The 101,501-nt window shown below is 33.5% G+C and overlaps 2 protein-coding genes across 2 annotated transcripts; both read right to left on the bottom strand.

Moving 5' to 3' along the window:
- Positions 1 to 32,514: 32,514 nt before the first annotated feature.
- Positions 32,515 to 61,846, bottom strand: LOC143230393 (uncharacterized). The gene is made up of 19 exons (XM_076463894.1): positions 61,667 to 61,846; positions 59,385 to 59,548; positions 55,308 to 55,385; positions 54,131 to 54,225; positions 53,684 to 53,767; positions 52,970 to 53,102; positions 52,240 to 52,307; positions 50,086 to 50,161; positions 47,188 to 47,293; positions 46,189 to 46,270; positions 45,688 to 45,832; positions 44,794 to 44,856; positions 43,883 to 44,059; positions 39,760 to 39,825; positions 38,690 to 38,767; positions 38,202 to 38,291; positions 37,503 to 37,565; positions 35,523 to 35,720; positions 32,515 to 33,855 (listed from the first exon to the last, which is right to left on the bottom strand). The coding sequence occupies exons 1-19, from the start codon at positions 61,806 to 61,808 to the stop codon at positions 33,586 to 33,588; spliced, it is 2,178 nt and encodes a 725-aa protein (XP_076320009.1). The 5' UTR covers positions 61,809 to 61,846; the 3' UTR covers positions 32,515 to 33,585.
- A 16,229-nt stretch (positions 61,847 to 78,075) lies between these two features.
- Positions 78,076 to 80,231, bottom strand: LOC143228226 (substance-K receptor-like). The gene is made up of 2 exons (XM_076459522.1): positions 80,028 to 80,231; positions 78,076 to 78,750 (listed from the first exon to the last, which is right to left on the bottom strand). The coding sequence occupies exons 1-2, from the start codon at positions 80,175 to 80,177 to the stop codon at positions 78,211 to 78,213; spliced, it is 690 nt and encodes a 229-aa protein (XP_076315637.1). The 5' UTR covers positions 80,178 to 80,231; the 3' UTR covers positions 78,076 to 78,210.
- Between the last annotated feature and the right edge of the window lie 21,270 nt (positions 80,232 to 101,501).

Genomic DNA, 101,501 nt, shown 5'->3' with positions numbered 1-101,501 from the left:
TTTGATGAGAGACCTCATCAAACAAGAAGTCGAGATAATGTTAAAAATGATAATCATTACATCTTCTAATTGAGTCAGTGGTAATCGCGAAGAAGAAGAACTACTCAAATTACTCCACAGATTTCAAGAAGCTGAACCTGATGCTGAAATTAGAATCCAAACCTATGAGGAACTAAGAGGCTAAAATAACGAAGCTATATGGGACTAAAATCGATCTCAGTAAAGGTTATTGTAGATCTCGAAGAAAACATAATCTAAGAACAAAACAGCCTTTGTGACAACAGATGGATGCTACCAATTTAAGAAGACGCCATTTGGATTAGTTAATTCAGCAGTAACATTCAACTGCATGAAGAAGAAGATATTGCCGGATGTCAAGACCACCTGAATAAACTCAGTGTTATTGGATGAATTAGAGCAGCAGTTCTGACCACAATACCGTTTAAATATTACATCAGTTGTTTTGTGCTAGACTTTGTTGAACAAATTAGCACCTAGTCTAGCAACTCTGTGTTTTAGATTATCATAAAAAACAATAGTTTTTCTAAGTGTTTCAAATCTGCTTTATAATTTCCCTGGAAAGGGACCACGGGTAAAATGGCAAGTGAATTCATTCTTAAATTATCTAAATGAACAACATCTTTAGATGTAACTTACAGTCGAAGAATAAACTAATTCGAGTTTATATCTTATATGTATATTATATATATATATATTTATAACTCTATGGGCATTTGGAAATGGATACGTATGTTAAATCAATATAAAGAGGATTGTATAGTCATTCTAATAGGTTTATACCTATCAAATACAAATATAATTTGATCTGTTATTTTAAAGAGCTTATTGTATTACCAGTAACAACCATTATTTTCATAAGGAAATAGAAAGTATAAAATATTACGTTAAAAATGATTTTCATCTTTTATTGCATTGCACACTCTTCATAAAACTAGTGTCGGTGTGCCCAAACTCTCATCTTATACCACTCTTCTGTTTATGGGTAGAGACAGTTATGTGCCCCGAAATAAAAGAACAACATTCAAGTAAACTATCCACAGACTACAGTGCGTGTAGCTTTAAAATAATATATGACAAAACAAAACTCGTATTAAAAAAGTTTAAATTAAAAAAAATTAAAGAAGAGAAAATAACTGTCTCCTTTCCAGTTTCCAAAAACTAATAAACTGAAATATTCCAGAAAATATAATTGCTCAAGATGATCTTTCTTAAGAAGTTTGTTTTGTTGTTAATCGCAAAGCTACACAATGAACTATCTATGCTTGACCCAACAGAATCCCACATTTTAGCGTTATGAGAAGACAGTGCTTTTTTCTTAAGAGAAGTAATTTAGTTTTACAGGTATAAAATTAGAAACGCAAGAGTTTCATAATACTCTTTAGGCCACATGTCTGTTCAACAGAAATATAAGTTTTTGTTTGATTAACAGTTACATTATAAAATAAATACATTTCTCGTAGGTATTTCAAACAAGATAGCTGTCACAATGTGTACGAATTCTTACTTCAAAACATATGTGTATGCAGTACAATGCACACGTTCGTAATTCCAATGTTTTAAAAATCAATATCTTGTAGCCACAATCCAAATACGTCAGTCAAAAGTGGTTTCCATGCAATAAAAGAAATTTTTCAACACAAAATTTTTAAAATTAATCAAATTAACAACTGAACCACCATAACATTAGCAATATCTATAACTGTCAATTAGATTGCTACTGTTTCATACATTCTTTTCACACTGTTACGTTTGTAAAATTATAGAATTTGTCAAATTTATATTATATTAGTTGGTGCTAAGTTGATTATCTCAAACTAGCTGGAGTACCCAAATCTTGGACGGAAGTTTTGAAAATTCATGATTAATGAAAGGTTACCTTAGGACATGAAAAGTTATTTCTTTTATATATGAAAATATATCCATATAACAACATCCATATAAACAGCAAAACACAAGGTGTGAAACTGTAAATTTGGACCCAACAATCCTTCATTTCAAATTTGGTTAAGAACCATCAACAGGAGAGAAGTAGCTGTAAAATAACTTCGCAAAAATACTCGTAAAAACCGCAAAATGCAAAATTGAAAATTTGTGTGTATTTTTTCACGGACCTAATGAACCTTCATACCATTTTTGGTGAAGATTCATCTACACCCTGTGAAATATTTACATAGACATACAACAGACACTACTATTATATGTATATAGATGGCGCCAGAGCATTAGATCTGAGTGTGATGTATTAATGACGTCATATATGCTCCCTGAGAATGGAGAAAAAATAAGGTTCTCCGTGACAGGAAACGGGGGCAAAACGGGAAAGTCGTGACGCCGATTGCAAATCTGCATGCACACAGGATAAAAATTTTGCGAAGTTGGGGGTTATTATAGCGTAATAAAAACATTCCTCCAGTATCATTTCAGCAAGAGTTCTATTATAGTATGATACACATGTGAATATAGACCTAATGTTAAGTCTATTTCTTGTTGACTGATTATAAAATTATAAAATTAGACCTTAACAAAGAATATTTATAATGATTATTTGGAATGAATTTAATAACATAACGACATTATTTTGTCACAATAAAACAAAATTGAGTTTTATATGTTTTAGACTTGATGATCAAAGGTCTTAGCGAAACGTACGCCATCTACTTCGGTAGTTACTCATGAATGGCTGAAAGGCGTTCACGTACATCATTCTCCATGTAGATCTCCTAAATTGTGGTATAAACTTCTATGAACAGTCAGGTTTTCATATCAGTGTACTTATTTCCAATACACTGTCAAACGTTTACTTCTGTGAGTCCTGGAGAGTTGGGTTGTAACAAAAAACACCTGAAAATTTCAAGACAGTCAGGGTTCATGAAGTAGATATCGTAATGGTTTTCAAGCATTTAAAAAAGGAAAGTAAACGATGTTTTCTTTAGAATCCTTTTGAGACATATCCAAGAAAAATGAAAGTTCAAGAAGTAAGAAAATGTTCGGCAAGGACGGACATAAGTCATTTTACATTACTAATTTAGTTATATGACATAATGTTGAAAGATTTGTGTGATTTAAAATGATAAATCTATTTTAAACTGAAAGTTTAGTTGAAATTATAATGTATTAGTTTATAACATATAAAAAACATACTCCTTTTTCATTGTATCGCTTACAATAAAAGTAAGATCAGATCAATAAGGATGATTGACCTCTCTGTAGCTACCTCAGTGGAAGTCATGATACTACACCTAAATTATTTACTTCATTTGTTGAATTTCGAGCAAAGAAACTCGAGAATCATCTGCGTTAAACCTCCCTATTTTTAAAGTGATAGTTTAAAGAGAGGGCATTTAGTCAACATCGCCACCGTCAACTGTTGGGCTACTCTTTATCAACGCACAGTGTAATTGACTGTCACTTATAACACCTTCACGGGCCGAAGGTTAAAAATCGAGTTTTTTAATCACTAGGTCATGCCAGACCTATATTCAAAGGAAGAAGAAAAAGTAACGTATTGTATTTTATTAAATGTAATTTTATGCGTTCTATCGCAAAGCCGCTAAGATTACTTGCATTTGTCACTAATTTTTAAGTGCTAACCAGAGAGAAGTCAGCCAGTAAGCAGCCTGTCAACACCAACAAAATATGGAATTAATTGTCTATATTAGAATATATCCACAGTTTAAAGTTTGAGAAATATTCTATGGCGATGCCATGCTACGAAATCCAGAGCTCTACCATGTTACCAGCCTGCATCCATAAAAGTAACGAAGAGAAAACATTACAATATACGTAAATAAAAATGAGCACCCAAATATATGTACGTGAGAACAAAAAAGTAAGCAAGAAAAAGCATCCACTGTATGTAAAAAATAATAATAATAAACAAGGAAGAACGTTATGCTTTGAGTAAATGGAAAACCTGATTAAATAAGACTTTACTAGAGGTAAACAAAGATCAAAACAAGGGAAGAGTTTTACAGATACATGAAGAGAAAGCTACGTAACAAAAGATGTAATACTATACTGATTGGAAAAAAATGTAATTATTTCTTGTAACAGGGACTACGGTAAACTGCTATATTTAGTGTGTCACAATGTATATCAAAAGCTCAGAGAAAAAAACGTAATGACAAATAAACCCAGATCTTTCAGCTGTGGACGTGTGACGAAAATCACTTTCAATCCTGTTACGAAGTTCACTGAACCCAAACAAAACTGCCCCTGTGTGTTGCTGGTTGACTAACCTCCATTTGGATAATATTTCAAAGTTAAAAATTGCTATACCTGAACAGAGGTGTCTTTAGCCTGTTCATTTAATCCACATGTCCGTAGGAAACCGCTCAGAACGAAACTTTTAATTCATTTATAACAGCGTTTCCTGAATAACCCTGAAATTTAACCATATTAGACGTCAATCTATGATTATATATTCTGTGGCTACATCTGTTAGAGTTTGAATATTGTTTTAATGACCATCGTGCTTGAAAAAAAGCTTTAATAAACTTGCTAGCGTATAACCCATCAAAAATGATGGGGCAAATACTGCCACCCCCAACCCCATACTATACCATGATCTCACATTTCATATATAACTGAAATAAATAAATTTTGTTAAATCTAGCTTGACCAATAAAGAGGTAAAATAATACTATATAATTTTGCACATTGTATCTTGTATAATATATTGTATATAGATATATTTACACTACGTATTGTTTACGAAATAGAATCAAACGTGATACTGATGTAGTTCCTGTTGTGAACTTGTTACATCAAGATTTAACTTGTTCTCTATGGCAACCAAACGTCATTTCTCCTTATTTCAGTTCATCATTCCGTCAAATCAACATTTATCGTGAGGTTGGGTCGCTATTTACATTAACTAATGTTCTAAAATAGAAGCTGGTATTGGCCCGGCACGATCAGGTGGTTAGGGTGCTCGACTCGTAATCCGAGGGTCGTGGGTTCAAATCCCTTCACACCAAACATGCTCGCCCTTTCAGCCGTGGAGACGTAATAGCGTGATAGTCAATTCATTGGCAAAATAACAGCTCAAGAGTTGGGGGTGGGAGGTGATGACTAGCTTTTTTCCCTCTAGTCTTACACAGCTAAATTAGAGACGGCTAGCGCAGATAGCCTTCATGTAACTTTGCGCGAAATTCCAAAAAACAAACAAAAAGTGGAAGCTAGTAAGATAAAACAACAAACAAACAAACAACGACATTTCTGTTACAGAATTATTTAACAGTGAATCTAATCGTGGAAGCATCCATCCCTGGCCTTAAATAAGAGACAATTTTGAACTTGTTGGAAGTGAAATTGCAAGTGGATCCCACAGTGTTTTGTTACAGTGTAATTTGTGTTTATCTAAAAATTCATGGGCTTTGAATCGTTTATCAAGAGAAGATTGTCTAATAAAAGAAAACTGGAGAAAATGAAACAAAACAACCAAAACTTAGATCTTTCATTGCTGTTAATGCCAGGAGCGTTAGCCAATGTAAAATAAATGTACTTGTAATTGATTTGGTTATTGAGGAAATACTTCCTTTTAAATTTCTTGAATTACAAACTTTGAAAAATCTTATTTAAACATTACAGTCAAATAAAACAATTTCAGTAGGAAAATCCTGACATGCGTAAGTAACGATACATTTGTTTCGAAAAACAAAAGTAGATGAAGTTAATGAGAAGTTTAGCACCATGGAGTGGCTAGCGACCACAGCTGAATGTTGGAGCTGCTACAACAAGTAAACTGTAGTTTAGCACCATGGAGTGGCTAGCGACCACTGCTGAATGTTGGAGCTGCTACAACAAGTAAACTGTAGTTTAGCACCATGGGTGGCTAGCGACCACAGCTGAATGTTGGAGCTGCTACAACAAGTAAACTGTAGTTTAGCACCATGGAGTGGCTAGCGACCACAGCTGAATGTTGGAGCTGCTACAACAAGTAAACTGTAGTTTAGCACCATGGAGTGGCTAGCGACCACAGCTGAATGTTGGAGCTGCTACAACAAGTAAACTGTAGTTTAGCACCATGGAGTGGCTAGCGACCACTGCTGAATGTTGGAGCTGCTACAACAAGTAAACTGTAGTTTAGCACCATGGAGTGGCTAGCGACCACAGCTGAATGTTGGAGCTGCTACAACAAGTAAGCTGTAGTTTAGCACCATGGGTGGCTAGCGACCACAGCTGAATGTTGGAGCTGCTACAACAAGTAAGCTGTAGTTTAGCACCATGGGTGGCTAGCGACCACAGCTGAATGTTGAGCTGCTACAACAAGTAAGCTGTAGTTTAGCACCATGGAGTGGCTAGCGACCACAGCTGAATGTTGGAGCTGCTACAACAAGTAAGCTGTAGTTTAGCACCATGGAGTGGCTAGCGACCACAGCTGAATGTTGAGCTGCTACAACAAGTAAGCTGTAGTTTAGCACCATGGAGTGGCTAGCGACCACAGCTGAATGTTGGAGCTGCTACAACAAGTAAACTGTAGTTTAGCACCATGGGTGGCTAGCGACCACAGCTGAATGTTGGAGCTGCTACAACAAGTAAACTGTAGTTTAGCACCATGGGTGGCTAGCGACCACAGCTGAATGTTGGAGCTGCTACAACAAGTAAACTGTAGTTTAGCACCATGGAGTGGCTAGCGACCACAGCTGAATGTTGGAGCTGCTACAACAAGTAAGCTGTAGTTTAGCACCATGGGTGGCTAGCGACCACAGCTGAATGTTGGAGCTGCTACAACAAGTAAGCTGTAGTTTAGCACCATGGAGTGGCTAGCGACCACAGCTGAATGTTGGAGCTGCTACAACAAGTAAGCTGTAGTTTAGCACCATGGAGTGGCTAGCGACCACAGCTGAATGTTGGAGCTGCTACAACAAGTAAACTGTAGTTTAGCACCATGGGTGGCTAGCGACCACAGCTGAATGTTGGAGCTGCTACAACAAGTAAACTGTAGTTTAGCACCATGGAGTGGCTAGCGACCACAGCTGAATGTTGGAGCTGCTACAACAAGTAAACTGTAGTTTAGCACCATGGAGTGGCTAGCGACCACAGCTGAATGTTGAGCTGCTACAACAAGTAAGCTGTAGTTTAGCACCATGGAGTGGCTAGCGACCACAGCTGAATGTTGGAGCTGCTACAACAAGTAAGCTGTAGTTTAGCACCATGGAGTGGCTAGCGACCACAGCTGAATGTTGGAGCTGCTACAACAAGTAAGCTGTAGTTTAGCACCATGGAGTGGCTAGCGACCACAGCTGAATGTTGGAGCTGCTACAACAAGTAAGCTGTAGTTTAGCACCATGGAGTGGCTAGCGACCACAGCTGAATGTTGGAGCTGCTACAACAAGTAAGCTGTAGTTTAGCACCATGGAGTGGCTAGCGACCACAGCTGAATGTTGGAGCTGCTACAACAAGTAAGCTGTAACGAACTGTTATGATTCTTCATTTTTTTGGATAATAAAAATGATTGTTAGTTCCCAAATTTGAAACATTTAATAATAGAACAAGGCTTAAAATAAACTTCAACTAGCATCTGTAGTGAATATGTACGGTGTACCAACTTGTATTCACTAGTTTAGCTTTGTGTTTTTACTTTTACAGATTTATCCAGGCGTGATTGAACCAGAAAGTCTGAAGAGGGAATATGCAAAGCTTACTTGCCGCAACCCACTAGATACTACATATATGACTTAATCACCGATTCACAACAAATACTGCATTCAAAACAATATTACCAACACCACTACTGATAATGATTAGTTAAAGTATATTTTAAGTGTATTATAAAAATTAGTACATTTTATATTAGTGAATAATAAATATAATATATATTAATCGTACTTTATACAAACAGCACTTTTGCGTCTGTTTGCGACTTCATTGTGTCTTTTTCGTAAATTTCTCTATTAAATGCTACAAATCTCATATTGTTACAAAAGCTTTCGTCCAAGCAGTCCTGATTGCATATTGGCCTGACGAAATTGTAATGAGTTTTTACATTAAATTTTGTACTTCTCTGAGAAGTGTTGTGTAAATTAGAGAAGAAGGATTCTAGATAGAAGTTCTCAGAGTTCTCATGCTAAGGGGAATTCAGGATTTTGTTTTAAATATTGCCTCATAAGTAAAACACTTAAGAACATAAAATTTACATACTATTTAAATATGAATTATTAGCTACATCTTGTGCTATATTTATTTATACACCTTATTACTTAAGCAGTCGAATTAAATTATAAACGTCGTGATACGTAAAAAAAACCTAGTAGTGAGAGAGTTAAATAAGGTTATGTCTACGTGAAGTTGTTTTACCAATTAAAAACGTTTGAACAAATTTAGTAATAACAGTGTGAAGTTTGAATTTTAAGCGTTGTACATAATCTTATACACACAGATTCACTTAAAATAGATTATAAACGATAAATGATTTAATGATATGGTATAGTTTTTTTGGCTTTTGTACTTGGTAATGATGTAGTAATTCGACATGCATTTACACTTATTAATATATCTTCTAAAGAAAACTTTTCTCTTAATCTCCCAGGACTATTATTATCACTAATTTGGGTACACTTCCAATAAAACTAAAATATAGGGTGGTTTTAAGAAAGGAGACGTACTTGTAAAGTGTAGGGTGATGTTAAGAAAAGAAGTACGTTTGTGTAGTTATATCGTACTGCAGAATGGTGTTAAAGGCGTCAGGCTTGTTCGGTGTAGTGTCTACTGAATTGTATAGTTGTGTTAAGAAACGAGACAGTCATGTACGTTGTAATGTATAATATTCTGCAGGATGGTATTAAGACGAAGAAAAATGGCTTGTACGGTTTCAGGTTTTAAATATGTGCTGGAACTCTTACACAGTAGGATCTTCCAGTGGAACAGAGATAAGTCTTTGGATTTACAGTGTTAAGAGTAAGGGTTTGATTTCCTTCGATGGATCGTGGCTTTGGTATTAAAAATATACAATTTCATAATAGGTGTCTGTGACTTGTTGGTGATAAATTCGAACAATAAAATAACAGCACACGATCCACTTATATTGAAATAATATTTCCAAAACAAGTCAAACGTATGTACAAACTTCTTTATACTGTAGGATATATCACAGTTGTATCCACAACTCTAAATAATTCTTTTTTTCTTGGCAAAAATCCATACAGTCTATTTCAGTTACTTTAAAAACTAACTGACAAAACAAATTATTCTTATTTTCTTTATTAAACTGTGAAACTTACTTTAAAATAGCGTCCATTATGATTACGTTAACAATCACGCAGTCTAAATTCACTTTCATTAACTTAATTTTTTCTGACTTAATTTCGTATTCTATCTCTGTAATTATTTACAACGTGCAACAGAAATATCTAGAAATATTATGAAGGCAGATATAAAGTATAAAATGAAAAAAAAACGACATCAGGCGTTAAAACAAAAGATAGCATCACCTGCCAGCACTACGCTAGTAAGTGTTTTTACAAAATACCTAACGTTAACTACTTGTAATTTGTCTATACTTTCTCGTAGTCTAGTTCATTTTTTTATATAAGAACTAAATTTACATTATATCTTGGTGGACAAATAGTGATTTATGTACACTATGCACAGTTTCTGCATAAACCCATATCACTTGACGATTTTGAGTGTTCAATGGGCTAAAATACTGTTTCGCCACATTTATTGTATGCTTAGAATCTTTGTCATGTGAAATGTCACATGATAGATAACGTTATTATAGCTGTCGTTAGACAAGAGTTTTTCATAGATTGTCATCACCAATGTCAGAGATTCCTCACACTTCTACTGATTTCCCATTATATTTTATTTTACATAGGACACATTGACTAATATACCGTTCTCTACTCCGTCGTCTAACATATATTTATTTATTATTTACAATGATGTATATGTTATATTTTTCATAATATAGCGTGATTCCCATTTCAATCTTGTAGTTGAAAAACTTGTGCTCAGCAAAAACGTTCGAAAAGTGATATGTCCATCGAAACTAATTTGTGCTAATGCATATCTTACTGTTCTACAGATGACATTCACACATTCATTTACAGCAACATCGAGTCATTTCTCTCAAAACAAACATACCCTGAGATGATAAATATCATTTTTGTAGAATTTCGATTGTTACCTCAATCACTTTAAATATTGTTAAAGGTTGAATAAGGACGCAGAAGGACAATACAAATTGATGAAATATTTCTTTTAAAACAATAAACGCACAAATAACTTATGGTTATTTCAAACAAATAATTCGTCACTTATATGGTTAAAAGTGCCAATTTCATATTTCTTTTCAATGTCTTGCACACAGTTACTTTTGAAACATAGAATTCACGAGCAGCCAACATTTTGATTGATTATATTGCAACCAATCATACTGTGAATTATCACTACGCAATTATACTCTGTTCCATTTCATTCAAACACGAAACAAAAGTGGTCAGCTTAATGTATTTTCCTTTTAAACCTATTTATTTGCCGTTTACACATTATATCTAATATTATACACATGTATGTATAATTGTAATTTTAAGCTTCGTAACTGACTTGTACTTGTTCGTTTTAGGGAAAGATGCTGTAAATGACTAGGATTATAAAAATTAAAAGCTACCAGAGACGCAGAATAAAGCTAGTTCAGGATATACTAAAGGTAAATACTCCCTTCCATATCTAGAACAAATGTAATACTGTCATTTTATTTTTGTATGCGAAAAATATTAAAGGATATTGTAGCCGATTGCGCGGATTCTGGAACGAATAATATCTGTATATTGTTGCTGCCTTAAAACCAAATACAGATTATCATTGATATTTTGTGGTTATTCTGAAATGTCTGATTGTGTTTGTAAGGAAACATTTTAATTTCAACTTAAAACGTAAGTATTTATCAAATTCTGAGAGTTATATATATTTATTGTGTTCTTTTCAGTATTAATTGTAAAGTGTTTTGTTTTTCTACTAAAATGATGAATTCACTTCATGTTCAGAATGTTTCTTTCAATGTTTCGAAGGAAAATCAATGTGTAGTTAAAACTCATTAGTTATGTTGATTATAGGTTTCTTTGCCTGAAGTGTGTAGGAAATAATATGTTTAGAAAACTCCCAGGGTTGTAACATAAGGCCCCCAGTAGCACAGTGGTATGTGTGCGGACTTACACACGACAAAACTGGGTTTCGATACCCGTGGTGGGCAGAGCACAGATATCCCATTGTGTAGCTTTGTGCTTAATTCTACACAAACGAATAGTAACATATCCGATCACCTGAGTTTGTTTATTTATTAGTAAATAATAATAAATATATAAACTATGTATGATGAATATACGTATGTTTATATATCTTGTTCATTTTATATCATACATCTGTGATATGTGGAAATAATAACTTAATATTTTATTTCTAATTAATTATTATAAGAACCAAGACAAAAATGTGTCCATGTGTGTGTGTGGTTTCTTATAAGAAAGCCACATTGGGCTATCTGCTGAGTTCACCGAGGGGAAAAGAACCCCTGATTTTAGCGTTGTAGATCCGTAGAGTTACCGCTATACCAGCGGGGGACAAATATGTTCATAGTAACAATGAAGAGAATAAAACAAATTGATATGCCGAGAAACTCCACTTAAGTTAACCATTGAAGAGAAACATCTCGAATTATTGAGTTTTTAATCTTATGTTTAATGTAACCCGAATAAAATGGTTTATACGCAAATATTATTTTTTAATAGCTCTAATTTATCCAAAACTATAGTACTTGTTAAATAATAAGATACTGTAGTTACTATTTCTTGTGTTGAGTGAAAACAGAATAGTGTTTTTCGTAATGCAAAATTGTTTTATATATTTTTCAATTTCTAAAATTAATAGAAACGTATTTTGCCCTTAGTTATTAAATAACGTTTTCCATTTCTTAAAAAATAATGTGCAACATTTATTTTTCTTAAAAAATATCTTTTGATACCTGGATTTATCTAAAACAGGAGGACTTGCAGGACTACTGATCGAAATGATGATTCTTGGAGCTTTTACTGGAGCATTTGCATTTCTCCTATTTTCATATTATAAGTCTCGCAAAGCCCAAGGAGGACTGAAAACCAAATTTGTGAATAGTAGTAGTGAAACAAAAACATGAAAATTTACATTCACAGCGTTCTCATTTCACGACATTCCTTCCTACTCTATTATATAACATTAAGTTTTATTTTGCGGTTTAAACGAACGTTAAAAGTCAAATTTCACTCCTCTTCTTCCTCTCAGAATAATTTATTTTGTAAAATTACTTTTTGTCAGTAAAAGAAAGTAACTCTTTTGTAAGAAATAGCAAATTAATATACATAAGAATTTGACATTAAATTCGAGAAAAAACAAAAATAAATATTGTGTACAATAAAAAGAAATGTGGTGTACTCTTCTCACCTTGCTACAATCATTTACAGTCTAGCAGTATACAATATCAAAATATTAATATATTTTATTAATGTAAGTATAATAAAATTAGATGAAAGAGATTTATAAGAATAGTTTAAGTGTGAAGAAAATAAGATATTTATATAGAAATACGATATGAGAGAGTACTTATAAAACAAAGAGATCTTAACTTTAATGTAATTAACAATATATATTGTTAATACTAAATATAACAAAGTAATTAATTAGAATGTTTTACTTAAAAGGTTACGACTTCAAATGTAAAATATTAATTTCTAGTACTCTCGTAGTGTACGTTATTAATCATGTTGGTCTAATGAATTTAGGTAGGAAAGGAACATGTGCTACCCTCAGCATGTTTGCAGAAAGTATTAATGGTTGTTCCGTTTCTTCGTCTGATTGCTTACCTATTTAAATTAAGGTCCATTAAAGCTCTTCTGCCTCGTTTACATTTATCTGTGTATCTCTTATCATTATGAAAAAAACTTGTTAGATTCAAGCTCCAAATATACTAAATTATATTTTAAACCCGCGATTGACTTACATTGTTAAAAAGAGGGTTTCGATATTCGTTGGGGACATAAGCACAGATGGCTCATTGTGGAACTATGCGCTTAACAAGAAACAAGCAAAAACATATATTCAACGTAATTTAATATTTTATTGTTGTGCGTTTAGTTATTACAGTGTGTAGTCACTTAACGACAAATCTTACAATATGCGAAGTGATGACATTAAAATTTGTATTGAAGAAATGTCTGCTTATTCTATGGAACTTTATGCTTGAACATCAAATTTATGTTTTACAAGGAGAAAATTACGTCGTTAAAAACATAATTACTATTAAAGAAATTACTAATTAAAGAAATAATTTTTCTTTAAGATGAAATTAGATCATTTTTTTCTGATTGTTAGAAATTTTCGTACCTGGTGACAGCAAACACCATCCCTGCAGTCTCGAACCCAGCAGTTTGGCTTTTGCTTTTGACAGACCCAAATCTCTGACCAGATCGTTAAATTCTGACTGTGTTATGAGATGTACATCGCCTGAAGAGCATGGTTCAAAATCCGGATCAATGTCACTGCCAGTTTTCTGCATTGCAGTTTCTTCATCTGGTTCGTCTAAGGTTCATTCCTCTGGTGGTTTCGGAATTGGAAGACTGTCGTCATGTGGCACGGGTCTCATTGATGAAGGCAAATTAAAGTATTCAATTGACAACTTGTTTTTGGCAGAGAAACCAGACACATTAGTCAAACAGAAGTAACAGTCCGTTACATGGTCTTTCTGTTCTCGCCATATCATCGGGAGACCAAACAAGAGCAGTCATTGAGCATCTCTGCTGAACAAGCGTATACTTGCCACAAATATAGCAAAATGTATCACGGCTGTTACGACATTCACGAGACATATTGACCGACACCAATCGTCTTCTAAAACGTCTATAACATCTAACTTACTTGTTACAGTGCTACTGAGGCAGTACTATATTCTGAAATAATACGTACACACTATAAGGTCTATATTAATCCAATGAGCAGCATCTGTGTATACAAGCTACTTTTATAGCCTACTGAGACAGTGTCAAGCTGGCTCCGGTCTGCCCAGGCATGCCCGGGCTGCATACTTCTACAGAACAACTTCCAACCGGGCCTGATTTCATGCCTGGACATGCCCAGACTGCACAAAATATTGTTCATAGGTCTCTTACAGAAACGAAAATTTTTGGAAACAAATTTAAGAAAAACATGACAAAACTGAATATTTTGATGAAACGGTACGTGATGGGCAAATCTGGATGTGATTTCCATGATCAGCAGCCAAACATCTATAAGGAACACCCAACAGTGTTCAAGAAGCAAAAACTTCGTTGTGCAGTATATTTAAGTTACAATTATTCCTTCAATATTTAAGGAACATCTGGCACACGTTTGATGTGTAGAGCCTTCAAGAAATCAAAATATCTTTATCTTAAATAGTTTTCTCTAGACTGAGTCAACCTTATGTCTAGTTTTAAGACGAAACTTGCTGAAACATTCATAATTGGTAAATATATATGTATTTTATAAAGAATAGTTCAAACACGGATGTTAAGTATGATATACACAGGAAGAGGATAGCTCTAGTCTTATATTATTTTGGTATTATTTGATTTATGCGAAACATATAAAATATAGAAAATTATAGACAGTTATATTATTCAAGTATACAAGTATCACGTATATTTAAAAACTGAAATTAGATAAGACAGTTTTTGCTTTACAATAATAAAAAGGCAACGATAAGGTGATCAGTCTCCTCGTAGGATGTGCATTCAAGTGCCTAAGATGCAAACAGAGATTTGAAGCATTTACGGACGAAAGTTTCTGTAACCTACCAGTGAACAGCAACAAGTTTAAACCCTCGATCCAGATAGCAGTGCTAATCTCTGATTCACTGAATATAATGTGTAACAAACATGTCACTTTCCTATGTAACTAAATATTTGTGGTGACTTTTAGATACTTTTCATGTAAGCTCTTGTTTTAAACTGCAAAACCGAACTAAACTAGATGTGATTGTTTAATAAAATAAAACACACACACATTAACAATTCATACTGTATCAAAATTGGTTTTTTCATCATAACATTCCTAGCTTCTATAGGTTAACAACACTTGCAAACGTATGTGCGCTTACACATATAAATTGTGGCTATAAGCCTCTCGAAGGTCAAGATGAAGCTGTTTTACCTGTTTGTTTTAAATTTCGCGCAAAGCTACACGAAGGGTATCTGCGCTATTCGTCCCTAATTTAGCAGTGTAAGACTAGAGGAAGGCAGCTAGTTATCATCACTCCCCACCAACTCTTAGGCTATTCTTTTGCCACGAATAGTGAGATTGGCTGTCACTTTATAGCACCATCGAGGCTGAAAGGGCAAGCAGCTTTCGTGTGACAGAGCCTCGAACCAGCAACCTTCAGATTACAAGACGAAAGTCTTAACCACCTGATCTTGCCAGACCATAGTTACTTTGCTCCTACATTATTTAACGACGATTTGATGATGAATGTATGTTAACCAGAAATCACGCCAGTGGGCGTATATGATGTCATCTAAAATCCATTAGAAGTTACCATGTGGGAGTCAAACAGGGAATTGTTTAGAAATTTGTGTATAATGTTAATTACTGAAATATATAAATCTAAGAGTATCTTTACTGAACATTTGTTGAAGGCCTGCGATCTTCATGGAGGCCTATGAGCTCATGTCCATCCAACAAAGTTGGTAGTTCAAGTGGGTAAATAGATGTTTAATAATTAGATATTACATAAAATATTAATATGAATGCCAGAGAATAGTTATGAATAAAAGTTGCATTATCGAAGATGCCCACTGCCAGTACTAACTCTGATAAACTTTGTACTTATGAGTTGAGGGAACTTCTCCAGAAGCACATTTCTATTACCATCTAACATGATTGCTCTCATAGAAAGTTCCCATTCAGATAAACCTGACCTCCATGACGTGAAGGATTCAAAGCCATTATATTTTCAATACTGATGGATATTACATCGTTGCTGGTAGGATGTAACATCATTTGAGATGTCCGAGTCCATAAGAGAACAAAGAGTGTAACGTTACTTAATTATAGATCCTATGATGTTACAGGTCAAGGTCGTGTGAATATCAAATTTAAGATATCAAAATAATTTTTTGGATTACAACGTAAACCTGTTTTAATTTAATATAAATATGTTTTGTATCAACCATAAAAAATATTATGATAAATTAGACATACAAAACAATTATTTTGAAAACGCTTGATGTCGTCTTCTTCCTTTTCAGCTGGCTCAGCATGGCCAAGTGGTTAAGGCTCTCGACTCGTAATCTGAGGATCGCGAGTTCGAATTCCCGTCACACCAAACATGCTCGCCCTTTCAGCTGTGGAAGTGTTATAATGTTACTGTCAATCCCACAATTTGTGGGTAAAAGAGTAGCCCAAAAGTTGGCGGTGGGTGGTGATAACTAGCTGCCTTCCCTCTAAGCTAGCAGTATAAGACTAGAAAGAAGATAACTAGTTATTACCGCCCACCGCCAACTTTTTTATCAAAGAATAGTAGGATTGACCGTCACATTATAACGTTCAGATTGCTGAAAGGACGAGCATATTTGGTGTGACAAGGATTCAAACCCACGCCCCTCAAATTATGAGTCGAGCGCCTTAACCATCTGGCCACGCCGGGCCTAAACTCTCTAAACAGAAATTCTATCCACATGGGTCAAAGCAAATATCATCACATTTGTTGACTCGTATTCAAAATTTTATTGAACTACTATTTGATAATATAATATTAAAGTAATATAAAACAGGAGTCTTGTATCATTTCTATTTGTTGAAATACCGCTACACGTGTTGAATCAAACAGTGGCTTCGCCCACTTTTTTTTTCCATTTTTGAAAACACTTGCTCACGCAAACTTACTTTGTGAACCTGACGATGACCGAAGAAGGTCGAAACGTTGTTCGCTCTTCTACGTAAAATATTTTCTCAACCCAAACGAGCCGTTTTTGCATATATATTTCTCTACAAGTGGGTTTACTCGACATCACTGAAACTTACTTCTGTCTACTAATTGAGCTTAACCAATAGAAGGCTTAGAATGTCCCTCACGTCGTTCTATAAACCTTTGCAAAGTACTTACGCAAGAAACAAGCTCTTTTCATTACAGATTCCGAACTGGTAAAATAAGTCTTTAGTGAATTCAAAATTTTATATTTGTTTAGACGCAAGTATAGCATAGTTACTAAGCTTGTTAAATTATAGTGGAATTCTATGATATTTATAGAGAACTTTATTATTTTCAGTCTGGCCCGGCATGGCCAAGCGCATTAAGCGTGCGACTCGTAATCTGAGGGTCGCGGGTTCGCATCCCCATCGCGCCAAACATGCTCGCTCTTTCAGCCGTGGGGGCGTTATAATGTGAGGGTCAATCCCACTATTCGTTGGTAAAAGAGTAGCTCAAGAGTTGGCGGTGGGTGGTGATGACTAGCTGCCTTCCCTCTAGTCTTACACTGCAAAATTAGGGACGGCTAGCCTTCGATTAGCTTTGGACGAAATTCAAAACCAAACCATTATTTTTAGTTATTTCAAAATGTCTATATATAAAACTTAAAGAAAATTATTTCGTTTCACGTTATCCATGTGTAAAATTTGATAAGGCTTGGAAACCTACTGCAAACAACAAATGAGTTCGTAAGTAGAAAAGATATTTTCTATAATTCTTTATTTACTTTTCTGTGTTTTAAGATAAATAACTAAAATTTAATAACCTATTTTAAATGTTATTAATTTATACAAGTTTATAACGTATTAAAAGTGAAGTATGACTATAATTTACAAAAGACTAGTCCACTAAATCATAGCCACTTTGTAAAGGTCAATTTGACATTCTTGGAGTTGCTAACACGAGTACATGTGCTCCGCGTCATCGTGACTTGTATAATGTTTAACAAAGCACGGCTGAAAAGATAATGTATTAAAATAATAAATATATATTAATGTATAGTGTTATGAGATTTAAGCTATTTAGGATAAAACTTAATGTTTCCGTGTTATAGTCTGTAGTCATTCTAAAAGGAAAGAAGCATAATTTATATTAATTTCCTAATTTTTTATAGTGATTAAAAACCAACAAACTACCGAACTCGTACAGAGATTCTACAGAGAAAATAGCAGATAAAATATAGTTTTTTCCTTAAAAAAACATTTCATAGTAATCTGAATGTTATAAAGATATGGCATGTGAAATCAGAAAATTTGTAATGCATAAAATTATTTTTAATCTCAAAATTAAAATAACTTTGTGTTTTTGATACAAAGAGAGACAGACAGTTTTGTGTACCTCAAAAGATCTAGAGGGTTGATTTTGGATTAAAAGAACTAACTACTGTATACGTCATTAAGATCATTCCTCCTACGGCACACATTTATCATATCATTGGTCATGCGTAGATGAAATTAAAGAAATCATAGACTTTAGATATCTCCACATACACATAAAACAATGCCGCTAGACAGCTCAGATATAAAGCCAAGACAGTTTTCCAACAACATCATCAGCAATAAAGTAATTTGCACATGAAATAAGGTCATAAGAAGATTAAAGTCTACATACATTCGAAATGTATGTGTATATCTTAAATATTTTTAAAAGGTTATGAATTAAAATATTTACCTTTCCAAATTAAGATTACCACATCTCTTCTTCCTTGTCTTAGCTTAAATAAAAAGTTATTTTAAAGTTTAAAATCAATCAAATTTATATAAAGAAAAATTAGAAACTGCTAACTTGTCTTGCTCCTGTACAATAGATCTGGAGTGTAATTTCAATTGAAAAATGTTTCACCACAAGTTTTTCATTTAAAAAACATACGACTACAAAAAAAAAATCTGCTGGCTTTCCATAATCCAACTAGTGTATGAAGATAATGTTTCCCAGTACGTTTTCAAATGGAAAAGCATAAATGGCGATTTCATTCTCCATGTTATGGATGAAGGTGTGTGCATGTAACTTGTGATTCATTTTATATACAGAGATTCTTCTTGTTTGTGTACTGCTGCCTGAGACACATGAATTATTTTACCACTGACTTATGCATTAAATTATAGCAAATTTCGTGGTTACTCTCATCATTTATGGATTATAACTAAGTTACCCAATATTGTACAGCCACCAGTCAGCTGGTAACCCCGGCACTCTCTTGCCATCAAGAAATAACCAATTGCAGACAGAATTCAACTTAGCTAAGTAGAATATTCATTGGTAGAGTATCTTTACTGTCATAGATGGCGAAATACATTAATCGTTGAATTATCACAATATAATACTGTCACGTTTCAGCTGATCCACCTGCTTCAGCTGGCATCACAAAAAATAAATACAAGTAAATCAAAAAGTTTTCCACTAAGATTTATCACAACTCGTGTTCTGTGATAATTAACTCTACATGTACGTTTTATATACTTGTGTGTAAATACTACCTGAATTTTACACTTTCATACATTAAAGTCGTCTATTGTTTGTTTTTCATAAACACTCTGTCAATTTTCATCACACAAATCCACCTTAGTGTTCATAAAGCTGGGATCGCAAAATCCTTGAAACAGTCAGATGCATAAGAAATTCCAGTGACCATTTATAGTTATGCTAACTGTAAATGTACTAAGCATTAAATGTAAAAACATCAGTTACTCCAGCTATACAGTAAAGTATCTACCAGATGGTCTATTAAGCGTACATCCTACCATAAAACAACTTATTAGCTTGTAAAGTAAATGTCACAATGCTTACAAGTTCCCATTATTTTTTGGTAGTTGTGTAAACTGCGAATGCCTCACGCTTTATATATATCAACTTAACTGTACAGTAATTAAGCATCTACTACATAATGTTGCATAGATATTTCATAATGAAATACTGCTCTACAGCTCAGGAAGTAAGGGCTAAAAAACCCGTTAAAAGATAAATACTTTTTAGATGCTGTAATAAAAATTCATTTGAATCAACTATTACAGAACTTCACACTCACCACGCATTCCTGATGGCAAAGTGGCACATCTTCACCAGGGCAACATTACATACATTTACAGAGAGCTGTATTTCTTGATCAAACATGAACATAATCGACAACAAACCAGTCAGTTTCTACATCATTAAAAATAAACCACCATTTAATATGATAAGTGTACGTTCCAGTTAATTCTATTGAGTTTAACTTTTTTTTCAATCATCCACTTGGTAGTTTGTTTTACCAATTCTACTAAATCATCAAACTGGAGTGATATGTAGCAAATAAAATATCTTCACCATTTTACACAACTGAAGAAATAAGTGCCTTTAAAATTATTTCCTTGGTCCATGTGGATTTCTATTGGACTGCCATCTATACCCTAGTCTATTATCTGTAATGTAAAATTAGCAACACTCAGTGAAGTGTACCCTATTTTAACTAGTTTTCCTCTATGTAGCATACATAATACATTATTTATACTATTGTTCAGTGTTTCAACATAAAGTGGGCTAGAAAACTACTTTTGAATATTAGCATATGTGTAAGTAACATCCTGGCAGGCAGCATTCTGTCAAGTCTATAGCATTTAATGAAAACCCTGCTTCAGTGGCTTATAACAATGTTACAACACACCTATCAACAAGTGCCACAGATTATGTGCATCTATACAACATTCCAAAATCTGTAGCAGTGGTACTTCACTTTACTACAGGGTAAGTAGTACTAAAACTAGAAATGAGTCCTTCAGTTACTTTTCCTGAAGTTCCTGAAGTGTCATTCATGTGATGCACCATCCACCACAAAGAACTGTCATGTACTGTATGGCTCGAAATCACTGCTGCTGCAGTGTTCTTTTCTTCACAAAGTGTCCAAGATTTAAATATTCAAAGTGCAAATGGTCATCATTTGGTGATATAATCCATTGGTCTGTTCATGTTGATGGTGAAGCATAACAAAATCAACCTTGGCTACTTTGTTATCCAATATGCAATCTATTCATATATTTAAATTTTATAATCTATTTTAGTAATATATGGTGTGCATGAACGATGAATTTCTTACAATGCAATAGTGCTGGTAATATTGTACAAATGATACAGCATTAAGTAGTTCTTTCTTATTAATTCAGTATCTACATTTATGAGCCATCAGTGTATAACTAACAAATGTGTCTGCAACAACACTAATCTAATTCTTCTATAACTGGCATGTGTATCTAACATGAATTGGCAATCTTGTATCAGATATGCTTACACCAAAGTCTCCATTTCGGTAAACTTTAGTGACTGAATTCAATGGTTACAGTTGATTTTTTTATTTGGTCAATGCAACTAATTGCACAGCAATTTTGGAAATATTGGTTATGGATAATTAATATTATTATAATCCAAAACCTAAATAATTGCATATCTCTTGTTTCATGATATGTTGGATTCAATATCTAGCTATTTTGAGCTTCTCAGGTTCCATCAAAATTCTGTTTCTCCTGTAATGTGACCAAATAATTTCATCTGTGTACTATAAGCATATACTTGTTTTGTTTCAATTTCAAGCCTGTTATTTTCATTGAATAACCATTATCAGATTTTATGCAGAAAACTAAATTATGTAAAAATAAATACAAATATGTCATTTAAATCAACCGACTATTTACCACAACAACACAAAATGGTAAGACGTTTCATGCTCATAGTTAAAAAAGCCATAAGTTTGAGAGGAGACAAGGACGACTGGTACTCTTAGAAAGTTCAGTTGGGTAAAATTCTGGTTTTATTAACCCCAGGCCTTGAGTTCAAGCTCCAATCTCACCATTTATTTTCACTTGTTTGTATTTTTGCTTAAAATAACGTTTTTTGTTTTATGTTTTGTTTTGTTTTTATTATGTAGTTTCAATGACTCGTAATATGAACTTGTTCTATGGAGCCTTTGAATCAATTTTTATTAGATAGAGATTTCTTCTATCTGTTTGATAATAACTTATTGTTGTTGGATTCAAATGGCCACCTGATCACATAAATACACTGGCATATTCAGCCATCAATTTACTGAGTAATTGTAACTGTGTTGAATCAAAACTACTTACATAATAATCAACCACTATTCTCAAATATTTTGATAGCTGTACATTTTCTCTTATACATGGTTTCAATAAAGTAACCTAGCCATACAACTAGTTCCAATTTCTTCCATTTCAATTAGTATGCCTACGGTCATTCAGTGGAAGCATGGATAGTCTATAATTACAGATCCACACTGGAACAATGTCATCACTCGTACATCTTATGTGCATGGATGATATCAAAGTGCCATTGAATATGGTAGTATGTCTCTGATTCCAGGATTAGCAACACTTTATTTTACCCTACATTGCTTATTTAAAACACTTGATGGTAGAGGTTAGTAAATCTTAGATATAATGCACAAGGTACTAAATACAAACCTACAAATATGAATTTAGAGGTTTTAAAGATTATGTAAATACAATATGTAAACTTTCAACGGGCAAAGGTATCTCTATTCTTCATTTGAATGTCACCCTTGTTCTCTGACTTGTCACTTGGGCATTGGAAGTAATGTGACTCCCTCCTCAATATGCCCTCATGCAATACAATGTTCATGGGGCTGATATGGTTGACAGTGAGTCATGATGGAGTCTGTAGCAATTTGTCCAGAACAGTTATTTCACTCGGAGTGCCTGATATGCTGCAGGATTTATAAATGTTCTAGCAGCTACAATCCTGTACGATATGGGCTGAATCAATTTGACTGCTGTACTACCAAAGCTGGTTGCCAAACCTAAACTGTTTATTTTCCAGAGTTAAAGCATCAACAGTTATAATTTATATTTTACCTTCCTGCGATTCCTGAGCAGTTTCATGAAACTGTGCATTTTGCTTTTCTTCACTGACAACAACAAAAAGTTTACAAAGTTAACATCCAATAACCAAAGCAAGTTTTTTGGTCTGTATACCCATAGTATCAACTAGGAAGAAGTATGAATGGCATTTGCTGTGGCATAACCATCATGAGAGATCTTTTAAAGCCGTGCCCGCTCATAGGTATCCAGTGCAGCTGTGTTGAGTTGCTGAGATAATTCTGTAGATATGTAGTATTTTGCAAATACTACTCAAAAGAATGATCTGGCCAAGTTACAGATATTTTAGCCATCACTCTAAGGCTTCTTCTTCTCCTGCAACTTGCTTATAGTTATTATTTCAAACACGCTTGCCACAGAAACGGCTTCAGGTAGGTTGGTTTTAATGAACAGATGATGTTAAACAGCTTCGTTTTTCTTAGCAATTTTTCCACAAGATTATCGAAGAGAACATTCTCGCTATCTGATGGTATGCCTTTCACTGTATGTAATATAAACTGTCCACATAAGTTACCAAGATCTTGAAGTGCCCAATCCTAATGACACAACATCTCTAAATGACAGACGTTATATATCAGTTGCACCTCCAGTGTCCTTTGATTGGCAACAGATAAAAATGGCTACACATTGGATTAGGCTGCCTTGAATGGACACAATCTGAAAGCCCTGTAGAAATCACCAAATCATTAGCCCACAACAGTGTCATTCTCTGAGTCACCTGTGTTTTCTGTAAAATGTGTCAGTAGTTCTGAAGGTTCTAGACTGTTTCTGCAAAGAGTCCGTCACCCCTTCAACAATGAGAATTGATTATAAAAGCCGAGATAAGATATCCAAAAGATGGCTAAGTAACAAGTAAGTAATCTAACATGCATTAGTTAAAATAATTGGTCACACTTAATGTAACGGTAAATGTCGTAAGAAGTTTTCGAGATGTAATATGTGATGTCACAATTCTTTTATTTTTTTTCATTTAGCACCGCCATATTGGGTGTCAAACATTTTCTTCTAGCAACCAGTAACCATACAAAACTTGATATAACTAAAAACAAACAGCCATTAATACCTGATATTATAAAATTTGATGTTGAGCCTTATTTATTATCTTGAAAAGTGATTCACGACAGTGTAACTAAAGTCATACAAATCCATTAATACCTGATGTTATAAAATTTGGGGGCAAGCTACTGTTTATTATCTTGAAATTTGGTTTTGACAGTTTGACAGTTTAGACTACATAGTAGCTTGGCAACCGAGATTTAGTATTGTAAGCGTTGTGTGGGCCAGACTGATAGATTAATCAATAACTTGAATCATATTCAGGTAATAATTTTTAAAATTGTTTTAAAATTATAATAAAATTAAACTGAGAATATTATAACAGAGATAAACAAAATGAGGACTCTTCATTACAAAGAGAGAAAAATGTTGTATACATTTTCTCTACAAAATATCTGGGCCGTAACTTTTTCAGATAATTCTGTTATTCTTTTATTTGTCAGATTGGCTTACTCGAAAAATAACTTTAAATCACTCACTTTTATCTTAAAGATGCAAATTCTTTAGCCATAGGATCATTATACTGTGATGGTCAAACCAAATATTCGTTGGTAAAAGAGTGTTGGCAGTGGGTGGGGATGACTAGCTGCCTCCCCTCTAGTCTTTCACTTCTAAATTATGGACGAATAATGCAGATAGACCTCATGTAGTTTTACATGAAACTGTAAACAAACCAAATCACTTTACGTTTGTTTTGTTTATTCGGCGTATATTATTCTGTTTTCTTTTTCATCCTTTCTCTCTCTCTCTCAACCTCCCCTTCCCAGTAGCGCAGAAGTATATCTGTGGATTTACAATGCTAAAATGGGTTTTCGATAGCCATGGAGGGCAGAGCGCAAGTAGCACACTGTGTAGTTTTTGCCTCGTTCCAAACAAATAAAAAACCTCTCATGTGTGCTATTTACTAACAATACACCATTTTTGTATCTGTATAGAAATACAATATTTTAATGTATTAATTAGGTAAAACAGATAACGCAAGCTATATATCATGTGACTTTAGGTTTTGAAGTATCCTTCTCAACAGTTTATGAAATAGTTTAAGTAACTTTTTCTTACAAATACTTAAGATATGGTAATTAGAAATAAGTTTAAAATCAAGATGTGTCACCTAGTAATAATTCAATAGAGCAAAAAGTAAACAAAATATGAAAATCTCATGACTCAAATATTATTGCAAATAATAATTTTTTTGGAAAAATAAGGGTGATGCCAAAAAGTACAGAAACAAGAGAGGAATAATACACAAAACCATACAAAAATATCTACATAAGTAGCCAAATATTTCCAAGAAAACCTTTAATCTACAACTTAAGGTTGAGTTCATTTCGTTTACACAAATTCAGATTTGAATAAAAGCATTTAATCTTAATAATACTATAAAGTCTTACAATGCCAATTCCCATCATCTTGTAACATTGACTCAGTGAGCAATGACATTGTCATCTTGAAACATAGTTACTGCAAAAGCTTGCCCTAGCATATGACAGAAATATCGTCTCTATAATGAGCAGCTACCCAAACATGTATCACACTACCTACTGTGAATTTCCAAGAGAAATCCCTCTGTGTGGATTCCAGTGCGTGGTGAGGGAACCTTCCAGGGAAGGTTCTATTCTTTCAGTTTACCTCCTCTAAAATCTAAACATACACCCACGCGTTTGCCGTGAGTGGCGACCCGTGGAGGCGAGGAGAGGATCCTGATGGTTGAGGGTTCCAACCCTAACACACAACTTTGGCCTTGAATTCCTATAGACGAACGTCCTTGGGGTGGCCTCCCTTGGGCCAATCGGCTGGTCCAATTGTGCTAGGGTCAACCAAGTACAAGTGTTGAATGTTCTCATGGTAGATGGGGTCAGTGGGCCCCAAAATTTCCTTTTTTATAATGGATTCTCCAAATAAAAATTTAAATAAAATAGTGAAAAAAGTCCATAGGTAAACGACCACGTCTTGAAGATTTTGAGCAGCAATCTTCAACATCTTTAACACCTGTTGTACCTCATTTTTTTTATACTACATTCTCTTTCAGACAAACCTTTAGGGGAAATGTCTCCCTTTTCATTCAGAAGGAATTAGAGGAACTTGCTGGCTCTCTAAAGTCAGTAACGAAGCTTCGATTTGGTGACATATTGGTGGAAACATCCATATCTCAACACAGTGAACTCCTCTTGCATTAAAAGGCAATTGAGGATATACATACTGAGGTTATACCTCGTGCTACTTTGAATTACTCACGAGAAGTTATTGTTGAGAGGGATTTGAAGAACATCCCTGAGTCAGAGATTCTTGCTGGTTTCTCTACTCAAAGAGTTTTTGCAGTTAAGCGTATCTTCACTCGCAAAGATGGAATTACCATGCCAACCAATATTCTCATTTTGACATCAAGGCAGGTTATCTTAATTGCAGAGTACGACCATACATTCCAAACCCTCTCCGATGTTTCCAGTGTCAACGGTTCAGTCATTCAAAGACGTCATGTTGTGGTTCCTTGACGTGTGCTCGTTGTAGTTGCATCACCGTGATGCCTATGAATGTAAAATGGACTCTCATTGCTTTAATTGCAATAGCTTACACACGTCCTACTTTCGATCTTGCCCTAAATGGTTGGAAGAAAAGAGGTGCAATGTTTGTAAACGATTCATAACATTACTTATCCTGAGGCTGGAAAGTTACTGTCTACCACTTCATCTCGGACATATGCTGCTGCACTTCGTTCCACTACTGCAGTGGGAGTGCAGACAGATCTCTCTGTGCCTTCAAAATAATCGTTTACAAAACAAATGATTAAATGGTTAAAAAAGTTGATGAATAACTTCAACATCTGTCTCTGTCCCTTACATACATTCCAATAAATCCTTTGGTTCTGGGTACAGGCACTTCTTCGGATACATCTTCTCCCATCCCAAGATGCAAAACGATTATTCGTTCACAAACTCATTCACTGGAATCCTCTTCCAACAGCAAAGACCTGTCCAATCGATCCAGGGTAGGATTCATGGAGGTCGACTGACCTAACTCGAATAAAGACAGTAAAGAAAAAAGACGTGGTCGTAAACAAAAGGGTTCTCCACCCAATTCGCCTACACATAAATAAAAATGGCCACATTAATACAATGGAACTGTCAAGGTTTACATTCTAATCTGGATGACATCGAAACACGGATTGCTTCCTACTATCCTGTATGTTTTTCCTTACAAGAAACATTTGTGAAACCTGCTGATACAGTCACTTTTCGGCGGTTTTCTTTGTACAGAAATGACAGGCTGTGTGATGGACGAGTGCATGGAGGTGTGGCACTGTTGGTTGGTCAGCACGTGCCCATACTGTCTTTGCCACACGACACACTGTTTGAGGCCATAGTCATTCGGGTTTCCTTGGATCATACCATCACTGTTTGTTCTCTCTACCTGTCGCTTGGAAAGACATATGACCAATCAGATCTTGATGCTCTCATTGAACAGTTGCCATCTCCCTTTTTAATTCTGGGGGCCTTAATGGACATTACCCCCTCTGGGGAAATGCTGATATTGATAGGAGGGGTTGTTCTGTAGAGTGTATGTTCTCTGATCTCAACCTTTCTCTTTTCAATACTGGTTCTTCTACTTTTTTCATGCACCTAGTAAGTCCTTTACTGCTATTGATCTCTTAGTTTGCTTCTCTCCCATAGTGATTCTCCCATTTTTTATGAAGAGTTGATAATAATCCACGAGGCAGTGATCATTTTCTTATAATTTTGAGAGAGTCTGACCGCGGTCCATGCCACCCGACCCGCGTGCCACGGTGTAAGCTGGATAACGCAAACTAACCCTTTTTTAGTGCTCTCACAAAACTTGATCCTGTCATCAATAGACGACTCTGTGGCAGCAGTAACTGATTGTATTATACAAGCAGCTGCTCAAAGTATTCCTGAAACCTCGACACGTTTTCCACTATATCCTCGTCCATGGTGAAATCCTGCCTACCACATGATATGGAAGACACAAAAACGGACCTGGGATTCTTTCCATAGATATCTCACACTCTCGAATCACATCGCTTTCCAGGACCGCGCATATGCTCGGTTGTTAAGACGTCAAAACCAGAAAAAAATAGATTAAGTTCACAACCGGCATGTCTTCTACCACCAGTTCCAAAGTCATATGGGACAAAATTCGAAAGGTCAGTGGGAAATATAATTATGTCCCCCTCTCGATCTTCCTTTCTGATGGCCAGGAAGTAGCTGATACCTGGGGCATCACTGATACTCTACGTGAAAGTTTTTGCCGGGTATCTAGCACTTCTGCTTCTTCCTCCACCTTCTTAGCCATCAAGACTCGAGCAGAACGATCATCTCTTTCCTTTCGAGCTGATTGTCTCTATGACTATAATTTTCCCTTTAAACTGGTGGAACTCAAACTGGCCCTTCATCACTCTGGCAGTACATCAGTTGGACCTGATGATGTACACTATAAAATCCTACGCCATCTATCTTCTGCTTGCTATTCTTCTGATTGTTTATAACCGGATATGGTAGGAGAATGCTTTCCTGATGCCTGGAATCAAACTATTGTCCTACCTTCCTCTAAGCTTGGGAAGGATCCCAAGTTTCCCTCAAACTACTTGATAAGCTGTCTCTGTAAGACCTTAGAGAGGATGGTTAATGCTCGTCTTATTTGGTTCCTCGAATCAAACAACCTCCTCTTGCCCACCCAGTGTGGGTTCCGACGACACCACTCCACTGAGAACCACTTGATACGACTTGAAACGTCAGTCAGAGAAGCCTTTTTGAAACGAAAACATTTTGTTTCAATATTCTTTGACATTGAGAAGGCTTATGATACAACATGGAGGTATGGAATTTTCCGAGACCTCCGTAAAAAAGGGGTACGTGGCCATTTGCCCAATTTTATTTTAAAAAATTTAATGGACAGGAGATTCCAAGTTCATGTGGGTTCGGCACTTTCTCGTTCTTTTCTACAGGAACTTGGAGTTCCTCAGGACTGTGTTTAGAGTGTCACACTTTTCAGTATAAAGATTAATGCCATCACTGAACAATTCCCTCTTACTGTTGCGAACTTTCACATCTAATGTCAGTCGTCGAACGAGATATATTGAGCAGCAGCTATAAACTGCCCTCAATCATTTACTGAAGTGGACCACAGCAAACGGTTTTAAATTATCTCTATTTAAAACGGTTTGCATGCACTTTAGCCGCCATATCAGTGAAGTTGTGCTACCTGTGGTCCCTGAGACCAAGTTCTTGAGACTTATCTTTGACCGTAAGCTGACCTTAATACCACACATTAAGCAGCTACGTGTAAAATGTACAAGAGCACTGAACATCCTCCATGTTCTCTCTTCCACCACTTGGGGAGCGAATCGATGTTCTTTCTATTCTAAAAATATATCGTGCTCTTATTCGATTGAAACTCGACTATGGATCACTGGTCTATGGCTCTGCCAGAACCTCGGTATTAAAGATGCTGGACTTCATTCATTATCAAGAACTTCGGCTCTGCACTGGGGCTTTCCGCATTTCCCCAATTCAGAGCTTATATATAGTCTCATAAACCTTCTATGCACCTCCGACGTTTGCAATAGTCTTAGCTATATGCTTCGAATCTTCGTTCCTTACCAAAGCATCCCAGGGTTGTGTTTTCCTTCCTCGATAGGCCATACTTTTTCAGAACAGACGATCTGCCATTGCTAGTTTTGGCCTTCGTATCCAGGCGCAGTTGGATAAATTGGATCTGTCCTTGAATAATATTGCTGTATCCACTGGTCAGTCCATCCCACCATGGCTTTCTACAGTTCCCAAATGTGACCTATCTTTAAGTCATCTAAGAAAAGCAGACACTCCCGATTGGAAATAATGCCTTTTATTTGCTGAACATCTTTCGAACCATCCTTCTATTCCAATGCATACAGATGGTTCGAAATCAAGTGACTGTGTGGACTCTGCTATGATTTGTTGCAGTTTGGTGGTTGCACGCAGAATCTCCTCTACAGCTTCTGTGTTCACTGCTGAACTGTATGCAATTTCTCTTGTCCTGGATCACATAGAAACGAAACAGTACTCAAACTGCACTATTTATACTGACTCGCTTAGTTCTCTACTGGCCCTGGAATCGCTTCACGTCACTTCACACCCTGTTCTCGCCGATATTCAAAACCGACTGACCCATTTCTCTTGAACATCTACTTCTATCCAGATTTTCTGGATACCAGGCCACGTTGGTATTCGCGGGAACGAGCTCGCCGACACTGCAGCTAAGTCTATCTGCTCTGGCACTATCACCACTGTGCTTGTTCCATACATGGACTAAGGTCCTGTATTCAAGGCTCGGCTCCATTCCAGCTGGCAGTCGACGTGGAGTGAGCAATGCGAAAACAAATTTTTCCAAATAAAACCCTATATTGGACTTTGGTCATCTTGCTTCCGTAAGGATGGGAAATAGGAAGTTGTTTTAACTAAACTTCGCATTGATCACAGTTTTTTAACTTATCGTTTTCTTTTACCTGGAACCGATGCACCAGCGTATACTCTTTATAACACTCATATCACAATATGCCACAATTTACTTTCTTGCCATCGTTATGACTCTCAACGACGACACCATTTTAAACATGTTCTGTTCCAAGGTTGTCCATAACGTCAGACAGTGTTATTGGTGATGGTGACACTGTCCACCTTGGTAATATTTTTAGTTTTTAGAAGCCATTAATCTTTTTAATGCCATTTAAGTTTTTTAATTTATATGTTAGACCTTCTTTAATGTGATTCCCTTTTAAGAATCACAGTCCATCTAGTTTGATTTGAAATTAGAAAATGGCCGTAACTTCAAATAACTCAAAACCAGGACTGGAAAGGCCAACTTCAGGTGACTGACGCTACTGTTTAAACTACCCGTTAGTCATCCTGGTGAGTTATTATTAGAATTTTGCTACAAGTCTTTTAAAACTTTTATTACTTTACTTTTTGAAAATGACTATAACGTCAAATAACTTGGAACCAGGACTGGAAAGGCCAACTTCAGGTTGTTGACGATGGTTTCTGTACTTACCTGTTGGCCCGGCATGGCCAAGCGTGTTTAGGCGTGCGACTCGTAATCTGAGGGTCGCGGGTTCGCATCCCTGTCGCACCAAACATGCTCGCCCTTTCAGCCGTGGGGGCGTTATAATGTGACGGTCAATCCCACTATTCGTTGGTAAAAGAGTAGCCTAAGAGTTGGCGGTGGGTGGTGATGACTAGCTGCCTTTCCTCTAGTCTTGCAATGCTAAATTAGGGACGGCTAGCACAGATAGCCTTCGAGTAGCTTTGTGCGAAATTCAAAAACATACAAACAAACTTACCTGTTAGTCTTCCTGGCGAGTTATGATAATTACAATCATGCTACAGAAAGTCCTTTACAACTTGTATTACCGTAGTTTTTCTCTTAACGTTTTAAACCAGATGTAAACATTTGTTTTATGCTATTTATGTTTTTTAATCTTTGTTTTGTTTTACCTTAATTTCCTTTTATGAATTTTACTACATTTACTTTAATCTTTACTTTTTACCAGATGTGTGGCGCAGATAGCCTAGCTGCTTTGTGCCATCAAACACCAAATCAACCAACCAACGAACCCAATGGAAAAGACAGTCTTACTTCACCTGTCTCCAGGCAAATGACGAACACAGGTCCTGACTTTAGCTTTAATAAGCCCGAAACAAAACTCATCTGAAAAGGTGACTTTTCACCATTGTCCTAATTGTAAGTTGGCATGTTATCTTGCCCAAGTAACACGGTGATGATGGTGAATTCTGGTTAATATCGGTTTTCAGATAGCCTTTCTTATAAAATAACCTTGTTTGATCAGTCTCCTATCTACTGTTCACTGTTCTTTTAATGTGTTCATGCCATTCCTCTTTTAAGGTGTTGCAAGACGTCTTTCGACCCTTGTGTATTAATCTGATCACAACACTGTCATGTCGGGCATTAGTTTTCGGCTGCTTTCAATGGACTTTCCTGTAGTCCATGGCTTTTACGCAGTCTAGATACAGTACACTGTGGGTATCCTACTGTTCTGATAATGTCTGTTTGCTTCATACCCCTTCTAGACAGTCGAACAATTTAACATCATACAAATTCTAGCATACGTAAATTGTCTGAACAAAGCGTTAATCTGTTTCGGAAAATATTATACTAAAAGCAAACCCTTTTATACAAAACAGGTGTGTATGTGTGTTTGACAAATAAATGCTCAAAACAACTTATACAGACTAGAATAACAACTTTTATGTTTTTATCCAATAATAAACTACCTTCTCTATTACTGCTCAGTAATAGAGTTCTAAGGCTATCTTGCAGGTTTCAGCGGTTGGGACTTCTGTAAATCGGGATATAACATCGAAACTGGCCATTATGTTTTTATGATTAAGTTGATTAAGATTACACTTGAAATTAAAAGAGTCTTTGATGAATGAGCTGGCTGATGTTACATACCAACCGTTTTAACATATATATTTTTCTCTACAAGTGGGTTTTCTCGCCATCACGGATATTCTTAATCTGCTTAATCTCGGATTACTTATAGGGATGAATACAGGAAACCTAAAGTCAGTTTGTAGTCAAGTTATAAACACTTTTATTGTCAAATAACAGAATAAAATATAATACTCAAGAATAAATATGTTCATCATATAAACTCAATAATAAAGTAGATAATGGCATATTCCTATGCAAATAATACCAAGGTTTGTTTAAAAGATACAGTAATCACGAAACAGTTAAATTATTTATTAAAAGGGAGAGCTTAGCTCCTGAACTATTATTAAACGACGTTTCAATCTATTTCCGTGTATCTCAATTATAAAGGTACTCCGGAGTAGTTCGAAAGGTCATCTGATTCATAATTCAAAAAGCAGGTTATATATTCTTAGCATTCTTAGAGCTTACCTTTAGTTGGATATTTTCAAAATTTCATTACTGTACAGTATGTGTGTTATGGCTGCTACCTTATCAACACTTCAGAGAAGAAATGTTAAACCACTTTTAAAAAGGAACCATTTTAATCAAACCATATGTAAAATAGTCATTTTTTGCAATGGATAAAGCCGTAAAACAATAACACCTTACAGTTTCAACCCATAATCACAGAATACATTATAAATATATACTGACAGTTTCATCCCACAATTACCATAAACATTGTAAATATCCACTGGTAGTTCCAACTCCTATTCACTGAGATGTTTTGTAACTTTACAGCAACAGTTTAAGTTTCAGTTTGCCCAACACGTTGTAGTTATAAAGCAGCAGTTTCAATCCCCCGTCTCTGAAAACATTTTAATTATAAACTGACAGCTATCAATCCCAATTAATGGATCAGTTGTAATTATAAACTAACAGTTGTACTTCCTTAGTAACAGAGAAAGTGTTAAGAAACTAAATGTGATACTAATCCTACTTGTTTTATTTTTATTTTAAGTACAAAACCTAACAACTCCGTTTATCTGCCAAACTACATAATAAGTTATTTTGTGCTCGTGACTACCATAGTTAGCTTTCATCATCATTGAATAGTTCATGACGAAATATTGTATGTTCTTTAATACAAGTTTTCATTTTAATTCTGTTCCAGAATTTTTCATAATGCAGACGTTTATGACTTCATGTGAAATAAATTATTTAACATGGCGTTTCTACATGAGATTTTAAACTTGTCTGTTTTCTCAGAATTGGTTTCATGGAAAGCGCAGGATGTGATTCCATTACAGGATTTAGCCTCGTTTGGCCTCGAGTCTTCAGTCGGGTTGGCCACAAATTGTAAGGATTTGTTGAACCTTGTAATGACTGCTGCAAGAGGTCACTGTTTCGGTTTTTTGCAGGTTCTCTGAGCTGTACGCCATCATTGACTGGCTCTTTAGGTAGGGGCGGTTTAGCTAATGCTGGTTTGTCCTGTAAAACGAAGGAATATATAACTACATGATAAAATAATACTTTACGTGATATTAAAAACTGTCCAGATTTAGCTAAGTATATATCAAGAATAAAGCAAATTCGTGTAACTATTATAGCTAACATTTTGGAGAAACTTGGATACCTAAGTTAACTACATTATGGCATGTAAATAATTTGTACAAAATAATAACATGTATAGCAGCTACCTGAGAAAAACAACTGCTAAGAGCATGTACAAAGTTAAAGCATTCAATATCTTAGAAAGGTATACACAATTCTAAAAACATATTTAAAATAAATAAATTGAACATAATTTTTCCTGTCTTAGATTTATAAAATATGTTTTATTTATTTGTTTTTTTTTAATTTCGCGCAAAGCTACTCGAGGGCTATCTGCGCTAGCCGTCCCTAATTTAGCAGTGCGAGACTAGAGGGAAGGCAGCTAGTCATCACCACCCACTGCCAACTCTTGGGCTACTCTTTTACCAACGAATAGTGGGATTGACCGACACATTATGACGCTCCCACAGCTGAAAGGTGAGCATGTTTGTTGCGATGGGGGATTCAAATCTGCGACCTTCGGATTACGAATCGAACGCCTTATCTTACCTGGTCATGCCGAGCCAAATTTATAAAATAAACATTCGTGGTTAATTTTTTATTGTATAAACATTTGTTACTTTTAAGGATGGGAAACACTCAGACACTTTGCTATACCTAACGATAAATATTTAAGATAATTAATCAACAAACATTACAATAGAACAGCTCAATCACAGTGTACTGTGTGTAAACAACTGTTATATTGTAAAGTATATTTTTCATTTAAAATATAGTATCAGGCCCATTAATCGATATTATTTCAATAATAAGTTTTGATTATATTTAAAAACATATCTGTAATCGTATTATAAGACAAAACTGCTTGTTTATTGAAATGTCTACATATAAAGGCAAATATTAGGAACAAAGTTCCTTTCCAAATAGTTGTTTTTACATCCAGCACTCGGCCCGAACACTGTAATGTTAGATATTACATAATTAATAGAATGTTCTTATTTGTCATTAAACTATTTCATTGGTGGACTTGTTTCTGTTTTTATTTTTTTTAAAAAAGAAGAAAACCTCATTAAGAAGTAGTGAATCGAAGCAGTTTTTCAGTAAAAAAAATAGATACTGGTAAAAACGCTTTTAAGTAAATAATATGTTGATATTGATTTCAAATCTAAAAAAGCAAACTTTTGTAACTAATGAACAATAGTCTTTAGCAGAGATCTGTCAAACGTTTTCGATCAAATTAGTATCTTCATTGCGACATTACTTATTTGAATACAAGACATCCAAAATAATACAAAATAATCCTAATCGCAGACACTGAAAGTTATAAAAGTCCATTTGTCTTATGCTTAACATTATTCAAGAGATCGAAGTTTAATCAGAGATATGTTAATTCCACGGCTAGAAGTTTTTGTTCGAGCATTGCCAACTGTGTTTTGACTAAATCTAATAATATACCACCATTTAAGTAGTTTAGTATAATTCTATATGCTCAAAATGACTCTCAATTCTTGGAATATTTCGTTATAAACCGTAGAAAATCGTACTAAACAGTTTGTTTAACTTGAAGCTATGGCAACGTATCATATTAAATACTTGAGTCTTACCTTGGGGTGTACTGGAATCCATTTAAAAAGCTTGCTCAGCCGAGCTGGTGGCTTGTTTTCTGACTGTAAAACGGTTTGAGGATGTCGTAAAGTTACGTCACTGAAGCCATTTTCGATGTCCCATACTGACATAGTGCTGCTTCCATGTGGATACCCTTGCACTTGTGTCACTGAATCAGATAACCTTTTGCTAAGAGACTAACAAAAAATCAGTATAAAAATTTCAGTAAGTATATCAGATTTTAGTTATATTTTGTACTTAATCGATTCATAGATCACAAGCTGGTTTTAGTGTGCTATTTTATGAAGTAATGGAAAGAAGTTTGATACGCTATCATTATTTATTTAAAACAAGATTTATAAATGCATTTAAGAGTAATAATATATACTTAACAAAAACACAATTTGATCGGCAGTATGTCTACGGATTTACAACCCTAAAATCAGGGTTTTGATTCTGTACTCTGCAAATAGCCCTACGTGGTATATATATTGAAAATAACATATTTTTTTAAGGACACCAATCATTTATCACGATTATTAGGATTTTCTTTATATTCAACCTACACACATTAAAAGAAAATAACATAATTTAATATACATACCGGTGGGACAGAAACAAAAAAAGAGCTAGAATGAATTTTGCCTACATCTGTTGTACCTGATTGATCCAGTAGCCAATTACAGGAAGCTTATTTATATTGTCATCTGTTTTTATATTGTGTAGGAAAAAGAATAGATGGTATTATATGAACAGACACATTATTATATGTTAAAATAATTTGAAGCCCAATTAGGTGGATATTTTGAATTATCAAACGTGGGTTTCAGAGTAACCTGGATATATTGATAGCATTCTACCCTAAAAAGGTGACCAGGTAGAGCAATCTCTGCTCCGCAGTGTTTTACTTCTGCAATCATATATACCAAGCGACTCTTCAACCTCACAAATGTAGGTATGCATAGCATGATTCTCTTTGGATCTCAAATTGTACTTGTATTTTGACCATTTTTAAACTCCCTATTGGCTACCATTATATCGCAGTTTATTTACCTTCAAAGTGTCATTTACCTTTAAGTAAGATTAAACAAAATAATCAGTTGCTTTTTTGGAAGCATTCAATCTTTGTAACAAATTAGGGCCTGGCATGGCCTAGCGCGTTAAGGCGTGCGCTTCGTAATCTGAGGGTCGCGGGTTCGCGCCCGAGTCGCGCCAAACATGCTCGCCCTCCCAGTCGTGGGGGCGTTATATGTGACGGTCAATCCCACTTTTCGTTGGTAAAAGAGTAGCCCAAGAGTTGGCGGTGGGTGGTGATGACTAGCTGTCTTCCCTCTAGTCTTACACTGCTAAATTAGGGACGGCTAGCACAGATAGCCCTCGAGTAGCTTTGTGCGAAATTCCAAAACAAACAAACAAACAAACAAACAAAAAATTGTAACAAATTAGATCTAAATCAACTAAAAAATGTTTATAAACACAAGGATATAGCAGGAGTGAATGAATACCCCTGCTCCCAGGAGGATGTACTAAAATATTATTTTAAATATGGTAGTAGTTTATTTTTAAATAAGATATTTCATTTTTTATACATAAATAGCGTTTTAGCTAATTTTTATATTTCTTAGCAAAATTAAAGTCTTATTTCAAAGGTATTTCTGCGAAATTCTCTGTTTTCTTCAGACTCCCAATATTGTAGTGGTGGAAAAGAAATATGTTCAAATAAAAGTAAACATCATATTGAGTATGTCCTAGTAATAAATAATGTACTCTAGTATTTCCAGCAGCACATTGGCTTTCGTAGTTACTCAGTTCTGCCACAATTTGCCAAAAGTCAAATTTATATTTTAATAGTACCACAATACTGATTAAAGAAAGCGTTATTAAATACAATGAATAAGAAGTTAGGGAGTTAAGTTGTTTTTTGATATAATTTTAAGAGAAGCAATATCCAATAACTAACCACAGTGAAACTAACTTACTTCAGGTCTAACTCCTCCCACCCTCTGCATGACCGCCTGATATACATCATCATCTTGAACGTCCTAGGTTTAAATGAAAAAACAATTTAAAACAAAAACTATAAAACTCATCTAAAGCGAAATTGATAAGTGTAAAACTTAAATATTTTAAAAATGAATCTATGTTATTTTTATTTACTTAATACGCTAAATCTTGCTTGTTAAACGAGTTACTTCTCAGTTAACTGTAAATTTACATCTAGATTACCAAAAACCTTTCTTAACTTTTCTGTACAGATTGACTTCCTCCAATTACTTCAATTCAAAATACCCTCTGCTAGTTCTTTCAATCCAGAATAACCTCAACTAATTTCAACTTAGACTTACCCCGTTAGTTTTTAAATTCAGACTAACCTCTGTTAATTTTTTAATCTTTTTCAAACCAGAACGTCTGTTATTATTGGGGCTTTTTATACCTTGACTTACCTCCGGTAGATATTTCATTCAGATTTTCTTCTGTTAATATTGTAATCTCAGACCAGTCTTTCATAGATTTTTCAATCCAGACTGATTTTGTTGTTGTTGTTTCAGTCTTGGCTTACCTCCGTTATTTTCATAATTTAGACGAGCCTTTCATAGTTGTTTTTTTTATTCCAGACTTATTTCTGCAATGTTTTCAACACTGATGTATATTCGTTAATTTAGTCATGATACACTTACCTCCACCAGTCCTTTCACAGTTTCCTGTCTTGTTTTACGAGCAGAACGCGTATTTCCAAATATTTCTGTTCCATCTAAGCCAGTTAGTTTCTAGTAAAGAAATATTGTATCTTATAATACATGTATAACAAGAGACTACACAAATTAACTTGTACGTGTACACAATACAACAGAATAATCCATGCTTTACAAACACCATACTGAATGAGTAAGATGTAAGTTACTTTTCAAAAGAAGCACAAATTTATCATTTATTCTGTTTTCTACATTGTATTTAAACCTACCACATTATGATATCAGTTTATCCTGGAACATGGTGATTTTATCACGGTATAGCATCAGATTTATCACAGTATGCTATAACATTATCCCTGTATCTAGCTTATCGGTTTTTAACAATGTGTTTCGGTTTACCACAGTGTTATGTTAGCTTAACATGGTATGCTTCCTGTATATCACATCTATTTGTAGAAAAAGAAAGAACATACCGACCACTCGTGTAGAAAATCCTCTGCAAGGTTAGCTGAGTCTGTGTGTGAAGATCTTTTGTAGAAATTCCGGGCGATCTGAAAAAAAAAAAAACATACAATAATAATTATTTTATGATAAGCATTCTTATTTTAGTGTTAATATTATCCCATTTATTAGGTTTGTGAATTGCAGTCGAAGCTGTAAAATGCTGTATTCGTATCACTGTATGGGTCCTACTATTGAGAATCCTCTATCACGAAGTCTTATCTTACTGTCTCCACTCTGCAGCTTGTATTTTTGTTATATTTTTATTATAACTTCTTTAAATTCTGAAGGTTAAATCGTACTGTACAAAAGATGTGCGTCAGGTATTATTCTCTTCCATAAAATGCTTCATCCTCTCATTGTTTGCACCCATTCTGGTGGTCAAGACTACGTACCATTGCTTCACCTTGCAATTTCCAGCGTAACAAACTTCTGCCGCACACGTTGAAGTTAATCCCTGACAAACTCTCACAGCCTCTACGTGATGTCGACTTTCAAAACCACATTAGAAAGAGACCAATAGAATAAAAAGCCAATGAAGACTGACAGAAAAATCATTGAATGAGGTTGCTTTGGTTCCAGTTTTTTCACTCATCTTTCACACCGAAAATCTTTATTGTAACTAATGCTGTATGAAAGAAATGAAATCTTCATTCTGGGTTGGTTTCTTTGGACTATGATTTTGGTGCCAGTTGCATTTTTAATGTATCGTTTTTAGAAACTGTTATTAATACTATGTAGGTCTGTGAAACGACAGACATAAAAATAACCAGAACTTAAACAAGACTAAGCATTTAAAAAGTTTTAAACCTTGCTACACTAAAACTAAGTTTAAATACATATAATGTGTCTGGATTTATTAGATTAATAATAACCATAAGTTACTAAAAATGTTTTATATCATTTATTCCTGAAACTATTCATAGCTGGTTTCTCCTGATCTTACCATCAGCTGTGGTTTTACTAGTGATATTTCCATAAAACAATCTATAAAAAATCTTATTGCAAAAAAGCAATGAAGCTGAAAAAAAACAGCTCGTACCTTGACATCTTCTGTCCAAAATCGTTTTGTTTTGTTCATTGTAGAATATGGAGCGACTTCTTTGATCTGAATAAAAATTAAGATTGTAATTCTATTTAAGACTAAATTTCAATATCTAAAAACTATACTATAAAGAAACTTGTTTATTAATCTGAGTCTTTCTTTCTTTATACAAGCCCTTTAGATTCGGTTTCAAAATTTCAAAATAATATTAATAAGATGTATAAAACCTTTAGAAACAACATTGAAGAATGCTTGGACTACTTGAAAGATCAACTAGACTCACAGAATACTAGCCGTAGTTTCACGCCCTCACTTTAATTTTATTTATTCTATCATTTTCACGCATGCCATATAAGCTATTCTTTCTTGCAGGCATTTTGTGTTAGATCGATAAATCCTGATCTATATTTAAAAAAAGAAAAATAAACGTACGCGATCAGATAAACAAACTCACGTAGACGTAACTTTATTTAGGAAAACTACACGTAAAGTAAACGATAAATTAAAGTAATGATACTAATAATAGTGTACAGAGTATGAAACAGGTATGAGAGTTCAGTGTATGAAACAGGTATGAGAGTACAGAGTATGAAACAGGTATGAGAGTACAGAGTATGAAACAGGTATGAGAGTTCAGTGTATGAAACAGGTATGAGAGTTCAGTGTATGAAACAGGTATGAGAGTACAAAGTATGAAACAGGTATGAGAGTACAGAGTATGAAACAGGTATGAGAGTACAGAGTATGAAACAGGTATGAGAGTTCAGTGTATGAAACAGGTATGAGAGTTCAGTGTATGAAACAGGTATGAGAGTTCAGTGTATGAAACAGGTATGAGAGTACAAAGTATGAAACAGGTATGAGAGTACAGAGTATGAAACAGGTATGAGAGTACAGAGTATGAAACAGGTATGAGAGTTCAGTGTATGACACGGTTTTCCAAGTTAACCCAAAGAAACTAACAAAAACAAAGAATAAAACCTGAGGTAAAGAAAATAGTAACTAAAATTTGTTTATAACAGCCTACAAAAAGAACCGAATCTAAATTATTGCAAAGTAAAGTAAAATCGTAATGAAGGTAAACTTAACTAATCGTACAAAAACGTCTGAATGCGTTTTCACAAAGTGGCGAGTAAAGGTTTTGAACGAACTGCACATTTTAAACCTAACTATAATGTTAATTTTGTTAGGAAAGTGTTGTTTTTGTGAAATACCTTGCAATTAGAAGTTATGTGATCACAAAGAGATTTTGCCATCGTATGCCATAAGTGTTTCATAATTAACAAGAGAATAAAGACTTCCTCAAAAAATGCATACAAATATTTTTATAATAATTATTATTCTTATCATTGTAATACATAGGAGATCACGGGCTTACTCAAAACATACAAATAATAATTTTCATAATTCGTAGAACTTACTCAAAATACGCATATAGTAATTACTACAATTTACAGTGAGTTTTATACTTACTCAAAATACATATACAGTAATTGATATATTGTGGTATAGGTAGTTAATATGATACATGATATTTATGTAAAGTATGAACATTTTACTAATAAGATAAATTAGTTTTCAGGACTAAACTGTAAATTAAACTAACGTATATATAAACCTTGAAGTACACCACAAAAACAGTGAAACGTAATGAAACAAGTTATTAATTTTCACTTATTCTGTTCTGTTTTTGAATTTCGCGCAAAGCTACTCGAGGGCTATCTGCGCTAGCCGTTCCTAATTTAGCAGTGTAAGACTAGAGAGAAGGCAGCTAGTCATCACCACCCACCACCAAGTCTTGGGCTACTCTTTTACCAACGAATAGTAGGAATCACTGTTACATTCTAACGCCCTCACGGTTGAAAGGGCGAACATGTTTGGTAGGACGGGGATTCCAACCCGCGACTCTCAGATTATGAGTCGAGTGCCTTAACCACCTGCCCATGCCGGGCCTATGTATGTTGGTATAGAGGTTAATTGGGTCCATAATTCTAACTTGCGGTTTCACATTTTGTGTTTTGGAGTTTTTACAGGTGTTTTTTGTGTTTTTTTTTACAATTACATATGAAAGAAACAACTTTTTATTTCCAAAGATAACTTAACTTTCGTTAGGTACTCCAGCTGGTATACAATAATATTAGCCATTCCATCTATATGTACAACTTCGGTTAATGGTCTTGCATAATATATTTCTAGAACTTGAATGATTTAAGTCAACATGATTAACAGTTCTTTACATCGGTTACAAGTTAAAGAAGTGTATGGATGACATGAAGTGTACTAAAAAATTTGTCAAACTGTAATACAGGAAACTTCAATTCTTATGCATACATAACGAAAATACGGCTATATATGGCATAATTCATTAATGTACTCGTATCGCTAATTCTTCTTTTTTATATATATGTTAATTATTTTAATTTATATGGTTCAGTCGAAATACCTACGGTTTAAAGATTTTACGTATAACCTATCTAATACAGTCCGTTCAGGCCTGTATGATTTGTTAAATTACCCTAGTGTACAGCTAGCTATTCATAAAGTACATTATACAAACTTCAAAACATAAAATCTTAATTTCACGTATCCAATATTTTTAATCATTGCAGTGAAACCTAATGATAAGACAAAAACTAATATCGTGTTAAGAAATACCGAGAGCCAAACAGTAGTGTAACTGTAAATAGTAGTGTAACATGGCACAACTTGATATTCATAATAAAAATCATTTCCTGGTGGTTCGCAATCGAACCTGAAAACAAAACATCTGCCAGTTACAAATCAATGACCTTAACACTCACCATCTAAAATTTGGAACTATTCTCTTTTCCTGTTAGCCCTTCAGTGGCTCAGCGATAAGTCTGAGGGCTTACAACGCAAATTGGATTTTGACACTCGTGGTGAGCAAGCACAGATAGCCCAACAAAACAAAAAAGAATGTTAAATAATCAGGGCACTTGAAATTATTTAAGATAGGATTACAGTAAATTAATAAATCAATTTATGAAACCATTTTTTTTCTTTTTTCTCAGCTATATTGCCAGTAATAGCAAGCTTAGGTCGTGTATATACCCGATGTTATTACTCATTATAATTTCCATCAGTTTAGCTCATCACATGTTTAACAAAATTTTAAAAATTTAGAATATGAAAGTAACAATTGAACTTATAATTATTGTATTATTTGTTATGAAAGTGGTTTAAACAGACTATAAGACAAAATATTAATGAAATAAAGGAGACCATTTTATAAACCTAATGCAAGGCATTTAAATCTTTATTTCATAGTTATTAAATTATCTCATCACCAATTGTTGTGTGTTTATGCATGTATGTATGCGTTGTGTATTAAATAAACTGTGTTAAGTGATCGTCGGTTACAGTTGATAATGTCACGTTAATGTAATAAAACTTAAACCATGTTTTAATTTTAATCTCGCTCTAAGGTATTCTGTGTTTTTTAAACTATAGGGATCTTCCTAGTTCTCACAACTCTGACCATTCTCGCTTCTAGATGTAAAGAGGAAACAAAGTCGCATTTTACGATGCTCTTTCCCCCACATCGTCAATCAAGATGTAGGGTTATGAAAGAAACACTCGAATGCCCATGATGTTGATATAACATCCAAACTTGATAACACCTTTGCAGCACTAAATAATAAATTTCCAAATTTTCACATCATTTTTATGTTATTACTCTTTATTCCAGCATCCATCGCTGGTGTGGAATATAGGAAATTGCCTTTAGATTGAACCCATATAGCTACGAGAAAAGAAAAGCTGAATAATATATTATCCTATATTCACAAAGACTTGGAGCTGGACAATGAATAAGTTATTAATTACCTCACTAAATAAATGCAGAGAAAAATATATTTCTAAGTCGTTTTCTGTTGTAAATATTTAATAACAAATTGCTCTACCAAACCGACTAATAATATCAAACATTCATCTTCAACCCTAGGTACTGCAGCTACATTAAAAACGTGTGGAACAATAACAACAGTAACTCTAACGCACAATGTATAAAGAGTTGCAGTTACAGTAAAAAAAACAAGGTGTGATGCACTAACATTATACATACGATAGAGATACAATACACAATATATCAATACCTTACCTTCAACACACACACTGCAGCTATTATGATGCATAAAATGTTGACTAAGGTCAGTAATAGACTAATGAGCCCCAGTACTGCACATTCTTTGTCCATGCGAAAGGAATACATGATCTGATAATCACGAGGGGGCACTAATGATGGTTTCGTCAAGTAGATATTACCAGCTATTTCTGCCTTTTTAAATAAAAATAGAACACTAAATTATCTTATTTTTGTTCAATATAATATAATTTGCCAGATGGCAATTTAGTATGTAGCTGATTACAGTTGAGACAATATTAATTTTGCATTAAGAGATACCATTAAACTTTCAATAACTTACTGTACGAAATGGCACTAAACTTACAGCAGTTGTCATTCATAGCAGTTTGGAGCTTGCAATGACTAAATTAAGGATGTAGTAATTTACATATAATAGTCAATTAAAGTGTCACTATTCTCAGAAAATTTTATTAGGCACACTAATGCAGCACAAAAATCCTGTAAGTCTGGTACAATCGGTCCTATGAAGTTTAAATTCAATTTTTTTCTAAAGTTTCAGTTGTGAATTTTGTTAATTCAAACTTTATTTCCCAAGCAAATGACTTCGAAGATTAGCTTGCTTTCCGCCAGTTCTTCTTAATAATGGATCAGTTTGATTCGATAGAATAATAATTATTAATATATGTTGTTAAAATAAATAAATAACATCATGTTAAAATATTTATCGAGACATGTTAATACATAAATATGAAACAAACATCTCACCACTTTAAACCATTTCACACCGTCATAGTTGTTTACAAGCAGTTTGCTAATATCAATATTTTATCAACCATAACTCAGCCATCTCGAAAAGGTCTGGTTATATAATAATTTACCAATAATCCACTATGACATAATATATCTTTTGAAAACTCGGCACCTACTGTTGTGACTTTCTCTGAGAATGAACGTAGGTTTTTTAGCATCGCCAAAGCCCATAGAATACCCTAGAATACAATGGAAAATATATATTTTTAAGTAACTTGTAAGCACGTGTTCTAAAGCAATATTAACTTCATAAAGCTCATTGAGACATTCTTCTTGTTTTAAAACTGAAAGAAATTTTTCTCTTTGATTAAAGTAATACAAAAAATAAACTTAATATACACAAATAAATTCTTGATGACGAGAAATCCACTTGAAATAAAAATGTATCTCAACCCATACCAACCGTTATAAGATACACAAAGAAATTAAGTTCTCAAAATTTTCAGTAACTCTGATATTCAATAAAGTTCCAATGAACTAAAAGTGATTTCTAGCTTTATGGGCAATGGTTTTCCTCTTTATAACAAATATTTAAGCTAGTCACAGGAGACACTTTACTTCGATAGAATTAAATTTACAGATGTATCAGGAATTTTGATAACTGATTGTGTTCCAAAATAATTACATTTATCACAAGTAATCAAGAAAATGAAGTGAAATAATAACAAGCTATTATTTTAAATACCAGATGATAAATCTTGCATTAAGAAAATAATATAGTCAGAGATTACTGGGAAACTTCAATAGTATAAAGAATAAGGAGCAACATACACACATTGTTTTAAGATGGAGAAGTAAGAAAACACAATTTGATATGCTATAAAAGTAACTCATAAGTTTTCTCAATATACATTATTAGGATGATGGCACACAAAAGGCAAACGCTTATAACACTTAAACTTCTAGGATGAATAAGTTAGTGGCTTTAAAATAATAATATTATTAAAATTATATTTAAATAATGCACTTAAATAACAGTTGCTGTATAAAGATACGTAAAATAAACGTACAGCATTAACTGCAGGAGGCAATAGAGAGGCAGAAATAGCCACACCAACCAAAGATCCAGCATTTCCGCCCAGCACTGAAAGGGCCACACCGGCGCCAGAGGGCAGTGCAATCAGCACGCCTACCCATAAGCTTCTCCAGTAACCCCTAGTGATGAAGAACACGAAAAAGATTAAGTTGAGTATTCGACATTTCTGTGTAATAATTCTAAATAACTATTATTATAATTATGTTTATATCGTTAAAGGCAGGTTCCCAAACTGTAGTTCACAAATCTCTTGATGTCCTGGGTTATTTCCTGGATGTCAAACAGATATCAGTTTTCATGTAACCAGAAAACTTTAGCTTAGTCATAGCTTAGCAAAATTTAATTGTGGTTACAAGTTGGACGATTCGAAGAAGGTAAAAAATATTGGAAAGGGATCCAGGACAAGTTTGAAAACTTCTGACTTAAATTTCGTTATTTTAAAATACCCAGAACTAACTAGAATGTTTTGACAAACCTGCCAGCCATTTCTGATGTTGGCCACTCTCCTTGACCCCAGGTGTCGCTGAAATTTCCACAGATAAGACCGAAGAGAAAACCTATTAATGATAAAATATATTTATTCACACTCTGTATATGGCGTCTGCCCTAAGAACTTAAATGTACTTGAATATAACATAATTCATTATGTGCAAGCATTTCAGTTTGATGAATATGTATTCGAGAGTAATATGTTTGTTTGGATCTTTGTGCAAAGCTAAACAAAGAATATGTGCATTTGCCCTCCCTAATTTTGAGCTGATAAAACTAGAGGGAAGGAAGCTAGTCAACAGTGCTCAGCCAATTCTTGAGTTATTCTAATCGATTAATGGAATTTGAATACCACTCTCATAAGAGAACTTCAGCCACTAAGTACCGGCCACGAACTTATGGTAACAGAACATAAACTATAAGTTTCTCTTTCAAAGTACTGGCATGCTAACCACTAGGTCACAAGACTAGAGAAACATTTTCACTATAATCATAAAGTTTAGTTTAAAACTCTACTAATAATTTATACATTGAAACACTGTTGACTATTAAAAACTTGCAGATCATAACATTGCCTTATACTTAAGTGTTTAAGACTTAACATTGGTGTTTCAATCTTCAAAATAATCTTTCTTATTCATGTGAGTGATCCATTTAATATAATTAGTTGTAGTTTAAAATAACAGGTTTTCATTTTAATTTTGAAAATATGTCTAAATTTATCTTAATAAAATTATATTAATATTGTATAATTTTGTTAAAACATTTTATGAAAAATCTTCATAAATTACACTAAAAGTCAAAACTTGATAAGTCATTCTTATGCACCTTAAGTACTAAACTTAAAAGGAGATGGAATTAACATTTAACTCAATGATACGTGATAGGTAAATGATGTAGAAATAGCATTACACTTTCTGTTGATACCAATCATGTACTATACATACATTGCTTTATTTTAAATTTGAACATTGTAGTAACTTACCAAACACAATGCACACAGATAAACCAATTATTTCGTTTGTTAAGCCTTGGTTTCTCAAAGATCTGTCCTCGATTACTGCACCAAACGTTCCTGCCAATATTGGACCCTAGATAATATATTAAAGAAGAATTACGTTTAATTATTTTATTTATACAGGTTATTTGTTATAACAACAATTGTTATGGTTCACACCATAATAATTGCAATTTTTATTTTGTCATAAATTCCAGTCTACAATTATCATCCTTTCAAAAAGTAACTCGTTTAAAAGCTTTAAGTATATCGTGAATATAGCTCAAGCAGGCTGTCATTGAAAAACACACGATTTTTTTGGCGATCGTTCCTTAAGTTATTACAAAAAAACATTAATTACCTTAAGTTACTTTTGTTCCTTTTCTCTGAAAAAAATGAAATCCCTTCAGACGAAATTACTATTTTATATACTTCCACTGAGTATGAATTTGGACTGAATAAACTCTAACGAAAATTAATTGCGTGGAAACAATTTTCACTTAAAAATACAGAGTACCACCTGTTGGTTCAAGAAAAGAAACATAGGTGTCCCCAAAAGTTTTCATTCAAAATTGAAAAGCATTAATAAACATTAGTAAAATTAAAAAAAAAAGAAAATGGGAGAAAAATCAAGAATTCAAGAACCCAAGGTTGTTGTTTTTTTATATTTTAAAGTGTTTAAACTACTCATTTTAACGTCTCTAAAAATGTAATTTATTTGTTATTACTGAAGTAAGAACCTGATATTCTAACATTTTTTTCAGAATATGTATGTTAGTTTTCCTGTCTTTTTTTTCTGAACGGTTGTAGTTGACCTGGAAATTTCTTCTGTAAGATGCTTAGTTAATTTGAATATAATGTATTCCTTTGTAACCAATATACTTTACAGGATTGTAGCTAAATTAATAATTAGTATAGGTATAAAGATGTTCCTTTATATTGGTTCAATTTTTTGTTTGAGTTGTTGAATAAGTAGTTTTTTTTTATTTTGCGTTTGTTTGTATTTATTTCCCTACTTAATATCTGGGTGTTTTCTACGATTGTGTTGTGCTTATTTGATTTACAATGTTCAAAAACGTGCGAAGGTGTTTCTTGTATGCTTTGAATCTGGTTTTTATTTTTCCGCTTGTTTCTCCGATACAGAAGTCGTGGCACTTGTTTCATTGTATCTTATAAATAATATTAATGTTATGTTTGTAAATGTAGTTTTTACATCGTATAGATTTCAATTTTGTACCTAGTCTTTGTACAATTTTAGAGCTTACTAGAATTTTGTGTTTTGCTGTGAGTATTTTTCAAAATGTAACTTACTTTTTTGCTAATATCGGGACTATGTGGTATACGGCAATGTAAGGTTTTATAGTTTGTTGATTCTTTGAATTTATTATTGTTTGTTTACTGTTGACTGTTTTGTTGATCTAGGTTTGTGTGTATAGTTTTTTCAACAGTTTTTGAAGGAAATTTGTTGATGTTGATGAAGTGTTATTTTATTTTGTTGATTTCATTATTAATTTTTATCGGGTGAGTATAGTTTTGTGGCTGTTTTTATTTTGTTTCATGCTCAGAGTACTAGGATATGTATAGTCCAGTATGGGTGACTTTTCTGTGAATTTCTGTTTTGAATTGTGTATCGGTTCTTCGTATCTTCAAGTTGAGAAATGCTATTTGGTTAGTTTTATCGTGTTCACAGGTGAAGTTGGTGTTGGGATGTATAGTGTTAACGTGATTAAAAAGACTAAGTGTGTGTTCTGTAGATGTGAAACCAGTAATTGTATCGTCAACATATTTATACCAGTATAATGGTGAGTGTAAGGCTGAATTAATTGCTTGAGTTTCACTCTGTGTCATGAAAATGTTGGCTACAACTGGTGACATGGAATTGCCCATACTTAAGCCATTTATTTGAAAGAAGTTTCAGTCATTAAACATAAAGTTAGTTTTAGTGGTAGTGAATTCTAGAAGAGTTGTTAATTTGTTGCTGGGGGGTGTGTGTTAATGGGTTGGGATATTGGATATGAAGTTCTAAAGCTATCTTAGCTTCGGTAGTTGGGACTTCAGTGAAGAGAGAGATTACACCAAGCTAGCCAATAAGGCTTTATGGTTTAGTTGATCAAGAATAGATTTAAATTTAAAAGAGTCTTTGAAAAATAAGTCGGTTGATATTAAATATTTTGAAAATACACACGCTGTGTATATACCGACATTGTTGGTGAATGATTCATAGGTACACTTTATGGGTCGTATTGGACAATCGGGTTTTTGAAGTTTAGGTGTGACTTATAGTTGTGGTGTGTCTGAGTCGATGTTTCATAGGTAAGAATAAAGGTTTTCTGAGATTATATAATTTTTTTTTCATTTGTAGTAGCATCTTGTTTAGTTTGTTTTCATGTGTTTTTGCTGGAACTGTGTGTATTGGCTTCAATTTGTTTGTATTTGAGACGTGCCCAAGAAATATAAATTATAATGCGTAACCCAGATAAATATCATTTTCTAGAAACAAACAAACACACAGTAAACTTTTATTTTTCATTAGTCACAGAAAATTTACAATAAAAAATAAATAATTTCAGCTAATTAGTCAATCAGAAAACTAAAAATTACGATTAAAATTATAAATAATAAATTCGAATGCCAAAACTTTATTAAAGCTGCACCATTCTAATTTTCACAGAAGCATTTCCCTTTTCCATTTCTAGTTTTTTCAGTGTTTGCCTTACTAATTTGAACGTCTGAAACGCTTTTCGACAGCGTTCTATTCAAAAGACCGTTCGAATTTATTAATTATAATTTTAATTATAGTTTTTTGTTTTCTGATTGACTAACTAGATGGAAATTATTTATTTTTTATTGTAAATTTCTTTTATAATCTGTAAAAAAATGTCTTACCATAAGAGGTGATATCAACATGCTGGCAACTAGAACAACTGAACTATTTTCCATCAAACCCAAAGCAGCAATCATGCTACAAAAACAACAATTCGTTACTTAAACGTTTTTAAACGGTGGAGTGCCACCCACATATATATATATTAATATTTTTACTGTTTAACAATGAATGTTTAAAGTACATTATAAATGTAAATATATATAATTTTATTCTATTTTTGAACTCAGTGGAGTATCTTTTGTATCTTGGAAACATTGACAACATAGTTCATTTAAAGAAAGGATCATATAACTATTTGATTGTACTCAGTGTAAAAATAATGTACAATTATAATAACAAAGTTTTAAGCACACCTTTAGCTTAATCTAACCTATATAAAAGCCACTGTGTGTCACATAACGCTTAATTTTTCAAAATAGGAGTCATAAAAACCAGACTACTGTCTGCCATTACATAAATAGTTTGATTACTGTCTGCCTATTACGATTTTAGTGACGAGGGGCAAAAAATGTCGTGAAACCTTATACGTGTTAGTATAATAATTCTAAAGTAAAGACGTACTGTGGAATCACCTCGGCTAGAGTCAAGTGCATACAATTTATCATTAAAGTAAAAATATCGATTCAGTACTTGTGTTGCTAAACAACATGACATAAAAGCCATTGTTGTAATGGAGTGTTACCAAAACACACTGGCTTTTCTATATATTAAAAGTAGTTAAAATTTAACTGGTGTTTACCAATAATTATTCTTTTAATACACCACAAATTCAGCTCATGAATCTTCTTAATTTTGATTGGCTCACAAAATAATTTACAGACGTTTGACTGCTTCAACTGCACTTTTGTGCCTCTTTATTGACCAAGCTCAAAATTTCACAAAATTTAGTATTATAATTATTTTCAGCTAGCTATGAAATGTGAAGTTAGATTTTACTGTGTGTATGTGTGTGTATGGGGGATACTTGCCTCGTCATTTTTGACAGACTATACGCTAGTATCATATAAGCAACATTTTTAAAGAACCTCCTGAATTAGGGTGAATGACTTTAAGCTTTTTCATTTACAAAATTTCACTCCCTACATAAAGATTTTACAGATATGTTTGAAATCTTTATCAATTTTTAGAAAGTAGTTTCCTATAAATTTCTCAGTGAAAATCTCTTTTCAATTTTTTTTTAAATTATATGTTGATCTTAAATCAACTCTGTAACTGCACGAGTTTAAAATAACTTACGAAATAGGGCATGTTAACATGTTTCCACATGAAAGGCCAAATCATGTACGAGTTGTTTTTGCTGAAAGGTACGATGGCGCATAAATTATATTTTAACATCATGCAGCATTTCAAAAAAACTAAAACTAAAGCAAAACTTCGTCTTGAAAAAGTGGTTCCCTAAATCTCCTCATACATTTGTTATTCTCCTGCAGTAATACAAGCTCCTCATAAAACATTGCCTGCAAGTATTAGATAGCTGTGTGTACTAATCTTATAAAATAAGCACTTTAAGTACAAGTTTGCCAAACTACTAAAGCGTAAGTTAACTAACTACGAAAGTAAACATCTATGACTCCTTAATGGTACAGTGCTACATTTGCAGACCCCGTTTTGATACTCGTGGCAGGCCGAGGCATAGCTATAAGGTTTGTGCTCAACTTAAAAAAAAAAATCTATAAATCTTATTGCTAGCAGCGCCATATGATTACTTCCTCCACGACGATAGAAAAAAGACATTAATTAATCCTACTGTGAAGATCGAAAAAAATGTAGTCATTTATTTCACTTGTTTGTATGTATGTAATTAAGCACAGAGCTAAACAATGAGCTATCTGTGCTCTGCCCACCATGGGTATCGAAACCCGATTTCTAGCGTTGTAAATTCGAAGATATAATTATTTTACTTACAATGCATTAACTTATTTTACAAACAGATAATGCTGGAACTGTATATAGTTACGTTTTCAACAATGGGCACGTGTAGTCTTACAAGCACTTTTTAGGGTTGGTAACCTTGTTACACGAAGACTGTGATGAGTAATACCGGACTTTAAGATTAAAATTCCCAATTCTATAGAATTCTCTAAGAAATAAAATGGTATTAATTTGAACTTTTAGAAAACATCAAATATAAAGTAATTCTAATCAATACCCACCTGGCTAATATTATAAACATCACGAAGTCGAATGACAAAACTGCGTTGGCTCGTATTCCATCAACAACCTGAAAACAGCATGCATGTCCATGTTGAATAAACACTTAAACAGATAAACAGGTCTGAAATGTGGTTTATACCTGACAACTCAAAATGCTGTCTAAGATCTGTTGATTATCGAAGTTCACATTTGTTAATAACCCCTGGAGTTACGTAAGCAATTTTATTGAAACTTGAATGTCACAAATTCGGGAAATACGTCTGTTTTCTACAAACAATTACACAAACAAAAATTTCTAAGAGCCATTTAAAACTTCCACTATCATCGTTACTTCGCTAGTTCTTCGCAATAAATCTGTCATATAAGCAAAATAATGAGCTTGATGAGAGAGGTAGAGTTAACCAGAAGTAATAGTTTTTGCTACCACAAGATCAGTAGAAATTTAATATTTTAATATTAACTAACTATTCTAAACCTCTGAATAATTTGGCAACTGGAGCTAATTTGTGAAATATTTACGAAAAATAAATTTTTAACGTGGAAAGTTTATTCAGTTTAATATCCGTCCTAATCAAGAACAAATCACTTAATGGTATATAAACATTAGATAGACTTGTTCTACTAGGTGATCCGAAGACAAACGTATAGCATACGAGACATATTCCAAAACGTAGAAATCTTTTGAACAGCTGTTCTAAATTTTTTTATGTTAACTAAAGGAGCACAGACCTGAGCAACAGTAAGTCTAGCTGTCACAGTCTTCAAAAACCTTTTCTGCATTGACTTGAAAGCTTTCCTGGCACGTTTTATATCATTCTTTGCCTTGGAAGCCTTGGGTGAACTAACAGATCCATCACTGTCGCTATAATAATAAGTATATAAGCCATGTATTGTAAATATAACGTTATGGTACAATTCGTTTCAGTAAAAAACGAAAGGCTTATCATTACTACAAAAGCAGCAACATTATGACTATACCTCTGGTTATATTACCAGAAAACAACAATTGCGGGCCCGGCATGGCCAGGTGATTAGGGCGCTCGACTCGTAATCTGAAGGTCACGGGTTCGAATCCCTATCACGCCAAACAGGCTCGCCCTTTCAGTCGTGGTGATTTTATAATGTGATGGTCAATCTCACTTTTCGTTGGTAAAATAGTAGCCCAAGTGGTGATGATTAGCTGCCTTCCCTCTAGTCGAACCCACGACCCTCATATTAAGAGTCGAGCGCCTGAACCACGTGGCCATGCTAGGCCTACAATACATGTAAGTAACAAATATTTGAAGTAGTTCTTAGAGAGAGCCAGTAAAGGGCATTGACTGTTGTATCATCCTCCTGAGCATTTATAAACCTTAGTAAGTCATATTTTATTTCGTCCTTGTCACCTCACGCTATAAAGACTATAAACACATTCTCATTTATAATGATATGATGGTTACTCACGTGTCCTCAGTGTCTGTAAGTTGGTTGCTAGAAAGTTCTGTTGACGTGGAGTCGTGACGATAGAACACGGCACATGGGATGACTCTGACAAAATAATTATGTATTTCAATACTTAAGAAATATAATTATTTAACAACTCAAAATTTTTAACCTCTAGATTTATAAAGTGTCACTCTACTATTAGTTATTTCACACTACTAAAACATCATTTTATTTTAAAAGTAAATCACATTTCTGATAGCTATATCAACATCCGATCTTTATCTCAAAGCTTTTAACAACCTGAAAGTTAAGATCACTTCACATTTTACTTTTGTTTTGTTTTGGAGGAAACAAGGTTTAATGAATACTTGATTTTCGCTGACCAAAATTTCATACCCAAAGCTCAGTAATACAGGGCTAATTGACTGTATGACCCATTTCCCTGACTAGGATCACATTACTTACCCAATAGTTGATCCATCTCTTCGCCCGAGACCACGTGACGTGAGATGCTGGAGTACAAAATCGCTCTGGCCACCTGCTTCACAAGGAAAATAGACCTAGAGTAAAATATATATCTATGTAGTACATATTCTCAGCACTGTGGTTCTACCTGTATAGTACATATCACAGTATTATGAGGAATTAGCTGTACAACACATATCAAAGGACTGTAGGATGTTAGCTGTATAATACATATCCCATACAATACACATCACAGGAGTATAATGAAGTGTTACCTGTACAGCAGTGAAATTCCCTGAAAGACACTTCAAGGATGAGCCAACTTATATGAAACAAGTTATACTTGTGAATAGGTGGTAAAGTTTGACCTACTGAAGCACTTGTTTTAAGAAACACATCGCACGCATTTAGTAAGTTGTACGTGAATGAAATTTAACTCTAGGGTCACGTACTAATAGCATATTTGTTAAAAGCGTTAAAGTAAAAATCACTTAAGAATACAAACTTCTTTTAGCTAAACTACATAATTCCAAGAACGTAAGTGAGAAAGTAAAGAATAGTGTATAACAATATGTCAACTCTGCTGTATATGCGATATCCAGCTACATATTGTATCCTATGTATTAAAACGTGTAAATATATCGATGTCGCTATTTAGATACATGGAGATCAATCGAACGACACCAATGTACGTTAATACTATTGCATAAGTTTTCTCCACAAGAATTAATTTTGCTGGCATATATTTTTATCATTTTGAATACACATCACGAAGAATATATTACTGTCTAATGATATTTAGATAACGCGAGGTCCCCATGGGTTCGGACAGTGGTCAGTCTACATATAACGTTATAATCAGTAATTAGAATCCCCACGGTGGACACATAAGATAGCCCAGTGTGACTTGGCTCTTAAAAACAAATAACGCGAGAAAAACATTTTTCTTTGTAAAAACGTATTAACAGCGGAGTTTAAAACATTCTAAAAATTCATACAATTTTCGAATCAACTAATATCCTTATCTTGAACAATGTAAATTCCATTTTTTTAGTATCATGCAAATAAAACGAGGTTGTTTCTTTTATTTTTTTAGAGATTTGATATTTCAGTTTTTTGTTTTAAGTTGTTTACTTCATATTGACAAATGATAATATTCTCTTTTTCTGATAGTTACCTGGTGATACTTATCATCACTAGATGACGCCCATACTGCATCTTGGATCTCCAGATGGTCTAGTTCTTCTTGAAGAACCTGATCCAAGAATAATTCCAACGATTTAGTGAGTGAAACTGGGTGAGATATTCTAAAATATATTTCTTGAAAAAATCTAGGTTGCATTATTATGCTCATTGTAGTTCTTTTGAATCTGGTTTATCCCTAATAAAATATTCATTTTGAATCACTTTCTTAATTGTTTCAGCAAACTTTATTTATTAATGGTTTTATCTTTTATAGATTACACTACTAATGTTTATAGAAAATTTTGTTTCATCATAATTATTGAAGATTATGCATTTGACGTTTCTTGTACACCTTGCTTTATCAGTTGCATAATTTACAGACTACGCACCAAACTCATTAAGAAGATTATTTTGTATGTTTCTGTAATAGTGTTTTAACATTGTAGTTTTCGAATGTGTTATCATTTAACAGAAAAATGCCAGTGCAGGTGGTAAAATCTTATATTTTTGTTAGCTTGTTCATAAGTGTGTTTAAGTGCTCAGTAAGTGTTTGATTAATTGTTCTTTGAAAGTTTCAGCATGATCAATACGAATTCTGTGTAGGTAAGAGATTATTATTATTATTACTTTCAATAGTAAAACGAGTTTAGAAGCCACAGTATCACGAATTTAAACACGAAATTTCCGGTCCTATTCTAAAGTGGCATATACTTACTGTAAGAAAGCTTTTTAACAGTGTGTAAACTCAAATTTTGTGTGCTATTCTTATTACTACTATTTAAAAGTTGTGTTAAAGGATGATTAATATTATCTTAGTAATGCCATATTGTCCAATATACCAACTCAGAAGAGAGCGAGGAAAGTCAGGAACAAATTCCAGTTTCATGGACGATGTGTTTGGGTGAGGTAAATTGCGTTTTACAATATGTATGCGTTTGCCCAGTTAACATGCAGCATAGTTAAGAGCTAACATCGAATGTTTCATTTGTCATCTCTACTGCGCAACAGAATGTGAATAAGTGCTACTGACTTCGTCTTGTTCCACACTCTAATATAATATTAATATATTCTATATTAGTATCCTCACTTCGTTGTCACATATTTCTCATTCTTTAGTTTTATATGTTATTCAACTAACTATTACATTATTTTGACATTTCAGTTTGTTTCTTAATAATTATATTATAATCCTTTTAACTTGAGCATAACAATTTTCTGAGTTACGTTAAAACTATAATTAGATACAACGTTGTAACCAGAGCTAGGATTCTGCCGTTATGTGTGTGTGTATATGTGTGAATTTGTGTATCTGAGTGATTGAACAACAGTGGACAACTTCTGTGTTATCGTAGCTAGTTACACTACAGCCATGAGTCCAGCTAGTTGATGTTAAAGTGTTTGCTTAGCATTTTTTCTAGTTGTTTAGTCATGCCGGCTGGCGCGGTTCATAACTGGTGTAATCCGGAAACCTATGTTATAATATTTGCGATTCTATTACTGTTTTTGTCTTTAAATACAGTAAAACCGCTATACGTTCAATTGTATAAGAAATATTCATAATATAACTAATAGTGCGCAATTTTTACCCTTAATATTTTTCACTCTCGAAAGGAGAAGTATAGGAGAACATGTTTAAAAAGCAGGGAAAGGTTTGACATTTGAGGGATTGACTTAAAGTTGAGAGACGCAATTGCTTGTAGCTCTATGGAAGTATTTCAGCATACTAAGTGGAAAAAGCTTAACTCAGTTACAGGTGTAAGCTCAATAAAATAATTAATAAATTTTAATCCATGTTCTTTCAATAATTCTTATTACAAACGGGCCAACCATGTAAAGCTGCAGTTATCTGCATTGTTTCTGTTACCATGGTTAATCGTAAAACTTAACGATGCCTCTTATACTGCGGGTGTAGATTATGTTTTACGATAGAACATTGAATAAAACAGTTCTGTTACTTTAGCTTTTTTTTGTTCTGTATACAAAACCCAACCAAGAGCAGAGTTGACAAATGCGAGAACCTTTTGAAATCCCACAAGAGTTGGGATTAGATTTTCCCATCAACCATTGAATTTTCTGGTCTTCAAGACAAGACAGACGTGGTAATGTTGTAGATGCTATTTATATCATCAGTTTTCATGAACGACGATTGTTGTTGTGTGAACTAGCTTTAGCAGGTGAATTTTAATTACTGTAGTTTTTAGTTAATCGACTTACAAATTACAGTTTCTTGGTAAGAAATAATATGATGACTTTAGAACGTTAACGTATCCGTCAGTAGACTCTGGTTAGTCCTTATGTCAAATCGATATATGCAACAACCACTCAAATCTTTCATTTACGCTCTCACAGATATCTGTACAACTACTGCTCTTAGCGATATCTACAGCTGAGTAAGCACTGTGAGTTCGCTGCACTGACTTTAGGAACATACATAAAAAATAAAATAAAAATGTGTAACACAAAAACTATGGGCTCGTTTTACTTGTTTATTTTATTGCACATGAGGTGTATTTGAAGCTACAGTTGTTAGTAAGGAACAATGTGGCTAAAAAATCCAAACTAATTAATGAGGGTTGTCAACTACATTGCTTATTGTAGTTTTACATATGTGCTTGCTTTCCTACGAAAGATAAATAATAGCATATAAACGCTTCTCTAAACACATTCATATAGAACAAAATATGCATAAATAAACATATACATTAACACAATTATTACAGGAAGTCAATGTAATAGTAAAATTTATGAACACAGCATAGTCAAAATTTAATCAATGTTAAGAGCTAATAATGAAAGAGTTAATGCGAAATTTAAATAATACATGAAAAACAACAACAGTGTAAAATAGATACTAAAACAATTAATTCAAAATACAATAAAAGAAACTTTGCAGTAGGAAAGTTATTATTTTAATAATAAAATACGTTTCGAAGTAAAAGGATATGGGCAAGACTATTGAAGTGACATTCACATAATATGAAAAGCTCGCCAAATAGAACTGAATATAATTTAAACAATAAAAAGCCTAAAGAATCGTTCTCATAAATTAACAGTCAAATGGTTAGATGTTCCAACAATATAAACTACAGTTTTATAGAGAGATTCGAAGTGAAAAAACAAGTAACTACAAAAATGCAAAAGAAAAATTTAAGTATCATAAATAGCTGAACAGACATTCGAATAATAAAAACATCTGACAACAAAAATGCAAAAACTACGTTTAAACTATACTTGACAACAAAATTGCAAATAAGTTAATTAAACAATATAAACAATTTAAAACAATTATGCTGAAAAAGACTTCCAATAATAAAAACAGATAATAAGAAAAAAGTCTGAAGACAAATTCCAATACAATAAAAAGCTGTAAGTTCAAAAGATTGAGGTGACATCAAACTATATGAACATCTATCAGTGTAACTTCTGAAAAGGCATTCAAGTATAATAAATAGCTGTTAGCATAAGTGCTGAAGAGATATTTAAACAAAATATCATAAACAGCGAAGTTTCTTAACTGAGGAAATAATCATTCTAGTCTTTCCAAGTAATAGTTTCAGAAATGTGTATTTAATTAATTATAATCATTACGAATACCATGTAAAGTTTTAGTTTCGATTTAAGTAAGTAGCCTTATTTGAAGTTAATGCTTATAAACACAGCTGACAAGAAAAGTGCTGCAGAAATCTTTAAACAGTAAAAACAGCTGAGAACAAAAGTGCTGCATAAATATTTCAACAATATAAAAAACTAAGTACTACTAAAATGGCTGAAAGAACACAATAAATAGTTAACAATAAGCGTTTGGAAGAAAGCAACATTCACACGATACAAACAGGTAATAACAAATATGCTGAAGAGATACTCAAACAATATAAACAACTAACAGCCAAATTGTTGAAAGGACATACCAACAGTATAAATAGCTGATGTCAAAAGTGTGGAAGAGATAACACTAACAGTTTACAGCAAAGTTTCTAAAGGTATGCTTAAGCACTCTAACCCATTAGTGCTAAACAGATTCAAACACAGCAGGTAGCTGTAACTCATTGAGCTAACCACGCGTGCTTACCTTGACTAAAGAATCTTCTTTCGCTAAATACTGTTCTAATTCTGTAGACTTCGCTGCAGATGACGAGGACTCGTCTGCTGAATCCAGCGATGTCTTGGAAAAATTGGATTTTTGTCCATTACTTTGAATTAGCTTACCTTTCACAGGACTTGCTGGGACTGTGCCTTTAGAAGGAAATGTATATAGTTCACTTTTCTACAGGTCAAATTTGCCCTATGGATGATTAGCCGTTTACATATAATCTCACAAAACATAGGATTGTTTCAAACAACAAATTACAGAAAAATCCCAAGCTTTTAGAGCCAGTCTTTACAAATCACGATTTAAATAAAATAAATAATAAATAATAAAGATATCGCTCTGCATATCAGACATGATGAAGACACAAATTATTCTCGTCAGTAATGATAGCATAAGCCTGATTTAAATTGTTCATGTGATGTGAAATTTTTATTAATTTCCATTTTGGTTTTTAAAATATCAGCATAATTTTAGAGTTATACAACTAACGAAAAGTCTAATTTTTTATGTAATATTCACCCTATAATACAATCCCGCTGATGCTAAAATTTTGCAGTCGTTAGGAGTTTAAAACGTTAGTAACAGAGTGGATGGCAGGTTGAAGTAATGACCATGACTTAACACTATTTAATGATTTTGAAATGCATTTATTCTTTACTTGTGAAAACACGGCATGTATATCATCATGATGGAACATTAGGGTATATGTATGAAACACTCAGGAGCTGGAAGTTATGTTAAACAAAAACCTTGTTGTCATTTGATTCTACTAACAATAAGACATTCTGTTGACGTTAACATTTTGTGTCGTTGAAGTCTTAAATAGAGAAAAATGTACATAGTCGTGACTCGACGCACCATTTTGTTTTCGAAGTTTTTCTTCAAACTTAACGTTAAAAATACGTTGCATTTTTTCTTCTTTTTTTACGGAGGGAGGAAGGGATGAGGGTAGTTGGTGAACTAATATAACAGTTGTACATTTCACTATGATATATATTTTTTCCATAGCTAATAGATTAAACGAGCAAACTTCAATAAGGAATCAACTGTTGTAGCACCTATATAATAAAATGAAACCCAGCTGGTGAGATTTAATTATAAAAAATGCCTTATAAAAGATTAATTTTTTATATAATGGAAACGTATGCTATATAATCAGATGTAGATCAGATACAAAATAAATTTGTTCAATTACTAAGTAAGTTCTGTCACAGCTAAGGAATACACTGGAGTAAACTGTGAAAATTTCATCATCAGTAAACCATCTGTTTCTATGAAGTGAGATGATATGGTACAGAAAATCAAATAGTAAATGTCATATAAGTTCATGTGAGTTAATAAGATCTGGTATTGATTATCAGCTGGTCGTTTAGGGGCATTTACTAACTTAAATAAGTTACCAACAACTTGATATCAAAAGAGTAATTCTAGCTCTTGAGATTAATCAATAGACATAAGTTAAAATAAGTTGATCGTCAATCAGTCAAGCTATAGTTCGATGAAGGTTTGATATTGCTTATTATATATTGGTCACGATATATTAGAATTGTGTTACTAAAATAAACGAATGCGATTTTATATTTCTATTTGTACCTGAGAAAGTTAATAACATTACATATTATTTGACAGTAATTATGTATTAATTACAAAATAAAAATAAAAAGTGTAATAAAAGTAAGATAAAAACTTCAACTTAAGTTTTATAAAAAGAGATTTAAAGTGGAAAAACGGGTAACAACAAAGATGTTAAATAAAAGCATTACACACATTAATGACTAAAGAACATCAAACTACATAAACAGATAACATTAAAATTACTGAAGACAAAAATAATTTGACATTTCCATTAGTTTACATTTTGGTTTTTAAAATATCGGCACAATTCATTGTTGTCTTAAATAAGAAGACACGTTTGAAATACCAGCAATACAAAAGTACTACATAATTTGACAGTAATTATAGATTAATTACAAAATAAAAATAAAATAAAAACTTCAATACTTTACAGAAATATATGGTAGCGTTTATCACAACCACTAAATCAGGCTTACAAATACACACTATAATAAGTAAACGTAGGAAAACTTCAACAGTCACTCGGAAAAATAAATTCAACATCGTTCAATCGTATTTATTACGATAAGTAAAACACATCAAAACTAGATATACGATACATCTATTCTAGGCTCTCAGAAATAGAAAGTTTTATACAGTAAAAATAACATTCCCACTTGAGTGTGAAACTGTGTTTACTCGTTCACCTGGAATTTTTGTAGAGTCAAGTTGTTCTGAAGATTTACTTCGCAAGCTTTTGGAGGAGCCGTAATTTGTTAACCCTAACCGGAGTCTTTTTTCGTGTTCTTCTTTAGGCACACATACCATAAACCACAAGCCGGACCCCATTTTTACATGACTACTATTTTCTTTCACCTGCTGACTCGTTCAATATAAACAACTAAAAGTGGCCAGTAGAAGGCGCTACCATCGAAGGCCGTTGTAGGTTTCCGCGTCGAATTTGTATGAAGGATGACATAACATCAGCTTTTCGGATAATTATGGTGTCACAAAAACACATAAGGTAATTAAACAGTCAAGATACTTTAAATCCCAACAAATAAAATTATGCAACTTCTTCCAACTAAAAAGTCAAAATATAAAGTGTGTAATTAAATGTTAATCACCAAAAACAATAGAGATTTGGAGCTTCTTTATGTTTTGAGAATCCCTAGACATTTATTTTGCTAGATATAAAATGAAAATACATTAAACTAACAGCGGTCTCTGTAAGACTGCAACGGTTTGAAATAGTACCGAGAAAGTAACAGACAGTCACACTGCCGTATTTAGTATCTGCAGAATAATAATATATACAATATTGTAAACAGATACTAAAATATGATTTACAAAAATAGAAAATGTTTGTTAAATTCCAGTTACTTCTATGTAAGTTGACTCCAGCAATTCACATTGTTATAAAGAAAGCTGAAGTACATGTTTTAACGAAATTATAAAAACTGAGTTTCAAAAAGAAAGAGTTAATAACATTCTAAAAGAAGAATTACTTTGTAATGAAACTGGCTGAACAAGGTTTTAAAATTCATGTAAGGCCCGGCATGGCCAGGTGATTAAGGCGCTCAACTCGTAATCTGAGTGTCGCGGGTTCGAATTCCCGTCCCACCAAACATGCTTGCCCTTTCAGCCGTGGGGGCGTTATAATTTGACGGTCAATCCTACTATTCGTTAGTAAAAGAGTAGTCCAAGAGTTGGAGGTTGGTGGTGATGACTAGTTGCCTTCCCTTACACTGCTAAATTAAAGACGGCTTGCGCAGATAGCCCTTGTGTAGCTTTGCGCGAAATTAAAAAACAAACAAACAAAATCCACGTAATTAAAATCAGTTGGTAATATTTAATGAAATTATCATTAGATGGAAGGAAATCGAGGTAACAGTTGTTGTTGTTTGTTATTAAGCACAAAATTATACAAAGGGCTATCTTTAATCTGCTACCACAGGTATTGTAGCCCGGTTTTAAGTGGTATGAGTCACACGCGTACCACTGTGCTACTAAGAAACTAACGTAACAGAGCTTAACAATGCGACACTATTTAACAGGACAATTTAATTATTGATTCTTCTCAGAAATACAAGAAGTAACACAGAGATAGTAATAATTAATATAATGTATACATTTTTGGCTTCTATGTCTCTTTCTGTGTATGAGCTTGTTGTCAGCCATCATCGGAAAGTGTGAAAACATATAACTCTAAAAATGGGATTTAAATACCCTCAATTTGTTGTTAAGCACAAAGTGACCTTCTGAACTTTATTGACTTCGATTTACTCTTTTTATGCACCTCATTCATCAGTTGAAAGATGCCCAATCGATTCACCACAGAAATCCAAATACATTAAAAATGTAGACAACACACTTTGCAAGATATTAATATCGTAATAAGATATGTTTTTTTTCTCTATAAGTCTGTAATTGAAGAATGTAACAAGTATTACTGAAATGATGTTTAAAGATTTACAAAATTCTACTTATTCTTTAGAATAACTTTCAGTTGAATTGTCTATTAGGGAGTCATAAAAAGTGGAAATCCTCAACAGCCGCGACTATAATTACATCTCAAATCGGTCAAGAAAAAACAACAGCAACTCAGAGCCGTTTTATGAACAGCTATGTCGCAGCTAAAAATATTAAAGTTTGATATTATTACCAAGTAAGCATACATTACGTATTTTGTATTTAAGGAATAAAATTTAATCATTAGAAACATATATATATATACACACATACATATATAGTAGTTTCTGGAAAGTTGTTTTTTTTTGTATGAAATAGTTGGAATGAGCCTATAAGTTTTTTATTGTCTTCAGTTTTATTTAACAAAACTATAAACACGTTTGACATAAATGAAGGAAAGATTATTTTGGTATACCTATGTGTAGAAATGTTTTTAAATGTGCAAGAGAAAACATATATTTTATTTAGTTAGTTTGTGATTGTTTTAAAAGACAGTTGGATAAGTTAAAATCTTGACACTAATATTAAGCCATAGAAAGTTAGAAAAAAATTTGTTGAAAAGAAATACATGTGTATTAAAAATAAAGTTAATTGTGGAATAAAGTACGTTATGTTGTATGCGGGATTTGATCTCATCGATTGATAAGTAGAAGTTATTCGTTTTTCACTGTCTGTTTTTCGACAGTTACAATGTTATAAACATTATGGAAATATTTTAATACCGTGTTTTATTACAAGGTTTCTCTCATCCTAGAATTTGATGAGCCGAATTTATGAAATCATCCAGTATATATTATTGGAAATAGTTCTTGTTTTCAGAACTATTTAGGCATATAATATCATGAATAAGAAGACACGTTTGAAATACCGGCAATATGTCAATGTTAAAAGACCCACTATTGTTCAGTATTTCAATATAGTTGTGTTGATGGGCTATATAACAGTCAAGGACTTCCTCCGACCTCTTGGGGATTACATGGAAACCGGACGCGTTGCTGTTTCTTTAATAACGAACAGGTACTACCTACACAATTTGTGACAGATATGTTTTAATCCAAATTTTACTCTGAAGTAAATGGTTTTATATAGGATGTCAATAAACGCATGTCTTTTAAAATAATTGTAATTCAAATAGCTGTTTAACATACAATTGTACAAACGTTACAACTCACGTCCATATTTCATATGAACTGATGAAACTTGTAGTAAATCTAAACATTAAACATTAAAAATTAGACTAGAAATTCTGTTTTTTCTGGTAAAATACTACCGTATAAAGTCACGGAATCGATTCCAACAACAATGGCTTAATTGTGTTTCTTATTTTTTGTAGTAATGAACTATACCACATTATTGTAGTACACAAGTAAACCATAGCAGTGTTGCACTTTACTTCATATCGATTTAACGAAGTTCGAGATAACTCTAATCAGTTTTATTAGCTCTAACACCGCATTAACTTGGTTACGCTCTAACATACCATAGCAATTTTGACAGACGTCAACGCCACCCAATATCAAGTTTGTGTTACCACTGATGTCGTTCTCTTGGAAATCTTCCTAAACACTAGTGGTACCACTCACCTGGTGTTTCATGATGGTAGATTTCATATAGACAGTTGTAGTTTAAATTAAGCAGTGTCATAGTGTATTTCGCAGTGCTACTAAAATTAAGCAATGTCATACCGTATTAAGCAATGTTACAGCGCATATCGAGGGTAAAGTTAAATAGCGTCAAATATCGTTTATGATATAGGATACTAAAACTAAACAGTATCGTAGCATATTTCATACCGTTTCTAAAATTATAACGCATTTCATACATTTATAACATAATTTTCTTTTTTGTTTTTTTATGTGAAATAATTGATAAATTGAAAAAAAAAAGAGTTTCTCTAAGAAAATGTCCTTCCGTTGATTTTTAACAGGAATTATAATGTAATAATCATAAATAAACTTAAATTTGTGATATATTTCATGTGATTTGTTTTTGGTGTTGGTACATCAACCCACACATTAACTAACTGACTTCAATGTACTGTGGTGATTACACTTACGATAAGTAGCCCTATAAGTGAATGATAATAGGGGCTTACACTTTTGCTTATCTTATTGATAGTGCACTGGTGTTCAAATCCCTATCTTATTGATAGTGCACTGGTGTTCAAATCCCTATCTTATTGATAGTGCACTGGTGTTCAAATCCCTATCTTATTGATATTGCACTGGTGTTCAAATCCCTATCTTATTGATAGTGCACTGGTGTTCAAATCCCTATCTTATTGATAGTGCACTGGTGTTCAAATCCCTATCTTATTGATATTGCACTGGTGTTCAAATCCCTATCTTATTGATATTGCACTGGTGTTCAAATCCCTATCTTATTGATAGTGCACTGGTGTTCAAATCCCTATCTCATAGCTTCTTTTCACATATTCTCTGTATTTCATACAGGATCTAAAATCAAGCAGTGTCATAATGTATTTCAAAGCATTACTAGAGCCGAAGTAGGGTATGTAATAGAGTTCTTAAGAGCTCATAACAACATTTGTTTATGAAATTCATTACAATAACAATCGCGACACCAATTTTCCCTGTGCACAATAAATGAAGAATCACGATGTCCACCGAAATAGATCGTGTTTTGTTACAATAACTGAAGGATCACACTGTCCATCGAGAGATGTAGGACTGTTGTTTCTTAGCATTATGCAAATAAAGTTATTGTGTATATGGTGTCGTGATATTTATTGAAAATATGCACGAGTGCTACGAGCATAATGTATTCAAAGTCATTACATTATAAGGTTCTGTTGTATCCTATTGCAACGTACGAAGAGTAACTACCTTGCGAAACACCTTGATGTTGGATGGATGATGATGTAGAAAGGACAATCTGTATTCTATTTACCATGGGTATCGAAACATAGCGCTCTGATACTAGTGGGCAGGATGGATGATCTCCTCTTAAGATCAAAATGGTTTAAAGGGTTCTCATTAATAGTGAAATGGGTTAAAGAATTTTTTTATAGGTGTGGGTGACCCAACGCGATATATAAAGTCAAACTTGTGTAGCTATCTGTTATGTTGGAATTTTATAAATTAGAAAGAAATATGGTGCGTTGAAAAATATTGTGCATGAAGTAACATTGTCAGAGCTGTCCGAATAGAGAACTGTGTTTTCAATAACAGTCGTAAAGAATATATTTACAATATAAAATAAAGGTTTCAAGTATAATCAGTTTTTATAATCACAGCGTCTTTGGATCAGCAGTAACTTTATATCTTATAATGCAAAACGCATGGTCCGATTCTCTGAGATGAAAAGAGTGTAGATAGACAAGAACAAGAATAATCAAAATATATTCTGGAACTCTCTCTGATTGGTGTATCTTTCATACAATAATTTCCAAACATTGTTGCAAGTCCAGTCCATATTTTTATTCTTGATGTTCCTTAAGTTTTGTTTTCTAATTTTATGATAATTATTTAGTTGCATATGATCCACCTTTATAACTTGTTTTATCTTTTTTTATTTTCAAGAAAGAGACTGTTAATGGACCATCTAAACAAACATGCTACTGTTCTATATATTTCCAACTTGAAAATTATTTGTACTTCTCGAAAAACAGCTTCAATGAACACTGTAATCCATATTCTCAAAATATTTTATTTAAAATTTGGAATGGTTAGGTTTACTTTCTTACTGTTTCTGGTTTGATGTTATTTATTGTTTATTGAAAAGATATAAAGTACAAATTCTTAGGAAGAAAAATAAAGAACCAACAGAACAAAGTTTTTCTTGTTAATATACACGATTTTATTAGAGTCACGTAAACCATACATATTACAAAGGAAGGGTTAACTTCATTCAGAAGGATAGCAAATAAGTGTTCCATACTTGTGAGTACAACGAGATATAACAAAACGCATATTTTAGCAGCCAATACCCGTAAAACCAGGGATATATAACTAAGCTCTTTCAGCAGTGTACTACGTCTAGAGATGTCTAATTAAACTTATTTAAAACTATTCTCCCATATATAAAAACATATGTCTAAGCCTTTCCAGCAATATTTTAATAAGCTTATAGTGGATTCATCCACCACAATGATTTTTTAGGTTCAAGAATAACAATTATATATTATATCGTTGTTTTTCTTTCCGTAAGCTAATCTATTATAAATAAGTTTGAAGTTTGTGTTACCAGTGGTGTCTGTCTTCTTGTAACTAAAACACGAAAACACCCTAAACGTTTGTAGTTTTGTTTACCTGGTGTACTTACCTGATTTAATCCGAAAAATACCTCTTATTCCATGGGTCTTACATTTATATCTGTTACCCCTCATTATCAATTAGCCAACCGAGCATAATATCTTTGAGTTCAACCTCAACTTACAGACTAACCATGTTTAATTACATTAGATCCTTATGTTCAGTCTCATGAATGTATAGATCTAATCTTGTTTTGGAATTTCGCACAAAGCTACTCGAGGGCTATCTGTGCTAGCCGTCTCTAATTTAGCAGTGTAAGGCTAGAGGGAAGGCAGCTAGTCATCACCACCCACCGCCAACTCTTGGGCTACTCTTTTACCAACGAATAGTGGGATTGACCGTCACATTATAACGCCCCCACGGCTGGGAGGGTGAGCATGTTTGGCGCGAGTCGGGCGCGAACCCGCGACCCTCAGATTACGAAGCGCACACCTTAACGCGCTAGGCCATGCCGGGCCCCTGATCTAATCTTATTTAACCACATTAGATCGTTAAGTTCAATCACATGAACTTACAGATCTAACTCTGTTTAACCACATTAGATCCCTGAGTTCAACCTCAACTCACAAACCTAACTCTGTTTAACCACATTAAATTCTTACATTCAACCTCAACTTACAGATTCAGTCCTGTTTAACCACATTAGATTCTTAATTTCAACTTCATGAACTTACAAGTAGTGTCATATTTTCAATTATATGTGCCATAAAAAGTAAACTTAAGGGTCTTGTTTCAGCATACACAATTCAAAGTGTAAGTCGCATATAACAATACAATACCTTTATATTCAGTCTTATTTAACCATTCAATATACATATGTACGATTCTGTTTAATTTCAGTGTAACGACTCAAGAGCATTAAGTTCAACTTTGTGTAAGTATACATAATATCCAGTATCAATCCCATATAACCACATAATATATTTAAATTTGATCTAAGTAACAATACACAATTCTTAAGCTCAAAATTTCTAACCACATAGGAGCTCTTGATACACCTTACATTGTATCTGGAATCCAGATATTATTCGGAGGCAATCTTCTGTAACTTCACGTGCCCGTATACTCAATCCTTTCATTTGTGCATGATCTCATCCACTTTTAAGCTTATTCTACTAATCACGTTTCCTTGTGATAAGATTCTACTGAACACAACTAGCTGAGTTTGTGTAGACCTTCGAATCAGAATTATAACTGTCAACAACTTCTGTATTTCTACATGCCCTCATCCATTAATCACGTATCTTTAGAGCCAATTCCTGTAGCGCTCAAGTAGTTGAGTTTGTTTAACTTCTAGATCAAACTTACAACTAACAACTGAAAGCTTGTTTTACTAATTACGTCTCCTCACAAATAAATCCTGTAAAAATCATGTAGTTGAGTTTGTTTAGACTTTCAGATCAGACTTACATTCGACAACAACTTCTGTAAATGTGCATGATTTCATCCAGTCAAACGCTTGTTGTACTAACGTACCAACCAGTTTTTCTTAAAAGCAGATTAAATAGGGCTGGAATACCACAGTATATTTAGACCTCCAGACAGACTTATGTCTGACAGCTTTTCCTGGAAAAAATAAATTAATATTTGAATAAAGTCATCAATTAATATTTACAAATGTTTCTCTGACTGCTTAATTGTTTGGTATTTTGAATATAAGTTTTACCTTCAATATTCACTTGAAATACGGTGTCCATATTATATATACAGTACTGTCTCAAAGTATTAGAAGAAGAGAATATTTTGTCATTTTATTTCCATTTTGTGGAGCTAATTCTTCCATCTTGCATAATGTAAATTTCAACACTGTGATAATGCTTCACTGATCCCTGTTGATAACTGAACGAATGAAGGTGAGGCTATTTATCGTTCTTTACAATTCCCTTATACTTGCACTAAAGTCATGTCATAAGAATTCTGTTTGAATGAATATACTGATCAAATTTAGGGTCTGAAATAACTGTCATGGTATCCCAAGTGATAGCTTAGCAATATAGAAATAAGTTAGCAAGGAGCCAGCATACGGTATCGGTATATGTTAGAAGAAACCTTGACAAAAACAGTATTTAACATTATATATTAAGTTTTGTTGTCACACCACGGCCTAGAAACATAGAGAATTGTCAGTAGAGCATAGAATCATTATAAAATACAAAGTTGAACTGTTGAGGGTTGAAAAAGAGTGTTATGGACGGATGAGTACAATTTTAAAAGTGCAGGTTGTACATCCGGCAGAATAAGGTAAAATATACTTATCTCAATGCATAGCACATACCATGAAGCATGGAGGAGGCAGTGTTGTTTAAGAAGTACTTTTCTTCTGAGGCGACAGAAGATATTTGCAAAATAGATAGAATAATGGACAAGCGCATGTACCATCAAATGGTATACCCAGTGGTTTAAGTATTATTGGTATATAATTCTACTACCAAGAAGGTATTAATCTCAAATATTCATCCAACCTATGAAGAAATTACTTAGCTAAGAAAAAACCTGAGATAGTCATTCAATTGATGCATTGTCCCCTATTGAGCACCGATCTCAACCCAATTAAGTAGATCTGGAATTTGATAGATAGAAAATTTGACAAATTAAAAGTTGCTTCCAAGGAAATTTATGGGAGTGTATTAGAGACATTTGGAGTAAAATCTCAAATAACAGTTTGATTAAATATATTCCAATAATGCATGAAGGACTGTCTGCAGCTATTAAAGCAAAAAAGAGATACACAAAATATTAACAGTTTGGTAAACTCAAGAACTTCCACTTAGTTTCTGTTGTGCTAAGTACAAAGATTAATAAAATTGTAATGTTTCACCTATGATTTACCTTCCATTGTTCTTTGAAAGTAACCTGAAATCTAATTTTTAACTTTGTCCTAACACTTTTGCACATTACTGTATATATATATATATATATATATTGTACTTGTAAAATTATATCTTTGGAAAGTTTGATTTTATCCATCTTGATAACTGGTTTTGATTTCTTATCAACTGCATGACGATGTATGGATTACTGATGTCGCCTTATGCAAGATTTCCGACTATTGTAACATTAGGTTAACCTAGTGATAGCACAAAAAACAAAATTCTAGTTAAAAGGAAAACAATAAATAAGTATTTATTTAGGGTCTTGACTGTGAAAGTATGTTAACAAATGCAATGAAGTAAATAGTTATCGAACATTTTTATTTATTTTATTAATCTAGTTCACAAGTATAAAGTATAAAATATAACTGGACACATACATCATAACGTGCAACGTCATATAATTACTTCAAGCTGAATATTTCCTATAAATAATAATATGTTAGATGGTTGCATTCTTTATTTATAACATGTATTATATACATGCGTACTCATTAACCACGCTGCTGTGGAGCTAAATGTGATATAACGTAGTGGCATTGGAGCATCGTGTAAACCATTTCGAAGATATAGGTATCTTAAAATAAATTTGTTCTATCATACAAAAAGACAAATTCTGACACTAACCCCAAAAGGTAAAGCATCCCTTTTATTTTTAGATATATACAATTATCCTTTTGGACTCTAATTATTTATGTACTACCCAAAACAGAAAATAAATCTGGAGCTGATAAAGAAAGAGGAAAACAACACACTCTACCTTCCAGAAACGAATTGATTTCCTTCATAAATGAGAAAAACCTTAATATCACATTAATTTTAACATTCGAAGAAAACATTAAAATACGATTATGATCAAGTAATTACGGTAAGGTTGTGGTGATCAGGTATCAATAATTGTCATGTTTTATTTCCGCATACGATCACCTAAATTTAGTTATTACCTACTAGCTCTCATTTCCATATTTTTATTGCCATTTATAAATATGTAATAATTACTTATTATTTTTATTCTATGTTTGCTGCTAATTTGTTGTCCTTTGCAGACAAGTCTTGAGAAGGGTTGTTCCTGTGTAACTTTCTTAATAGGAAAAAGGAGAAAACCCAAGACATTTTACAAAGAAGATAAATACATAGTGTGTTTATACGAGAAAATTATAGACATTCAGGCGTACTTCCCAATGTAATAGATCTTTCAGAAAATACAAAAAAGATATGTAATCAACATGAAGTCAGACCAGTGTTCAGGATCCACAATATCATCCAATCGCAGTTAATACAAATCTACCTGAAGACTCAATGGAAAAAAAAAAACACCACTTAGAACATCCCTTGCGAATGCAGATACCAATAAATTGTTGAAACAAAAAGACCAAAAACATGTATAATTCAGAAGCATAATATCAAGTATGTTTGTTTTGTTTTTGAATTTCGCGCAAAGCTATTCGAGGACCAGCCGTCCCTAATTTAGCAGTGTAAGACTGGAGGGAAGGCAGCTAGTCATCACCACCCACCGGAATTCTTGAGCTACTCTTTTATCAACAAATAGTGGGATTGACCCTCACATTATAACGCCCCCACGGCTGAAAGGGCGAGCATGTTTGGTGCAAGGGATGGGAACCCGCGACCCTCAGATTACGAGTCGCACGCCTTAACGCGCTTGGCCATGCCGGGCCTAATATCAAGTCATCCCATAAGTAATATCCGAAAATTTAATACAGAAAGTGCATTATCATTTCTGTCTTTGTAGAAGGCTTTAATGACTAAAATATGTAGTACGACGTGTATAAAAATGTTCAGGCAAATAAAGGAAATTAACCCAACTCCACTTTTTCAGATCATTAATCAAACAAACCCTCATGTGTATGGATGTGTCTGAGGAGCATATTAGGTATATATTGCTTTGTGAGTTTTAAAAAGGCAATACTGCAGCAGAAACTATACGAAACATTCAAGGTGTTTACGGTGCAGAGTCTCTTAATAAAAGAAAATGCCAAAGATGGTTTTAGAAGTTCAAATAAGGTGACTACAGCTTAAGTGATTCGTCCTGTTGAGTTTAATAATGACTTGCTGCTGGCTGGAAATGATGAAGGTTGTGCTTTAACAGTTAAAGAACTAGCACAGAAGTTTAATTTAACTAATTCAACAGTTCACCGTCATCTGTAACAGCTTTGAAAGGTGTCAAAACTTAGAAAATGGGTTCCCCCATGATTTTACAGAAGCCAACCTCAGAGCAACTCTGGTAAACGTAACTCAAATTTTTTGGACAGGTTAGTGGCTGGACGTGAAAAATGGATATTTTATAAAAATGTTAAGCGCCATAGACAATGGTTTAGTGCAGGTAAACTGTTTAAAGCACAGCCCAAAATGGACCTCCACCATAGAAAATTCTTTTTAAGCATTTGATGGAATATTGTTGGTGTGATTCCTTTGAGTTGCTGCCACTCAATGTAACGATTATATCAGACTTCTCTTGTAAACAGTTAAAACGCTTTAATGATGCACTGAAAGAAAAGAGACCTGCTTTGATCAGTCGTAAAGTGTTGTTTTACACCAGAATAATGCACAATTCTATACAGCAAGGATCACATCTGGAAAGATTAAAGATTGAAAATTTTCTACATCTACCTTATTCTCCAGACCTTGCCCCATCTGATTATCTTCTATTCCGAAGTTTGTAGAACTATCTTGACGAAAAGAAGCTTGGGACACATGAAGATGTCAAAAATACCCTCTCTACATTCTTTCCCTCCAAACCCTAAGAATTTTAAAGGAGTGGCATTCAGAAGCTTGTGAATTGTTGGCAGGAAGTAATTAATAATAATGGAACATACATTATTGATTAAATAACATTAAAAGCGTTTGAAATCATTTCTCTTTTTCTGACATTATTTAAGAGATAACCTGATAGATATAAAGAACTCGACAATATCGATCTATCGTCAAAAGTCCATCATGTAGCAGAAGACCATACAATAAAATTAATTGATGCTAAAATGATGGTACACGACTAACACACAAAAATATAAAAGTTTTACAAATCTACCTAACTGATTACACACTGAGCGAACTTCACCAAAACCTGGATACCTTTCTATAAAATATTCAAATACTTAGTTGATTAAAGTTTTAATGGAGTAAATCATAGTCGAGTTGATAATGTTTTAGTATTACTGTCAAAAAAACTCAGGATATAATCCTGACCACTAGAAATAGTATTTTTCAGGATTTCTCTGAAGATGGCAAGAGATTAGCAGCCAAAATGAATAATAAAGAATTCTTTACTAATTACTTAAAAATTAATTTAAATTTAAAAGGATAGTTACATAATTACAGTTACGTTATCATTTAGGCTATTGAAATATGAAAACAATTTAAATACAGTATTCAATCTAATGAATAGAACATCAACGAAAAATTATTGGTTACTTGCACCATTGTTGTTTAACTAGTACTTAACTACACCGAACAAACATTCTTTACAGAAGTAATTATTTCAACATTTTGACAAAGTTGTGAATGACAGCTAAGGAATTACAGACATTAGCCTATTTAAATATGTTAGTGAAAATACAGTATCAGCAATACAAAATGTTTTCTAATCATTAAAGAATGCTGGCCTTAAAAATGTCACATTGGTCATTATAGCAAGAAAGAACACTGTATATGAATGACATTTTAACGTGCCAAACCATTTTCCAAACATTCACCTACCTGACTCTCTAGCTCTGTTCTTCTCAAAGTAATACATCTGTAAACAAGTTTAACTCTTGCAAACACATAATGATATAAACTCAGAGCTTTCTTTGTTTCTATATCTGTCTACAATGTTACAATTTACTGACATATACTATTTTATAATTCCAACATGTGCACTGCAGTTTTGAAATCAAAAATAAATTGAGATCGTGAACAATAACTGAAAGACACATATACGTTTTTTTTTACAAAATGTGCAATGACGTGTTCTAGAAAAATGTCCATGTAAATTAAGAACTAGGATAAAGTGGGCTTCCATACTTCTGGCACTGAAGGACGATAACACTGCAATTTAGACATGCATTCTGTATCTTCAGATTCCTTACTTGAAATATTTATAACAACGACTGAGGTTTTGGTTTTTGAGATGCATTATTAGTTTTCTTGTGGATTTGTATTATATTTATTGTAAGAAATTAAGGCGATTCTAAACGCTGTTTTGACATAGAGATAGAGTGTGTTTTTTTCTTATAACAAAACCATATCGGGCTATCTGCTACGTCCATCGAGTGTAATCGAACCCCTGATTTTAGCGTTGTAAATCTATAGATTTACTGATGTTTCAGCGGAGAGACTTTGGCATAGAAATTGCGCACATGCGTGAAAACTACTCAAACTGAGACACTATCGTATACATATTTTACGTTAAAAAATATCTCTGAAGCATGGATAATGTTGGAGAATCCAATCAAGATTATCTATTTTGAAGTGAGAAACAGCATTGTATAATGTTTTCATGCTGGAATGAAAATTAACAATTCATCATTTCTACCCTAAACATTTCTCAAAAGAAGAGTTAAATTCGACCCCCCCTAATGACTCAAAGGTAAGTGCGAAATATTATAATATTAAAATCTGGGTTTCGATGCCTACTATGGGCACAGTCGTGATAGCTTATTGTGTAACCCTCTCTGCTCTTAACTATAAAAACAGTTAACTGCAAGCTCCAAAACTTCACTTGAATGCCGCAGAGCCATCTGCAAGCCATATTTAGACGTATGATTAGAGCATATTAGATAAATAATTTACCCACTATTCAATAAGAAGCATCATAATTCCAATTTCTTTACAGAAATAATATTAACACTCTGTATGTAAAAATCGTTCAGCTTACTTACTATGTAGATGGAATCATCCATGTAAATGTGACGTTTTAGACCTGGTTATAACTTATACCCGTCACTCAAACCTGAACGTTTTTTGTATTTTTTTTTCTGAGGATTTTTACAGTTTGAGTGAGATGTCGAACAAAAGGCTTAGTAACGTAGCAACAGTTACATTTTATAAATTATCAATTTGTACTAAACTGCTTTTCCTTCGAAAATTTTGTAAAAATGCTATCCATTATTTCGTGGAGTTATCGTAACTAATAAACTATGTTCTAAATTAATACCTTTAACAAAATCAAAACTGAAAAGCACTGAAACAATTTATTATACATACATACATGTATATATTAGCCACATTTATCTTAGTATTTTTAATTATTTAGTTTCTTGATGAGCGAGTAGCTAAAAGTTAAAATATATATTAAGTATAGTGTGAAATTCGTGGTAACTTTCTTCTCTTTGTATGACTAGATTGTACAAAAATTAATCTTATCGTCGCATAATTAGAATGCTTATAGATGAATACATGGAAATTATCAACAAACAACGGACACTAGAAAAACCTCACGTGCAACTATATTTATGTAATGCAGAAAGTGAGACAAACCATGTAATGGAATATTGGATGGAACGTGAAATGTTATTCTTATTACGAATAGGCGTGGCATAAGTTATTTACATAAATAGCATGCGAAACGTTTACGTTATAAAAAGTGTAACAAACTGTTCATGTATTTACATTGCACTGGCATGACATAACGTGTAAAATGTGGCGCTGTGTTTTATGGTTACAACAGGAAATGTTGTGTTATGTGCATCTCACAAAAATATATAGAGCGTGACATTGTTACTGACTTTATAGCATACGAAGTGTTACGCATTATGTCTACGTTACTTAGAAAAATGCGATTAATTGTTAGTTTGTTTGCTGAACACAAAACAATACACACTTTGCCGATAACTGTGTGTTTGTGTGTGTTTTCTTTTAGCAAAGCCACAAAGGCTATCTGCTCAGCCCACCGAGGGGAATCGAACCCCTGATTTTAGCGTTGTAAATCCGGAGACATACCGCTGTACTAGCGGGGGGCTTGCCGATAACTAAACTTGAACCTGCCTAGCCTGTCTATGCGATGTGCTCTTTCAACAACATCTCAAGTATGCAAGGCAAATCATTAAAATCAGTTTTCTTTCAGTAATAATTAATATGTTGTTAATATTATGACACTGTTTATTTAATAAAAGACATTTATCGTGTATTCAGAAATAAATTCTTCAAATACCATATGATAATCTGTGTCCTAACCTCTGCTCTAGTGTACATTGCTAATTTGTCTCATTCTCATGTGTATGTCTGCAGACTTACTATGCTAAAAACCGGGTTTCGATACCTGTGGTAAGCAGAGCACAGATAGCCCATTCTGCAGCTTTGTGCTTAATTCAAAACAAACAACAACAACATTCTCATGTGAAATAATCACTTCTAGAAGGCTTGATGGTACAGTTTTGATGTTAAAAATTCTTCCTCGTTAGGTTCAAAAATAAAACCTTGATTCCAAGATATAAAAACCCTAACTTTTGTAATTTTCAATTCTAACTTTACGCTTACTTTCTAAAAATTTAACAACCAAAACATTAACTCTGAACACAATAAGTGATAAAACCTTCTATCCAATTAGTTGTAATACTGAAACCATCACTCGAGCCATTTCAATAACAGCCGTCCAGTCCAAATTGGCTTAATGATAAAATAGTGATTCTAGGCTATTTTTGAATGAATTATTAAATACAAATCAGGTCTACTGTTCGTGTTTTGTTTTAAATCACAAAGCTAAATAATGGACTATTTGTGGTGTGTCCACAGCGGGAATTGAGTCCTGAATTTTAGCCTTAAAAGATTCCAAGCTTATCACAGAGCAACAGGAGGTCAAAGTTTTATGATAAATCCCCATACCGCTGTTGAAACTGAACGATAAATACCGTACCTTCTGTACAGGTTTAATTATAAATACTCTGTCCTATGGGAAAGTTGATGATAAACATCCTAATCTTGGCGGAAGATTAATGATACATACCATACTCTCTGTGGAAGTAAGTTTAATGATAAATATCCTATCCTAGGGTATTTTTCGTGTAAGTTTAACGATAACTGTTCTACCCGCTGTGGAAGTTTAATGGTAAATACACTAATCTATGTGGAATTTTAATTATAAATATACTAACCTATGTGGAAGTTTAATGATAAATACACTAGCCTCTGCGGAAGTTTAATTATAAATACCTATTCTCTGTAAAATATTAGTGATAGATACTCTACCCTCTATATAAGTTCAATTATGAATACTGTGTCCTTTGTGGAAGTCTAATGATATATATCCTACCCTTAGTATGAGTTTAATGGTAAAATCATCCTTCTATGCAAGTTCAGTAATAATCTTTGTGTTTTTTCCTCGTTAAAATAGAATCATAAATACAAGGTTTGTGTTTTGAAACGACTTTAAATGTTTTCAAAAATAGTCGAATTTCTAGATTTTGTGTGTCTTCCGGTGGTTCGTGGTAAGCTTTAGTACTTATAAAGCTAAAAGTCACGGTCACATCACATACATTTCTTTACTCTTATCAATATATTCTCTGTTCCTTACTTCCTATAATACGTACATTTCTTAATTATTAATGATTTTCAAGTAGTAGATATGATTTACTTTCATCCTTATTAGCTACTTTTTTCTATCAAATTTTCTTTATGTAATTGACTTTTTAATTTTATAGTTTATCTTCTGTTGGCATGATAAAATGCCATCGCTCTGACCCGATGGAAAGCGCTTCGTTTCTGGCATTGCAGTAGTTCTATAAAACAACGGCCGAATTTTTGGTTCAGCCAACAGCAGAGAAGTGGGTTAATGGCGCTGTTGGCGTGGCGCAGAAGTCCGAACGGCAGAAAAGCCATAAGGTATTCGTGAACCCCTTGCTGTAGAGGAAAATCCATTAAAAGAGTGGTGATGTTATAGGGTACCCAACAAACAGCAAATACGAGAGTTAAAATCACAAATCGTCTAGCCACGACGCGACGGCATTGAATAATTTTCTCCAGCCTGAAGGATGACGTCTGTTTCCGAAGTATAGGGCCAAAAGATTGATCTCTGGTCAGCTCTACCTTCTGGTCACAAAGCTGGATGCCAATTTTAAAGTAAGCTGAGAACATTACTACTGCTGGGAACACATTGACAATTAAAAATGTGGCCAGCCATAAATTCGACGGCCCCAAATGTCCTGCCACACTTCTACACAGTAGATGAAAGACACTTCTGTACTATATGAGAAAAGAATATGTGCATTAAACAAAACTTGGAATGGCATTGTCATCAGAAGACTCAACTAACTATAGGTTTTATACAATATGAAATTGTTATTTGCTGATAATTAAGTATACGGTTTTTAGATCTTGTAACTTGAATTAATCAAAGTTTACTCTAACTAAGTTTCTTCTGGGAAGTTGCAAACCCTTAAATAATCGACCTGTTGCGCTTCAATGCTTTTTCTTGCTGAAAGCCTAAGAGTTATAACTTATATTATGGTTAGTATATTGTAACACACTTTATTTGCAATTATAGGCTTGGAATTAGAAATGTATATTTCTCCTGTTGATGCTGTGGTTGCTTGCCCATTTCAGGGAACTAATGACTAGCCTGTTGGTTCACCAGTTCATTTGAGTAAAAGCTAAAATAAGATAAAAGCTAAATTTGAGTAAGATAAATTATAATAATAATTAACTGATGTTAAGAGAAATAAATAATAATGTGTTATAAATCTTTATCCAAATTTTGATTTGTAAATGATTTAAATATCATTAATAAACACTGCATTCCACACCTTAATTTAGTTCATATCATAACAGTTATTCATGTACTTTAATAAGATAAACTGTGTCCCAATGACTACTGATTTTTATTTTATCCCAGCTAGTCTGACGTTCCCTTGTATTGGCTGAAAAGCCTCGTCGGTACAGGATGTAACAGACATAGAGAGGTTGGTACATTATTTTGCATTTTTTTTACTCTCACTACAAGTTCTTAGAATTTCCAAAATGGTGTATGCTAATTTTTTTATTGATACTTTGTGATTAGAAGCTTTATTCAACTGAATTCTTGCATCTCTACCGGAGCCGGGAAAATTTAATTAACTGAAATGGTGCACCCAGATGACTTCCCTGCTGAAGAACTGAGGCCCTTAACTGTTTGAATTCCTGCAGTCTACTGGTATACATTCTTAGATTCCAGTATCTCTAACTGGATTGATGCGCGTAAGAGACCTCCCTAATCAAGTTGATGTATTTGCAAAGAAGTTAGAAGTTCAAGTTCTTCAAGTTTTCAATATCGCTGTTGAAAGTTCGAATATCACAAAACTCATTCTTAACCTTAAACGTTTACAGGCCACAATGTGTGTTTAGTCAGCTTAAGATTTGTTTCATTTCCTCAATTATTCGAATTATTATTTTAGTTCTTAAGTAATTGTCTAATGGAGTTTTCTATTGAAAATATGTTATCTGAAGATTTTAGAAGATACAAAAATCCACTGAGATAAACTCACTTGGTTAGTGGTGTCGATAAGCTGAATCCACCTGTCTGACGTACAACTAACATTGGCACAAAAATACCAAATGCTGCCAACCATAAAAACACGATTCCCCACCGGAAGTGACGTCTGCAGAAGCGCTTTCTGAATTTTATTGGATGACATATCACGACATACCTGTCGATGCTCATCGCAGTCATGGTAAAGACACTAGCTGAAACAGCGACACCTAGCAGAATTGAGTAACTCAGACTTAATACTATATAAAAAGAAAATTTATTAAAAGTGTTATTGTAATAACCAAGATATGTTGATTTTTTTACATGGAGCTGTCTTCAACAACGTAATACGTTTTGAAGTGATTGTACTTTAGAAAGGCATTAGTATAAAGTACTAATTTTTATTTAAAAAACAATCATAGGAAGCGTTACATTTGCTGAAACAAAGAAATATTCACGAGAATAAGCACCGGAATCTTCTCTCGCTAGTTTATTGTATTTACTTGTTATAATACATAATAGTGGTTATTAAAACACTTAGCAGGCAGAAGTTGTTATGCCACCTTGACACTTGACAGACTGAAGTTGTCTGCCCCCAGAGGCCGCGTTGCTAGCGTACATTTCTATGAGTCATAGAGAGTGCGGCTGTATAGTTCCACCTAGTAGTATCAAAATGAATATTGGTAGAGGAGAGGTAAAATCAAGAGCGCGTAGACAGTTCGCGAGCGAACAACCAGAGGGTAATAAATAAACATGTCTCAATTTTATAGTAATAAATAATATAAAAATTAATGCTTTATCAAATTTGATTTACAAATAAAACATTAAATTTGTTATTTAAATCTCTAATTCCTATCAATTATATATTTAGCTGCTTACTTCGTACAAAGGTAGGCGGTATTTCTGTAGGTGGATGTCTTCGCGTAAGGCTAAAACATGTAACGCTTTCGTTTCTATAAAATTGACAAACAAATCAGAAAATTTGTTTCCACCATCACCATTCTGCAAGACTTACACAATTAAACCTATAAATGAAAAATTATAAATTTGATAAGTACTAGAGGTTAAAAGAAAATATTTAATGTTTTACTATAATAAAACAGATTAGACAAAATATTAATTTTAAGACTTTCATCGTTACCATAAAATTAATCCCCAGTTGGGACAGCGGTAAGCTTACGAATTTACAACGCTAAAATCAGAGGTTCGATTCCTTTACTATAAGAAAACACACCCACACACACTAAAACTGAGGCATCTTGATCTATCACTATCTGATGGTTCTCTCACGAATTTTCTGCATGCTCATGATCTTACCCCTTCAATATCAACACGCCCTTTGATGCCACTTCAAGAAATTATTACCCTAAGATAGCAGCACTCTCTGTTCCTACTTTATGGAATTAGGCCTCTTAGTAAAGTGCCCCTAGTAACACTCCGTACGACGGTAGACTACTTCCGTCATGGAAAAGTCATGGAAACAAACAACTTCCGCCTGTCAACTGTCATGGCAACATGATAGCTTCTCCTTGTTAAATGCCCCGATAATAGCTCTTAAGATAGTAACGATAACATTTAATTGTTTTAGGGTTAAATAAACGTTATTTGGTAACGATAGTGTGCTAACGATTGTTAATACCTACCTTGCAATGTTGAGAATCCATCCCTTGGTAGATACTGTATGATTTCGAAAAGTCTCTTGAATGTCTTATCAGTGTCCTTGGTGGCAGCCAATGCTTGCTGAAAAGTTAGGCGTAAATAATACGCTTTAAAATTCGCAATCTCACACTGATCCAGCCAAAATAATGCGCTTTGAAATTTACAATCACACCCTGATCTATTGGCTGGATAAGTGAAGTAGTTTTTAGTGGAAGAAGAACCACTTTGACGTACGGACGAAAATCATAGAGATGAATTGGATAGCCGTGTGCATTGTCAATAACACGCAAGATCTTGAATGGAAATCGTGTTCAAGACAATATTTCTCAACTTCTGGGACAAAACAATTTTAAAATAAAGTAATAGTAATCCATGCCTTTGGAAGCATTGCCTTACTGATTCTTTTAAACTCGTCTGAGTTCTCAGAGTGGTACAAAAGCAATGGTTTTAACGTATAGTCGGGCCCGGCATGGCCAAGCGTGTTAAGGCGTGCGACTCGTAATCTGAGGGTTGCGAGGTTGCATCCCGGTCGCGCCAAACATGCTCGCCCTTTCAGCCGTGAGGGCGTTATAATGTGTAGGTCAATTACACTATTCGTTGGTAAAGGAGTAGCCCAAGATTTGGCGGTGGGTGGTGATGATTAGCTGCCTTCCCTCTAGTCTTACACTGCTAAATTAGGGACGGCTAGCACAGATAGCCCTCGAGTAGCTTTGTGCGATATTCAAAACAAACAAACTTTAACGTATAGTCACTAGCTGCATTGATCCCATAACCACCTTCATTGATTTTTTTTTAAACACATCCGGAAACAACTTGGCAGCGCTAGCATCACGCATCGCAGCTCACTTTAACATTATGAAAACTAGCACGCATTTAACGATTAGACTAACCACGATTAACTGAAAAAATTTTCGGAGTATTTACACACTTCTCCTTTATGTCTTCATAAAGTGTGGTTTGTTTTGAACTTCGCGTAAAGCTACTCGAGGGTTATCTCTGCTCGCTGTCCCTAATTTAGCACTATAAGACTAGCGGGAAGTTAACTAGTCAACACCACCACCTCTGACTCTTGGACTACTCTTTTACCAACGAATAGTGGTATTGACAATCACATTATAACGCCCCCACGGCTGAAAGAGCGAGCATGTTTGGTGTGACAGGAATTCGATCCCACGACCCTTAGATTACGAGTCGAGTGCCTCAACCATCAAGCTATGCTAGGCCAGTCTTCACAAACTTAGAAACCAGTGTATCACACTGACAGAACACTAATAAAGCTATTAAACAAACTAACTAGGAAACCAGTATATCATACTAACAGAACACTAATAAAATCAGTAAACAAAGTATCTTATAAACCAACATATCATACTGACAAAACACTAGTAAAGCTAGTGAACAATGTGACGTAGAAAACATTTTATCATACTGACAGAACACTAGTAAAGCTACTGAACAATGTAACATATCTGACAGAACACTAGTAAAGCTAGTGAACAATGTGACGTAGAAAACATTTTATCATACTGACAGAACACTAGTAAAGCTACTGAACAATGTAACATGGAAACCAGTATATCATACTGACAGAACACTAGTAAAGCTAGTGAACAATACAACTTAGAAACCATATCATACCTGCAGAAGACTAAGAATGTTATCATGTTGGCCGATGTTGCTATTAAAAAGCAGATGATGTAAAGGATGATGAGAACAATGTTAGACGGTCTCTTCAACGTTAATCTTTCTTCATTGTAGTTCTTCAAAACGTTGTTCCACGTAGAACCATTAATGGATTCTGATAAATTGATAGCAAGCTGGACCCAACCCTCTTCCAAAGGCATCTTGGCCTAGAATTTTATAAGAAACACATGATTATCAGCAGAAGTGTCATGTGCATACACGACTGTTAATGTTCTAATAAGCACCTGTACATAATTACCAGTATACATGTTAGTGTCACATAATAAAAACGATATTCCTACGCTACCGTTAGAAGTTCATGACTGTAATTAAGCAGTACTGTATAATATTGAAAGTTTCTACTGTATCTAACTTCTACCAAGAAAAAAGTACCTAACCTTGGGACACACATGTTGGCAATAATGTTTTAGGTCCTACATAGTACGTCAAAGTAGAACCGAAATACGAAGTACACTGGGACGGAAGTATTTGACAGATTACCTGTCTTCAGCCAACTCTGAAAACAACTGTTAATTTCAAACATATCTGATAACTTGTTACACTTTGTCTTCATGTTTATTATATTAATAACAGTGTCAAGACACATGCGCAATTTTATCGTATTAGCTATGGAGGTCAAGGAATTTTTCTTTTGTAACTATAGCCGTCTAATAATATTACAACTGTAATAACCTCGGTTGCTTTATCTTTCAGTTACTGTTATCATACGCATTATAAATGCAGTAAAACCCATTGTTTTATCTTCTAGTTACTCTTATCTTATGTATTATAATCGCAGTAAAACCCATTCTTTTAACTTCTAGTTACTCTTATCTCATGAATTATAACCGCAGTAAAACCCATTGTTTTATCTTCTAGTTATTCTTATCTTATGCAACATAAATGTAATAAACTCAACTTACTTACCCTTTGGCTGTGTTTATCCTATGTATTATAACTGTAATAACATTCGCCGCTTTTTCTTCTAGTTACCATTATCTCATGTGTCGTTATACAATGATCTCAGTTTTTTGTCTTGTAATTAACTTCATCTTAACTGTCATAATTAAATTACATTATGTAACAAAATGTTGTTATATAATAATCAGTAACATCAGTAACACAGCCTTGAGTTTACTAGTTCTGCTTAATTTTTCCCTTAGATACGATTTTTAGGTTGGCTACTTTATACATAACGCTTAAAGATATTCCCTCTCATTCATCCCCTAACATACATTAACACTTAAAATATCCTTCACTGAGAAGTTACACAACATTTGAAAGGCTCCTAATAGCTTTTTAATAGTCTTAGTTTAAGCTTCTTTCATTATTCATGTTGATTTTACATTTAATCATCTAACGATATACGAAATAATGACACTACGTAACACAACTTTTGTTCCTGGATAGCATGTGTTATTTCTTAATTGCTTATGTTGTAAAAGTACAGAAAATGGCCATTATTCCCTTCAAACTTTGCTTTTGTGACCTGGATAATGAAATTTAGAAATTAACCTATTTTCTGTGTAAAATTTGCACATTTTAATTTATATAAGGTCTGAATAAAACAACATATGAATCAAGATTTACATGTGTTTATACTAAAGTTACACAAAAAATGTTTAGAAGTGAGTAGTTTTTCGAGATTTGCGACTGTAATGTAAATCACTTTCACGTATCAGCTCCCAAATATAGTCTCCCATCATGTTTTCGTTATACGCTCCTTGGTAGCGTCGTTCAAAGTCCAGTATATCTTGATGGAAGCGCTCGCCTTGCTCCTCTGAGTATGCTCTCATGTTCTCCTTGAATTTATCAAGGTAAACGTTAAGAATATGGACTTTCAGGGATATCCTGCAGCCCATTTTGCCGTAGTTTTTCACCAAAGCCTCAACTAGTTCCACATACTTTTCGGCCTTGTGATTGTTCCGAACTACTGCGACAAAGCTACCCCAAGCTTTTTCCCTCCCTACTGAGCTTCTTGGGGAATTCTGTGCACTCCAAGATCTACTTCATTTGTGGTCCAACGAAAACATCAGCTTTGACCTTTGCCTTAAACAGCTTAGGGAAGAAGTCTCGAAGGTACTTGAAGGCTGCAGACTCCTTATCAAGAGCTGTGACAAACTCTTTCATAAAATCCAATTTTAGACACTTGTGTCCAGTGCTTCCTGTTGTAGTACGCTGCGGTGTCCCTACTGTCCCAAGGGTAAAGATAAAAGGGAAACTTGATAAAGCCTCCTTGGAGACCCATCAGAAATGCCACCAATTTGAAGTCTCCGATAACCTCCACGCCATACTTATACTTCAAGGCTTTTAGCAAGGTCGTGACACTGTTGTATTCCTCTTTGAGATGCACCGAATGAGCCCGGGGAAGAGAAAAATACTTATTCTTGTGATGGAGCAGCACAGCTTTGAGGCTTCTGGATGAGCTATTAATGAAGAGACGCCACTCGTTCTGGTTACAGGCAAGTCCAAATGCCTCGCACAGACCGGATACATTGTGGCAGAAGCAGAGCCCATCTTGACGAGTGAAGAAGCTTGAAAAATGTCAGTGTGACGCTTCCTCTGACCTGTGACTTGCATACTTTCATCTAACGAATCCCACTCCTTGAGCCTAGATGTTAAAAGCTTGGCATTCGACTTTATTAGATCAAAATCTCTGATCAAGTTATTGATGTCTCTTTAGTTGGCGTAGTATGAGTTTTCCTTACCAGCAGCACCTGTGAAATTGTAATCTGGATCTTCAACGTCTACCTCCTCTTCTACAACATTCTTGAAAATTCTTGTATGTTCAAAAAAATTCTTTATCAGCTACTCAGTACTGAATCTACCTGGAATGTTCTGAAAAATGGGTAAATTTGAAAATTTCATTACCCAGGTCACAAAAGCAAAGTTTGAAGAGAATAATAGGTTTTTTCCATTTACTTTAGACATAAACAATTGGGAAATAACACTTTCTGCCCAGGAACAAGAAAAGGTAAAAATTTTGTTATATAGTATTATCCATAGACACTTTATCCTCTAGATTTTTCGTATAAATGTATTCTCCTAAAAACCTAAATGAATATTTGTTTGGTTCTTGTAACTGTGTATGGATAAAATGTAGTTATCGGGACATTAACTGTTTATTCTACTAAGCGTGTATTTATTTTATACAAACTATACTTCTTCTACCAGAATAGGTATAAAAAGAATGCAATCCATACTCACAAGTATCAAGGAACTGGCCAATCACAGCTGAAAGAGGAAGAAAATATTAGCACGATAACGGAATTCGTTCATAGTGCAACGACAAGCCAAGTAATACTGAAGGGAAAGCATAAAACTCCAGTTCGATACCCTTCTCTTCCACTGAATTATTTCTCTGAGGCAAATCCAGTTTCTGTAAAAAAAATAAATGATGTACTATTAGTGCTGCTTTTTTTCTCTTCCTTATGTTTAAATCCAGTTCTTTCACTGTGTTATTTTATGATTTTGGGTACGTTCTCTTGAGTTAAATTACTGGCTGCCTTCTGTTGTTGTGCTAACAGCTATAGTTAATGATTGCGCGTTCTCTTGTGTTAAATTACTAACGGCCATCCCTTGTGCTAATATCTCTTCTATAAAGCTGGTGGCTTCAATCTCTTGTGGTAAGTTGTTTTATTACGTTTTCTTGTGCTAAGCTACTAACAACAATATTTTATATTATGTTATTGGCTACTGTCTCTTGCTCTAAGTTCTCTTATGTTACTGAATTTAATCTCTTGTGCTAAGCTTCTTGGCTGCGCTATCTTGTGTTAAGTTGCTTGTTGCGTCTTTCTGTGTATAGTTACTTGGAACATTCTTTTGTGTTAAATGTGTGTGTTTTTTTGGGCTATCTGCTGAATCCACCGAGGGGAATCGAATTGTGTTAAGTAACTGATTGCAATTTCTTATGTTAAGTTACTGATTGCGTTCTCTTATGTTAAGGCACTTAGATATAACCTATGGTACTAAACTGCTAGCTGTAATCTCTTATGTTAAGTTACTTGGCTGCGACCTAGGTACTAAATTGCTAGGTGTAATCTCTTGTATGAAGTTACTGCCTGTACTCTCTTGTTTGTTAAATTATTTGATTACGTTATCTTGTTATAAGTAACAGATTGCGTTCGCTTGTACTAAATTAATTATTTTTCTTGGGATAAGGCAAATCCTAGTTCTCTTAAGTTAAATTACTTGTTGACTCCTAATCAAAGTACGTACCTACATTCTAGTTAATGAAAACTTAATTGTTCGCTTTAAAGCATAACTTGCATTATCTCGTGCCAAGACAGGTGCTGCGTTTTACATTCAGTAAACGTGCGATGTCAGAAAAAATTTATCTATAATACTCGACTGCTATGGTCGTCAGATCACTTCGAAACTCGTCCGTAGACAGACTAAAGTCCTATACCATCACCTCATGAGATGGTGTCAGAAACAGTTAAAGCCACATACAGTCACGTCCGTATGTCATCGCCAAACCGTACGTGCTACTCAGAAGGTACCAAATCTCTTTTGTACGTTTTTCTCTGTTTGATTAGGGTGGCTGAAAACAGGGGTGTCAGAAGCGATATGCAATTAAACTAGGACAGGTTCTTTCTAACATACAATAGTCAATGGCTGTTTATGTAGACTTCTATGTTTATGTTTTTTATGAAAACTATCAAACAGTGTTTCTACACGTTTGCTATCAAACAAGCAGTTGTTGCAATAAAAAAAAGTATTCATCTATTACGTTATTATACACAACCATTATACCTATAATCTTTATTATATACTCACACATGTTTCAAATGAATGATATATTAAAACAACGATTTATTACGCCCATAATCACCAACGTCAAAATAGTAACTATAAAATGTTGGATGTATGATTTTAGATGCTTTTGTTGAAACAATAGCACTAGCTACCTAGTACAGTCCGCTCCCTGGTACAGCAGTAAGTCTATGAATTTACAACGCCAAAATCAGCGGTTCGATTCCCCTTGACTGGACTCAGCAGATAGCCAGATGTGGCTTTACTGTAAGAAAAACACACCTAGTACAGTATACAACGTAATAATGATATTACACAATAAAAGAAAACAGATGTAATGAAATTACTTTGAATTGGAAATTTTCACACTATTTTTTAATAAACCATCGACACATTTTTAAATGCAGTTTCTTTTGATAACTGTAATTCACCACTTTGTTTTGCCCACATGCATTTTAGTATAATCTATAATTTTAGCCTGTTAATAACCTTTGACTTTTAAAAGCTGCTGGACGTGTTGTTGTTTTATATTTCACACAAGTAACTAACTAACTTGCCTAGGATAATAACAAAATAACATATCTTTATTAATTTGGAAATCATCTCTTTCATGCGGGTATAAACACAGAGTTCTTATATAGTTAAAAGCGATTTAAAAATTATGTTTTCTTTAGAAATTCATTTTCAACACAAGTACATTATATATGTCACTTTTTACATATCTCTGTGGTACAACACGGACACAATTTATTATCAATCATATTTATCCTCTTTAATCGTAACTGGGAAAGTAGTGCATTATCCATACGCCTCTTTTGTATAGCCATATCATCTGCGATTTAGGAAATTAAGATGATATTAATTCTAAAATAGATTCTGTCTTATTTTATCAAGCTATTGCAAAAAGTTTTGTTACTCGTAATTTTAAATTAGACATACTGATTTTTTGTTATTAGTTACATTACCATTGCTGCTAGTTAATCCATCTGTACTAACAATGTATTTAAATTATAATACAATTGTAGTCATTCGTCGGTTGAAACGTTCTTCGTTTTAGTCATTCTCTAAGTGCGAAGAAAAGATCATCCTGATGCATTTCTATCTATTTTTTTACTTGTTTACAATATTTGGCACTGTTATCACGTTATTTATTAACCATGAAAAATAACAAAACCGGTTTTCTGTTTTATCTAGTAAAAACGAATTCAAGAAAAAAATGTTGATTGATATATAAATAAAGCTACATGGGCTACATCATAGACTAAGTGTGTTACGCCTATCACAAGTACAGCAACTAGGATTTTAGCGGTATGAGCATTTCAAGAAAAGAGGTGCTTGAATAGAAACATGTTCTAATTCTTTTCTTCCATAGACTCTGTATCATCTTCTTAAAGCAGAGCAATAAAGTATTCCTACATTTCTCGCGATTCTATATGATCCATTAGAACTGGATATGCTTGTATAAAAACGAGTTTGATTATGATTCGAATGTGCGAATCGCTTGACTTTAGTAAAGCACACTCGAAAAACAAATTCTAAAGTCGGTTAGTTTATCATTCCGAGGTATAAACTTCAATTCACATTCTTTGAGAAGTAAAAATGAGGTGTTTATATTTACCTAATGAACTTTCCTTCAAAAATATTGCACAAAAGTACTTTGAAAATTAAAGTCTTAACAGGTTTTAATATCTAAAACCATGCCACATATGCTACTGATAATTTGATTAAGAATCAAAACTTTATCTTAATGATAAAAACAGTTGAAAACATTTTCAAACTGTAATAAATTTACATTTATCTTAATGATAAGAACGGTTGAAAATTTTCAAACTGCAATAAATTTACATTTATCCTAATGGCAAAAACGGTTGGAAACATTTTCAAAGTATAATAAATTTACATTTATCTTATTGATAAAAATGGTTGAAAACATTTTCAAACTGTAATAAATTTACCTTCACCTTAATGATAAAAACGATAGAAAAAATTTTCAAACTGTAATGGCCTGGCATGGTCTGGTGGGTTAAGGCGTTTGACTCCTAATCTGAGGGTCGCGGGTTCCAATCCCCATCGCATCAAACATGCTCGCCCATTCAGCCATGGGAATGTTATAATGTTATAGTCAATCCCACTATTCGTTCGTAAAAAAGTGGTCCAGGAGTGGACAGTGGGTGGTGATGCCTAGCTGCCTTCCCACTAGTCTTGGCCTGGCATGGCCAAGTGCGTAAGGCGTGTGACTCGTAATCCGAGGGTCGCGGGTTTGCGCCCGCGTCGCGCTAAACATGCTCGCCCTCCCAGCCGTGGGGGCGTATAATGTGACGGTCAATCCCACTATTCGTTGGTAAAAGAGTAGCCCAAGAGTTGGTGGTGGGTGGTGATGACTAGCTGCCTTCCCTCTAGTGTTACACTGCTAAATTAGGGACGGCTAGCACAGATAGCCCTCGAGTAGCTTTGTGCGAAATTCCAAAACAAACAAACAGACCCTCTAGTCTTACACTGCTAAATTAGGGACGGCTAGCGCGGATAGCCCTCGTGTAACGTTGCGCGAAATTCAAAACAAACAATCAAAGCTACACGTGGGCTACCTGCGCTAGTCGCCCCAAATTTAGTAGTGTCAGACCAGAAGGAAGGAAGCTAGTCATCACCACCTACCGCCAACTCTTAGGCTACTCTTTTATCAACGAATAGTCGAAATGACCGTCACCGCCGCTGAAAGAGCGAGCATATTTGGTGCGATGGGGATTCGAACCCCGCGAACATCGGATTACGAGTCGAACGCCTTGACCCACCTGGCCATGCCGGGCCCCTTTGTCAAACCTACCAATTACAACATTAATTTGTCAAACTTGGAATATATAAATATTAGATATTTCACCGTAAATACAGATAAGAAACAGATAAAAAATTAGAAATCTTATGTCTATCCAAAAAATAAACCCTGAATAGTATTAGATAGACACTAAACATTTTATCTTTATACAGGTAAATGAATAAAGACTAGGACAAGATAAATATTAAATGTATTACGTATTTTTAGCAAAGTAATCATTGAATTAGGTCAAATAAACATCAGATATCTCACCTTTATTCAACAAAAAAAACTACCAAAACAATATAACATCAGGTATTTTACCTCTGTGCAAGAAAATAAGCACTTACATCATACTGTACATATAAAATATCTTACCTTTATTTAACAATATGATCGTTCACAGACATCCTGTAAACACCAGAGAACTTGTTTCAACTGAGCTTAATAACTACTAAGATTATATAAAGGTCAGAAACACGAGTTTTATTCAACAAATTAACCGATAACGATGAGTGTCACAATTGTCTTTACGGAATAATGAACAACTGACTAAAATCGTATAGACAGAGATCTTACATTTATTAATTAATATAATCAAAGGCAACAAGTACGTAATTTAATGACTTAATTACCTTTATTCAGTAAATAACCCCTGACTTAGATCATATAATTAGAGATCTTGTATTAGTGTAACCATAGGCAACGAGTAGATAAACTTTAGATATCTTAATTACCTTTATTCAAAGGGTCGCATAAACATTAGGGATCTCACATTTATTAATTAATGTCACTATTGACTAGAAGATAAAAATCAAGTAAGGCTTTTCAAACAAGGTAATCGTTTATTAAGGTTATATAAACACCACATATTTTACCTTTATTGGACAAAGTTACCGCTGAGAGATCTAATACACATTAATTCTTAGTTGATTGTTTATCATATGTCGTATACACTGAGACTGTAAAAATATAGCTCTAGCACGTCGAACAACTAGACGACAGAAAGCTGTTATGAACAAATGGTGTGTATGTTACGAAAACGCATAACCTCTGCGCATATAATTTTAACTGCGCCAACGGGAGATAAACTGGGATGTGGTGTGTGAAGTGAAGAGATAACAGTTTATATAGAATGCTACCAGCACGTTTTTCCTACCCTGTAATTATTTAGTAATAAGATCTTATGCTTATTGATGTAAATACTAGAATTATGATATCAATTTTTGTATTTCTATACATTTTCAGAAATTCACACTTTAATCAAAAAAAAAATTCAAACATTAATACTATAACAACTTCGAGTATTAACACTTGATCATTTATCAAAGTAATATTACTAAAATCATATTATGGCTTCAGATATCAGTAAAATCATTTTATGGCTTCACTTATTACTAAACTCGTCTTACGGTTTTAGATATTACTGAAGTCACTTTATAATTTCAGATACTACTAAAACCATCCTATGGTATCATATATTACTTAAATCATCTCGTGGCTTCAGAACTAAATTAACTTACGTATTTAGATCTCAATACTTTAATAAGTTAATGAAGCATTAATGCAAGAACAAGCCAATGGTTTCAATTATTACGATGATTTTAGAAATCATCGTATGGTTTTTCCGTTTTTATACTAGAATCATCTCGTGGTTTCAGTTGTTCATCTTACAATTATTCTATGGTTTTGAGTATTCATACTATAATCATCTTATAGTTTTAAGTATTCGTCCTAAATTTCTTAATTCAGAGAATAAAGACACTTTAATGAATTTAGGTACAAACTGACTCTGTAAACGCTGTTTTAACACATCCTGAAGAGGAATAGTAAGCTATTAAAATGCGTTGGAGTTTTGGTTGTTGTTGTTTGGAATTCTTTGCACCCGTTGTGTGTTTTAGCTCTTATATCCGGATTGTACGTGTCATGCTAGAAGTAACACTATCTACTCTTCTTAAGACCATTTGGGGTTTATACTATCTTAACTATAGATTGTAATTTTTTTTTAGAAAGAGCCATATAGTTACTGTCATGATAGGTTGATATTCGATTCTAAACTTAGAAGAAGTAAAATGTTAGGCAATAGGTCGAAGATCAAGTGTTCATAATAAGTTATTACTTTTAATACTTCCTTGCTTAATGAATTACATAATGTTTACTACCTACAAAATATTTTGTTATAATTAATCGTGGAAATAATGTGATGGGTTCTCACGTTTTGTTTAATTTGAATTATTTAAAATATATTTATTAACAAATGGTTCTCACATACTTTATTTTTAATAGAGTGAGTTTACCTTCAGTCAATTGAGAAAATACTTATATATATTTCGAATACTAAGACTGAAAATAAAATTTCAATCGAACATTTAAACTGCTCAAAAACGTATAAATACAATGTACATAATATATAATACTTAGTTCTCCAAAACTTCAACATATCAATTTGGACTATTTCGAATATTCGCGCAAAGCTACATAAAGACTGTCCACATTAGCCATTCCTAATTTTCAACTAATAATGTAAAGAGAAGGCAACTAATCAACAGAGCGAACTTTAACTAGAGAGCTACAGTAGATAAAGCATTCGACTCATAATCCGAGGATCGCGGGTTCGAATCCCCGTTACACCAAACATGCTCGCCCTTTCAGCCTTGAGAGTGTTATAATGTGACGGTCAATTCCACTGTTCGTTAGTAAAAAGTAACCCAAAAGTTGGCGGTGGGTGGTGATGACTAGCTGCCTTTCCTCTAGTCTTACACTGCTAAATTAGGGATGGCTAGCGCAGAGCCTCGTGTAGCTTTGTGCGAAATTAAAAAAAACAAATAAATAAAACATATTTTATAAATCTAAGACAGGAAAGATTATGTTCAATTTATTTATTTTAAATATGTTTTTAGAATTGTGCATACCTTCCCTCTAGTCCTACATTGCTAAATGAGGGACAGCTGGCGCAGATAGCTCTCATGTAGCTTTTCGCGAAATTCAAAACATACATACCATACCAGTAATTAAATAGTGGAATTTGCTATCACTCTTATAAGGCAACCACGAACCCAGAGTGCGAAGAACGATTCTTGTTTTACGGAATAGAAACGCGAACCCTGGACCTTCGAAATCACAATCCATTGTCCATTGTGGTAGCCGCAAGACCACGAGAGACCCAACCTCAGCATAAAAGAAAATTTGTTTCTTTGTAAATCATTTAAATAAGACACAAGGAAAATGTCAGTTCGTATTTTTATACTTGCCAATTTAAAAAAAGATAGACATACTAACATGCCAATGCAATATTGCTACTCAACCAGTAAAAGAGATATGAAATAAGAGTTTCAGGTGACTGCTGATCTTTTCTGAAAATAATCTTAGCATAACATAATATTTAGGGAAACATGGAATCTATTGGTCTGTCCAAGCTGTCTCATCTTCTAAACTAAACTAAAACTAATAACAATAAATTAATAAATGACAATAAAACCTCAAAGCAAGCCCTTATCATTTTTATAGTTATCGAATTTTTTCTTAAACTCACAACATCCCAAGGCTTCCCTTTCTTAGACCAACATTCCCGTTTAAGAAATAAAGGGTTTTAGCTGAAGATTTATATTTGTATTCCTTTAGTCCTACCGTTCTCACCACTAAGTATGAACAAAGATGATGAATCAACACTATAAATATCCTCAACAATTTTAAATACGTCATTCAGATCCTCTCTAGCTCTTCTATCTTTAAGATAAAACAATTTCAAAATTTTTTATCTCTCTTTGTATAATAACTCCTCCATCCCAGACATCATTCTAGTAATCCATTTGTGAACCCTTTCAATGTCCTTGTTAAGATAAGGATCCTGAAACTGAACACAATATTGCAAATGTGACCAAACCAGTGATCTCTACAATGAAATTATAAATTATTTAAAGATGTATTCAATATTCCTGCAGATATAACCTAAATCGCTATTTGCTCTACTATTAGTAATTGCACACTGCTTGGATGGCTTAAGAGTCTGATAAATTACTACACTAAAATCCCTTTCTTTCATAACATTGTTAAATTTTTCATCCAAATTATACTTACAATTCAAATTATAATAACCTAAATGCATTATCTTGGATTTATTATACTTGAAACACATCTTCCGTTTATTCGCCCACTTTAATATATGATCTAATTCTATTTATAAAGCAGCAACATCCAAGACCTTAATGTAATCAGCAAATTTAAGTATTTTATTGACCATTCTTTTATCTGTGTCATTGATTTAAATCAAGAAAAGCAAAGGTCCTAAGAATGAGCCCTAAGGTATCCCGTTTATGACATTAATTCAGCTTGACTGAACTCCATTTGTAACAACCCTTTACTTCTTTCCGTCCAGCCAATCTTCTATCCAGTTAGCTAACGTATTTTCCTATACCTATAGAGATACTTTAACAAACGTTTTAGGTTACACGTTCTCAAATACTTTCTGAAAATCCAGATAAACCAAATATACACTCTTACCCTCATCTACATAAGAAGTAACATCTTCAAAGAGTGTTACCTTTTGAATCGTAAACATGAATCTAAATTAAATCTTAATCATCATCAGTCATGTGTTTGTTTAATGTAGCTTTGTTACAGTTTAAACAACCACAGCATAAATATTTCTTGATTGACTGTTATATACTTTGTTGAGAAGTTTCTCATCCTAATAAAACTTCTTTCCCAACCAAAACACATAAAGAAGTCTGTTAAATATAACGTAGGCACACAAAATATACATAAACACAAGGAATCTCTTTGAAATGAAATATTTTATCAGGATTTTACATGGCTGTGTAATCCGATATGAACTATTATGCTCAGGAGAACACGACAGTATGTTATTACCTTCGTCAGGACATGAGATGGGTTTTGTATTCCAGTTTTATCGTTAGTACAAAATTAAATAGAAAGACAAAATTCCTCATCATTTTCAGTGGTGTAGGAAGGAGTTCCTAAGTGGAAGTTTATGGCTAGACATACAGATTTTATAATGAAAGGTTGAAAGTATAAAGAGTGGCAAAAAGCAGCTCCCATGCTGACGCAGGCAGCTCAATATATGGAGTCTGTGGCCATGTTTCTTAAGAAATTAATGTAATTTACATGTTATATAAGTGAAATATATAAAACTTTAGGTGCTACAGTACCCTCAGCACTTCTAGTTTTGACGTATATCACCTACTAATGAGTTTATAAATTACATCTGATGAACTCTAAAACAACTCCGTATAGATTCTCATTCTCACTTTAATGGACGTGCACTCTCTTCGTGACCTGAACAAATATTTTTTTCCAGAAAATTTTATACCAAAATTATTCTTAGAACTTTAATACTCTGACAGTGTAGTTCTGTTATTTCTTAGCCATTCCTCCGAAACAGAATCCCAGCTATGAAAATAAAATAAGCAAAAAAATAATTGCTCGAATGCAGACTTTAAGTTTCATTCAAGTCTCGCCGAATTGTTTATAGATCAACTTAGCACAAATTCCAATACATAAAACTACATACATGATCTTAAGTAATAAGAAAAGAAATGACAAAAAGCGTCACCTTTGTTTTTAAAACTTTTTACGTCAAATATTGCCTGTTTTTCCATCTGATCTTTAAATATATTTTGCGCAACAATTTCAACTATATTATAAACTGAAATACTTTGAAAATATAAAATTGCTAAGTTATTATGCTTCTATTTAATCTATTACAAATTTTGTAAAATTGTGAGGTTGTGGAGTCAGTTTATATTCTAGACTATAAATAATTTGGTTTGGAATTTGTATTGAAAACACATTTCAGGTTTTGCTTTGTATTCTGGTAATGACTAGATACCTTCCGTCTAGTCTTACATTGGAACTTTAAAATGTTATGGATTCCATGATGATTTTAGCTGTTCTTTGCAGAAATGGATTCTAGAGAATATGTGTATAAAATATCAGTTTCCATAATCAAGTTTTCTTATTTGTTAAAAACAACAACTGTATCTATCTTTTCTTTCCTGTGAAAGTAACAATTCCCAGATTTTTGTTTTCATTTTCTATGTAGGCTACAAAGGATTAAATTACAAATGGATTAAATGTCGAAATATATAAGTAGACCAGAAAAACATTTAAAACATTTACTGATCGACATTTATATACCCAGGATCAAGTTGTTAGAATAACGAGCATTTGGATGTGTGTAACGTGATACGTTTTCGGATAGGTGGGCAAGCCTAGTTTTAGATATTGGAGCATTCACGGCTTGTTCTCAACTTCTGGAGAAAGTCATGATCAAGTTACTGCTGTAATGCGCTTGACCAGTCAAGGAAAAATCTTTAAATTTTAAGTCATTTAGCTATTTTTCGTTTCAACAAAATATTTCTTCAGAGAATAAAACTTGGCATAAAAGGCGTGTCTATTGTACATAGTTGTTTTATTTTTCTCTATAAAACATTCATTTCCCAGTAGTACAATGGTATGTCTGTGAACTTATACTACTAGAAACTATGTTTTATATACCGTGATGGACAAAGTATAGATGACCCTTGATGTGGCTTTATGCATAAAAACAAATAAATCATTCTAAATTTTTATTTAATCAGTAATTTAAAAAAAATTAAATAAAATTAAACAGAATCATTGGTAGATTAAAAGAAATGTAATCATCATGGCTATCAACAAAACAAAAAAGTAAATTTGATGAAAATTACCACCGATAACAATCCGACTGATACCAGGAAAAATGTAAATAAATTTGTGGATTTTGTATAATGTTTTTCTCAGTTTGGTGTGAGATTACAACAGCAGACGACATGCAGTTAGATATGTCCAACGAATTACATTATTTGTGAATTGCCAATAATCTTGAAAAACATTTTCTCCTTTAAAAATTATGTTGTTTATATCAATATGCCCGGCATGGTTAAGTCGTTCGACTGGCAATCTGAGGGTCGCGGGTTCGAATCCCTATTATACTGAACATGCTCGACCTCTCAGCCATGAGGGCGTTATATGTGGCAATCAATCCCACTATTCGTTGGTAAAAAAGTAGTCCAAGGGTTGTTGGAGGGTGGTAATGACTAGATACCTTCCCTCTAGTCTTACATTGCTAAATTAGGAACCGCTAGCACAGATAGCTCTCGTGTAGCTTTGCGCAAAATTAAAAAAAACAAACCAATAAATATTAAGAAGTTTCCGTTTGAAGAATTTAATTTTTCTAAGGCATTTTACCATACATAATACTACTGGGAAGAATATATCACTAACAATGCGAGCTAACAGGAGCTTTCAGCTGGAGAAAGCACACGCTTTGTTGCGTGATATCAATTAATGTAGAAGAAGAAATGCTGTAAACTAAGACCCATTAATTCATGCTTATCTTATAACAGATTTAGTATCATACAATTATTTTAATACCTACGTTTGCTTCAGTATAGATTTTTTTGTATGGCTATAGCGTATAATGTCGGATTTGTATTGCGCAAGTCATACCTGTTCTATAAATTTATAGAAGACTCTTGAGAGCAAGAATCGATGGTATATGGTTTATAAAAATACTAGAAATTCTTCGAACATTGTTGAGCGTTCGAGAATGTCGCGTGATTGTATAATATAAAACCGACGCACCGAGTGACAGAATATTATTGATCAGCTAAAGTCAGTATACTATTAAGCCTTGGAAGCTATAATTGCGATTAACGCTTATTAATTGGAAAACTACAGAATTTGACTATGAAGGTTTCAAACATTAGAAACTATTCAACTTTAGAAAATTAACTTCAGATATTAGTATTTCTACTAAGAAATTTTATATCTTCCTCGGTAAAATGTGAGCTTGTGAACCGCGTTAGGCCAAAAAATAATAGAGCTACTTAGCATTCTCGTCAAGTGAAATGTATTTGTGTATCAACATAAAACTAATTTGTGCTCGTAGACCTGTACCATTAGTAAAATATTCAGCTCCAGATCAAATAGAAAACTCAATACTGTTTGTGAGTTTGTAAAATGTTTTGTATATAACCAAAATTCTTAATAACTATTTGTAGTAACCGTTATTATAAATTGTATTATTATTTGTAGATTAAAATATATTTGTGTTAAGAAAGAAAACTGTGTGTATCAATCTTGTTAGCAAATATAATAAATACATTTGATACATTTCGAGATCCAAATAACTTCTAAATTAAAATTAATCTTTTCGACTATTTGAAATCATAATACGTAATGTATGTAACATAATAAATCGGGAATTCATCTGGGATAAATTATAATACGTTATAATGTATTGAACTTTACATCAAACACGATACACCTGAGGAATAATGAAGTTATCATAACTTATTTTCAGATCTATAAATCCTATGTTTCTATAAGCCTCCCTTCAAAAACTTTCTTAATCTGAGATATATTTACACAACACAAACCTAGTGCCCTCTGGTGGCTTATCTGTATGTTCAACAGTTTATAACGTTAAAAAATCCAATGTGAATAGCACAGGTAGCTATTTTATCTATTTTACACAATTTTATCAATTGTGTAGCTTTCTGCTTAATAACCAACTGAGATTTGGAAACCGCTGTAATCTTTATCACATAATTAAAAATATAATTGTCTGTATGCAGTAAAAGCGACAATAAATAAAGGATAATATATTGGATGTACTTCTCCAATATCCCTGAAATTATTTTGTTTCAAGAGTAAATAAATCCAAAGTTAAAAGTAAGAAATGATTTTATTTCTTGGTTTTGAAGATCGTATATCATGCGGTGTTGTAGCCAACAGAATTTATAATTCTTCTCATAATTAATGGCATATGCATGTTTTACTGATGTCATGCTGGTACAAATTAAAACATTAAGGGTTCCTTATGTGACTTCATTTTATTGTCTACTGACTGACTGACAGACAACACATTATTGTATTATGGTGTGACTGATTAAAACAGAGTTATTGGATACCACGTAGCCTTTGGCCCCTTTCGGGGAATTTAACTTACAAAGATGTTATAATACATAAAAGAGAAAAAAAAATGTTGTGAATATTTTGACCGAATATTCCGATGATTTATAAGGGTTTTTCTTGTTTTTTTTTTGTAAATTTAAGTTGTATCACGTTTTTCTTATTACATTACAAAGTTGTGATAATTTTTATCGTTGAATATCAGCAATAGCATCGAGTGCAATAATTTTCAAAATAAGAACACAGAATATATATACATACAATGGTCTGTACTGCATTGATTTCAATCTACGTGTTTAGTAGCTTTCATCTTTTTGTACATCATAAAAGTAAAAAACAACATTTTAGTGAATAGTGCATAATCATGAACCATGATAGTGGTTCATAATAGAGTTTGCCTGGGAAATTCACAAACATTCTGATAGAACATATTTGCAAAACCCATCTTAAAAAGTAGACTTGTTCTTGAAACAACACTCAAGGCTCTCTATCTCAATGGCTAAGGGTGCTAAAACATTAACAATAGCAAAAAGGTTGAATTTTTGCTTGTTAGACTAGATTTAAAATTCATCCATTTGTTCTCCTCATATTATCAGTTTTACTGTTGTTGTTTCACAAGCCTACAAAAAAAACTATGAATATTTTATTCAAATCTGGGTAAACCTATTAAAATATGCTCTTGCGCAGGTCATAAGACTATTTTTATTTCGATTCTTGAAAGAGAAGGAGAGATTTTATCAAATTTTCATCGCTATTGGTCAAGTTTCTCTTAATAGTTTTTCAAGCAACGAAGCCTACAGCAAAAATGCTTAGATATACTGCGCTAAAATATACTATTCACAGCTACTAAATAAACTCCTATAAAGAATGCAGGGCTATTTTAAGTTGATACTTGAAATTCGATATTTCCATTCTCTAAAAAGTTTCTATGTTCTTCTACGCTGTCTACGTAAGCTCTATGAAGCCATTTAAGTACCCTTATACTAATCGGAAATGCTTTGTTTTATTAGTATAACAAAATGTGTATTTATAACAGTGTATCCATCCTTATTATTATTGATTATAGTTTTACAAGTCGCTACAGAAAAAAAGCGGCTACGAATATTTTAATGAAATCTAGACAGTAATGATGAATACAATAGGGTAGTTTTAAATTAATTTAAGCTTTGTTTCTTGGTGTTGAAGAATTTCATTTAGTCCTTCTCTTTCCGCCTTTGAAAATAATGTTATTTTACACATGCGTTACTTGGAAAACGATTTGAGCAACTTATAGTGCATTTACTTTAAGGATTCATCATTTCTCGAGTTTGATGTTGTTCTTTGTCTTTGCTTGGTTTCTGTTACTGTTACCGTTAGTTTTCTGACAGTAGACGATTAGGTATTTTCTTCTAATGACTTTTACTTCGCTCGTTAAACGTATGCTTCCACGAAACCTCAGGCACAGAAACCACTTGACTCAGTAAACAATGGCTTAGTGGAGAAAAAAATCCAATGTAGGATAAAATTGTTAAAAAACATATAATATTCAACTGAATGCATATGCACGTATGTAACTTAAATTTTCTTCTGCATAAATGGACATAAAACACAAAAAAGAAGAAAAAAGAAAAATTATTATTCGGAATAGAG

This window comes from Tachypleus tridentatus, chromosome 10 (assembly GCF_004210375.1).
Source record: "Tachypleus tridentatus isolate NWPU-2018 chromosome 10, ASM421037v1, whole genome shotgun sequence".
Lineage (NCBI taxonomy): Eukaryota > Metazoa > Arthropoda > Merostomata > Xiphosura > Limulidae > Tachypleus > Tachypleus tridentatus.
Note: the sequence above shows the minus strand (reverse complement) of the source record. Positions and strands in the feature narration are given on the sequence as shown.

What these genes read in the sequence shown, in the direction of transcription:
- LOC143228226 (XM_076459522.1), bottom strand. Translation starts at nt 80,177, where the DNA reads ATGTCATCCAATAAAATTCAGAAAGCGCTTCTGCAGACGTCACTTCCG. An exon ending in TTATCGACACCACTAACCAA is followed by an intron (nt 78,751 to 80,027) that starts GTGAGTTTATCT and finishes TTTCTCATATAG; the next exon opens with TACAGAAGTGTCTTTCATCT.
- LOC143230393 (XM_076463894.1), bottom strand. Translation starts at nt 61,808, where the DNA reads ATGGGGTCCGGCTTGTGGTTTATGGTATGTGTGCCTAAAGAAGAACAC. An exon ending in CTGTGAAAGGACTGGTGGAG is followed by an intron (nt 37,566 to 38,201) that starts GTAAGTGTATCA and finishes ATTTAAACCTAG; the next exon opens with GACGTTCAAGATGATGATGT. An exon ending in TGGGAGGAGTTAGACCTGAA is followed by an intron (nt 35,721 to 37,502) that starts GTAAGTTAGTTT and finishes ATTTTTTGTTAG; the next exon opens with TCTCTTAGCAAAAGGTTATC.